The 125,274-nt window shown below is 43.3% G+C and overlaps 5 protein-coding genes across 9 annotated transcripts; all 5 read right to left on the minus strand.

Annotated features, from left to right (window-relative positions):
• Positions 1–41,251: 41,251 nt before the first annotated feature.
• Positions 41,252–60,084, minus strand: LOC121578376 (ras-related protein Rap-1A-like). 2 transcript variants are annotated; one of them, XM_041892725.1, is made up of 8 exons: positions 59,977–60,084; positions 53,505–53,593; positions 53,088–53,156; positions 52,845–52,901; positions 52,163–52,303; positions 49,300–49,443; positions 49,070–49,198; positions 41,252–42,069 (listed from the first exon to the last, which is right to left on the minus strand). In XM_041892725.1, exons 2-7 carry the CDS (start codon positions 53,559–53,561, stop codon positions 49,109–49,111), a joined length of 558 nt encoding a protein of 185 aa, XP_041748659.1. In that variant the 5' UTR covers positions 53,562–53,593; positions 59,977–60,084; the 3' UTR covers positions 41,252–42,069; positions 49,070–49,108. The 2 variants fall into 2 exon arrangements, with proteins under 2 accessions (XP_041748659.1, XP_041748660.1); XM_041892726.2 differs by lacking the exon at positions 59,977–60,084 and adding an exon at positions 55,677–55,774.
• A 3,965-nt stretch (positions 60,085–64,049) lies between these two features.
• On the minus strand, positions 64,050–69,045 carry LOC121578377 (mitochondrial import inner membrane translocase subunit Tim17-A). 3 transcript variants are annotated; one of them, XM_041892727.1, is made up of 6 exons: positions 68,941–69,045; positions 66,034–66,133; positions 65,394–65,457; positions 65,152–65,280; positions 64,710–64,820; positions 64,050–64,550 (listed from the first exon to the last, which is right to left on the minus strand). In XM_041892727.1, the coding sequence occupies exons 1-6, from the start codon at positions 68,964–68,966 to the stop codon at positions 64,477–64,479; spliced, it is 504 nt and encodes a 167-aa protein (XP_041748661.1). In that variant the 5' UTR covers positions 68,967–69,045; the 3' UTR covers positions 64,050–64,476. The 3 variants fall into 3 exon arrangements, with proteins under 3 accessions (XP_041748661.1, XP_041748662.1, XP_041748663.1); XM_041892728.2 differs by having other exon boundaries at positions 68,935–68,985; XM_041892729.1 differs by lacking the exon at positions 68,941–69,045 and adding an exon at positions 67,732–67,831.
• Positions 69,046–72,287: 3,242 nt separating this feature from the next.
• LOC121578378 (leiomodin-1) lies at positions 72,288–80,026 on the minus strand. Of its 2 annotated transcripts, none has more exons than XM_041892731.2 (3): positions 79,436–80,026; positions 76,181–78,103; positions 72,288–73,922 (listed from the first exon to the last, which is right to left on the minus strand). In XM_041892731.2, exons 1-3 carry the CDS (start codon positions 79,796–79,798, stop codon positions 73,896–73,898), a joined length of 2,313 nt encoding a protein of 770 aa, XP_041748665.1. In that variant the 5' UTR covers positions 79,799–80,026; the 3' UTR covers positions 72,288–73,895. The 2 variants fall into 2 exon arrangements, with proteins under 2 accessions (XP_041748665.1, XP_041748666.1); XM_041892732.2 differs by lacking the exon at positions 79,436–80,026 and adding an exon at positions 78,267–78,353.
• Positions 80,027–81,245: 1,219 nt separating this feature from the next.
• On the minus strand, positions 81,246–90,952 carry LOC121578380 (protein shisa-4-like). Its single transcript, XM_041892734.2, has 5 exons — positions 90,396–90,952; positions 87,816–87,993; positions 83,975–84,111; positions 83,509–83,712; positions 81,246–83,340 (listed from the first exon to the last, which is right to left on the minus strand). Exons 1-5 carry the CDS (start codon positions 90,469–90,471, stop codon positions 83,291–83,293), a joined length of 645 nt encoding a protein of 214 aa, XP_041748668.2. The 5' UTR covers positions 90,472–90,952; the 3' UTR covers positions 81,246–83,290.
• A 300-nt stretch (positions 90,953–91,252) lies between these two features.
• LOC121578379 (importin-9) lies at positions 91,253–119,269 on the minus strand. Its single transcript, XM_041892733.2, has 22 exons — positions 118,992–119,269; positions 117,566–117,627; positions 117,331–117,417; positions 117,008–117,209; positions 116,591–116,886; positions 116,354–116,454; positions 116,082–116,140; positions 115,711–115,862; positions 115,502–115,600; positions 115,178–115,284; positions 114,724–114,863; positions 112,728–112,890; positions 112,037–112,263; positions 111,728–111,876; positions 98,176–98,304; positions 97,762–98,037; positions 97,282–97,448; positions 96,922–97,055; positions 96,519–96,638; positions 92,572–92,688; positions 92,376–92,452; positions 91,253–92,162 (listed from the first exon to the last, which is right to left on the minus strand). The coding sequence occupies exons 1-22, from the start codon at positions 119,158–119,160 to the stop codon at positions 92,052–92,054; spliced, it is 3,144 nt and encodes a 1,047-aa protein (XP_041748667.1). The 5' UTR covers positions 119,161–119,269; the 3' UTR covers positions 91,253–92,051.
• Between the last annotated feature and the right edge of the window lie 6,005 nt (positions 119,270–125,274).

Genomic DNA, 125,274 nt, shown 5'->3' on the forward strand with positions numbered 1-125,274 from the left:
GCTACGCCTGCTAGTGGAAACAACTTTTAATGTATTTCTACAGCTGAACTGTATTTTGTCAGTACAACCACGAACATGAAGTAAACAGCAATTTCAATTCTAATTCCAATTATTTTCAATGTTGGAAAATTTGGAATTTGGTTTACATTCCAAATTAACTGGAATTTAAACAGAATTTACCACAACATTGTAAATGGAATTGACCACAACATTGATTAGCATGCTTGGGATGCAATATCTCATATACATAAGTATTCACACCCGAGTCAATACTTTGTAGAAGCACCTTTGGCAGCGATTACAGCTTTGAGTCATCTTGGGTATGTCTGTATCAGCTTTGCACATCTGGAATTTACGGATTTTCTCCCATTCTTCCTTGCAGATTTCTCAAACTCTGTTAAGTTAGATGGGGAGCAACGGTGAACAGCAATCTTCAAGTCTTTCAATGGGTTTCAAGTCTGGGCTTTGGCTGGGCCACTCAAGGATTTTAATTTTATGTTGTTGTACTTTTTAATGATATACAATTGGTAGTTACAGTCTTATCCAATCGCTGCAACTCCTGTATGGACTCGGGAGAGGCGAAGGTCAAGAGCCATGCGTCCTCCGAAACACGACCCCGCCAAGCCACACTGCTTGCTTAACCCGGAAGCCAGCCGCACCAATGTGTCAGAGGAAACACCGTACAGCTGGCGACCGACGTCAGCGTGCATGCACCCGGCCCGCCACAAGCATACAGCCACAAGGAGTCGCTAGAGCGCCGGCCGCGACACAACCCGGGATCGAACCCGGGTCTGTAGTGACGCCTCTAGCGCTATACAAATCCAATCAATTATTATTATTATTATTTATTGATGAGAAGCTGCTTCAGAGTGCAAATTACCTTAGACTGGGGCAAAGATTTATGTTCCAACAGGACAATGACCCCAAGCATACAGCCAAAGCAACACTAGAATGGCTTCAGAACAAGAATGTGAAAGTCCTTGAGCGGGGCCTCCTGCGCCACTCTGAGATTCTTCAAATAGCCACGCTTTGCCTTAATGACCCGATCCTCAACACGGGACCCCTCACGGGTGTAAATGATAAACTTGGATTTGCAAACACAACGTACCATTGGAACACAGGACTGATGGTTGCTGATAATGGGCCTCTGTACACCTATGTAGATATTCCATTATAAATCAGCCATTTCCAGCTACAATAGCCATTTACAACATTAACAATGTCTACACAGTATTTCTGATCAATTTGATATTATTTTAATGGAATTTACTTTGGCTTTTCTTTCGAAAACAATTACATTTCTAAATGACCCCAAACTTTTGAACGGTAGTGTACATATCTACCTCAAATACCTTGTACCCCTGCACAGTGATATGGTTCTGGTACTCCCTGTATATAGCTCCATTCTTGTGTATTTTATTCCTCTTTGTCACGCCCTGGCTCTGGGGACTCTAGTATGTTGAGCCAGGGTGTGAGTTTTCATGTGTGTTGGTTCTAGTTGGTGTATATCTATGTTGGCCAGGGTGGCTCCCAATCAGAGACGGCTGTAGCTCGTTGTCTCTGATTGGGAGTCATACTTAGGTAGCCGTTAGGCATTCATTCATTGTGGTTTCTTGTTCGTGTTTGACCATTGACTGTCACGTCATCGTTTTGTTGTTTTGATCGTGTGATCATTAATTAAATAAATATGTTCGCATTCAACGCTGCGCCTTGGTCCTCCTCTGTTCCCGACGAGCGTGACAGAAGAAACCACCAAGACTGGACCAAGCAGCGTGTCCAGGAGCCATCGCCAGGGAGATCTCTAGCAGATCTCCTTCGCCTCCTCGACTGGGTCAAGCCGGGTGAGGAAGAGAAGGGCTTGACATGGAGGCAGAAGGGCGAAAGGCTGGCGAGGGACATGGAGACCTGGTCCACGGGTAGGAGAGACGCCCAGAAATTTTTTAGGGGGGGGCTAACGCCGTGGATGACGGGCCAGCAGGAGACCGCGGCAGAGCGGCCCAGCGGGTTGGCAGAGGAGGCCGCCAGGTTACGGGGGCCACTGGTCGAAGAGGGGATGGAAGGTGTAGAGGCACGGCGAGAGGTACTGGGGTGTGTTACCAGTTCGGTCCGGCCCATTCCAGATCCCTGCGTAGGACCAGTGGTGTGTGTCCCCAGTACGGTCCTGCCTGTTCCTGCTCCCCGCACCAGGCCAATGGTGCGCTTCGTCAGCCCGGCTCGGCCCGTTCCTGCTCCCCGCACCAAGTCAGTGGTGCGCTTCGTCAGCCCGGCTCGGCCCGTTCCTGCTCCCCGCACCAAGTCAGTGGTGCGCTTCGTCAGCCCGGCTCGGCCCGTTCCTGCTCCCGCACCAAGTCAGTGGTGCGCCCGTCAGCCGGCTCGGCCCGTTCCTGCTCCCCGCACCAAGTCAGTGGTGCGCTTCGTCAGCCCGGCTCGGCCCGTTCCTGCTCCCCGCACCAAGTCAGTGGTGCGCTTCGTCAGCCCGGCTCGGCCCGTTCCTGCTCCCCGCACCAAGTCAGTGGTGCGCTTCGTCAGCCCGGCTCGGCCCGTTCCTGCTCCCCGCACCAAGTCAGTGGTGCGCCCGTCAGCCCGGCTCGGCCCGTTCCTGCTCCCCGCACCAAGTCAGTGGTGCGCCCGTCAGCCCGGCTCGGCCCGTTCCTGCTCCCTGCACCAAGTCAGTGGTGCGTTTCGTCAGCCCGGTTCGGCCCGCTCCTGCTCCCCGCACCAAGTCAGGGGTGCGTTTCGTCAGCCCGGCTCGGGCCGTTCCTGCTCCCCACACCAAGCCAGTGGTGTGCGTCGTCAATCCGGCACAGCCCGTGCCTGTTCCACTGGTGCCTGGTTCAGCACGGGTCAGCTGCTTCACGCCGGAGCTAGAGCAATCCGCTCCACCAGTGTGCAGTCCAGCTCCGGTCAGCAGGGCCAGACCGGACCAGGGGTACTTTGGGGGGTTAGAGAGCGAGTGGGGATCATGCCCGGAGCCGGATCCGCCGCCAAGGCGGAGTGCCCACCCGGTCCCTCCCCTGTGGTATTTGGTTGGCGCGGTCGGAGTCCGCGCCTTTAGGGGGGGGTACTGTCACGCCCTGGCTCTGGGGACTCTAGTATGTTGAGCCAGGGTGTGAGTTTTCATGTGTGTTGGTTCTAGTTGGTGTATATCTATGTTGGCCAGGGTGGCTCCCAATCAGAGACGGCTGTAGCTCGTTGTCTCTGATTGGGAGTCATACTTAGGTAGCAGTTAGGCATTCATTCATTGTGGTTTCTTGTTCGTGTTGGTTTGTGTTTGACCATTGACTGTCACGTCATCGTTTTGTTGTTTTGATCGTGTGATCATTAATTAAATAAATATGTTCGCATTCAACGCTGCGCCTTGGTCCTCCTCTGTTCCCGACGAGCGTGACACTCGTGTTACTGTTTGTAACTGCATCATTGGGAAGGGCTCATAAGCAAGCATTTCACCTGTTTTATTCAGTGCATATGACAAATAATATTTTATTTGATTGATTTGAGGTGTTATGTTACCTCAGTGGTTATCAACATTGTTTCATCTGATTCGAACAGCGTGTGAAGCATATCATTGGACAGGAAGAGGTTTGGGGTGAATGTACCATGTCTTGTTGAGCGCCAGAGGAGAGAAGTGTTGGCATTCTGCAGGGGATGTGTGAGTGTCAGAAGGGTGCTCTCGACTCCTCACCTGACCCCACCCCCAACCTGGCTCCTTAAACATCCTCTCTTTTTTTCACTCTCTCGTTCTCCTTCCTTCCATCATTCTATCCCAGCTGCCTTGCCATCCATGGCTGGATTAAAGAAGCCACAGTCTTCCTCACAACTGCAGCAGAACAGAACTGCAACTCCAGTACAGAAGGCGTTAGTCTTACCCCTCTGCCCCTTCCCCTTTAACCTCAATCCCCCAGGCTCCTCCTCCTCTCTATAACACAGTGTATTCCCTTCGGTGGGGAGACCAGAGCAGAGGTAGGGGGCCGAGTGGCTCGCTATTTGTTTACACAGCTCTAGAAGAGGCCATCAACTTGAACCCTGTGGCTTCCGGGAGTTAAATGAGGAGGGGGGCTGTGTTATGTTGTGTTGGAGCGTTGTTGTTTATGAGAGGCTCTTTCAATGCGACTTTTTATTTGTGTTGAACACAATTGGTAGAGCATGGCGCTTGTAACGCCAGGGTAGTGGGTTCGATCCCCGGGACCACCCATACGTAAACATGTATGCACACATGACTGTAAGTCGCTTTGGATAAAAGCGTCTGCTAAATGGCATGTTATTTTTATTATTATACGAAGCAAACACAATGAGAGCAGCAGGCGGGCAGGGTAGGCAGTCATTTGGGTTAACATTGACTTTTTTAACAGGGGAGGAATAATGTGGCCAATGCCCATTCAGTGAGTTGAGCTCAAAGGCTCAGAGGGAGGTTGGTTATCCCTGGAGCGTACGTACTGACTATGGGCTCTGATGGCTGTACCAGATGACTCAGTCAACCATCACTGCTTCACTGCCTCTTCTCCTCATCCGATACATCCGAAAACACAACAATACCAATTGCTTTATGTGTCTCTGACCATCTTGGACAGAAACAGGACACAGTAGAATTGTATTGTGTGATCAAAATAAGGTATACTTAATACGTTTCAAATAGAATACTGAACAAAAATATAAACGTAACATGCAACAATTTCAAAGATTTTACTGAGTTACAATTCATATAAGAAGATTAAGGAAAGGAAATCAGTAAATTGAAATAAATTCATTAGGCCCTAATCTATAGATTTCACATGACTGGGAATACAGATATGCATCTGTTGGTCACAGATACCTTAAAAAAATAGGTAGGGGTGTGGATCAGGAAACCAGACAGTATCTGGTGTGACCACCATTTGCCTCACGCAGCCGCTTGGTTTGGCAAATGCACCGCCCTTGACCGCAAAGCGCTACAGAGGGTGATGCAGACAGGCCAGTACATCACTGGGGCCGAGCTCCCTGCCTTCAAGGACCTCTATATCCTGCATTTCAGAGGAAGGCCCAAAATATTGCCGAAGACTCCAGCCACCCAAGCCATAGACTGTTCACTCTGCTACCGTCCGGCAAATTGTACCGGAGCGTCGGCTCTCGGACCAACAGGCTCCGAGATAGCTTGTACCCCCAACCCATAAGACTGCTAAATAGCCAGACCGCTAAATAGTCAATTAATGGTACTAAAACCATCTTGCACTGACCCTACGCACACTCACTACACTATATACAGTGGGGAGAACAAGTATTTGATACAATGCCGATTTTGCAGGTTTTCCTACTTACAAAGCATGTAGAGGTCTGTAATTATTATCATAGGTACACTTCAACTGTGAGAGATGGAATCTAAAACAAAAATCCAGAAAATCACATTGTATGATTTTTAAATAATTCATTTGCATTTTATTGCATGACATAAGTATTTGATACATCAGAAAAGCAGAAATTAATATTTGGTACAGAAACCTTTGTTTGCAATTACAGAGATCATACGTTTCCTGTAGGTCTTGACCAGGTTTGCACACACTGCAGCAGGGATTTTGGCCCACTCCTCCATGCAGACCTTCTCCAGATCCTTCAGGTTTCGGGACTGTCGCTGGGCAATACGGACTTTCAGCTCCCTCCAAAGATTTTCTATTGGGTTCAGGTCTGGAGACTGGCTAGGCCACTCCAGGACCTTGAGATGCTTCTTACGGAGCCACTCCTTAGTTGCCCTGGCTGTGTGTTTCGGGTCGTTGTCATGCTGGAAGACCCAGCCACGACCCATCTTCAATGCTCTTACTGAGGGAAGGAGGTTGTTGGCCAAGATCTCGCGATACATGGCCCCATCCATCCTCCCCTCAATACGGTGCAGTCATCCTGTCCCCTTTGCATAAAAGCATCCCCAAAGAATAATGTTTCCACCTCCATGCTTCACGGTTGGGATGGTGTTCTTGGAGTTGTACTCATCCTTCTTCTTCCTCCAAACACGGCGAGTGGAGTTTAGACCAAAAAGCTCTATTTTTGTCTCATCAGACCACATGACCTTCTCCCATTCCTCCTCTGGATCATCCAGATGGTCATTGGCAAACTTCAGACGGGCCTGGACATGCGCTGGCTTGAGCAGGGGACCCTTTTAATCCAGGACGGCGTAGAGTGTTACTAATGGTTTTCTTTGAGACTGTGGTCCCAGCTCTCTTCAGGTCATTGACCAGGTCCTGTCGTGTAGTTCTGGGCTGATCCCTCACCTTCCTCATGATCATTGATGCCCCACGAGGTGAGATCTTGCATGGAGCCCCAGACCGAGGGTGATTGACCGTCATCTTGAACTTCTTCCATTTTCTAATAATTGCGCCAACAGTTGTTGCCTTCTCACCAAGCTGCTTGCCTATTGTCCTGTAGCCCATCCCAGCCTTGTGCAGGTCTACAATTGTATCCCTGATGTCCTTACACAGCTCTCTGGTCTTGGCCATTGTGGAGAGGTTGGAGTCTGTTTTATTGAGTGTGTGGACAGGTGTCTTTTATACAGGTAACGAGTTCAAACAGGTGCAGTTAATACAGGTAATGAGTGGAGAACAGGAGGGCTTCTTAAAGAAAAACTAACAGGTCTGTGAGAGCCGGAATTCTTACTGGTTGGTAGGTGATCAAATACTTATGTCATGCAATAAAATGCAAATTAATTACTTAAAAATCATACAATGTGATTTTCTGGATTTTTGTTTTAGATTCCGTCTCTCACAGTTGAAGTGTACCTATGATAAAAATTACATGCTTTGTAAGAAGGAAAACCTGCAAAATCAGCAGTCTATCAAATACTTGTTCTCCCCACTGTATATACACACCACACACTCACCCACACCCACTACATTGACACTCCCACACACATTCACATACACACGCATACAGTCACAATACAAACACACATAAGTACACATTGCACACACACGCACACACACTTTTAGACTTATCATATGCTGCTGCTACTCTACCTCAAAAACCTTGTACCTCTGCACATTGATCTGGTACTGGTATTCCCTGTATATAGCTCCATTGTTGTGTATTTTATTTTTTCCTTGTGTTACTATTTATTTGTAAACTCTGCATCACTGGGAAGGCCTCGCAAGCAAGCATTTCACTGTAAAGTCTACACCAGTTGTATTCGACGCATGTGACAAATAACATTTTATTTTATTTCTGTTCCGTTCAGGAGATGGCTGCCGTTTTACAGCCCTCTAACCAATTGTACTATTATGTGTGTTTTTTCGCGTTATTTGTAATTTATTCTGTACATAATGTTTCTGCCATCGTCTCTTATAACCAAAAAGAGCTTCTGGATATCAGGACAGCGATTACTCACCTCGTATTGGATGAAGATTTTTTCTTCAACGAGTCGGACGCAAAGGATATTCTACAGACACCCGACAAGGCCCAAATCCCTGTCATTCGCAGGACAAAGAGACAGAGATATCGTGGACGTAGGTCGGGGTGCCTCGTAAGGATCCGACGGCGAGCAAGTAAACTGCCTCTTCCATCAATCCTATTAGCCAATCTTCAATCATTGGAAAATAAATTAGATGACCTAAGATTACGCTTATCCTACCAACGGGACATTAAAAACTGTAATATCTTATGTTTCACCGAGTCGTGGCTGAACGACGACATTGAAAACATACAGCTAACGGGCTATACGCTACATCGGCAGGATAGAACGGCTGACTGGGAAGACAAGGGATGGCGGTCTGTGTATATTTGTAAACAACAGCTGGTGCACAAAATCAAATACATTTACATTACATTTTAGCAGACGCTCTTATCCAGAGCGACTTACAGGAGCAATTAGGGTTAAGTGCCTTGCTCAAGGGCACATCGACAGATTTTTCACCTAGTCGGCTCAGGGATTAGAACCAGCGACCTTTCGGTTACTGGCATAACGCTCTTAACCAATAAGCTACCTGCCGCCCCGGAAGGAAGTCTCAAGGTTTTGCTCGCCTGAGGTAGAGTATCTTATGATAAGCTGTAGACCACACTATTTACCAAGAGAGTTTTCATCTATATTTTTCATAGCTGTCTATTTACCACCACAAACCAATGCTGGCATTAAGATTGCACTCAATGAGCTGTATAAGGCCATAACTAAACAGGAAAACGCTCATCCAGAGGCAGCGCTCCTAGTGGTCGGGGATGTTAATGCAGGGAAACTTAAATACGTTCTACCTCATTTCTACCAGCATGTTAAATGTGCAACCAGAGGAAAAAAAACTCTAGACCACCTTTACTCCACACACAGAGACGCATACAAAGCTCTCTCTCGCCCTCCATTTCGCAAATCTGACCATAACTCTATCCTCCTGATTCCTGCTTATAAGCATTACATTTTTACATTACATTTTCGTCATTTAGCAGACGCTCTTATCCAGAGCGACTTACAAATTGGTGCATTCACCTTATGATAGCCAGTGGGACAACCACTTTACAATAATATATATATTATTATTATTTTTCTTTGGGGTAAGGGGGAGGTAGAAGGATTACTTTATCCTATCCAAGGTATTCCTTAAAGAGGTGGGGTTTCAAGTGTCTCCGGAAGGTGGTGAGTGACTCCGCTGTCCTGGCGTCGTGAGGGAGCTTGTTCCACAATTGGGGTGCCAGAGCAGCGAACAGTTTTGACTGGGCTGAGCGGGAACTGTGCTTCCGCAGAGGTAGGCGGGCCAGCAGGCCAGAGGTGGATGAAAGCAATGCCCTCGTTTGGGTGTAGGGACTGATCAGAGCCTGAAGGTACGGAGGTGCCGTTCCCCTCACAGCTCCGTAGGCAAGCAACATGGTCTTGTAGCAGATGCGAGCTTCAACTGGAAGCCAGTGGAGTGTGCGGAGGAGCGGGGTGACGTGAGAGAACTTGGGAAGGTTGAACACCAGACGGGCTGCGGCGTTCTGGATGAGTTGTAGGGGTTTAATGGCACAGGCAGGGAGCCCAGCCAACAGCGAGTTGCAGTAATCCAGACGGGAGATGACAAGTGCCTGGATTAGGACATGTGCCGCTTACTGTGTAAGGCAGGGTCGTACTCTGCGAATGTTGTAGAGCATGAACCTACAGGATCGGGTCACCACCTTGATGTTAGCGGAGAACGACAGGGTGTTGTCCAGGGTCACGCCAAGGCTCTTTGCACTCTGGGAGGAGGACACAACGGAGTTGTCAACCGTGATGGCGAGATCATGGAACGGGCAGTCCTTCCCCGGGAGGAAGAGCAGCTCCGTCTTGCCGAGGTTCAGCTTGAGGTGGTGATCCGTCATCCACACTAATATGTCTGCCAGACATGCAGAGATACGATTTGCCACCTGGTTATCAGAAGGGGGAAAGGAGAAGATTAATTGTGTGTAGTCTGCGTAGCAATGATAGGAGAGGCCATGTGAGGATATGACAGAGCCAAGTGACTTGGTGTATAGCGAGAATAGGAGAGGGCCTAGAACTGAGCCCTGGGGGAGTTCAAGCAAAAACTAAAGCAGGAAGCACCAGTGACTCGGTTAATAAAAAAGTGGTCAGATGACACAGATGCTAAGCTACAGGACTGTTTTGCTAGCAGACTGGAACATATTCCAGGATTCTTCAGCTGGCATTGAGGAGTACACCACATCAGTCACTGGCTTCATCAATAAGTGCATCAATGACGTCGTCCCCACAGTGACCGTACGTACATACCCCAACCAGAAGCCATGGATTACAGGCAACATCCGCACTGAGCTAAAGGGTAGAGCTGCTGCTTTCAAGGAGCGGGACTCTAACACGGACGCTTATAAGAAATCCCGCTATGCCCTCCGACGAACCATCAAACAGGCAAAGAGTCAATACAGGACAAAGATTGAATCGTACTACACCGGCTCTGACACTTGTCGGATATGGCAGGGCTTGAAAACTATTACAGACTACAAAGGGAAGCACAGCCGCGAGCTTCCCAGTGACACAAGCCTACCAGGCGAGCTAAACCACTTCTATGCTCGCTTCGAGGCAAGCAACACTGAAGCATGCATGAGAGCACCAGCTGTTCCAGATGACTATGTGATCACGCTCTCCGTAGCCTATGTGAGTAAGACTTTTAAGCAGGTCAACATTCACAAGGCCGCAGGGCCAGACGGATTACCAGGACGTGTACTTTGATCATGTGCTGACCAACTGGCAAGTGTCTTCACCGACATTTTCAACATGACCCTGAATGAGTCTGTAATACCAACATGTTTCAAGCAGACCACCATAGTTCCCGTGCCCAAGGACACTAAGATAACCTGTCTAAATGACTACCGACCCATAGCACTCATGTCTGTAGCCATGAAGTGCTTTGAAAGGTTGGTCATGGCTCACATCAACACCATTATCCCAGAAACCCTAGACCCACTCCAATTTGCATACCACCCCAACAGATCCACAGATGATGCAATCTCTATTGTACTCTACACTGCCCTTTCCCACCTGGACAAGAGGAACACCTACAGTACGTGAGAATGCTATTCATTGACTACAGCTCAGCGTTCAACACCATAGTGCCCTCAAAGCTCATCACTAAGCTAAGGATCCTGGGACTAAACACCTCCCTCTGCAACTGGATCCTGGACTTCCTGACGGGCCGCCCCCAGGTGGTAAGGGTAGGTAACAACACATCTGCCATGCTGATCCTCAACACGGGGCGGCAGGTAGCTTAGTGGTTAAGAGCGTTGTGCCAGTAACCGAAAGGTAGCTGGTTCTAATCCCCGAGCCAACTAGGTGAAAAATCTGTCGATGTGCCCTTGAGCAAGGCACTTAACCCTAATTGCTCCTGTAAGTCGCTCTGGATAAGTGCGTCTGCTAAATGACTCAAATGTAAATGTAAATGTAAACACGGGGGCCCCTCAGGGGTGCGTGCTCAGTCCCCTCCTGTACTCCCTGTTCACCCATGACTGCATGGCCAGGCACGACTCCAACACCATCATTAAGTTTGCCGACGACACAACAGTGGTAGGCCTGATCACCGACAACGATGAGACAGCCTATAGGGAGGAGGTCAGAGACCTGGCCGTGTGGTGCCAGGAATAACAACCTCTCCCTCAACGTGACCAAGACAAAGGAGATGATTGTGGACTACAGGGAAAAAAAAGAGGACTGAGCACGCCCCCATTCTCATCGACGGGGCTGTAGTGGAACAGGTTGAGAGCTTCAAGTTCCTTGGTGTCCACATCAACGAACTATCATGGTCCAAACACACCAAGACAGTCGTGAAGAGGGCACGACAAAGCCTATTGCCCCTCAGGAGACTGAAAAGATTTGGCATGTGTCCTCAGATCCTCAAAAAGTTCTACAGCTGCATCATCGAGAGCATCCTGACTGGTTGCATCACCGCCTGGTATGGCAACTGCTCGGCCTCCGACCACAAGGCACTACAGAGGGTAGTGCGTACGGCCCAGTATATCACTGGGGCCAAGCTTCCTGCCATCCAGGACCTCTATACCAGGCGGTGTCAGAGAAAGGCCCTCAAAATTGTCAAAGACTCCAGCCACCCTAGTCATAGTTCTCTCTGCTACCACACGGCAAGCGGTACCGGAGCGCCAAGTCTAGGTATAAAAGGCTTCTCAACAGCTTCTACCCCCAAGCCATAAGACTCCTGAACAGCTAATCATGGACAGACTATTTGCACTGCCCCCCCACCCCCATCTTTTTATGCTGCTGCTACTCTGTTAATTATTTACGCATAGTCACTTTAACTCTACCCACATGTACATATTACCTCAACTAGCCGGTGCCACCGCACATTGACTCTGCACCGGTACCCCCCTGTATATAGCCTCCCTACTGTTATTTTATTTTACTTCTGCTCTTTTTTTCTCAACACTTTTGTTGTTGTTGTTTTATTTTACTTTTTTATTAAGAAATACATGACTTGTTGGTTAAGGGCTGTAAGTAAGCATTTCACGGTAATGTCTACACCTGTTGTATTCGGCGCATGTGGCAAATAAAATTTGATTTGAAGGTGATCCCATCTCACCTTGTCATGGAAATGTATCACTATACTTATTAAAAATTAAAGTTCTTCCAGAGTCTGCAGAGCAACTGCCTTCCCAACACTCAGCCCTCAGTTTATATACAATTTGCATTCCTGCTCGTTTTACATACTCTTTAGCTTAAACCCTCCCAGTTCAGTTTCTCCACTATTGTTGCCAAGCCTTCATCTTTTGATCGCTCCGCCCACTGTCTTTATTTATGATAGCAGCTAAATCTGACCCTATTCAGTCTCCTCCTTCTATTTATCTAGTTTGGAAACAATAGTGGCAGAACCAGGCTTTCTCATGTAAAAAATAACAGAGCCATCTCCTGGCTCTGCTCTGTTTATTCCAAAACATATCAATCCATACTTAAATATGGTTTAAACATGGCAGGTCCATAACCCATTCTCAACCATATAGATTTAAGACATTCCTTATGCATTGCCTCATACATAACAGTATAATCAATCAAGAGCCATGTCCTGACTCTGGCTCAGACTCCCTCCTTGTGTACCACACTCCGTATTCACTTAGTCGTACTGCTTGTCTTTAAAAAAGATTTACTATGTTCAACCTATGGTCTGACCTTGTGTACCACTCGGTACCATGGCTCTTAAGTAATTAATGTGCATTTTATTGCATGACATAAGTATTTGATCACCTACCAACCAGTAAGAATTCCGGCTCTCACAGACCTGTTAGTTTTTCTTTAAGAAGCCCTCCTGTTCTCCACTCATTACCTGTATTAACTGCACCTGTTTGAACTCGTTACCTGTATAAAAGACACCTGTCCACACACTCAATCAAACAGACTCCAACCTCTCCACAATGGCCAAGACCAGAGAGCTGTGTAAAGACATCAGGGATAAAATGGTAGACCTGCACAAGGCTGGGATGGGCTACAGGACAATAGGCAAGCAGCTTGGTGAGAAGGCAACAACTGTTGGTGCAATTATTAGAAAATGGAAGAAGTTCAAGATGATGGTCAATCACCCTCGGTCTGGGGCTCCATGCAAGATCTCACCTCGTGCGGCATCAATGATCATGAGGAAGGTGTGGGATCAGCCCAGAACTACACGGCAGGACCTGGTCAATGACCTGAAGAGATCTGGGACCACAGTCTCAAAGAAAACCATTAGTAACACACTACGCCGTCATGGATTAAAATCCTGCAGCGCACGCAAGGTCCCCCTGCTCAAGCCAGCGCATGTCCAGGCCTGTCTGAAGTTTGCCAATGACCATCTGGATGATCCAGAGGAGGAATGGGAGAAGGTCATGTGGTCTGATGAGACAAAAATATAGCTTTTTGGTCTAAACTCCACTCGCCATGTTTGGAGGAAGAAGAAGGATGAGTACAACCCCAAGAACACCATCCCAACCGTGAAGCATGGAGGTGGAAACATCATTCTTTGGGGATGCTTTTCTGCAAAGGGGACAGGACGACTGCACCGTATTGAGGGGAGGATGGATGGGGCCATGTATCGCGAGATCTTGGCCAACAACCTCCTTCCCTCAGTAAGAGCATTGAAGATGGGTCGTGGCTGGGTCTTCCAGCATGACAACAACCCGAAACACACAGCCAGGGCAACTAAGGAGTGGCTCCGTAAGAAGCATCTCAAGGTCCTGAAGTGGCCTAGCCAGTCTCCAGACCTGAACCCAATAGAAAATCTTTGGAGGGAGCTGAAAGTCCGTATTGCCCAGCGACAGCCCGAAACCTGAAGGATCTGGAGAAGGTCTGTATGGAGGAGTGGGCCAAAATCCCTGCTGCAGTGTGTGCAAACCTGGTCAAGACCTACAGGAAACGTATGATCTCTGTAATTGCAAACAAAGGTTTCTGTACCAAATATTAAGTTCTGCTTTTCTGATGTATCAAATACTTATGTCATGCAATAAAATGCAAATGAATTACTTAAAAATCATACAATGTGATTTTCTGGATTTTTGTTTTAGATTCCATCTCTCACAGTTGAAGTGTACCTATGATAAAAATTACAGACCTCTACATGCTTTGTAAGTAGGAAAACCTGCAAAAAGGGGCTGTCACGCCCTGGCTCTGGGGACTATGTTATGTTGAGCCAGGGTATGTAAGTCTATGTTTGTATATCTATGTGGGCCTGAGTGACTCCCAATCAGAGGCAACGAGTGTCAGCTGGTTGTCTCTGATTGGGAGCCATATTTAACTATCGGTCTTTTCACTTTGTGTTGTGGTTTCTTGTTCCGTTAAGGTTTGTTCGTGTTGTAACCTTAGACGTCACGCATCGTTGGTTATTGTTTTGATCGTGTGATCAGTTAATAAATATATATTATGTTCACCTTCAACGCTGCGCATTGGTCCTCTCTCGTAGACGATCGTGACAGAAGAAACCACCAGAACTGGACCAAGCAGCCTAGTGAGGAGCAGAGTAGGTGGACTTGGCAACAGTGGAGGCAGAGCTTCGACTGGGTCAAGCCGAATGAGGAGCTGAATGACGGAGATTGGAAGCAGAGGAGCGAGAGGTGGGCGAGAATTATCGAGGCCTGGCCCACGGGGAAGAGAGACTCCCAGAATTTTTTTAGGGGGGGGCTCACGACGTCGGACCAGCAGGAGGCCGCGATAGAGCGGCCCAGTGGGTTGTCAGAGGAGGCCGCCAGGTTACGGGGGCCACTGGTCGAAGAGGGGATGGAGGATGTAGAGGCACGGCGAGAGGTACTGGCGTGTGTTGCCAGTCCGGTCCGGCCCGTTCCAGATCCCGGTGTAGGGCCAGTGGTGTGTGTCCCCAGTACGGTCCGGTCTATTCCTGCTCCCCGCACCAAGTCAGGGGTGCGCATCGTCAGCCCGGTTCGGCCCGTTCCTACTCCACGCACCAAGCCTACGGTGTGCGTCGACAGCCCAGCCCGGCCCGTTCCTGCTCTCCGCACCAAGTCTGTGGTGCACGTCGCCAGCCCAGTCCGGCCCATCCAAGCTCCCCGCACCAAGCCAGTGGTGTGCGTCGTCAGTCCGGCACGGCCCGTGCCTGCTCTCCGCACCAAGTCTGTGGTGCGTTTCGTCAGCCCTGTCCGGCCCGTTCCTGCTCTCCGCACCAAGTCTGTGGTGCGCGTCGCCAGCCCAGTCCGGCCCATCCAAGCTCCCCGCACCAAGTCAGGGGTGCGCTTCGTCAGCCCGGTCCGGCCCGTTCCTGCTCCCCGCACCAAGTCAGTGGTGTGCTTCGTCAGCCCAGTCCGGCCTGTCCCTGCTCCACGCACCAAGCCTACGGTGTGCGTCGTCAGCCTGGTAAGGCCGTTCCTCCTCCACGCACCAAGCCAGGGGTGCGCGTCGTCAGTCCAGCACAACCCGTGCCTGGGTCGTGTCCGGAGCCGGATCCGCCGCCGAGGCGGAGTGCCCACCCGGTCCCTCCCCTGTTGTGGTTGTTTGGCGCGGTCGGAGTCCGCGCCTTTGGGGGGTACTGTCACGCCCTGGCTCTGGGGACTATGTTATGTTGAGCCAGGGTATGTAAGTCTATGTTTGTATATCTATGTGGGCCTGAGTGACTCCCAATCAGAGGCAACGAGTGTCAGCTGGTTGTCTCTGATTGGGAGCCATATTTAACTATCGGTCTTTTCACTTTGTGTTGTGGTTTCTTGTTCCGTTAAGGTTTGTTTGTGTTGTAACCTTAGACGTCACGCATCGTTGGTTATTGTTTTGATCGTGTGATCAGTTAATAAATATATATTATGTTCACCTTCAACGCTGCGCATTGGTCCTCTCTCGTAGACGATCGTGACAGGGGCAGTGTATCAAATACTTGTTCTCCCCACTGTATATAGTGACTAAGATATGAATATTGAGATATATAGAGACTAACATAAAATTACTAATTCATGAAAATATATTTTTAAAACATTACTTATTCAAACGATAACAATAAATGTTTCCACTCTAAAATAAACAATGTACAGTGGGGAAAAAAAATATTTAGTCAGCCACCAATTGTGCAAGTTCTCCCACTTAAAAAGAAATATCAACTATGACAGACAAAAGGAGAAAAAAATATCCAGAAAATCACATTGTAGGATTTTTAATGAATTTATTTGCAAATTATGGTGGAAAATAAGTATTTGGTCAATAACAAAAGTTTCTCAATACTTTGTTATATACCCTTTGTTGGCAATGACACAGGTCAAACGTTTTCTGTAAGTCTTCACAAGGTTTTCACACACTGTTGCTGGTATTTTGGCCCATTCCTCCATGCAGATCTCCTCTAGAGCAGTGATGTTTTGGGGCTGTCGCTGGGCAACACGGACTTTCAACTCCCTCCAAAGATTTTCTATGGGGTTGAGATCTGGAGACTGGCTAGGCCACTCCAGGACCTTGAAATGCTTCTTACGAAGCCACTCTTTCGTTGCCCGGGCGGTGTGTTTGGGATCATTGTCATGCTGAAAGACCCAGCCACGTTTCATCTTCAATGCCCTTGCTGATGGAAGGAGGTTTTCACTCAAAATTCTCACGATACATGGCCCCATTCATTCTTTCGTTTACACGGATCAGTCGTCCTGGTCCCTTTGCAGAAAAACAGCCCCAAAGCATGATGTTTCCACCCCCATGCTTCACAGTAGGTATGGTGTTCTTTGGATGCAACTCAGCATTCTTTGTCCTCCAAACACGACGAGTTGAGTTTTTACCAAAAAGTTCTATTTTGGTTTCATCTGACCATATGACATTCTCCCAATCCTCTTCTGGATCATCCAAATGCACTCTAGCAAACTTCAGACGGGCCTGGACATGTACTGGCTTAAGCAGGGGGACACGTCTGGCACTGCAGGATTTGAGTCCCTGGCGGCGTAGTGTGTTACTGATGGTAGGCTTTGTTACTTTGGTCCCAGCTCTCTGCAGGTCATTCACTACGTCCCCCCGTGTGGTTCTGGGATTTTTGCTCACCGTTCTTGTGATCATTTTGACCCCACGGGGTGAGATCTTGTGTGGAGCCCCAGATCGAGGGAGATTATCAGTGGTCTTGTATGTCTTCCATTTCCTAATAATTGCTCCCACAGTTGATTTCTTCAAACCAAGCTGCTTACCTATTGCAGATTCAGTCTTCCCAGCCTGGTGCAGGTCTACAATTTTGTTTCTGGTGTCCTTTGACAGCTCTTTGGTCTTGGCCATAGTGGAGTTTGGAGTGTGACTGTTTGAGGTTGTGGACAGGTGTCTTTTATACTGATAACAAGTTCAAACAGGTGCCATTAATACAGGTAACGAGTGGAGGACAGAGGAGCCTCTTAAAGAAGAAGTTACAGGTCTGTGAGAGCCAGAAAACTTGCTTGTTTGTAGGTGACCAAATACTTATTTTCCACCATAATTTGCTAATAAATTCTGTAAAAAAATAATTGGAGGCCCCTTACACTTCAGTGTTGTGATGCAAAAATCCTAGCAAAATGTATAGCGCATAGAATTAAAAAGGTATTGTCGGATATTATTCATTCTAATCAGACAGGTTTTTTACATGGAAGATACATTGGAGATAATATAAGGCAAGTATTGGAAACAATAGAACACTATGGAAAATATGGGAAACCAGGCCTGCTATTCATAGCAGACTTCGAAAAGGAATTTGATAAAGTTCGACTGGGGTTTATATATAAATGCCTGGAGCATTTCAATTTTGGAGAATCTCTTATAAAATGGGTCAAAATCATGTATAGTAACCCTAGGTGTAAAATAGTAAATAATGGCTATTTCTCAGAAAGTTTTAAACTGTCAAGAGGAGTGAAACAAGGTTGTCCACTATCGGCATATCTATTTATTGTGGCCATCGAGATGTTAGCTATTAAAATCAGATCCAATAATAATATCAGAGGATTAGAAATACAGGGCTTAAAAACAAAGGTGTCATTGTACGCTGATGATTCATGTTTTCTTTTAAATCCACAACTAGAATCCCTCCACAGCCTCATAGAGGATCTAGATACATTTTCTAACCTCTCTGGATTACAACCAAATTATGACAAATGTACTATATTACGTATTGGATCACTAAAACATACAATTTTTACATTACCATGTAGTCTACCAATAAAATGGTCTGATGGTGATGTGGATATACTCGGAATACATATCCCAAAGGAAATAAATGATCTCACCAATACATTTTAATAGAAAGTTAGCAAAAATAGATAAGATCTTACTACCATGGAAAGGAAAATACCTGTCAATTTGTGGAAAAATCACCCTGATTAACTCTTTAGTATTATCCCAGTTTACCTATTTGCTTATGGTCTTGCCTACGCCTAGCGAACAGTTTTTTAAATTATATGAGAAAAAAATATTCCATTTTATTTGGAACGGCAAGCCAGACAAAATTAAAAGAGCATATTTATATAATGAATATGAATTCGGAGGACAGAAATTATTAAATATTAAAGCATTAGACCTATCACTAAAAGCTTCAGTCATACAAAAGTTATACTTAAATCCGAACTGGTTCTCAAGCAAATTAGTAAGATTGTCTCACCCAATGTTCAAGAAAGGCCTTTTTCCCTTTATTCAGATTACAACCTCTCACTTTCAGTTATTTGAAAAGGAAATAATCTCCCAAATGTCACTATTTCTAAAACAAGCCATAGAAAGTTGGTTGCAATTTCAATTTAATCCTCCAGAAACGACAGAACAAATAATGCAACAAATATTGTGGTTAAATTCAAATATACTAATTGACAAAAAACCTTTATTTTTTGACAGAATGTTTAAAAAAGGTATAATCTTCGTAAATGATATCATCGGTAGGACTGGTGGAGTTATGTCGCACATGCAGCTAACAAAAACATATGGAAATGTCTGCTCTACCCAAAATTACAACCAAATAACTGCAGCCTTACCGGAAAAGTGGAAGAGGAAAGTGGAAGGGGGAGAAAGTAAGGAACTTGTCTGTCGGCCTTGCATTAAAGAACACAATTGGTTAAGGAAAACTGTGATAAATAAAAAAGTATATCAGTTTCACTTAAGGACCAAAGGATTGACAGCCGTCCCATATAGATTGCAAAATAGTTGGGAAGAGATCTTTGACGTACCGATCCCATGGCATAGTGTTTATGAACTGATATGCAAAACGACACCGGATTCAAAAATTAGAATCTTTCAATTTAAATTATTATATAAAATTCTTGCTACCAATAGAATGTTATTTATATGGGGGATACAATCTTCCCAGCTCTGCAGATTTTGCTGTGAAGAGACAGAATCATTAGATCATTTGTTTTGGTTCTGTCCATTTGTAGCTTGTTTTTGGACACAGGTCCAGGAATGGCTAAAGGATTGCAATATTTACCTGGAACTAACCTTGCAGATAGCATTACTGGGTGATCTGAAAAGTCATAGTCAATCAATCAATAATATAATAATACTTTTAGCAAAAATGTTTATTTTTAATAGAATTATTGTAAAATTAACTCTGTCCATAAGGTGTAGATAGTAAGTATAGACCGGAAGTAGAGGCCTGGGCATTGTTGTTCACTAATTTACTCCAATTAGGAAAAGGATGGTGGGGTTGAAAAGTAATAAAGGGGAGTATAAATTAATTAATTCTTAGACTCTTTATCAGCACTAAAGTAATATTGAACAGGATATAAGTCTGGGAGATTAATATCTCCAAGTCCAGTTTTCTTCAGCAGTTGCTTGTCATTGTAATCATGACAAGCCCATCCTCCTCCTGCCACTACCCCTTTACAGACATTCTGGGTTGCCATAAAGGCAGTCAAGTGGTCCTCATTGTTGTGAGGGCCAAGCAGGGCTCTCTTCCGATAATGACCATCTACTTCTGGGCCACTACTCCGGTCTGGCGTTGGGTCCCTTTGGCTAGGGACCTTCTTCCGTCACTAGGGTCTCGGCATCCTCAGCTTCCTCATCTCTCGGTCGTCGGGTTCCATGTGATACTCTGGTGCAGTGGTTTAGATGATACCAGATCGAGCTCCCCTCGACCCTTACGGCAGTTGGTGTAGCCTGGATGATGGTGTAGGGTCCCTCACGTCTCTGTTCGTTCCACTTCCTTCTGAAGACCCTGACGTAGACCTTCTCCCCCGGGACCACTGGTCGTGGTGGATTCGCCTCTGGTTTTAGAACTCTGCTTCTCTCCTGTTGGTATATAACTTCATGTATGACAGTTAGTTGCCTGATATACCCTTCTAATTCCCTTTCCATTTGCTCTAGAGGCGGACCCTCATATGGTCCCCTAAGCACCGGCACTGGCATGGGTCGACACGTAAGTATTTCATGCGGTGTTAGATACGTTATTCTGTTAGCTTGCATGCGATAATTCATTATTGCCAGAGGTAAGCCCCCCCCCCCAAAAAAAAACACTGTCTGTTAAATCAAAATAACAAATGAAATTAGAATGATAACCCTTGATAACACCTTCACTTAATTGTATCCCATAAGGTAATTCAAGGAATATTAAAATTGACTAGCGACAGGTGTCCCTTATTCAGGGCTAGCTTTCTCTCTCTGTCCTTGTCATGGTCCAAATCACACATAGGCCTATTGCTGAATTATAAACTTCCAAATCATTAGTGTTTACATTCTACATACAAATCTCACACAATGTCTCTAGCTTTCTAGTGAGGGTGATCAGGCCTCACCAGAAAGTCAGAACAGAGGTCAGAGGTCATTCAACCCCATTTAAGTGAGTGTCTCTTTCCCTTTTCTTCCCCTTTACCTCAGATATTATTTAACGATATTTCAAACATTTCAAACATTTTGTGTACCAGGTTTACATTGGGTTTTTTCAGTACATTTCTTATCAGGAGAATTTACATGTGTGTAATTAAAACTCTTGCAATAGAAACTTCCGAAAATGTAATTTATGTGCCCTTTAAGGTGTATTATTTCTAACCTGTCAAAAATCCACTAAATAAAAACCCTACACAACTACCAAATATTCATAATAGGTGGGTTGTGTGTGCTGGTGTAGGGCAAAAACAAACAAATGGCCAGGCCTTATTTAATTTGGTAGCTCCCTCTTACGGCCTAATTATAAGATTGCTGAGTTTTACTAACTGCTCTCCTCAGCTCACAGACTCAGGAAACATTCCAAAGAGAGATAATGTCAAACGATAACAATAAATGTTTCCACTCTAAAATAAACAATGTAAGTGTTAGTATCCTAACACCTAAAATAATGCAGCTTTGTTTTAACCATAATATCTATTTAAGGCAGCTATCTTGCGATTTGTATAAACAATACATGAAATACTAAATCCCTTATAATATTATTCTTCATAATATCATCCCTTATGTTTTACAAGGCCTAGTAATGCTTGCTCTCCCTTTCGGACATCTATCTAACAACCATTTTCTGAATATAAGCCGAACCTGTTTAAGGAATTAAGAGACATGTACATGGACTCTTGTAACTGGAAACCCTATGTTACGTGCATATACTACATAGAGAAAACATGAGAGAAGCCTATTCTATCTTTTTAGGATTCCAGGTTTTCCCCAGGCGTCCTATATGGGACCCTTAGTTCCAACACCAAAATCAATTTAAATGTTTCTTCTTTAACTACTGGCATTTGTCTTTCCTCAGTTATTTCCACTTCCTGTGGTTCCCCCATCAGTTCTGCAAAGCATAGGACTTTGATTAGGTTTTTGTCAACAGAGTGGAAAATTAATGGATTCTCTGTTTCTACCCACTGTGTATTTTTAGCGTTTTTCATCATTGGTCCTAGATCTTTTGCCTGAAATCCCTCGGCCACAAAAAGTGTTATGTGAGGTTCTGTTCCTGGTATTTCAAACTGGGTCTGTATGATATCAGATCCTGGAGCATCTCGTGCTTCCATTGCTGCCCGTTGTTTCCCTATTACAAAATATTGTGATCTAATGGAGGCCGGTTTACCCCCATGCCTTCCTCAACCACAGTTGTTCTAGCAATTGATTTTGATATGGATCATATTGCAGTGTACAATGATAGCCTAATTTTGGTAATCTAATTTCTGGAACTTGAGCCCTGATACATTTTCCCCACTTCTTTAATACCTCTTGTATTGGTGATTCTATGTTCTCTATCCAGTATACATTTGCTATTTTGTCTGTCGCCATCATCATCATCTGTGGACATACACCTTCCTGATCTATTATTAGTCCCTCTGATGTGCATTTAATTTGAATGGGTTTCTTGTTATTTTCTGATCACCCACACAGATGAGCAGCCACTCGTGCTTAAATGAATCAGACAGAATGACCAGCAGGACGAACAAATGAATCAGACGAATTGAACAAATACATCAGATGAACAATCGAGTGAAATCGACAGATTGAATGCACGAATTGAGTCAGACCAGTTGACCAAGATGAAAGAGCTGCTTTCGCAAACCCAAGCAAGTCCAACAAACCAGTCTTGTACAAAACGAGTCAGACAAAACAATTGAATCAAACAAATTGATCAAGCAGACCAAATGAGCAACCTGAATGAGACAGATGAAACATACAACTTAATCACAATTGAATTAATTACAGCCGCTCAAGCAAACTATTCACCCGCACGAGATGAGCAGACCTACTTTATTTAACACTTTCTTTATATTTTGAAGCCCTAGTGGCTATTTCACGACCGTTCACCTACTCTGGATGACCAGCGCTACTTCCAATTTATGGTGTTACCTACTCAGGATGACCTACTTCTTTACCTGATTGGTCCTGTCTAATTGTTGCATCACCACCACAGGATGATGCACCACCTACCCGAGCAGCCTCTAACAATGAAATCCACGTTAGAGCGGTAACCGTAGGCACCTATTCACGTACTGGCTAGACACCTGCCCGTTCAGCCCTCTGGAGTGCTAACCTTAGCTCTCCAAAGCGGTATCCACAGGATTGAACTTATTTGTAATTACCAACAATATTCAACAATCAAAAACATTGCATGCATGCTTATCTCTCATTCCAACAAAAACTCTGTACTTTTCCTACATTTTGTCATTCATACTGGAGAGACCCCCGGTACCTGACCTTCGGAATCAGCTTGAGCGAATCACACAATTCCTATGTTAAAAGTAAGAACGTTGCTTACCTCTATTAACAGCGGCCACTGTATTTTTGTGTGTGATTCGTCCAGCCTCTCTCCGATGGCGCAGTACCCCTGTGGTCTCTGTTTCCAGCCCCACGTTGGGCGCCAAAATTATGTAGTGGAAATGTATCACAATACTTATTAAAAATCTAAGTTCTTCCAGAGTTTTTGTAGAATCAAGATATACTTTATTACACAGAGCAACAAAAGCCGAGCTGGTCTACAGAGCAACTGCCTTCCCAACACTCAGCACTCAGTTTATATACAATTTCCATTCCTGCTCGTTTCACATACTCTTTAGCTTAAACCCTCCCAGTTCAGTTTCTCCACTATTGTTGCCAAGCCTTCATCTTTTGATCGCTCCGCCCACTGTCTTTATTTATGATAGCAGCTAAATCTGACCCTATTCAGTCTCCTCCTTCTATTTATCTAGTTTGGAAACAATAGTGGCAGAACCAGGCTTTCTCATGTAAAAAATAACAGAGCCATCTCCTGGCTCTGCTCTGTTTATTCCAAAACATATTGTGACGTCACGAGAGGCTACACAGCTTTCAGCGGGATTGCTCAAGTAGTGCAAGGAGACAAGGTTCAAACAAAACAAGGATTTTATTATAGGTCTTGGGAAATTAACGAAAATATAACCAAATTCTGTTCTCTTGTGGCTCTTTAAGGGTTAACAGTTCAGGGATGTCTCTTCCACATCCAAAATCATAATTCTCACTCGCTCAGATAACTTTTCCCCAGCCTTACTGTAGTCCACGTTGCAGCTAGTGGCCAACCCAGCAAAACGTCCTTCCAAATGTCCCACACGTATTTCCACAGGTGCATATATCCAAAGGTGAGTATTTCCCAAAGGTAAGTATCTCCAAATCCTTATATTCCTCATGGAAGTGGACGTGCAGCACTCTTGTCCTCCAGAGAGCCCAGCTTGGAGACTGTCTCTTCCCTTCCCAAACCTTCAGCTCATCAGCTCATTTGTTTCAGCTGCGTAGGAAGATTGGCCATAGAGGGGTGGAGTTCCCGACCATACCAGCAGATGGAGCCATAGCTGTCTGGGTTTGCAGCCACCTCAGGGGGATGTAACGTCCCTCCAGGACACAGCCTCTCGTGACATCACAATATCAATCCATACTTAAATATGGTTTAAACATGGCAGGTCCATAACCCATTCTCAACCATATAGATTTAAGACATTCCTTATGCATTGCCTCATACATAACAGTATAATCAATCAAGAGCCATGTCCTGACTCTGGCTCAGACTCCCTCCTTGTGTACCACACTCCGTATTCACTTAGTCGTACTGCTTGTCTTTATGATTAACTATGTTTTAATCTTTATAGTAAAAAAATATTTACTATGTTCAACCTTTGGTCTGACCTTGTGTACCACTCGGTACCATGGCTCTGTATGGTCTACTGAACAATACCCAACAACCTCTGCTATTTTTTTTGTCTATGGAACCCCTGGCCCAGGCAATTCGACAATAGAGAGAAATTAAACCAATATTTCTTAATTCTACGGATCACGTCATCTCATTATACGCCGACGATATCTTACTTTATCTACACAATGTATCTCAATCCCTCCCAAAAGCTTTGAATATCATAGACAAATTCAGCTCCATCTCTAGTTATAAAATAAATCTAACCAAAATGGCCCTACTGTATGTATGAAAAATGTATGCACTCACTAAAACTGTAAATCGCTCTGGATAAGAGCGTCTGCTAAATGACTAAAATTTAAAATGTACTGCCGCTCAAGCCCCCGATGGAGGACTCCATCTCTAATTATGGAATCCCAATCGTTTCCCATTTGAAATATTTGGGAATAGATGTACAGTACCAGTCAAAAGTTTGGACATACCTACTCATTCAAGGGTTTTTCTTTATTTTTACTATTTTCTACACTGTAGAATAATAGTGAAGACCTCAAAACTACGAAATAACACATATGGAATCATGTAGTAACCAAAAAAGTGTTAAACAAATCAAAATATATTTTAGATTTTAGATTCTTCAGATATCAAGGCAAAGGGTAGCTGACAGCTTTGCACACTCTTGGCATTATCTCAACCAGCTTCACCTGGAATGCTTTTCCAACAGTCTTGAAGGCGTTCCCACATATGCTGAGCACTTGTTGGCTGCTTTTCCTTCACTCTGCGGTCCAACTCATCCCAAACCATCTCAATTGGGTTGAGGTTGGGGGATTGTGGAGGCCAGGTCATCTGATGCAGCACTCCATCACTCTCCATCTTGGTCAAATAGCTCTTACACAGCCTGGATGTGTGTTGGGTCATCGTCCTGTTGAAAAACAAATGATATTCCCACTAAGCCCAAACCAGATGGGATGGCGTATTGCTGCAGAATGCTGTGGTAGCCATGCTGGTTAAGTGTGCCTTGAATTCTAAATAAATCACCAACAGTGTCACCAGCAAAGCACCCCCACACCATCACACCTCCTCCTCCATGCTTTACGGCAGATGGAACCAAAAATCTCCAATTTGGACTCCAGACCAAAGGACAAATTTCCACTAGTCCAATGTCCATTGCTCGTGTTTCTTGGCCCAATCAGTTCTCTTCTTATTACTGGTGTCCTTTAGCAGTGGTTTCTTTACAGCAATTCGACCATGAAGGCCTGATTCACACAGTCCCTTCTGAACAGTTGATGTTGAGATGCGTCTGTTACTTGAACTCTGTGAAGCATTTATTTGGGCTGCAATTTCTGAGGCTGGTAACTCTAATGAACTTATCCTCTGCAGCAGAGGTAACTCTCGGTCTTCCATTCCTGTGGCGGTCCTCATGAGAGCCAGCTTCATCATAGCGCTTGATGGTTTTTGCGACTGCATTTGAAGAAACTTTAAAAGTTATTTAAATGTTCCGTATTGACTGACCTTCATGTCTTAAAGTAATGATGGACTGTCATTTCTCTTTGCTTATTTGAGCTGTTCTTGCCATAATATGGACTTGGTCTTTTACCAAATAGGGCCAGCTTCTGTATACCCCTACCTTGTCACAACAGAACTGATTGGCTCAAACGCTTTAAGGAAAGAAATTCCACAAATTACCTTTTAAGAAGGCACACCTGTTAATTGAAATGCATTCCATGTGACTACCTCATGAAGCTGGTTGAGAGAATGCCAAGAGTGAGCAAAGCTGTCATCAAGGCAAAGGGTGGCTATTTGAAGAATCTCAAATATAAAATATATTTTGATTTGTTTAAAAAAATGTTGGTTACTACATGATTCCATATGTGTTATTTCATTGTTTTGATGTCTTCACTATTATTCTACAATGTAAAAAATAGTTAAAAAAAAAAAAAAAAAACTTGAATGAGTAGGTGTTCTAAAACTTTTGACTGGTAGTGTATATATATACATATACATACAGTGCCTTCGGAAAGTATTCAGAACCCTTGACTTTTTCCAAAGTTTGTTAGGTTATAGCCTTATTCTAAAATTGATTAAATTGTTTTTTTCCCCTCATCAATCTACACACACAATACCCACTAATGGGTATTTAAAACGGAAATATCACATTTACATAAGTATTCAGACCCTTTACTCAGTACTCAGTAGTAAGGATTTAACGCTACATTGACAGTGGGGGAAAGATAACGAAACGAAAGAAAAAGTGGGGTTCAAAAGAAAGCAACAACCATAAAGTCTTCGAGCAAGCTCTCGCTTGAGGTGGATGGTGTGTTGAGAGAAAAAAATAATCACCATTACAGCAGGAGCAACAGAAGTCAGTGAGATAAAATAAGCTGTTTCCTGGCTGTTTTTAAATGGCAGGCCCATGAAAGCCTTGTCTCTCAAAACAGACTGGGTACAAAACCTGCACAAGGACATGGACTTGACAACAAACAACCTTGATTTTTCAGTGATTTGATTGTACGGTAATGAGCAGGAGACGGTTGAGTGTCAGGTACATGTCTATTTCAAAGCGGTGGAAAAGCAATGGTGTTTTATATGTTTTTGATTTGGAAACTTGTGATTGATTGTAATGCCCAGTGGGGTTCTAGGTTTCTACTCAGAGTTAGGCAGCCAAACAACGTTACTATAATGCAGACATACAAATGAATGTAACTTCATCCAACCACACATACCAGCATAAGGCCTGTACACACTCAAGTTTTACAACTGATGTACAGTGCATTTGGCACAACGGTTGTGACACAACTGAGTTTTTCTGCAGAAAAAGTATTATACAAGCATTCTGGAGACACTGGTTATCAACATTTTTATGCAGACAAACTCACCAAACTCTCCATTACAAAATATCAGTTGTGTCACAACCATTGTGTTAAATGCATTGTACATCAGTTGAACCACGTGAGTGTGTACGATGCCACAGTGAAGAACTCCATTTGGTGTCTTTTTATTATTTATAAAGTCCTGTTTCCTTGATGCAGTATGAAAAATGTATGCACTCACTAACTGTAAGTCGCTCTGGATAAGAGCGTCTGCTAAATGACTTAAATGTAAATGTAAATGTACTTTGTTGAAGCACCTTTGGCAGCGATTACAGCCTCGACTCTTCTTGGGTATGACGCTACAAGCTTGACACAGCTGTATTTGGGGGGTTTCTCCCATTCTTCTCTGCATATCCTCTCAAGCTTTGTCAGGTTGGATGGGGAGCGTTGCTGAATAGCTATTTTCAGGTCTCTCCAGAGATGTTAGATCGGGTTCAAGTCCGGGCTCTGGCTGGACCACTCAAGGGCATTCAGAGACTTGTCCCGAAGCCACTCCTGCGTTGTCTTGGCTGTGTGCTTAGGGTCATTGTCTTGTTGGAAGGTGAACCTTCGGCCCAGTCTGAGGTCCTGAGCACTCTAGCAGGTTTTCATCAAGGATCTCTCTGTACATTGCTCTGTTCATCTTTCCCTCGATCCTGACTTGTCTCACAGTCCCTGCCGCTGAAAAACATCCCCACAGCATGATGCTGCCACCACCATGCTTCACCGTAGGGATGGTGCCAGGTTTCCTCCAGACGTGACGCTTGGCATTCAGGCCAAAGAGTTCAATCTTGTTTCTCTTGGTCTGAAAGTCTTTAGGTGCCTTTTGGCAAACTCAAAGCGGGCTGTCATGTGCCTTTTACTGAGGTGTTGCTTCCGTCTGACCACTCTACCATAAAGGCATGATTGGTGGAGTGCTACAGAGATGGTTGTCCTTCTGGAAAGTTCTCCCATCTCCACAGAGGAACTCTAAAGTTCTATCAGAGTGACCATCGGGTTCTTGGTCACCTCCCTGACCAAGGCCCTTCTCCCACGATTGCTCAGTTTGGCCGGGTGGCCAGCTCTAGGAAGAATCTTGGTGGTTCCAAACTTCTTCCATTTAAGAATGATGGAGGACACTGTGTTCTTGGGGACCTTCAATGCTGCAGAAATGTTTTGGTACTCTTCCCCAGATCTGTGCCTTGACACAATACGGTCTCTGAGCTCTACGAACAAGTCCTTCGTCCTCATGGCTTGGTTTTTGCTCTGACATGCACTGTCAACTGTGGGACCTTATATAGACAGGTGTGTGCCTTTCCAAATCATGTCCAATCAATTGAATGTACCACAGGTGGACTCCAATCAAGTTGTAGAAACATCTCAAGGATGATCAATGGAAAGAGGATGCACCTGAGCTCAATTACGAGTCATAGCAAAGATGAGAACTTAAAAAAAAAAAATCCATTTTAGAATAATTCTGTAACGTAACAAAATGTGGAAAAAATCAAGGGGTCTGAATACACTGTATGTCTACTGTGATACATTACTGATGCAGAGGTGGTCCCGTGTGGCTCACTTGGTAGAGCATGGTGCTTGCATCGCCAGGGTTGTGGGTTTGATTCCCACGGGGGACAAGTATGAAAAATGTATGCACTCACTACTGTAAGTTGCTCTGGATAAGAGCAACTGCTAAATGACTAAAATGTTAATGTAATGGTTAACCATAATTTAGACCCTGAGCTTAGCTCTGTGTTCTACAGTCTGTGAGCATGCTCTAATAAGCAGCGTAGTGCACAGATGTCTCTGATGCTTAGCCACACACACACACGTTGTGGAAGCGCCGTATGGGGAGTGAATATCTCAGATGTAGCTACAGCTGGGAGGAGAGGTGAGTGGGAGAGACTCTGTGATCATACGCCAGTTGGCCAAATCCTCACTAGCCCCCCCAGAATGACTCCGAAACACATGACTGCCTCTCAGACAGTAGCGATCCAGTCCTTTGCTGGTACAATGTCCACTCTGGTTCATCCTATCCTGTGTCCTCTTTCCCATTCACACCTGCAGCTACTGACAATGTGTGTGTTTTAGGGATAAAGCCTTATTTAGAATGACACCGCAGCACAAACTTTGATGAGTATAAAAAACATAATTTAAAAAAACATATATTCACTCACTAACTGTAAGTCGCTCTGGATAAGAGCGTCTGCTAAATGACTAAAATGTAAAAATAAAAAATGTAATGAGAGGTCCAGGGAGCTGTATGTGCAAGACATATTTGGGTATACCTTTGTAACACTAACTGGTTGATGTACCATAGCAGTGGTTCTCAAACGTCTCCTTGGGGACCCTCAGCCATTTCATTATTTGATTCATTCCAGAGCTAGCACACACGATTCAAGCTTGTCAACTAATCATCAAGCCCTTGAATAGGTGAGCTAGTTCAGGGCTACAACTAAATTGTGAAACATCTGGGGCTCCCTGAGGAGAGGTTTGAGAACCACTGTACTATTGCTCAAATATACCTAAAAATGAATAACTTAATTAACAGAGAATGGTAATAATCACCAGCAAAATCTTTTACAAATCCAAAATCAATGTTCACAGCTGGAAGCTAAAACACAGCCCTCTCTGTCCTATTTTAATGCTCCCCCTCTCCTCTCACTCCTCCTGCTGTGCCTGACCAGAGAGAAGAGGGTGACGGAGGGAGAGGGTATGTCTGTGGGACAGAATAGCTAGTGTCCCTCTAGAATCCCTGACATCACATTCATTATTCCCAGAGACCTAACTGCAACTCAACAGAACAGGAAAACAGATTACCACAACAGGAACCAGAGCAGAGAGACTTCCAAAAGGACTCCAAAAGGCTTGAATTTCATGCTTCAAGCTGCATTTCCCTCACTTCGGGAAACGTGCCCCAGCCCCCATCCTGTTTTCCATTGTCTCTCCCCCCCACCCCTCCTCTGTCCTAGTCTCAACCCACAAAAAACACAACTCTGCACAGAAGGGCATGCCTCGCTGGCGTAGGTGTACAAACCAATACCAGAGGGATCGGGTTTCCTTAGAAAGGTGGGTGGGTGTGGGTATAGTTTTATTCTCTGTGTCTGGTGAGACACCAATATTTTACAGTGCAGCTCTGCAGCAGATATAGATAAGTAGCCTTTGTTGAGGGTTTAAATCAAGGCTCAAGTCTGCAGCCCTGAGTCAAGTTCAGGGAGAGGGAGATGGGAGGGAGGGAGTGAGGGTGGGAAAGAGACAGTGAGGACAGTGAAAGGTAGGAGGGAGAGAGGGAGGGAGGTATGGGAAGGAAGGAGGGATAAAGTAGAGAGGAAGTAGGTAGAGAAGGAGCAAGAGAGGGAGGAGTGGGAGTCGTAAAGCCAATCTGCACTGCCAGCCGAGCGTGTCAATCACTAGAGGACCGCAACACTCCAAGGATCAGCCCATGGTCCGCTCTCAGCCGTAGGTGGCTGTTAGCTGGTGGCTGTTAGCTGGAGCCAGCATACAGAGTGGACACCACATCACATTTCCCTGTGAAACCCAACAGAGACAATATACCATTTAGTATTTGTAATGTGTCAGTGTCGTTGAGCTACTGCCGTGATCAGTGATTAAAAGTCTAGTCTTGAATGGTCTCAGGAATGACTTGAGATGGATACATTAAAGCCACTATCAATGATTGTACAGGCTATTGCCTGAGCTATACATCACAGTGGAAAGGACAAGGTTAGATTGGCTTCTGAGGGAGAGCAGACGTTATTGAGGAGCCAGGCCTTGAGAGGAATTGATATGGACACCCCTCCATCCTCCCCCTCTGATAGACAAGGGGAGCAACTAGGGGAGGATGGAGGGGGAGGATGAGGTAATCATGGAATGGGTTCACAGCAGATGAAGAGAGCGCCTCTCTTATTGAGGTATTGACATTTAGAGACGGGAAGAAACAAACACTTAGCCATTCCAAAAATTGTCAGTAGTGCATTTACATAACAAAACAGCAAATGATGTGCAGGAGCAAAAGGAAACGCATACAGCTACACACAATTAACCACTACTGACTGCTGTGTTCTATTTCTTTTACTGATCAAAACCCCAAAAAGGGAGGGGAGAGGGGGCTAGAGAGAGAACGAAAGAGAGAGCGAGCGAACACGAGACAGAGAATGAGACAGTGTGTGTCATGGGGAACGAGAAAAGGGGGATCATATATCAAAAATGTGAAGAAAAAAAAAAAGAAGTCAATGGATGACGTAGCCTAATGGCTCTCAGGAAAGAAGGGGTTCATCAGAATGTAACAGGACCCGCATGATCAGATCAGCCGTCTCTGATGCCTGTCTCCACATCTGGCCCAAAAACCTTTACCAGGATGAAATGAGGTAATCAAACACATTACACAGAGGAACTGTAATAACTGTATTTACAGTGATTGCCATGCATGTGAATTAATCAATCATTCTAACACCTCACAACTAATTAGTACCATTCAGGGCTAAAGGAAACTTTCATTAGTTTAATCTATAATATAGGCTACAGTATCTGTGTGTGTAACTCAGTGGAGGGTAAACTGACTAGAACAAGGTGACCCTCTATGAACTACGGTCTAACCCATTTCTGAGGACATCATTGATTTTTCAATGTACAAACTTCCTCAAATCAAATCAAATTTTATTTTCCACATGCGCGGAATACAACACGTGTAGACATTACAGTGAAATGCTTACTTACAAGCCCTTAACCAACAATGCAGTTTTTAAGAAAAGAAAAAGTAAAGTAAAGTAAAAAATAGATAAGTAAAAAATAAAAAATATGCAAATAGTCTGGGTAGCCATGATTAGCTGTTCAGGAGTCTTATGGCTTGGGGGTAGAGGCTGTTAAGAAGCCTTTTGGACCTAGACTTGACGCTCCGGTACCGCTTGCCGTGCGATAGCAGAGAGAACAGTCTACGACTAGGGTGGCTGGAGTCTTTGATCATTTTGAGGGCCTTCCTCTGACACCGCCTGGTATAGAGGTCCTGGATGGCAGGAAGCTTGGCCCCAGTGATGTACTGGGCCATACGCACTACCCTCTGTAGTGCCTTGCGGTCGGAGGCCGAGCAGTTGCCATACCAGGCAGTGATGCAACAAGTCAGGATGCTCTCGATGGTGCAGCTGTATAACTTTTTGAGGATCTGAGGACCCATGCCAAATCTTTTCAGTCTCCTGAGGGGGAATATGCTTTGTCGTGCCCTCTTCACGACTGTCTTTTTGTGTTTGACCATGATAGTTTGTTGGTGAGGTGGACACCAAGGAACTTGAAGCGCTCAACCTGTTCCACTACAGCCCCGTCGATGAAAATGGGGGCATGCTCAGTCCTCTTTTTTTTTCTGTAGTCTACAATCATCTCCTTCGTCTTGATCACGTTGAGGGAGAGGTTGTTATCCTGGCACCACATAGCCAGGTCTCTGACCTCCTCCCTATAGGCTGTCTCATCGTTGTCGGCGATCAGGCCTACCACTGTTGTGTCGTCGGCAAACTTAATGATGGTGTTGGAGTCGTGCCTGGCCATGCAGTCATGGGTGAACACGGAGTACAGGAGGGGACTGAGCACGCACCCCTGAGGGGCCCCCGTGTTGAGGATCAGCGTGGCAGATGTGTTGTTTCCTACCCTTACCACCTGGGGGCGGCCCGTCAGGAAGTCCAGGATCCAGTTGCAGAGGGAGGTGTTTAGTCCCAGGGTCCTTAGCTTAGTGATGAGCTTTGAGGGCACTATGGTGTTGAATGCTGAGCTGTAGTCAAAGAATAGCATTCTCACATAGATGTTCCTCTTGTCCAGGTGGGAAAGGGCAGTGTGGAGTGGAGGTTGCATTATCTGTGGATCTGTTGGGGTGGTATGCAAATTGGAGTGGGTCTAGGGTTTCTGGGATAACGGTGTTGATGTGAGCCATGACCAGCCTTTCAAAGCACTTCATGGCTACAGACGTGAGTGCTACGGATCGGTAGTCATTTAGGCAGGTTATCTTAGTGTTCTTGTGCACAGGGACTATGGTGGTCTGCTTGAAACATGTTGGTATTACAGACTCAGTCAGGAACATGTTGAAAATGTCAGTGAAGACACTTGTCAGTTGGTCAGCGCGTGCTCGGAGTACACGTCCTGATAATCTGTCTGGCCCTGCGGCCTTGTGAATGTTGACCTGCTTAAAAGTCTTACTCACATCAGCTACGGAGAGCGTGATCACAGTCATCCGGAACAGCTGATGCTCTCATGCATGCTTCAGTGTTGCTTGCCTCGAAGTGAGCATAGAAGGGATTTAGCTCGTCTGGTAGGCTTGTGTCACTGGGCAGCTCACGGCTGTGCTTCCCTTTGTAGTCTGTAAAAGTTTTCAAGCTCTGCCACATCCGACGAGCGTCGGAGCCGGTGTAGTACGATTCAATCTTAGTCCTGTTTGATGGTTCGTCGGAGGGCATAGCGGGATTTCTTATAAGCGTCCGGGTTAGAGTCCCGCTCCTTGAAAGCGGCAGCTCTACCCTTTAGCTCAATGCGGATGTTGCCTGTAATCCATGGCTTCTGGTTGGGGTATGTACGTACGGTCACTGTGGGGACGACGTCATCGATGCACTTATTGATGAAGCCTGTGACTGATGTGGTGTACTCCTCAATGCTATCGGAAGAATCCCGTAACATATTCCAGTCTGTGCTAGCAAAACAGTCCTGTAGCTTAGCATCTGCGTCATCTAACCACTTCGTTATTAACCGAGTCACTGGTGCTTCCTGCTTTAGTTTTTGCTTATAAGCAGGAATCAGGAGGATAGAGTTATGGTCAGATTTGCCAAATGGAGGGCGAGGGAGAGCTTTGTATGCATCTATGTGTGTGGAGTAAAGGTGGTCTAGAGTTATTTTTTCCTCTGGTTGCACATTTAACATGCTGGTAGAAATTAGGTAGAACGGATTTAAGTTTCCCTGCATTAAAGTCCCCGGCCACTAGGTGCGCTGCCTCTGGATGAGCGTTTTCCTGTTTACTTAAGGCCTTACACAACTCATTGAGTGCATTCTTAGTGCCAGCATCGGTTTGTGGTGGTATATAGACCGCTACGAAAAATATAGATGAAAACTCTCTTGGTAAATAGTGGGGTCTACAGCTTATCATGAGATACCTCAGGCGGGCAAAACCTCGAGACTTCCTTTGTATTAGATTTTATGCACCAGCTGTTGTTTACAAATATACACAGACCACCACCCCTGGTCTTACCGGAGTCAGCCGTTCTATCCTGCTGATGTAGCGTATATATCCCGCCAGCTATATGTTGTCCATGTCGTTGTTCAGCCACGACTCGTGAAACATAAGATATTACAGTTTTAAATGTCCCAATGGTAGGATAACCTTGATTTATTTTCAAATGATTGAACATTGGCTAATAGGATTGATGGAAGAGGCAATTTACTCGCTCGCCGTCGGATCCTTACAAGGCACCCCGACCTACGTCCACGATATCTCTGTCGCTTTCTCATGCGAATGACGGGGATTTGGAGAAAACTGAGCTCTGTGCTTATTATCGGATGTATTAGATTACGAAATCCGACTTTTTTGATATGTTAATGATATGTTAGAGAAAGACCCCACTGAACGATTCAGAACATGAAGAATCATATTTGTCTTGGTAAAATACATTTTACAACATAAGGAACTGACATTTCAGCACCAAAGCGTGTTTTCACCCACTCTGGACACCCTAGAGCAGGGGTACTCAACTCTTACCCTACGCGGTCCGGAGACTGCTGGTTCTGTTCTACCTGATAATTAATTGCACACACCTGGTGTCCCAGGACTAAATCAGGCCCTGATAAGAGGGGAACAATAAAAAAATGCAGTGGAACTGGCTTCGAGGTCCAGAGCTGAGTTGGAGGGCCCTAGAGTGCATTTTGACCTTGCAGTCATAACACAAGCAGAAGAAATGCCAGAGGAAGACCATCCCTGTTCAATCCCTGTTCAATTAAGCCCCACAGTTGATGAACATGAACTCATCCAGAATGCCACAGCCCGTCTGGTGTTCAACCTTCCCAAGTTCTCTCTCGTCACCCCGCTCCTCCATACACTCCACTGGCTTCCAGTTGAAGCTCACATCTGCTACAAGACCATGGTGCTTGTCTACGGAGCTGTGAGGGGAACGGCACCTCCGTACCTTCAGGCTCTGATCAGTCCCTACACCCAAACGAGGGCATTGCATTCATCCACCTCTGGCCTGCTGGCTCCCCTACCTCTGCGGAAACACAGTTCCCGCTCAGCCCAGTCAAAACTGTTCGCTGCTCTGGCACCTCAATGGTGGAACAAGCTCCCTCACGACGCCAGGACAGCGGAGTCACTCACCACCTTCCGGAGACATTTGAAACCCCACCTCTTTAAGGAATACCTGGGATAGGATAAAGTAATCCTTCTAAAAAAACATTGTAAAGTGGTTATCCCACTGGCTATAAGGTGAATGCACCAATTTGTAAGTCACTCTGGATAAGAGCGTCTGCTAAATGACGTAAATGTAAATAAGATAGCAGTATAACTCCTAAAAATATCTACAAAATCCTGGTTCACACCTACCAAGCTATCCACAACTCTGGACCTAAGTACCTGTCTGACCTCATTCTACCCTCCTGCCCCACATGCACTCTTTGCTTCTCCAGGTCAGTCTCCCTTCAGCAGACTATAAACTATGGGTGACAGGGCTTTCAGTTGCGCAGCTCCATGGCTGTGGAACACACTTCCAAACACTATTAGGGCTGCAGTCTCTGTCCTCATTTAATGCACATCTGAAGACCTTGCTGTTTAGAAAAGCTTTCAAGGACCTCTGCTAGCTCTTGATTTTTAATCATTCTTTTTTATGCCTTGGGTGTGAGAAAAGCGCTTTACAAATTAAATGAATTATAACAATACAAAGGAAGCAATTTTCTGCCACAATCCTCACCAAGACACGGCGTTGCATGTGTGGATTGAATTTGGAGGACATTTCTGAGAACGAGACAGCGAGAGAGTATGATGGTGTGTGAGAGAGAAAAAGCGAGTGAAAGTCCCTTGTGGCTCACCTAATACTCCACTTCCAACTGTCAATATCTGCCTACAGTCAGGATCATATTCACCCTCTCTTTGGAAAATGCATTAGTCACACCAAACATCTCTGTCCCTGCCCCGGCTCCTCAATCCATAGTTTACAGTCACTAATCTGTTAATTGATCTGGCCATGGAAATAGAAGGCATTATTACTGAAGAAAAATATAATATAGGGAACCTTGAGGGATACTTAGTAATCACTGTAGCTGTTCCTCTTTAAAACAGCGAATTCATCTGGCCAACTGTTTTACTGTTGGCACGGTCTTCACTTATTCCCAGTCAAAGGTGGGATTACTGTGCAAACAGGAAGAGGGGAATACAATACTGCACAGTAGTTTGAGAAAACTGACAGGTGCCGTTCAGTAAAACAAAAGATGCATTTGTCCCTTTTCAACAAATTTGACATTTTTAACCTCCCTATGCATCCAGAGAAAAAGGACTGAAGAACGCTTGTAAATCAGGTGGCACTACTTCATGTGTGCTAGCTAGAGCATACATAATCCATAAATATATTTGAGACGCGCTTTTAATTGTGCATTGGGAAAGTATTCAGACCCCTTGACTTTTTACACATTTTGTTACGTTACAGCCTTATTCTAAAATGGATTACATAAATAGTTTTCCTCATCAATCTACACACAATACCCCATAATGACAAAGCAAAAACTGTTTAGAAATTTGTGCAAACTTACTGCTAATACAAAACAGAAATACCTTAATTTACATAAGTATTCAGCCCTTAGCTATGAGACTCGAAATTGAGCTCAGATGTGTCCTGTTTCCATTGATCATCCTTGAGATTTTTCTACAACTTGATTGGAGTCCACCTGTGATAAATTCAATTGATTGGACATGATTTGGAGAAGGCACACACCTGTCAATATAAGGTCCCCCACAGTTGACAGTGCACATGTCAGAGCAAAAACCAAGCCATGAGGTGGAAGGAATTGTCCGTAGAGCTCCGAGACAGGATTGTGTTGAGGTACAGATCTGGGGAAGGGTACTAAAACATTTCTGCAGCATTGAAGGTCCCCAAGAACACAGTGGCCTCCATCATTCTTAAATGGAAGAAGTTTGGAACCACCAAGACTTTTCCTAAAGCTGGCCGCCCAGCCAAACTGAGCAATCGGGGGAGAAGGGCCTTGGTCAGGGAGGTGACCAAGAACCCGATGGTCACTGACAGAGCTCCAGAGTTCCTCTGGGGAGATGTGAGAACTTTCACATCTGGAGGAAACCTGGCACCATCCCTACGGTGAAGCATGGTGGTGGCAGCATCATCTTGTGGGGATTCTTTTCAACGGCAGGGACTAGGAGACTAGTCAGGATTGATGGAAAGATGAATGGAGCAAAGTACAGAGAGATCCTTGATGAAAACCTGCTCCAGAGCACTCAGGACCTCAGACTGGTGCGAAGGTTCACCTTCCAACAGGACAATGACCCTAAGCACACAGCCAAGACAACGCAGGAGTGGCTTCGGGACAAGTCTCTGAATGTCCTTGAGTGGCCCAAGGACAGAGCCCGGACTTTAACCCGATCTAACATCTCTGGAGAGTCCTGAAAATAGCTGTGCAACGACGCTCCCCATCCAACCTGACAGAGCTTGAGAGGATCTGCAGAGAAGAATGGTAAAAACTGCCCAAATACAGGTGTGCCAAGCTTGTAGCGTCATACCCAAGAAGGCTTGAGGCTGTAATCGCTGCCAAAGGTGCTTCAACAAAGTACTGAGTAAAGGGTCTGAATACTTATGTAAATATGATACTTCAGGGGTTTTTTGGTGCCAAAATTTCGAAAACACTTTTTGCTTTGTCATTATGGGGTATTGTGTGTAGATTGATAAGGGGGAAAAAAACAAAAATCAATTTTAGAATAAGGCTGTAACATAAAATGAGGAAAAAGTCAAGGGGTCTGAATACTTTCCGAATACACTGTATATGGACTACAATCCTTTGAATGGGATGCACATCTTCCCTGATACACTGCAAATAATTCCCAATTTCACAGAGTTTACATGACTCCAAGTCTAAATACAGTAGTGCAGTCTATGGTTGTTGGTAAAGCAATGCAACATAAAACTGACACTATGCTCAAGTGTTTTTGGGGAGACATACAGTTTAATTTGGTATTTTATGTATTTTGGAGTATGAAAAAACAAAGACATCACCCAGACCCAGCACTTACTGAAGTCCCAGTCAGCCTTTAAATTGCTGTATCTAAGCGTCTTGTTTCCTAGTCAGGGAGTGTGAAGTGGGGAGCTGGGCAGCCGATCTTTCTCTGATGACTCTCACTGTATGAATCACCGCGCTCTTATTTTTTACTTTTATCATCCAAACGGTCACAACTTTTATCATCCAAACGGTAGCCTTGATCACAACTAATCCCTTTAGTCCTGAGACGAGCAGTAATTCCAAACCCTCCTGAATGTATTATCCTCTCCTCTAACGCTAGCTAGCTGTCATCTTAAATACCTCCCCAAGTCTTAAGTTTCCCTCTATGGCACCGCCTGAAGTGTGGAGGCAGTATAAATAACTATAAGTGGGATTGAGAGTTAAATCTCCGCTTTCTGCACCAAAGCACATCCCTCCATTCAACTTTCCCTTGATCCTGACTAGTCTCCCAGTCCCTGCCGCTGAAAAACATCCCCACATCATGATGCTGCCACCACGCTTCACCGTAGGGATGGTGCCAGGTTTCCTCCAGATGTGAAAGTTATCTCCCCAGAGGAACTCTGGAGCTCTGTCAGTGACCATCGGGTTCTTGATCACCTCCCTGACCAAGGCCCTTCTCTCCCGATTGCTCAGTTTGGCAGGGAGGCCAGCTCTAGGAAGAGTCTTGGTGGTTCCAAACTTCTTCCATTTAAGAATGATGGAGGGCACTATGTTCTTGGGGACCTTCAATGCTGCAGAAATGTTTTGGTACCCTTCCCCAGATCAGTGCCTCGACACAATCCTGTCTCGGAGCTCTACGGACAATTTCTTCGACCTCATGGCTTGGTTTTTGCTCTGACAACTGTGGGACCTTATATAGACAGGTGTGTGCTTTTCCAAATCATGTCCAATCAATTGAATTTACCCAAAGGTGGACTCCAATCAAGTTGTAGAAACATCTCAAGGATGATCAATGGAAACAGGATGCACCAGAGCTCAATTTCGAGTCTCATAGTAAAGGGTCTGAATACTTACGTAATTTGTAATAAATTCGCACAACTTTCTAAAAACCTGTCTTCGCTTTGTCATTATGGGGTATTATGTGTAGATTGATGGTGGAAATTTTTTATTTAATCCATTTTAGAATAAGGCTGTAATGTAACAAAATGTGGAAAAGGGGAAGGGGTCTGAATACTTTCCAAATGCACTGTACATATGTACACTCACATTGTATTATGTATAAATGACACATATTCTCCTTCCTTCAGTCTACTAATCCAGACCCTCTTGGTAAATGGGTAAGAGGGGGGTGAGTCAGACGACAGCTATAAACCTTTTACCAGAGACACTGTATATAGGCATATTAGGCACTGCCTTTAAAGCTCAGAGCACCCCCTGGTGGTCAACCATGTTAAGTGAATGCAATGTACATATCTTTTGTTGAAGGCACAGGGTTGAACAAGCGGTCAGGAGAGCAATTAAGTGACATTAAGCTACACTACATGACCAAAAGTATGTGGACACCTGCTTGATGAACATCTCATTCCAAAATCATGGCCATTAATATGGAGTTGGTCCCCCCTTTGGTACTATAACAGCCTCCACTCTTCTGGGAAGGCTTTCCACTAGATGTTGGAACATTGCTGTGGCGACATCCACTTCCAAGCTTCCATTCAGCCACAAGAGCATTAGTAAGGTCAGGCACTGATGTTGGGCGTTAAGGCCTGGCTCGCAGTCGGCTTTCCAATTCATCCCAAAAGGTTTTCGATGGGGTTGAAGTCAGGGCTCTATGCAGGCCAGACAAGTTATTCCACACCGATCTTGACAAAGCATTTCTGTATGGATCTCGCTTTGTGCACGGGGGCATTGACATGCTGAAACAGAAAAGGGCCTTCCCCAAACTGTTGCCACAAATTTGGAAGCACAGAATCGTCTAGAATGTCATTGTATACTGTAGCGTTAAGATTTCCCTTCACTGGAACGAAGGAGCCTAGCACTAACCATGAAAAACAGCCCCAGACCATTATTCCTCCTCCACCAAACTTTACAGTTGGCACTATGCATTCAGGCAGGTAGCGTTCTCCTAGCATCCGCCAAACCCAGATCCAGCCGTCGGACTGCCAGATGGTGAAGCATGATTCATCCCTCCAGAGAACGCGTTTCCACTGCTCCATAGTCCAATGGCGGCAAGCTTTACACCACTCCAGCCGACACTTGGTATTGCGCATGGTGATCTTAGGCTTGTGTGCAGCCATGGAAACCAATTTCATAAAGCTCCCGATGAACAGTTCTTGTGTTGAAGTTGCTTCCAGAGGCAGGTTGGAACTCGGTAGTGAGTGTTGCAACAGAGTAAAGACGATTAGTACGTGCTACACACTTCTGTGAGCATGTGTGGTCTATAACAGCACTTACAGTTGACCGGGGCAGATCTAGCAGGGCAGAAATATGACGAACTGGCTTGTTGGAAAGTTGGCATCCTATGACTGCACCACGTTGAAAGTCACCGAGCTCTTCAGTAAGGCCATTCTACTGCCAATGTTTGTCTATGGAAATTGCATGGCTGTGTGCTTGATTTTATATACCTGTCAGCAACGGGTGTGGCTGGAATAGTGGATTCGGCTAATTTGAAGTGGTGTCCACATACTTTTGTATATATAGTGTATATAGATTTTGTATTAAAATTGCCACCGTGCAACGTTTCCTCCTGCTTGGTGGTGGAACGACATTCCACTATGTACCCATCCAATTTTATCTCCGAATATCATAGGGTTGGTTGTACATGATAGTGTAAGATTATTAAGTCAAACGAGTTAAATCCACAAAATACAATGACCAAAATAATGAAAATGTACTAAAATTTAATCCATAAAAGCTGGAACATCATTTGACAGAAAAACACAAGAAGCATTAGAGTTGGTTTAGTATATATTTCAGCTTCAGGAGACAGAAATCATTCCTTATTTTCCCCCCATATTTCTTCTATAAAATACCCATTTTTCTGAAGCATTATTATGCAAAAAATGGCATTTGAATATATTATGGGAACTATGAAATCCCAGTGACTGAGTATAAAATTAAGTCACATCAGAGATATTTGCAGAAGAGAAAGTCCAAACCAAAATACATATATGGGCCTTGATCTACCACCATTGACATGACTGGCATGGAGAAATAGGTGTATGGCTATAAAAAAGATCTTACTTCCACTTGAAAACATCTACACTTAATAACAGATGTGGTCATGCTGTCTGAAGATATTTATAAATCATATAACTAAAGTCAACTTCCATGTCTTCAAATACACTATATTGCAAAGATGTAAAATACTGAAGTGAAGTTCTCTTTCTTCGTAGGTAATCGCTTTTAAACTCTCAAAAGGAGGAGTGGGCTTTCGGTCGACCAGACCATGGACACATTTCCATTTCAGAGACTTTCAAAGAGTTCATGGTGGGAAATGAAGATTGTCCTTCAGGGTTCACGGATGTCGGATCAGAGAGGAGTCAGTGAGATAGAAACGAGTCTTCGCTCTCATTGTGTCCTGCCTTGATATCTTGATACTAGCGAATCAGCAGTTTGTGTCCTCACCGTTGATGGCTGATGGTGAGGGGGGGGGATGCTGGCATGGTCCAATCTGGGCAACAGTTCTTCATTACAGCATTCTATAGGTGGAGGGAGGGGAGAGGAAGGGGGCAAAGATTAATGGAAGGTATAAAACTTGATTTCGTTCAAAGAATAGTCCTCCTATAATATATCAATGAGCAAGTGCTGCCCTCTGTTGGCCAGTTGGTGGAGTGCATCTTTCTGCTCTCCATTCAGTGTGGAGCAAGGCAAGCTTGGGAAAGAAGCTGGGCCAGGTAATACAGAGAGTAGAGTGGCATGGTGACAACTGCCTTAACCATTCAGAACAGAAGGGACTAGAGAGATATAGAAAATATGGCAGAAGGGCTATGTGGAGTCCGGAGAAGACCTCACCATATAGAGTACCACAGTAGGAGTCATAACACCCATAAAACCTAGCGGTCAAACAGGGAAATAGTTCCAATTGTTTTTTCACCATTCATTATTCTCATAGGGGATTTTAGAAACACTTAAAATAAGGGCTTTGTTTCGTGTAGGCTTACCCTGGCGCGACGTTTTGATAAGTGTAAATCTCTCTAGGACAAGGTAACTTATCAATATATTCGCATGTATTTACCCACCAAAAATGAAACGCTAATTAGCTGCTAATGTGGCAATCATAAAGAACTACAAATGCCATGATCTGGACAAGACTGCCAAGTAGAGGAAAAGGTAAAAATCTCTGGATTAACTAATATTAGCTAAACATTATTTTTTTTTATTTTTTTTAGTAAATGTAGTAATCAATAAATTGGCATAACTTCTTTAAATTAACAATTCTGTGAACTGTCTTGTGCAAGTTTTAAATTGACAATAAGTGTTAGCAAAAGGCGTCAGCGAGAGATGACGTGGAGGAGATGCAGGTATTTGTAGTCTTGCATGATGACTACTTTTATGCTAATAGAATCTGAGAGTAAATGGAGCTGAATATATTGATATAGGTCACCTTGTCCGAGAGGGATTTACATGGTTATCAAAACGTCACGCCAGGGTAAGCTTACACGAAACACAGCCCTTATTTTAAGTGTTTCTAAAAACTAGGCTATGACACCTCCACTGTGGGGCTCAGATCTATACATTTGTAGAATTGTAAGAAAAAGGCATAAAAAGTATACAAAACTATATATATATATATATATATATATATATATATATATATATATATATATATATATATAGCTATCGAATTGTTAGCTATTAAAATCAGATACAACAATAATATCAAGGGATTAGAAATCCAGGGCTTAAAAACAAAGGTGTCATTGTACGCTGATGATTCATGTTTTCTTTTAAATCCACAACTTCAATCCCTCTACAGCCTCATAGAGGATCTAGATACATTTTCTAATAGGGGTGTAACGATTCGTTTTAACAACGATTCGATTTGTATCACGATTCGTGGTTGTCGATACGATTCAAGGACGATATTGGTTCATTTAGAACGATACGATCCGAAACGATTCAGTGACTTGAAATCGATTCAGTAACCTTTTAGCCAAAAATTCAACCAGTGTGACTGAAATAAATACCTGGATACTGGACAGTGCAGGTGAAGTTTCCTAGATTCCTGTTTCTTGTAAGGACCGCAATGGTGGCTTGATAATTTCTCGCTCGTCGGCTTCTCCTCTGTCGTCCGCCATGCTATGTTTTGTTGTCTTGGCGCCTTTGCGCTGCTGCTGGCGCGATGACGTCACGGATAGGCAGACTGAATCGAGTAATGTTTAAAGCCTTTATCATTAAAAGTGCTAAGAAAAAACATCCATATAAAGTCTGACGTGCTTAAATCCAATGGGTTATTTCCTAGTATCGATACAATCGATTTATTACATTTTAAAACGATGTTAGATCGATATATGTTGTCCAAAAGGCCAACTCGCCGAGCACAGATCGATGTAGTTGGATCATAGGAATATAAATCGATACATCGATGTAGTAGATGGATCGTTACACCCCTATTTTCTAACCTCCCTGGAATGTACTATATTACGTATTGGATCACTAACAAATACAATTTTTACATTGCCATGTAGTTTACCAATAAAATGGTCTGATGGTGATGTGGCTATACTCGGAATACATATCCCAAATGAAATAAATGATCTCACCAATACATTTTAATAGAAAGTTAGCAAAAATAGATAAGATCTTGCTACCATGGAATGGTAAATACCTGTCTATTTGTGGAAAGATCACCCTGATTAACTCTTTAGTATTATCCCAGTTTACCTATTTGCTTATGGTCTTGCCTACGCCTAGCGAACAGTTTTTTAAATTATTTGAGAAAACAATATTCCATTTTATTTGGAACAGCAAGCCAGACAAAATTAAAAGGGCCTATTTATATAATGAATATGAATTCGGAGGACAAAAAGTATTAAATATTAAAGCATTAGACCTATCACTAAAAGCTTCAGTCATACAAAAGTTATACTTAAATCCGCACTGGTTCTCTCGCAAATTAGTAAGATTGTCTCACCCCATGTTCAAGAATGGCCTTTTTCCCTTTATTCATCTCCCAAATATCACTATTTCTAAAACAAGCCATAGAAAGTTGGTTGCAATTTCAATTTAATCCTCCAGAAATGCCAGAACAAATAATGCAACAACTATTGTGGTTAAATTCAAATATACATTATTTTTTTGAAAAAAATGTTTTAAAGGGTATAATCTTCAGAAATGATATCATAGGTAGGACTGGTGGAGTTATGTTGCACATGCAGCTAACAAAAACATGGAAATGTCTGCTCTACCCAAAATTACAACCAAATAATTGCAGCGTTACCACAAAAATGGAAGAGGAAAGTGGAAAAAAGTAAGGAACTGTCGGCCCTGCATTAAAGAACATAATTGGTTAAAGAAAATTGTGAAAAATAAAAAAGTATACCAGTTTCATTTAAGGACCAAAGGATTGATAGCCATCCCATATAGATTGCAAAATAGTTGGGAAGAGATTTTTGACGTACCGATTCCATGGCAGAGTGTTTTTTAACTGATACGCAAAACGACGGCGGATTCAAAACTTAGAATTTTTCCAATTTAAACTATACAACATTTTTGCTACCAATAGAATGTTATTTATATGGGGCATACAATCTTCCCAGAACTGCAGATTTTTGCTGCAAAGAGACAATCATTAGATCATTTGTTTTAGTACTGTCCATTTGTAGCTTGTTTTTGGTCACAGGTCCAGGAATGGCTGAAGGATTGCAATATTTACCTGGCACTAACCATGCATATAGCATTACTGGGTGATCTGAAAAGTCATAGTCAATCGATCAATAATATAATAATACTTTTAGCAACAAAATGTTTTTTTCAATTTACAATCTGTAGAAACAATGAGAATAGAAGGGTTCAGAACTTTTGTGAAACATCACAGTACAGTTGAAAAATATATGGCAAATAGAAATCCTATATGGATGGTGTTAAGAGATAGATGGGAGGTGTTGAATGGAGTTGATGGATGGGACTAATAACAACAACTAATAACAACAAGATAACTAATGTAATGCATACCGTGTCCATAATAAGTATATAGGTTATAGGTTGAGAGCTTTTGTGAAAGAGCACAGTTAGAAAGATATGGCATATAGAAGCAAACCGGATGGACATCATGAAAATGAACGGAAGACGTTGAGGGTAGAGGAAGTTCAGGAGTAAAAACAAACAAAATATAATTATTGTAAAATTGACTGTGTCCATAAAATGTATATAGTATGTATAAGCTGGAAGTAGAGGCCTAAGCGATGTTGTTCACTAGTTTACTCCAATTAGGGAAGGGGTGGTGGGGTTGGAAAGTAATAAAGGGAAATATATATTTTTTAAAGGATAGAGATATATATATATATATATATGTATATTTGCGAGAAAATAAAACATATGGGGGATTGGAAGTGATGCAGACAATTACATTGATGGAAGTTACAATCTGCAATATTAAAGCTGATCTACCCCCCCCAAAAAAAAATACAAAACAAAGAAAAAATAAACAAAAAATACTAAACCAAAGTGGGGGGCCTAAAAAGCTCTCAAAATCAGCCACACTGACTGGCCAATCGCACCCATTGCCACGCCCCCTGCCACGCCCACCACCTAAGCCCCTTTTTGATTAAAATAAAACAAAAAACCTGTAGCCTGAGAGGTATGGGGCCTGACCCCCACCCTTCACCCCTGCCGTTCCCCCCTGTCCATCCCAGTCTGGCTGCTCCACTAGTCTAAAACAGTGGGTCTGTAATCCCGTTAGTGCCAGTCCAGTGCCCTTGGCGGCGTAGCCGGCCGGGGACAGACACTGCCTGGGGGCTGCTGGACATGGGCCCCTCACTGTGGCACTCTATTGAGCAACAGATTAACTACCCTATAAACCTGGTGAAGATTGAGAAATAGTCATGTGTATGTGGACAGTTACACCAGACTACCAGCTAGGGATGTAACGATTCACCGATATGCATCAGTCCCAATTCAAATGTTTAAGATGTGAGTGCATCGGTCCACAGACCCCAAACAGATCCAAATGTATGCATTGGTCAGAAAGTTGATTCAAACGTTACGAATCACAGGTTCACTAATATTTTTCTAATTTCTCATATTACATTCTATATACCTTCCGAAAATACCTCATATTTTGTGACAGCGGCTGAGTCTACTCCTTCAGTGTCAAACTAACTGTTGATAGTCATTGATCTACAAGTCATTTTGAATGCTGAACAATCCCAGGCAATATCACTTGCCTAGTCAAACTGCGCACTGTGCCCAGCTTCATGCACTGATCAACGCAAGGTAGGCAGCCTGTTCCTGAGCTTGCACATCTGCGCGGCACGTTCGGCAGTCAAATGCGAAAATGGCTTGCATGATATTAGGCTTTATTAGTTGAGTGACAGCCTATGTAATTTGCTAGGGTATTGTTATCATGCGCTGTTGAAAATTGTGTTTACCGGAATAAAAGTAAGCTACCTGAGACAACTCATCTGGCTATACCTGCTGAACAGGGCTTACAATAGATTTTATTTTTAGATATGAAATGATATATTTGACCCTGTATAACGAGGACAGAAATGCTCACTCCGTAAATCTTCCAAACGGTCAAAACCATTCGATTTTGAGATGAGGGTGAAAACCAAAGTTGTGCTCATATATACACTACATGGCCAAAGGTATGCGGACACCTGCCAATCGAACATCTCATTCCAAAATCATGGAGTTGGTCCCCCCATTTGCTGCTATAACAGCCTCCACTCTTCTGGGAAGGCTTTCCACTAGATGTTGGAACATTGCTGCGGGGACTTGCTTCCATTCAGCCACAAGAGCATTAGTGAGGTCAGGCACTGATGTTGGGCGATTAGGCCTGGCTCGCAGTCGGCGTTCCAATTCATCCCAATGGTGTTCAATGAGGTTGAGGTCAGGGCTCTGTGCAGGCCAGTCATGTTCTTCCACATCGATCTCGACAAACCATTTCTGTATGGACCTCGATTTGTGCACAGGGGCATTGTCATGCTGAAACAGGAAAGGGCCTAACTCCAAACTGTTGCCACAAAGTTGAAGCACGGAATCGTCTAGAATGGAACTAAGGGGCCTAGCCCGAACCATGAAAAACAGCCCCAAACCATTATTCCTCCTCCAAACTTCACAGTTGGCACTATGGCACTATGCAGTCGGGCAGGTAGCGTTCTCCTGCCATCCGCCAAACTCAGATTAGTCCGTCGGACTGCTAGATGGTGAAGCGTGATTCATCACTCCAGAGAACACGTTTCCACTGCTCCTGAATCCGACGCTTGGCATTGCGCATGCTGATCTTAGGTTTGTGTGCAGCTGCTCGGCCATGGAAACCCATTTCACGAAGCTCCCAACAAACAGTTTTTGTGCTGACGTTGCTTCCAGAGGCAGGTTGGAACTCAGTAGTGAGTGTTGCAACAGAGGACAGACAATTTTTACGCGCTTCAGCACTCGGCAGTCCCGTTCTGTGAGCTTGTGTAGCCTACCACTTTGCGGATGTGCCGTTGTTGCTCCTAGACGTTTCCACTTCACAATATCAGCACTTACAGCTGACCGGGGCAGCTCTAGCAGGGCAAAAATTTGACAAACTGACTTGTCGGAAAGGTGGCATCATATGACGGTGCCATGTTGAAAGTCACTGAGCTCTTCAGTACGGGCCATTCTACTGCCAATGTTTGTCTATGGAGATTGCATGGCTGTATGCTCGATGTTATACACATGTCAGCAACGGGTGTGGCTGATGAAAAAGCAGAATCCACTAATTTGAAGGGGTGTCTACATACTAGTAGTATAATATATTGTAAACGACAGGTTAATTAATGGGTGATGGTGATTTCAGAACCAAAGTGGCGGTAAAAAAAACATGTCACATTGCCCCCCTAATCTGATAGTGGTAAATCAAATCAAATATATTGGTCACATACACATGGTTAGCATATGCTATTGCGAGTGTAGCAAAATGCTTGTGCTTCTAGTTCCGACTGTGCAGCAATATCTAGCAAGTAATATCTAACAGTTCTACAACAAAAACCTAATACACACAAATCTAAGTAAAGGAATGGAATAGATTTGAATTTAAAATGGAAAATCGTGTTTATGCAACAAATGTTCGTTCTTGGAATCGTATCGATTCGTTCTCTAATCAAAACGAATCGCACAGAACCGTTTCAAACTAAAAAGTATCGTATCGGAGCCCATGTATCTAGATAAGTATCGTCTTGAAAGGGAAATATGCACATCCCAACTACCAGCAGACTGTCCAGGGAGCAGTCTACCCTAAGTTAATGACAGGTAGCATCCAACGCTCCATGAAAGCTCTTAGGCCATATCGATTCCATCAATGACAAGAAAATCAACTGACAGAGTTGTAGTAGTGGCCATTAAATCAACAATAAAGCATGTATTATTAAGTACTGATTAAACAAATCCCAAATTGCAGGGGCACATTGTGAGGTGAGGAGAATTTTGTGCTCCTAGTAATGCTAGAGGTCCAGTAGGGTTGAGGTGTACCAGTCAGGTAATTAGAATGACCCGTGTTAGTCACCTACTCACCTGGCTCAGAGCTGCTGCAGGGCGGAGGGGAGGGGACCTTTAGAGCAGGACACAGTTTGATTTCTTTTTCGCCTTCTTCTTTTCCACAGGCGTTTTCCTATTTATCTGTCTGACCAAGTCATAGAAGATCTGCAAACACAAAACCATTGTTAAGTGCTATGACACATTAAAAAGCAATAGTTATCTGTACATTTAAATGACTAGTCAGCAGTTTGATTGTCAGTACTCACGTCGAGGACGTTGATCTTTGACTTAGCGGAGGACTCTAAAAAGGCACAGTGGTTCCACTGTCTGGCCAGGTTCTGACCCTGCTCCTTTCCCACCACCCGCTCATCCTCCAGGTCACACTTATTCCCCACCAGGATCATCGGCACCTGGGAGTGAAAAGAACCAGACACAGATGAGGGATAACATCAAAATGTTACTAAAACATTTAACTGGAACCAGACAAAAAACACATGGATCAATACTAATGATGGATGAAAAATCTATAGTTACACATCACAATATTATAAAAGCGATACTTTGACTCCAAGTATCGATTTGTAAAAATGTATTTTCGGGGGGGGGGGGCTAGGTAGCTTTAGCTGGCGCTAGTCAGCTGTATCGGCACCAAAACTCTGGTATTTTTCATCCTATTCCTTGTTTAAATAGTGAGCCAACATGTATAGCACTTTTATTCCCATGAATGATCTAAATACATTTTCTCATGCTCCATCTTGTCTCTCTGCAGCGGACATATAGTGAGCAATATGTTTGGAACTTCAAATCGCAATACATATAGAATCGTGAGAATCTCAATACATATCGTATCAGCACCAAAGTATGGTAATATTATCGTATGGTGCGTTACCTGGCAATTCCCAGCCCTAATCAATACAAGATGTGTGTGTATGGGTTTGTCACACCAATCCTGACAGTGTGTTCTGGCTGTCTAGGGAGTTAGGGGAAAATGGAAAAAATGGCAGCCAAGCAGGATAGAAATCAGCTTACTGCCTGTTTCCCCTGTGTTTGCATTGCATTCCATGCTCCAGCTGCTCCATGGAATGATACCATGGCAGACAGTGTGTGTGTGTGTGTGTGTGTGTGTGTGTGTGTGTGGAGCAGTACATAAGATCAAGGTGAGACCAAAGAGAGAATACAGGATGCTGGGTTGAGTTCTCTAATCTCTACCCACTTTGACACCTTAATGAAAAGTCTAGAAACAGCAGCTCTGTGTAAAAGTTGCCCTATAAGCACAGATCTGGGAGCAACTTCACCTCTGCAGATCCTAACTTTAACCATTAGGGGGGCAGAGGATGCAGGAACGTAAAACTGACCTCAGAACAGCGTCTGGGGACAACTTCACCCTATTCGGCGTAGTGCCCTCTCTCACAGGGCAGATTACAGGAAGCAGTTTGGACTAGCTCCATGGAGGTAGCGCCGTGAAGTTTCAAATCCAAACAAACCCTTAGTCGGGGCCGTTGAACAACGGTTGCCCTAAAGTCCAAGCAGAACCGGAGGTATGCATTTCCAGGCTAGCTAACGCCAGATAGGGAAGAATGTAGCTGTAGAACCTCCCCAGTCAGCAACATGGAGGCAGGCAGGGAGGGAAGTTAAGCCTTGTCCAAGAGCCACACCGAGACGTACACATTGAGAAATCACAAGTCTGGCATTAGCCTATTACTCCGGCTGAACAGAAGAGGACTTAGACAGCAGGAGTCACAAGACCTCTTGCGTAAGCTATTTGTGTGACAGAAGGAAATAAAAAAATGTGAGAAAAGCCGACACTAGTCCCATCACTTCATTCACCACCGTATGAGTCTCCTTGTTACCATTCAAGGAAATGGGCTTTGGTGTCCAGGTTTGCTCTGGTAAGTTGTCTACTGATTAAAACACTTGCATTTGCACAATCTTAATGTTACATTGTGACACATTGTAGCTTGAAAAGAATCCTACCAAAAATCCTCAAAGCGTATTATAGTGGAACTAATCATCTAAGCACCTATTTCAGAGGCCTTGCCGTGTGGGTTCTCTGTTTTGTAGCCTGTGTGTTCCGTATGGACATGAAGTGTCTCTAATCGAGCCTGGCTAGACCATGAGCCCTGCCGTGGGTCTCCACATTCTCCAACTCTGTCGTAGTAAATGGTGTGTGGCATTCCCATCAAGCACTTGGAATGGAAATGGCTGAGCAGCACTGGACTCACTGTGCCCAAATTCAACCAAGAATCCATCCCTTCTTTTGAGGGGGAAAAAAACACTGAAAGCATTTCCGTTGGTCATGCATTCCTGCAAGAGGCAATGAAAGATAATCAGGGCGAAAATCTTAAATCGTCAGTGGAATGATAGCTGCCACAGAGAGCTGCAGTACAGTACAGAATTTCGAGAGAAAACATTGAGGAAAGGGATCGCACGGGCCTTCTTCCCTGTCGACAGCCAGTGATCCTACAATCAATCCCTAACCTCCATCATGCAATGGCTTTCTAATCTGAAGTGCCTCAGACAGATACCCTGGCCCATCCAGTGTTTCTGATGACTAGGGACTTTCAGTGGAGATCATCCGCCTCGGGCCAGACCACACGGACCACAAGCCAAGTGGGAAACAAAGAGTAACTAACAGGCAATGAAAAGAGCCAATCATAACAAAGTACAGGGGATCTATTGGCACACGGAGAGACATTAGCCCCGCCCACACAGAAAGCGATAGATAGTATAGGAAAGAGAGGGTGAAAGCGAGAGAACGCTAGAGCGGAAAGGGGTTCTACAGATCACCAAAAAAGGCCATCATCCTCCTGAGTGAGTATCTGTAGAGGCCAGGGGACTATGAGATCTCTCACTCTGATACTCCAAACAAGGAGGGAGTGCCAAGAAATGGGACTGTGGTTAATGTGGAGGGGTTGTAATAATAATAATAATATTTCCTTCTCTCATTCTTGCTGTATGAGCTCAGTTGTCATCACACCGCAAAGACTAGTTTATGATCATGGGTAAATGTTATATCGTGCTGTGGCGAATATAATGGTTTGTTTTAACTAGGGCCAGGAGTTTTTCTGATCATGTGGCCTGATTAGTAATAATGCTGGGCCCTAGTTATAATCCAAGGTAGCTACTCACATCTTCTGTGTCCTTTACTCTCAGGATCTGTTCCCTCAGGTCCTGCAGGTCGTTGAACGTGGACTGTGCTGTGATGGAGTATACCAGGGCAAAGCCCTGACCGTTCTTCATATACAGATCTCTCATTGCTGTGAACTGCTCCTGTAAGACAGACGGGAAAGATGCATCATGAGTTCTGATGTCATAGTTAATAAGACCTCTATTCCCCTGATCAATTTCATGATTTCCCCCCACAAAGAGTTCTACTTAATACATTCATTATGCTGCTGCTAGACATCACAGCATATTTGACAACGTCATTGCTTTCACTCTCTCTGCAGTGCCCATTGAGCCGTTGGGCCCGCCCTGCAACCTCATTGGATAATGCTGGCCAGGCCTCTTGCTAGCTGTCACTCAAATGAGAGGGGCTGAAGTTCATTGGCTAGCACTCGAATTGCAAGGGGCTGGCCGACACGGGGGGAGTGTAGGTAAAATGGCACGACACAGCTTCAAGAAAACAGGTGGCTAATTGAGGTAAGACAATAATTCTGCTCATAGATTATGCATGTATGAACTACACACTGACACGTCTAGCCCAAATACTTTTAGTCACCAAAGTACCGGAGCATGTCTTTAATAAAACATACAGACTCAGGGTTTAGCCTGGATAACAGAGTCTTGGAGCTGAGCAACGTTAACTTACTGTGCCGGCTGTGTCGAGGATTTCAAGCATGCATTGCTGTCCATCTACCTCCACTTGCTGCAGTGGAGAGAAAAATACAACATTAGAGCAGGCAGAGACAGACAGAGAGAGACAGAAAAGGGAGAGAGAGAGATATATAGACAAGAGGGTGAGAAAGAAAGAGCACAACATGTTGTTGACCCACAGACCAGCTGATAGCAATCAGCGTATTCCCTGGCAATTCCTCCCTTATGGGACACGTACCTTTCTGTAGGAGTCTTCTATTGTTGGGTCATATTTTTCCACAAAGATTCCCTGTACAAACTGGACTGTCTGTAAGAGAGGACACAACAACAAGTCAGATCAACAACTCACAACCCACCACTAGCACAGGAATATGAATTGATGGTGCTGTGGACCTTGAGGCCTGGATTTGCATAACCCTGGCCTGTGCTAGTTGGTACATAAGAAAGACATCTGGACTGAGCACTAAGCAGAGATGGTCACGTGTGGCTCAGTTGGTAGAGCATTGCGCTACCAACTGCCAGGGTTGTCGGTTCGATTCCCACCGGGGGCCAGTACAAAAAAGTATACAAATCTATGCACTCACTACTGTAGGTCACTCTGGATAAGAGCATCTGCTAAATGACCTGGAGTGGCCACCTACAGTAAAATACTCACCAGAGCGGACTTGCCCACGCCTCCCGAGCCTAGTACCACTAGCTTGTATTCACGCATGGCAGGATCTCTTCACGGGACAGCCCAACAGTCTGCACAGACAGGAGAAAAAGGTATTGTAAACGGACTGTCTGTAAGAGATGGAAATATCAGTTCTCTCCCAATAAGATCATAGTCATTCCTATGGTTGGGACAAGACGCAGCATAACAATGGGAACACCCATAAGTGGAGCTCCAGGGTGGAGGTGAGGAGGAGTATATGACCCCATCCTCTAGCTAACACAAACCAGCTGTGGGTGTGAAGGGAGATGCTTGGGTTTGGCTGCCTGCTCCTATGACACAACCATCTCGCCGTCATGCATGCAGGCAGCACACCCCATCAGATTCATTTTTATGAATACAGCAACTGAAATCCATTGGCATGCGTCACATGGGCTTGCCCAATGGGTCAACTTGTAGGCCTATCTTTCTGCTACAGTATAGCAAAGGGCTCAAGACTGCGACCATTTAGTCGCATTTTGCGACCCTTTGACTTGGCTGTGCGAATGAAATGTTTTATTGGTTGCATCGGTGCGAGCTACACATTCTACATGGTTACTCAACTCAAAACGTCCAATTTATTTTAGGAGGCTAAACCATGATTTGGTCAAACAGTAAAGTACATTATCCTCATGAAAGTGTCTGCCTGCCCCTGTACCTGTTTTGCTTTGTTGAGCGAGCCGCTCTCCTTTCCCGGGGGGGAAGGAATGCTCAGGGAGAAAAAAATATGTTGTATAACATTTTAAAATCCAATTGCTGGTAAAACACAGCTATCGTGTTTTCACAGTTGAAGAGGAGGTTCTCAGCTTTCGGTAAGTATAGTTTAGATTTTTCAACTCTCAATTTTGTATATATATATATATATATATATATATCGAATACCATCAGTAGTCGTTTACACTTTTTAATAAAGCACTGTCAATGACCTTATAAGATTATACTAATTTATTCTATTACGTGATGCCGCGGGGGGAAAAAAACAAATTGTGCTTCCAAATCATGGGCTGGTGCCAACAACTGAAAAACTTTGTGGCACCACTGCCACCAGGGGAAAATGTTAGTCTGGAGCCCTGCTAGTTGGCAAAATCAGTTGTCAAGTCAAGAAAATGAAGAAACAACCACAATACTGTCCATTGGGGATAATGCTTAGTGTCCTTCCATTGACAACATGCCCTCTAGGGCTAAATACTCAAGGGACAGCTCCTAAAGAGACCTTCAGCTCCTGACTCCAGTCACCAGAGACAGACAGCCTCATGTGATATGAGACCAATTAATAATTTATGGAGAAGAGACTAATCCTCCTCATCATACGGGAGTTCAGTTATTTTTTTTTAGGAGCCAGGGAAAGAACACACTCCCACTTGTCTATGCACTTCTGAGAAGAAATGCTACCTGTCACTGGAGCTTTTATTCCACACGTCATCATGAGCTGTGAAAACTGTAATCCATGAGATATCTGAAAACTGCTAAGGTAGAGGAGGACAGTAAAGTCCAGAGACTTAGGTATTAGGATTATAAATGTTCATGCATGCTGGTGTGGATTTAATGTCACTGATAGCATAATACACTTTTCACTTCAAATGATGTATTAAAAACTACTTTAAATGTCTAATGTAAACTACAACTACATTTGAATAGATGTGACTATCCTGAGAAAGCCTGCTCCAGTAATGATGCATTCTCTGATAGCCCCAACAGCACAAACTTTCATAGTGCTCTCTACGGCACTCCATTAACTGTGCACACGCGCACATCCCGCTTTCACGCACAAGACCATGTAAGGAAATTATTTAACTGAACCTCAACCACTTTCCCACCCCCCCTCTACTCGTTCCTCAATATCGTTCCCCACAAAACAAATAGCCTAAGTCTTTCCCTAATAGTAACTAACAAATAAGGAGAGTGAGCCATGCACCACAAACACGCTGAAACCATGACATCAGCACCATATAACTCACTCTCTATGGACAGAGGTATGTCTCCATGTAAGGCTTAAACTGGGAACAAGAGTTGCTGAGAAAGAGAGAGAGACTCCATAATGTGTGCCCTCTTTGCCGAGTCACAAATTAGACAAAAACTAAACACGATACGGATTAAGGATGGACACAACAGTTTACATTTCGTAAATAGTCATACCTTAGTAGCAGATCCGTACTCTGACATTTAGCTCAGACTTCAGCAGGCTATTTGGAGTATTGTGAGGGGAATGTCCTATGATGTTCATGGTAATCCGGTGACAATGATAGTGAGCCGTCACTGCGCCTGGCCCTGACTCAGCACCACATTTGATAGGCAGGTTCCTCTATCTCTCCAGACCAGTGTGGCCAGTGGAAAATACACTCCCACTTTGCACTTCCATATTAATTATAAAAATGTTCACTATGCTGCCACTGCTAGCAAAACAGACACTGAATAAAGTTTGAGTTAGAAAAGTTACGGTCAAACACTTGTGGATCAGGATTTAAGGGTGCTAAAGAAGGGTGCTAAATCTACTCAAACTAATACTATTCAAACCGGCGAGATTGTGTTTCATGTCTTCCGTTATTACACATTCAAACAACTTCACCTCAGAAATTCCCCAACTAAGACATCAGGAAATGACGGGGTAAAAAACACAAATCAGCAAAAGACAAAATCACAAGGTTAGAAGAGCAGAGAATCTAAATGATCCTTCTATGAGCTACAGTTTATCTGCACAATTCCAAACAGGCCCTTCATTTTTTTAGAAGAGTCCCATTGAAACCCCTAAATTAAAATCTGCCATCAGACCAGGCTACTTTCTAATGTGGTGACTGTCTTCTGGCTCATAGCAGGCCTAGAGGTTTTAGGGTTGATGTTGAGGCTAAGGGCCACCTCCACTCTAAACTTTGGGCAAGTAAGTCATTGTATTTAACCAAGGCTGTAGCAACTGGTGGTTGTAACCATCATGAGTTGACAGTTGAATCAGAGGCGGGCGGCCCAAGCAAAAAAAGCTAAGAACTGCTGATACAATCACTGACTGAGAACAAGACGTGGTGTTAAATTGACGGTGAGCTGTGACACCACACATCCGGTTTCCTGGGCTACCAGTAGTACTCATAATCATGAGACATGTGTTTCTAATTTTCTCATTCCAATTTAGTCATCTGGATGGTCATTCATCCCAAATGCTAAGAATGAGGAGTGGCGTTAATTAGGAAAGTTATGGCCTCAGCCCTTTCTTTTGCCTCATCATTTGGAGAGTTGAGTCGACTAGTCAGCAACACTAATCCCTCAAAATCCCTAAAATCTATCCCCCTCTTCATTTACTTCCCTTCACACAGTCGTCATTGAAATTATGTTCACAACCACATTGTTTAGGACTGGAAACAAGTCACATTTTAGTGTAGATGTAAATAATAGAAAAAGGAGAAGTGAAATTGGGTTATGGTCTGAGAACTCAGAATGGAAATAAACTTTAAAATAGCTTCTCACTCTGTTCGTGTTCAGGACACAAACTGCAATGTTTACTTGGAAACATCAGAGGAGAGGGAAGTAAGCCGGTTAGCTAAGTTAAAGCCTAGATCTCATCCTAATGTTCGCAGATTCAGGCCACAGGATGACACTGATGCATCACTGTCTCCCAGGGGCAAAAACCTCTGTAGTTCAATTGGTAGAGCATGGCGCTTGTAACGCCAGGGTAGTGGGTTCGATCCCCGGGACCACCCATACGTTAAAAAAAATGTATGCACACATGACTGTAAGCCGCTTTGGATAAAAGCGTCTGCTAAATGGCATATTATTATTATGTATGGTGCATACCTGTATGCAATGTATAGGCCTAGTACTGTACTGTCAAAATAAAGCATTTAATGGTTCATGTTCAATTTATGTGAAATGTAATAGAGGCTGGCTTAGTTGAGGGGACTTGTCTGAACGCTGTCACAAACACATGGATGCCTAGATAGTGACTGAATGTTTAAAATGAGCCACTAATATTTACCACACATCCAGTCAGTCAGTGCTATAATGTTAATCCCTACCAGTGCCACCCTCCTAACTTGAGCTGTTTTACAGAAGGGAGTAGTGACTTAGCTAACTACACTGAACAAAAATAGAAACGCAACATGTAAAGTGTTGGTCCCATGTTCCATGAGCTGAAATAAAAGATCCCAGAAATGTTCCATACGCACAAAAAACCTTCTCAAATGTTGTGCACAAATTTGTTTACACCCCTCTTAGTGAGCATTTCTCCTTTGCCAAGATAATCCATCTATCTGACAGGTGTGGCATACCAGAATGCTGATTAAATAGCATGCGCATTACACAGGTGCACCTTGTGCTGAGGACAATAAAAGGCCACTAAAATGTGCAGTTTCGTCACACAACACAATGCCACAGATGTCTCAAGTTGAGGGAGCTTGCAATTGGCATGCTGACTGCAGGAATATCCACCAGAGCTGTTGCCATTGAATTGAATGTTCATTTCACTACCATAAGCCGCCTCCAACGTCATTTTAGAGAATTTGGCAGAACGTCCAACCGGCCTCACAACCTCAGACCACATATATGGCATCATGTGGGCGGTTTGCTTGATGTCAACGTTGTGAACGCAGTGGTCTAAGGCACTGCATCGCAGTGCTAGCTGTGCCACTAGAGATCCTGGTTCGAATCCAGGCTCTGTCGTAGCTGGCCGTGACCGGGAGACCCATGGGGCGGCGCACAATTGGCCCAGCGTCGTCCAGGGTAGGGGAGGGAATGGCCAGCAGGGATGTAGCTCAGTTGGTAGAGCATGTGGGTTCGATTCCCACGGGGGGCCAGTATGAAAAAATAAAAAAATATGTATGCACTCACTAACTGTAAGTCACTCTGGATAAGAGTGTCTGCTAAATGACTAAAATGTAAATGTGAACAGAGTGCCCCATGGTGGAGGTGGGGTTATGGTATGGGCAGGCAGGCAGGCATAAGCTACGGACAACAAACACAATCGCATTTTACCGATGGCAATTTGAATGCACAGAGATACCATGACGAGATCCTGAGGCCCATTGTCGTACCATTCATCCACTGACATCACCTCATGTTTGATAATGGACAGCCCCATGTCGCAAGGATCTGTAAACAATTCCTGGAAGCTGAACAAGTCCCAGTTCTTCCATGGTCTGCATACTCACCAGACATGTCACCCATTGATACTGTTTGGGATGCTCTGGATCGACATGGATGACAGCATGCTCCAGTTCCCCCAAATATCCAGCAACTTAGCACAGCCATTGAAGAGGGGTGGGATAACATTCCACAAATCAACAGCCTGATCAACTCTATGTGAAGGAGATGTGTCATGCCGCATGAGGCAAATGGTGGTCACACTAGATACCGACTGGTTTTCTGATCTCACCCCTACTTTTTTTTTTTATGTATCTGTGACCAACAGGTGCATATCTGTATTCCCAGTCATGTGAAATCCATAGGTTTAGGGCCTAATTCATTCCTTATATGAACTGTATGTAACTCAGTAAAATCTTTGAAATTGCGTCATGTTGCGTTTATATTTTTGTTCAATATACAGCAGAAGAACCAACAGACATCCACAGGTCAAACTACATATTATTGTGATGATACTATGATTTGGTAGCCTGGTTGCCAAATGACAGGAGTGACATGTTAGCTAAAAAGACTGGTATCCAGTCCCAGACTAATGATTTAGCGCACTACTGTTAACTAGCTAACGTTACCTCTTACACCCTCGCCAGATAGCTAACAAACCCTGAGCCTACAAACACAGCTAGCTATCTAGCTAGCTAGATCCTCACTGCTAACAATCGACAGCTAACTAACTCATTTTTCTAAATAACTCACAGTTGACCCAGGTCAACTAGCTAACAACCTAGCTAAACTAACGAACTTGATTAGCTCAAAGAAATACATATCTAACGCTATAACTAAATAGAGTAACTACTACAATTATGTCGTAGCATATTAAAGTAGGTTTAAAACGATTTCAAAATGCCAATTCACTAGCTAGCTTGTTAGGTACCACGCTAATAGTTAGCAAACTAGCACGCGACTGATTGGTCGACTTCACGAGTTAACGTAGCTAGCTGTAACTGCATGCATTCCTGCGCCTCCGCACACAATACGAAACATAAACCATCATGCACATCTTTGGACAGCTATAGTTATCATTTTTAAATACATTCCAAGTTTGTTATCTACATTATCTAACAACATGTAGAATGTTTTTCGCAACCCGTTAGCTAGCTAGCTACCTGCCCTTCCGCCTGGCCTTGACTTAAAATGGGAGTGCACACACAGCTTTTAGGGGAGTGCAAATTCCTAATCTCAGTCTCTAAATGCAGGATATTCACTGTGCCGTGCTTTCCTTTCTAATTTACCTAATTGTTTTGCCAAACATGTTATCGCAGGTGGCTTTTTGACAGCCTTGGTGGCAAAATAAAGTTAGCCTTTTTACACTCACCGTTTCTTCGCTCGCTCCACTCCGCCACTGTCTGTCTATATCCCTCCGGCCTCTGTGCGCAGTAGAAGTCATTCCAAACTATTTCTCGGTTTTCTTAAAAGGGCAATGTCAAATTTTGCACTGGTTCCTTTTGTGGTGGTAGAGGACGATAGAACAAAAAAGGACATTGGGTAATTCACAGCTCATAATTGCAATGCTTTATAATTCACTTATTTATAGATATGTTCCATGCAGGATTTAATAAAAATGTTTATCAACATCATGGCCCTATGGCCCCTGACAAACCCAATCAGTTAACTCAGCCAAAGCATTTAAGCAAATCTTAAATGTCAACCTTATTATCAAAATCAGGTAAAGTCAGGTACTATCAAACCCAGATGAGTGGCAGGTAGCCTAGCCGAGCAGACAAGGTGAAAAATCTGTGCACTTGAGCAATGCACTTAACCCTAATTGCTCCAGGGTCGCTGTTGTTAATGGCAGACCCTGGCTGTGGCCCCACTCTCCGAGAATGTCTCAGGGAGAGTTGGGATATGCAAAATATATATTTCCAATACACACTTTCACATGTGTGAAATAGGACTAATATTAGCACCCAGCAAATTAATATAAATGAGGTCTCCTGTATGCCACAAGAATGGGTTAGCCCTCTGAGCTAAAGCATAGGTAATACAGTGTTTTGTTTTGGCTTGTACTCCAGCACTTTGGATTTGAAATGATACAATGACTATGAGGTTAAAGTGCAGACTGTAAGCTTTAATTTGAGGGTATTTTCATCAATATCGGGTGAACCGTTTAGAAATGACAGCACGTTTTGTACATAGTTCCCCCATTTTAGGGGACCAAAAGTATTTGGACAAATTCACTTATGTATTAAAGTAGTCAAAAGTTTGGTATTTTGTCCCATATTCCTAGCACGCAATGATTACATTAAGATTGTGACTCTACAAACTTGTTGGATGCATTTGCTGTTTGTTTTGGTTGTGTTTCAGATTACAACAATAATGTATGTTGATGCTAAAATTATGTACAATATCTAATTATGTTTCCATATGATAACAATAGCCTAATATATATTCTATATGCTGTAAACTATTGTCTTTTAACAGTTTCACTCAATTCATTCTAATCAACCTAATAATTGGCACACCCCCTCACTATTGTCATTGGTTGCACTAATTGCACTGTTTGTCTACATAACCTGGTTCACGCATTCATGACATTACCCTGAAGAAGGCACAGTAATGCCGAAACGTTGGTGTTTTACCCAATAAATTACTGGGAGTTTATATATAGAGAGAGTGTGCGACGGTCTTTATTTTTATGGCTTACAGTTTATTCGCCGTTAGTCAGCACATCTACACTAAATAATTTTCTCTGGGTGTACGCTAGCTCATGCCTTTTACTGAAAGGAAAACTGACATGGACAACTCTTTCAGGATATCTTGTGTATACTGCCCTCTAGTGGTGACACTTTCGGGTTTTAGTCCTTGAGACAAAATAAAATAAAATAAAATAAAATTTTATTGGCCACATGCGCCGAATACAACAGGTGCAGACATTACAGTGAAATGCTTACTTACAGCCCTTAACCAACAGTGCATTTATTTTTAATAAAAAAGTAAAATAAAACAACAAAAAAAGTGTTGAGAAAAAAGAGCAGAAGTAAAATAAAATAACAGTAGGGAGGCTATATATACAGGGGGGTACCGGTGCAGAGTCAATGTGCGGGGGCACCGGCTAGTTGAGGTAATATGTACATGTGGGTAGAGTTAAAGTGACTATGCATAAATAATTAACAGAGTAGCAGCAGTGTAAAAAGATGGGGTGGGGGGGCAGTGCAAATAGTCCGGGTAGCCATGATTAGCTGTTCAGGAGTCTTATGGCTTGGGGGTAGAAGCTGTTGAGAAGTCTTTTGGACCTAGAATTGACACTCCGGTACCGCTTGCCGTGCGGTAGCAGAGAGAACAGTCTATGACTAGGGTGGCTGGAGTCTTTGACAATTTTGAGGGCCTTCCTCTGACACCGCCTGGTATAGAGGTCCTGGATGGCAGGAAGCTTGGCCCCAGTGATGTACTGAGCCGTACGCACTACTCTCTGTAGTGCCTTGCGGTCGGAGGCCAAGCAGTTGCCATACCAGGCGGTGATGCAACCAGTCAGGATGCTCTCGATGGTGCAGCTGTATAATTTTTTGAGGATCTGAGGACCGATGCCGAATCTTTTCAGTCTCCTGAGGGGGAATAGGCTTTGTCGTGCCCTCTTCATAGTACTCCTGAGTGGCGCAGTGGTGTAAGGCACTGCATCACAGTGCTAACTGTGCCACTAGAGATCCTGGTTCGAATCCAGGCTCTGTCGCAGCCGGCCGCGACTGGGAGACTCATGGGCGGCGCACAATTGGCCCAGCGTCGTCTAGGGTAGGGGAGGGAATGGCCGGCAGGGATGTAGCTCAGTTGATAGAGCATTGCGTTTGCAACGCCAGGGTTGTGGGTTCAATTCCCACGGGGGGCCAGTATATTAAAAAAAATGTAATCACTAACTGTAAGTCACTCTGGATAAGAGCGTCTGCTAAATGACGTAAATGTAATGACTGTCTTGGTGTGTTTGGACCATGATAGTTCGTTGGTGATGTGGACACCAAGGAACTTGAAGCTCTCAACCTGTTCCACTACAGCCCTGTCGATGAGAATGGTGGCGTGCTCAGTCCTCTTTTTTTCCCTGTAGTCCACAATCATCTCCTTTGTCTTGGTCACGTTGAGGGAGAGGTTGTTACCCTGGCACCACACGGCCAGGTATCTGACCTCCTCCCTATAGGCTGTCTCATCGTTGTCGGTGATCAGGCCTACCACTGTTGTGTCGTCTGCAAACGTAATGATGGTGTTGGAGTCGTGCCTGGCCATGCAGTCATGGGTGAACAGGGAGTACAGGAGGGGACTGAGCACGCACTCCTGAGGGGCCCCCGTGTTGAGGATCAGTGTGGCAGATGTGTTGTTACCTACCCTTACCACCTGGGGGCGGCCCGTCAGGAAATCCAGGATCCAGTTGCAGAGGGAGGTGTTTAGTCCCAGGATCCTTAGCTTAGTGATGAGCTTTGAGGGCACTATGGTGTTGAATGCTGAGCTGTAGTCAATGAATAGCATTCTCACGTAGGTGTTCCTCTTGTCCAGGTGGGAAAGGGCAGTGTGGAGTGCAATAGAGATTGCATCATCTGTGGATCTGTTGGGGCGGTATGCAAATTGGAGTGGGTTTCTGGGATAATGGTGTTGATGTGAGCCATGACCAGCCTTTCAAAGCACTTCATGGCTACAGACGTCAGTGCTACGGGTCGGTAGTCATTTAGGCAGGTTATCTTAGTGTCCTTGGGCACGGGGACTATGGTGGTCTGCTTGAAACAGTTCTCCAGGCTGAGATACCAGTAGCTTCTGAATAATGTATGCCACTCAACACCAAAGCAAATGGTATGAAAAGATATGAGGTGGCATGATGAATGGCAGGGGTGACTATCCCTCATCCTGGAGATCTACTAGGTGTGCAGGCTTTGCTCCAGCCCTGCTGAAACACAACCCTAAAATATATGTTTAAGAGCATACTCAATAGCCATACACCAACAAAGCTCATTTCAAACCTTTTCAGTGTCAAAAAAGTTAAAGGGGAAATGAAGTTGCACTTTGTGATAGTTTGAAAGTTAAATAAAAGCTAAAAAATAACATTTTATTAGACAACTTTTATTCTTGTTTAATTCAACCTGTCATACAGACAAGTTGTATCAACCTCTTTCATGAGGACCATTGAGCAATTGGTGAGATTTGTCCATAGGTTTGCACTGTCACCCTTTGTCTCAGACACATCCTTTGCCAGCAGTAATTTGCTCCTCTCTTGGTGTTAATTAAATGCAAAAAATAAATAAGTAATTATAAAACCTACATTTTCAGGGACAGTATAATGAATATTTGCCTTCTTTTATACCGTTCCAATAAAATGAATGAATAAAATACCAGCCTAGTTATTTCATTTACAAAACGGCACGCACAAGCACAAGATACGATGAACAATAAGGCAAATAAGCAATACATACCAAATACATGCAGGAAAGTTTTTATACACATATGAAAGACATTATACAAGTTTGATACAATCCATCTTTGACTGGACATTGACAGCCATGGCAGTGAGCTTGACTCAACATCAGCTTCAGTTTGTCTGTCACACTTGCAGGGTATACATGCATGTTTGATTGTACAAACCCACAAGTCACAAACTTTTCCCTCGTTCAGATATTTTAACCGATTTAGGGTGAACTAAACACAACTGACAAGGCTGAGGATGGTAAAAGGCAAATCTGTACATCGGCTCTGGAAAAAAAGTGTGGATTTGCCCTTCAGTTCTCTGACCCAGTTCATAATGTTAGGTGCAATTGTAATTGCGTATTATGTAGAATTTTTCTCCATTTCCTCAGTGTAACTTCAGCGAGGAATTAAAAAAGGCCTTGAGTGTCAGAGGGACCTCTCACTGGTACTGTCTGTAGTCTCCTCCATAGGAGGGGGCAGGCATGGGGGCTGGCTCCTCAGCAAACTGGGGACCTATAGAAAGAAGGGAAGAGGTGAGAGATGAGATTAGGGATAATACATTCAAAAGACAACTGGGCAGTAAGCAGTCATTTGCGCTCCCTATAACCCTTCATTGTAGCCCTGTAAATCAACTACAGCATAAGACAGCATTGCTCAGAGAGGCACACTGACCAGTTGGGAACTGTGACGAAGCAAATCTAGTGAGCAGGATTCCAGCGCCCTCTATCAATGCCAGTAGTATACCTCCCATTGCTGCAGAGCCTACCATGGCCACTGGTCCATCTGAGGACAACAATAAAGGAATCAGTACAACAGAGACTAGTCTTTACAGTACACCAATAAACAAAAATATAACATTTACATTGAACAAACACTGAGTCTATGTGAATGCTCTGAAGCCCAAGTTGTGTTTTAAGCATGCGGATATACATAACTGTGTTCAACAAGGAACCAATGGTGAACTTTGTGCAAAAGTTATTGTAAGATATCTGTATAAAGGGACATTTTGTTGTTGTTGAGTATGTGGGTGAAAGTGCGACAGAAAAACAGTGCGAGGGCCCCTTCTTCACAGCAATGTTCGTCTTAAAATGGGAATTCTTAAACTATCACTCACTTCTTGCTGCGAGGATGGCTCCAGTCATGGCCCCGCTTGTGATGGAGTTCCAGGGGTCCTCTTTCCCCCGTACCTTTACCAACCCACAGTCAATCATGGAGAAGAGGCCACCCCATACTGCAAAGCTACCTACAATACAACATCATCCACATGGTTTCAGACAGCGCAAGCAACAACGACTTGCAGTCTAAGAACAAAATAAGAACCAAATAAGCTTGAACTTGAATTTGACGTGCACTTACCCCCCAACTGCGGGGCCCTGGTCTTGATGGCTGTCATGCTACCTTTCAATCTGTGGCTCATCCCCTGAGAACAAAAAGAAGACGGCATCAAAACTCCTCATTCTTCTAAGCACAACCCATTCAGCACAGTGCAACATTCAGTCAAACAGGGCTTTAATTGATGGGCAATTTCATAAGTTCAACTTTAACTTAACTGTTCCTTCATATCCCATAGGCTATATCGAACATAGCTGTCAATTTACACTGAAGAAAAATATATAACGCATCATGCAACAATTTCTACGATTTTACTGAGTTACAATTCATATAAGGAAATCAGTCAATTGAAATAAATTCATTAGGCTTTTTTTTTTTATTGTCCCCAGCACAAGGTGCACCTGTGTAATTATCATGCTGTTTAATCAGTTTCTTGATATGCCACACCTGTCAGGTGGATGGATTATCTTATTAAATGAGAAATGCTCACTAACCGGGATGTAAACACATTTGTGAACATTTCAGAGAAATACGCTTTTTGTTCACATTGAAAATTTCTGGGATCTTTTATTTCAGCTCATATTTCAACAATTTATGTTGCGTTTATATTTTTGTTCAGTGTAATATTTCACATGGGTGAATTTATTTGCATGGCTGAACTTACTGCAGGTGAATTTCTAAAGCCCTTGACCGCCTGGAAGATCCCTCCTCCAATGGCCCCCATGGTGAAAGCACCCCCACAGTCGTCCACGATTCTCCACGGACTGCAAAAACACAGTGTTTTCAATAAACACACATATGCAGATAAGCACACAGGTCTTTACCAGTTTGCTTCAGGGTCATAGGTGCATTTAAATGCATGATACATAGCTAGCTAGTGTAAAGTAGTCTGAAGGCTCATGTCAACAGGCTATTCAAAGTGTGTGATTGCCACCGAGTAATGTTAGATAATGGTAGGCTAGTGTTGCACTGTATACCAGTACCACGGAAATATCACGGTACCAAAACGTCATGATACCAACATGTTAGAATACCGTAGTACCGTTTCATATGATACTACCATGTTTCAGCCCTACCGATCTAAAGATCCAGCTGTTGCCTGTTATACATTTTTTATAAAGTCAGTTACATTTGTTAAAGTCTCTTGTATGTGTCATTCCAATAATGTCCACTTCACTTTCATGCGCAGCTCACGTGGCAGCTGAGATCAGCCAGCCTCATCCCCTACCAGCCTTCACTCAAAGCTTCTCTCTGTCCACTCTTCCTGCGCATCTATTCCTCCATCAGTTTTTTTAAACACAATTTTGCTGGCAAGCAGGGATGCAGACCTTGATGAGTCTTGTTGTTACATTTCTAGATTTGATACATTGGAGCAGAGCACATAGCGAGCAAAGTTGATACATTGTATCGTTTAAATCGCATGTTATAACCAAGAGCACAGGCCAGTCTGAGTAGGCTTTGCAATTGCAAGTTCGCTGTCACGCTGCCTCTGAGTGAAAGAGGAAAAATGGAGCACAGCTTAGCAACAGGCATGCGTGCAGCTTTACAGTAAAGAAAACGGCGTGTCTCTAGCCCAAATGGTTAAAGAAAAAGTTTACCCATATTACAAGAGCTACCTTTTTTCCTTCCTGTGCAATTTCGCATGCATTTTATATAATTTTGCAGTCTGTGATTTAAACGAATCCCCCGTCGCTAATTATTGGTTTGATAAACAACGTTGAGGTAACTAACAACCTGCTACCTTGACAGTAGATCTAGGCAAATTTGATTGGCACAGGAAGAAAGGTACAGCCTAATGTTAGCGTAATATATATTATATCTTTCTGGTGCTCCTTAAATTCAGTTTGGTGCGTAATTTTTTTAAAGTTGGAAGCAGTGTGTGTATGTTTGTGGGAGAGAGAGTGGTTTGTGTGTTTATGAGAGAGAGGGAGACAGAGTGGCTAAATCCCAAATCACCCTCTTCCCTTCCCCTCTGCCCTCCATTTGCACACGCCTCTGTCATTTGCACATGCCCCAAAGCTGAGGGAGTGAAAGTTATCGAGGGTGTAGGGGCTAATTGGCCCCTCCGGTAGGCATTTCGACTGAGCCTGCAACGCTGCCGGCTTCATAGCGAAGTGGAATCCCATAAGGCACTGTGTTATTATTTTGTTTGCGCAATTTCACACAAAACAATGGAGAGGCGTGCCTAATTATATATACATGCATTTGTTTATGTCTGATGTCAAGACTTGACACATGTAAAAGATGTTTAACAAATTAAATGTTTAACTGTTACTGAGGTTTATATTTTGTAAAACGACGGGGGAATTTGTTCATTTGAATGCTTGTTTTATTATTTAAATGGATTTATTGATCTCCTCACCACTCTCTGGAAGTCACCCACGGTTTCGTCAGCAACACGTGACTTCAGAGGGCCCTCCGACCGAGTTGGTAGGGGCGAGGCGGTGGTACCACCAAGTATGTGAGGGAGGGAGAGTGTGTGCATTAATTGAAGAGTAAAGAAGGTTTCATGCAGTTTTTCCCCTTACTGTCACAAGGACATACAATTAATTACGCATGTATATTCCTTCCCCAATACATGTCAGACATGCTTTTAAGTTATGTACCCAGTAGGTCCCTCTGGTACTGGCCTTTTAACTATCCCAAAGCCCAAGAGGCATGGAGAGGCAGCCTTTAGTTATTATGCCCCCAACCTCTGGAATAGCCAAAACCGTGGACATATTTAAAAGTGATCTTAAAACCTATTTTTAGATTTGCTTTTCCTTAGGGTGCTTTTTAGTTTTTGTCATTCTTTAGTTGTTGTTTTTTTAATCTTATGTTGTGCAGTAAATATTTCAGCTTTTATTTTCATTTTGATTTCTCCAGTAAAGCACAGTGCCCCCTACATGGTATCGCGATACTTGGCCTGATCTCGTGACAACACTAGTAGGCTTGTTACCTAGCTAACTTGCTACTGTAGCAGCTTGAAAGGTAGCTTGTCACACAGCACATTATCTTACCAACTATAGCCCTTGCAATTGCTAGCATATAACGTTAGCGAGTGGACTAACGTTAGTTATCATTAACTTACTATCGGTGTCTGTTAAGTACTTCATATATAGGCTTTCTTATGTTGAGGGAGCATGGAGAAGTTACATCATGCATTGTAAATTGATTGAGCAACCGGCACAACCACTAGCTAGCAGCAGGGCTAGCTACATGGGAACATGGGCATTAGCTAGTTACAAAGCAAATGTGGGAATTATTCAGACTAACTTGTGGTGAATGTGTATCACACAACGTACACGTGAAATTATAGCTAAGCATTTAACGTTTGACATATCAAATCATCCACATCAAACAACAGCGTCTGAACGCTCAACAAGGTCACTGAAGTGGGCTACCAACTCCGCTAGCTAGCATCGGACATTAGCTTAGCTGAACATCTTCGTAGTCGGACGGTTTAGGGGTTTAACATATTCGTTTGGATTAACAATATATTTAATGTATATTGTTTCAGGTTATATCGCTATGCTGTTACGACACCAGCAACAGTGTGTTGCAATTTAGTTCACTAGCTGCTTACACTCACCATGGCTCCCGTGCGTATTCCTCCATTTTGTTCTTTCACTGTTCCCTTCTGACGTAACTGCCGCGTTCAGAACAACTGGAAACTCGGTCATCTCTGACTTCAATGCGTTCAATGCTTGGTTCAGAACAACTTGGAACTGGGAAATCGCCGACTTCAGGCGTTAAATACAACTGGGAAAAATCCCAATCGGAATTCCATGTCAGGAGCTCGGGCCTCTTTCTAGAGCTCTGACTTTCCAACCTGAAGATCACTGTCATGATTTGACCTTGTTAATTTTTTTTTACAGAGTTCCCACTTGTCATGAAAGCACCAAACAACTGGAGGAAGAGGAGGTCACAAAATAAATAAAACCACAACTGTTATTTTATTTGTGCATTCATTGATCTTTATTAGGGGTTCACAGCAAAGACTTAGGTTAGTTAAATCCCTTGTAATTCCACTTCACAATGGCTTATCAGCATGAAACTTTTTAGGATAATCAAAGACATTACCATGATGAACCATGTTAAGTTTGAAATAATAAGAAACTATTAACAATTCACTTTTTTGACTATGTAACGCTAATGCTTAAAATATCTATACAATTTATTATTCTCATGGACTAAAAGTCAGATTCACTCCAAATTTGGTCTTTGGACTCATCACAATAGTCCCTAAAGAGTTTGAGAAATAAAGATGTATTCAAAGATGGCCACACTATACCAGTAGATGCATATTAGCACACACGCTAAAATGCAAAAAAAGACACACAAAAAAGACTTACAAAATGTTCTTCTCATGAACAATAGGATCAAATTACGCTGAACTTTGTTTGAGAAAAGCTAAGGGATTGGTCACTGTAAATCCACTCCACTTGAAACTTGTCATCGCTATTACATTTTACATTTTCGTCATTTAGCAGACGCTCTTATCCAGAGCGACTTACAAATTGGACCATGGACTTCCCTAAGGTGAACCACACTGTTAGAGGGATTCCAATACTGATGTCTGCTAAAAGGATAGCCCAACCCACAATGTATTTATGCACTTCTGTAGATCACTTGCTTTGACCCAAATGATAAAAGATCCCACCAGGGTATGTGAAACAGTGCAAAGTAACGATTATCTTAATATTGGTGTCTGAGAAATCCAAAATATCGCATAGTGGAGTAATGGTATATGGAATCAGTGATCATTTTATTAAATTTTGCACAAGGAGGGTTATTAAATATATATTTAAGTGTCACAAAACTGTTAAACTGTTTTTACTGTATATAAACGATATGAAAGATGCTTATTATTGCCATCTTTTCCTTTATGCGGATGACTCTACACTTCTGTTGTCTCACAAAAGTAAAACTATGTTGGAGAGCATACTTAGCACAGAGCTTACCAACATTAGCAAATGGCTTGGAGATAATAAGCTATCTCTGCACTTACGTAAAACGGAGGCAATTATTTTTGTATCCAGACCTAAATTGAGTAGGTCCTCTGAAATCAGAGTGGAGTCAGGGGGTGAGGTGCTGACTACAAAAACCTCTGTTAGCTACCTGGGATGCATCCTTGATGGAAGCTTGGGAGTTGTGAGCATGGCCACTAAAGTGCTAGGGAAGGTTAATGCCAGGACTACATTGTTGGCTAGAAAGTCCAAGCTGCTTGATAAGGACTTAATGAAAGTGCTAGCCACTGCCCTCATTCAATGCCATTTTGACTGCGCTAGTACTTCCTGGTTTGGGGGCTTATCTAAGCTTATGAAGGGGAAGCTCCAGATAGCCCAGAATAAGCTGATCAGGATAGTATTGAAGGTGAGTCCACGTACTCACATAGGCAGGAGCTGCTTTCAGGAACTCAACTGGCTGCATGTTGAGGCTAGGGTGTCCCAGATTAGACTGGGTTTGGTTTACAGGAGTATTTATGGTTCTGCATCCAGATATCTAACTGATTACTTTCCCCGGGTTAGGGATGCACACAATCACAGCACCAGATCAGGTGTTGCTAATGTGTGCTTATCCAGGTTCAGGAGTAATGCTGGGAAAGGTACTTTCTTGTATACTAGAGCCTCAGAGTGGAATGAGTTGCCTCTGCTAATAAAAACGACGTCCTCTCTGGGCAGCTTTAAAAAATAAAGTAAAAAACTGTTTGATGTCTTCTGTGCCCATATGAATTACCTCTATGATGTAACTGCAATGATGAGATAGATGTTCTTCTTCTTTGTTTTTTGTTTTATTATCTCATTGTTATACTGTGTTCAACCGTGTTTGATCTTGCCAGCCATCTTGTTTCAAGAGGACCACAATGGAAATAAGTCCCAGACTTTATTGTGTGTTATCCTCAATGATTTTACTAATGTGCATGTATGGCTTTTCAAGTTTTTCAAGTTGTATGTTTTTCTATTTTTTATGGTTGAATTATTAAACTAAACTAAAACTGAATTTGGTATTTATATCAACAAGAAAAAAACAAGGAAACTATTAACTAATTCTTTGCATATGTGACGCTAATGCTCCAAATCATCTGCATTCGTCTTCTCCTCGTGAACCATTCGTCAGCTTCACTCCAGATTTTGTATTTAGACTCTGGATTGCACATAAAGGAAGATAGTTCCTACATGATAGAGTTCTTGCTTGGTTATTCAGTTGATCTTGTGTCCTTTCTGTCATCCTGTGAACCCCATTCATTGCTGCTCACAGCTATATTTATTTTTATATTGTTTTATCTTCATGGATAACTTGTCATTAAAATAGAAATAAGCCAAGGAAAATCTCTGGGCCCTATGTTTACCAGCTAGCTCTCCAAATACTTTTTGGTTAAAGGCTCTCCAAATACCAAACTCTTTCTTTATTCACTAATTTCAATTACTGGGGCCAGAGTTTTTCCTGACCACGTGACCCCCCATTCCCTCTCTCCATCAGACCAGTGTTCATGGGGAGAGCTAGACAGACCACTGGCCCACTTCCCATTATTAGGAACAAGAAAGGAATGAATCACGGTGCAAGTCTTCATTGAGAAATGACCAAATATAGGCATTTTGTGGATGCAGAGGTTTAGGCTGGGCAGTTGAGACGTAAACTGGCCTGTCGCTATCCCTCTCAACCCCCAGTGTCAGATGTTGTCAAAACATGATAACACATATTCCCTACTAGTAGTAGACAGTTAAGTCCCCTCTCTTTTGTTGGTTGCGTGAAGGGTATGATCTTGCAGGAGTGAATCTGTCGGAAACAATGTACACTCACTCTCTCTCACTAAAGGTCACATTCCATTTAGTGTTGTCGGCCAGCCATGTGTACAGAAATGTAAATCAGATTGACATTATACACACAACAGTGCATTAGATTATTAGCTTTGCTACGGAACACTTCATTGCTCGCTGTGTGTGTACACAAACCTTTTATTAAGATCTATTCTCTTATACTTTGCATGGCACACAGAATTGTCAATTTGGTCACAAAATGTCCTTTCCCATCAGCTTCAATATCTTTACAGGTTACAGGGCTCTACTGAGACAACATATCTTATATAGATATTGGAAATTATTTCTGATTCCGTCAACCAATCAATAGACAGACTGACATAGCCGAATGAATATTTCTCAAGCATTAGAAATTGTATTATTAAACAGAATATATTACATTGAAAACCAGGGAAATGTCCCCCCTGAAAGGGAAATATTGTTTATACAAGTTCAACATTAACACAAAATACAGTAAACGTATCTGTTGCATTTGTATCAGTAGCCTACTGTACTGTATTAGCCTACCATCAAATAATGGACAGATATGTCTCCATCCTGTATCTTCGTTAGACAAATTAGTTTTTAAGATGTACTTGATTATGAAATTATTATAATGAAGTGTATTATATTACACTTTTAATTGCAAACATACCAGTACCTTTTTACAGGCTCTGTAACTTAGTGAAGTCCAAAATGACACAGAAACCACATTATGCATACAAATAGTCAATAGTCACTTTTAGAGCACTGAAAGAGACATTCATTTTGCTCTGCCATGGTAATAAAATAAAATGTAGTGGTAAGACATGACTAGTAGTAAGACATCTGGCCGGGAATATATTTGCATTGTTGTCACTGTAAATAGTATTCTGTGATTTGTTTTCTTTGCTTTTGACATTCTCATTTAATTTCCTATATTAAAATCATTATCTTTTGCACTTTGAGCAAAATGTAAGAAAATATATTTATAAATAACGTTGTTATTACCAAACGTTGTTGTATAACGTTGTTATTACTAAAAGGTTGACCATACTTAAATCCCCCCAAAACTGAACTTCCTTCCTGAGTCTTTCTAAGAAGACTGGGATTCTAGGTTGCTTTTATGTGTAAAACTTTGCCTGAGATGTCAGTCCTGAGATTTGGCAATGACACACATTACAAACCACCCTGTGAATTGCTGAAGTCTAACCCCATTTTAATTCCCTGATAATATGCCATGGAGAATCAGCAGTTTGGGCAAAATTCCAAGTGATTCCCTCCACAAATAAATACACTTTCAAATTACCATCCAATATTTCAATGAACGTTAAAGTAGTTTTGTATATACTTTTTTTATAGAATTTTACACGGCCCCACATCATACATCGTATACATCATATGCTTTTGTCAACATACCATATGAACTGCTTCATAATCTAGTGCAAATGACAGGCAAAGCATCAACACAGACACAGGCAGACAGTTAGGACCTCAGGGCACGTCCTGCTACAAAACTCTGCCCCCTTCTCACTCCACGGGGTCCCTGCGGTCCAGTGTTTAGTTTGAGGAGAGAACTCACGGCACAGTGAAGGCTGTACATCCAATAGAAATCTCAATTTTCACGTTCTGCTTGCCTGCCTTATCCATCCCGCAGCACAGTGGTAAGACTGGATGTCAGTCTGTGCGTGGGATGTGTTGGAGCTTCGATCCCCCGTGAGATCTATGTCCTTCCTCTTCCTTGGCTTTTGCTCTCCATTCCAGAGGATTACTGCAACAGCTTTGGTACCGCAACCTGTAGGAAGAGAGGGGAGAGTGAATGGATATGCATATAGAGTGCCTTCAGAAAGTATTCATACCCCTTGACTTATTCCACATTTTGTTGTGTTACAGCCTGAATTCAAAATTGATTTAAAAAATGTTCCATCTACACACAATATTCCATAATGACAAAGTGAAAACATGTTTTGAGATATTTTTGCAAATCTATTGAATATTGATTTAAAAAATAACTAATTTACATAAGTATTTTCACCCCTGAGTCAATAGTTTGTAGAAGCACCTTTGGCGGCGATTACAGCAGTGAGTCTTTTTCGGTAAGTCTCTAAGAGCTTTGCACACCTGGATTGTACAATATATGAACATTCTTCTGTTAAACATTCTTCAAGCTCTGTCAAGTTGATTGTCGATCATTGCTAGACAGCCATTGTCAAGTCTTGCCATAGATTTTCAAAGCAAATTTAGCCAAAACTGTAACTAGGCCACTCAGGAACATTCAATGTCGTCTTGGTAAGCAACGCCAGTGTAGCTTTGGCCTTGTGTTTTAGGTTATTGTCCTGCTGAAAGATGAATTATTCTCACAGTGTCTGTTGGAAAGCAGACTGAACCAGGTTTTCCTCTAAGATTTTGCCTGTGCTTATAGCTGTATTCCGTTATTTTTCCCACAAAACTCCCTAGTCTTTGCCGATGACAAGCATAACCATAATATGATGCAGCCACCACCATGCTTGAAAATATTAAGAGTCGTACTCAGTGATGTGTTGTGTTGGATTTGCCCCCCAAAATAACGCTTCGTATTCAGGACAAAAAGTTAATTTCTTTGCCATATTTTTTGCAGTATTACTTAAGTGCCTTGTTGCAAACAGGATGCATGTTTGGGAATATTTATATTCTGTACAGGCATCCTTCTTTTCACTCTGTCATTTAGGTTAGTATTGTGGAGAAACTACAATGTTGTTGATCCATCCTCAGTTTTCTCCTATCACAACCATTAAACACCGTAACTGTTTTAAAATCACCATTGGCCTCATGGTGAAATCCCTGAGCAGTTATCTTCCTCTCTGGCAACTGAGTTAGGAAGGATGCCTGTATCTTTGTAGTGACTGGATGTGTTGATACACCATCTAAAGCCTAATTAATAACTTCATCATGCTCAAAGAGATATTCAGCATCTGCTTTTTATTTTTACACATCTACCAATCGGTGCCCTTCTTTGCGAGGCATTGAAAAACCTCCCTGGTCTTTGTGGTTGAATCTGTGCTTGAAAATCAATACTCAATTGAGGGACCTTACAGATAATTGTATGTGTGGGATACAGAGATGGGGTAGTAATTCAAAAATCATGTTAACCACCATTATTGAACACGGAATTAGTCCATGCAACTTACGGTTGAAGTCGGAAGTTTACATACACCTTAGCCAATTTTTATTCTGAGGTCTTGGCTGATTGCTTTTGATTTTCCCATGATGTCAAGCAAAGAGGCACTGAGTTTGAAGATAGGCCTTGAAATACATTCACAGTTACACCTCCAATTGACTCAAATGATGTCAATTAGCCTATCAGAAGCTTCTAAAGCCATGACATCATTTTCTGGAATTTTCCAAGCTGTTTAAAGGCACAGTCAATTTAGTGTACGTAAACTTCTGACCCACTGGAATTGTGATACAGTGAATTATAAGTGAAATAATCTGTCTGTAAACAATTGTTGAAAAAATGACTTGTGTCATGCACAAAGTAGATGTCCTAACCGACTTGCCAAAACTATAGTTTGTTAACAAGAAATTTGTGGAGTGGTTGAAAAACGATTTTTAATGACTCCAACCTAAGTGTATGTAAACTTCCGACTTCAACTGTATTATGCGATTTGTTAAGCACATCTTTACTCCTGAACTTATTTAGGCTTGCCATAACAAAGGGGTTGAATACTTATTGACTCAAGACATTTCAGCTTTCAGCTTTCAATTTTTTATTAATTTCTAAAACATTTCTACAAACAAAATTCCACTTTGACATTACGGGGTATTGTGTGGAGATCAGTGACACAAAATCTCAATTTAAACCATTTTAAATTCAGGCTGTAACATAACAAAATGTGGAAAAAGTAAAGGGGTGTGTGAATACCTTCTGAAGGTACATGACTGTAAGTCGCTTTGGATAAAAGCGTCTGCTAAATGGCATATTATTATTATTATTATTACAACCTGTGACTGAGCATCCCTGCAAACCCTAACTCTCTCAATGTCTATCAGCAATTGATCTTTGCCCCATCTTACCTTCTTCAGTTTCTTCATATTGGCATTCCTAATGGAGTCCAGCAGTTGGTCCCTGGAGTTCGTACCACCGGATTTGTTGGCCTTATCATCCATCTTCCTCTGTGATGTGGGCGTCAAGGAGTTGCGCAGGGAGTCTATGCACAGCATGGGGGGTGGAGGTGGGGGTGGGCCCCCAGGAGGTGGGGGTGGGCCCCCAGGTGGAGGGGGTGGAGGAGGTCCCCCTCCTGGTCCTCTTTTTTGAGTCAACTTCGGGGAGGGCTTTGGTGAGGGGTGTGGGGAGGGTTTAGGGGAAGCCTTGGGGGAACCCCTGAGGAATCCCACAGCAGTCTTGGGCACCTCCAGCATCCCTTTCTTCTCACCGTTGGCCTGGGCCAGTTTTTGCTCCTGTAGGCGCCGCTGTCGCTGCTTGTCCATGTTGCGGCTCAGGATGTTGGTCATGGTCATGCGTGGGCCGGCCAGCTCAAAGCCGTAGCCCAGCTTCAGGAGGGTGGTGTTGTCTTTCAGTATCTTGGTCATCTCCATCTCTGTCTTGCCTCCGCAGATGTGTCTCTGGTTGTGGAAGCGCAGCTCGGTGAGTGTAGTGTTTTTCTGCAAGGCCTGGATCAGGGCCATTATACCCTTGGGGGTGAGAAGGTTGGAATCCAGGTTGATGCTTGTGATAGACGTGTTGGTGCGCAAGGTGCCCGCGATGGCGTAGGCCACGTGGTCGTCAGCACGGCAGTTGGCCAGGGCAAAAGTCTTAATGTGGGTGTTTTTATTCAAGACCTCTGCAAACTGGATGAGTGTTTTAGCCTTGATGACCTCCGAGTTGTTGACGTTGAGCTCTGTCATGGTGGGGTCGTTGCTGCGAACCTGCTCCATGAGGTCATCGAACATGCTGGAGTCCTCGTCATCTTCCTCCTCTACTTTGGTCTTGCTAGGTGTGCTCTTGTTCGCAACACAGTTCCCACGTTGTTCCTCATCCTTGCTGGATTTCAGTCCTTCGTTTGTGTCTTTTCCCCTTTTCTCTTCTATTTCTCTGCTACTCCTCCTATCTTTCTCTTTTATACTTTCCTTACGTTTGAACCCCACATCTTTCTTATTCTCCTTACCATCTTCTTTCGCTTTCTCCTTAGGATCTTCCTTCTCCTCTTGCTTCTCACTTCCGCTCTCCTTTTCTGTTGGCGACTTTTGTCGCTCAAGTTTCAAGTCAGACTTGTCCTTCTCAGGCTTGTCCTTCTCTTCCCCTCTGTTTTTCTTATCTTCTGTTTTACTCTCTTCAACCCGACTTTGCTTCTCCACAAGCTTTGACACAAGTCCCCTTGTCTTGTTCTCATCTCTTTTTTTCATATCCTCTTTTCTTTCTTTCTCCTTGATCTCCTCTTTTTCCTTTTTCTCTTGTAACTTGGAGATCATTTCTTTTGTCTTATTACTGGTGCTCAACCTCTTGTCTCGTTTCTCCATCAGCTTGTTATCCTCGTTTCTCTCTCTTTCTTTGGCATCCTCTTTCTCTAAACTGTCTCTACTCTCCTGTCTCCCGAATCTGTCTCTAGCTGTTTCTTTAACATCACTGTCCCTTTTCTCCACTCTCCTGTCTTTTTCTGTAGTTGTATCCTTTACATCACTGTCTCTACTTTCCTCGCTCCTGTATCTGTCTCTAGTTGTATCTTTCACGTCAGCATCCTTACTCTCTTCTCTCCCGAATCTTTCTCTAGAGGTCTCTTTCACGTCTTTGTCTTTGCTCTCCTCCCTCCTGTATCTATTGGACAGGCTGACTCTGTCCTCCTTAGTGCAGTCTGGTCTTTTCTTATTTCTCTCCATCTTGTTCTCTCGTTCTGTTGAGATACTTGATTGCCTTCTGATCCCCGCTCCTTCTTTCCCCTCCTGACTCAGGCCCATCTTTCTCAGGTACTCTTGTTTCCGGCTCTCCTTCTTTGGTTCCCCCTGCAGAAGAATAAACATTCCATAGGGACGATTCCACATAAGTGAATCTGAGAAGCATACATTTACATGACTTTCAAGAATCCACACAATAATCTAAACAGTAATCGTTTTCTACTGTCAAATCCAATTAGAATCATGCATTCTTAGTCGTAATGTGCCTTACCTGTTATGGTCATCACTGCATGACCACCAACAGCCCTATCAACATGACTAATCATAGGCCTGTCCTCCAGCTACAAATCAGTTTGTGCCTTTGTTGTTTCTAATGATTTAAACAAAAACATGCATTAGTTCATTCATGTTCTCTAGAAATATCAGATATTAAAACCAGTCTTTCTTAATACTCGACTTATTGTGTTATTTCAAGTCTATTTATGAAGCCTAACTTGTTGGCCCGGAGAGCACAGTATGACATAAGCTATGATATAATACCACAGCGTGTAATGTAAACTTGGCGTTAGATACCGTGTGTTTACAGTGTGCATGGGGGAGTCTGTTAATAGTGCAGAAGTACGTTTGCGGAGCAGCTACTGTAAGTGTTTGATTTGTGAGCCTTGCTCCATCTGTTTTGTTTGCGCGAGGCTGTTGCCCTGGCAGATGTTTCCTTAAAAGGCATTGAGCAGCATAGGAGCAATCAACCAAGGAATTCCATCATGCCGGGATTAAGAACCTCCACAGAGCCCATGCTCCATCATCTGAAGGGCCCTTCTTTAAACATATCCAACAGCTATCTCCTGGCTCTGTTTTTCCCTACCTGGTGGGCCCTATGTCAAAAAGCTGTAAACTAAAAACAAATTAAAACTCATCTTTGACCTATAAACTACAAAGCTATACCAAAATCAGGTGACACTGTGCACAACAGTGTTTTGATAACTGTATCTTTAAGCATTTTCTCTGTTTACCAAAGGGGACTTGTGTGAAGAATGTGAAAGGTATACTATAGTGTTTTTCCTGGCATAAGAACTAACAGCAGCGGAGCACAGTTTATGAACTACTGGAACCTTTTCTGACATCCAGTTGGCAGGGGAATAAATGTCAGAAGTATTATTAAAATACCTGTTTAAGGAACACTAACCTAAATTAACTATTTATCTATTAGACATTTATGAATTGTAATTTGTTTATCTGTCTTCCAACAGCCAGTCCTATTGACCAAAATGAGGCTTGTTATGGTATAAAAGTAAATAAGTGAAACGGGTGGAGCTGATGTCTGTCTGAGAGGATGTGATTAAGCATCTCACAAAGTGGACTTTAGAACAACTCTGTCTCACACATAATAAACATGAACTGTGGAGGAGTTCCACTGTATGACTCGATGTTTAGTAAACATACCTCAATAGACTGTTCCTTTTGGCTGAGCTTCCCAGGAAGCTCCCGGCTGTCCAGCTTAGCATCCCGGTCCCAGACAGTATTAGTGACAGGCTGCTCTATGGCTCTGTCCAGCTTAGCATCCCGGTCCCAGACAGTATTAGTGACAGGCTGCTCTATGGCTCTGTCCAGCTTAGCATCCCGGTCCCAGACAGTATTAGTGTCAGGCTGCTCTATGGCTCTGTCCAGGTTGGGGGCCACCAATACCTCCTTCTCCAGCTCCTCAATCTGCTCAGGGGACAGGTTGGACAAAAGGACGTCCAGGTCAGGGTCCTCGCTCACCTGCCGCCCCGTTCGCGTCAGTCCCCTCACCTTCCTCCTGGACATGGTTGCCTCTGGCTGGAGAACAGTCAAAGAAAACACCCTCGGAGCAGAACAGATGAAAACAGTTTGTAGCCTACAAGTTGTATGGTATCTCCTTTAGAAAAGTGTGCTTTCCTAGTGTAGGAGCCTGCAGAATATCCCCATGGGCCGAAGGTGTTGTCCCTCTCACTGAAAAGCCACCAGAGGCATCAATCCTGGTGCTAAGAGGGAGGACTTGAGACTGGGCTTGCAGTCAGGGTACCAGTATGGAGTGTGTTAGTCTATCATGCAAGTTGGTCTGTAAGGCTGGGACATTCTTTGAAATCCTTTGAAACGGCATGTCCATATTTAGTGCAGGGTACATAGTCCTTTAAAGGCAATGGGAAGGGCTGAGCTTTACAGAAATGCCAAAGCATGATATAACACAGTGCTATTTCCTCTTTCATGATTACAGCATTACTTCAAGAGGGTTTGGTGTTCAATGAACACAGACTTAATTAAAAAAACGATGAAAGTTGAATTTGTCGTCTTGGAAGACGTCTATTCTATTGAGGTGTTTTATGACATAGTTGAATGAGCTTATAACTAATAACAAGCTAATGACTACAAAATACTTGATAAAATTGTTGCAACCAAGTGCAACATTGTGTTCATAGGACATAGTTTACAATAATATTTTTGAATGTAAAACAGAGATTTGTCAATTGGCTGCAAAGTAACAACTTAAGGACATCTAGTGGTCAAAATGTTGTAGTAAAATTGCATTACTGTCATAGCCTCCGCAATTTGATACATTCAGTTATAAATTGACTGGGTGATTGAATGATTGAAAGCCAATAATTACTTTTCTGCCTTCCAACTAGATTCAGAATCCACCTCTAGAAGGGCGTCATCACCCAAACTTCTCCTAATAAACTAAAGTTTCACACACTCACGGTAATGATATCATTGATTCCAAGGCAACAAAATCAAAAAGGTTTTTGTTGGTTAACTATTTGAAAACGTACCATGCAATAAACGACAGTAGACTGCTGCATTTTACATTTCAAAGTTATAATTTATGTTATTAGAAAAAAACCATAGCACTTATTATATTACAGTGTCTTACCATCCATTAAACAACAGACAAACAAGTAAGAGCTGGGAACTGTTCTACTAGTAACAGATGTGAATTACGCTCTGGTTAAATGTACACAAGAAAATAAGTGCATTCATTAAGCAAACTTTAGAACGTTTTTTTCAATTATGTTGTGAGTTTGTGAACCCTTTAGGATTTTCTGTATTTCTGCATACATTTGACCTAAAATGTCATAATAGATCAAGTGAACATGTTTAAACAAATAACACAAAAACAATTGTACTATTTAAATTTCTTTATTGAAACAATTGATCCAACATTCAATTTCTTTGTTAGAAAAAGTATGTGAACCTCTAGATTAATCATCTGAATTAAGTGTAATAAAGTAGTCAAAAGTTTAGTATTTTGTCCCATGTTCCTAGAATGCAATGACTACATCAAGCTTGTGACTCTACAAAAACTATTTGGATGCATCTGCAGTTTGTTTTTGGATTATGTTTTTCCCAATAGTAACCGACTGGTGACTGGAGTAATTGAATTTTTAATTGAGTAGATAAGATGTTTGTAACCTTCTCACTCAACATTATTCATGATTCTCCATAATCATGGTAGCATCCACATGAATGTGGAAGTGTTCAGAAACATATTCTATCCTTACTTAAAATAAAAGTGACTCCAAAATGGCACACCATTCAGTTTGTTGGGCCAAACATAACCCAAAACAATTTCAAAACAAACTGCAAATGCATCCCACAAGTTTATAGTCACAAACTTGATCTAGTCATTGCGTTGTAGGAACATGGGACCAAATACTAAACTTTTGACAACTTTAATACACTTAATTCAGATGATTAATCTAGAGGTTCACATACTTTTTCCAACGAAGAAATTGAATGTTGGATCAATTTGCTCAACAAAGAAATTAAAGGGTACAATTTTTTGTGTGTTATTTGTTTAATCATGTTCAACTTGATCTATTATTAGGACTTAGGTGAAGATCTGATCCCATTCTAGGTCAAATTTATGCAGAAATACAGAAAATCCTAAACAGTTCACAAACTTTCTCTCACCACTGTACATACACTTTACATGTTGACAATAAATATCAAAGTAGTCCAATTCAAATCATAAAATATCAATAGTTACAATAGTGTTTATAAATAAGAGCATGTCACTAATTTACATTGACACTTTTAAGCACTAGCTGGCCAAGAAGAATCAGTAGATCTATTGCATGATCATTCCTCTCTGAACAAATATGCCAAGATTCTCAATTTTCTTCAATAGAAAAATGTATTAAGAATCTCAGTGAGGGTAAAATAGAATGCCACCTTATCCAACACATTTGACCTGGACGAGCATTTCAGTGGTTACTAATAGTAAACTGTACAACATGCTCAACACGTCATGTTCTACTGTACAGTTCAAACATCCTACAAGGTGCAAAACAATGGCTCAGAGACAAATATAATAACCATAAATGAAACCTGTAAGGAAATGCTCAAAGCATTTAATGGTAAAATATTTCTAAAAAGTTGTCTGTTACAACAATAACATGATAAAATATTGTTTACAAAATATGTCGTGAAATAGTTTCTTGAATTCACGATGACACAAGGCTCAGATTTGTTATTTAGGTTATTAAATATTGGCTGGATATATTACTGTAAATTAACATTTAAACTAATAAAATAAACTTCTCTCTGACAACTGAGTACAATGACACATTGGGATATAGCAGAACATGTACTGTATAACTGACATTGTAATATACATAAAGTAAATGTTAATCTATTGCAGAAGACAAGCAGAGCATGAGATAACAATGAAATCCCCACAGAGAGCTGGCTAAAGGGATCCAATAGAGTGAGAGGAGCCGTCAACTCTTCTGAGCATTTAGACTTTTATACAACAGATAAGAGCCAACCAGCTCTCACACACACCCTGTTATCTGCAGGTATGACCCTCGCTCTGTCCACTACCGGATTAAAGCCAAGCAAACGTGAAAACAGATGTTCACCATTCCTCAAGTCAAACGTCTTAAGCAGAGAATTAATGTCAAACAAAGCATGTGACCTTGTAGAATGTGGTTTTGGGTTACACTAATTGCGATGGATGGATGTCAAAGTAAGTGCATGGGATGCAAGATGGTTACCTCACTTGGAATGGTGTGACATTTTCCACATTAGACTGTCAGTAGGAATCCAGTTCAGTGTCAGTACAGACAGGAGAACCCAACTCAGCACATGCTCTGTTCCTTTAAAGGATGGAGAAAATAAAAGGACAATAAGGTGCCTCTGGTTTTCTTTCACTGGGCAACCACTAGAAGAGCTGAGAGCCATGGTTGCCTTCTTGTGGTCGCCTTCTCTTCTTGACGCAGACCTTACTTTGTTGCTCCTCTCCTCTCCTCTCCATGTACAGTACATGCTTTCATCCCATCAGTGACCTGGGTGGGGTGTGTACTGTGGTGGGGAGTAAGGAGGGGGTGCTGCAAAACACAACAGTAAAAGGTCAATTATAATATAGAAAACAATATCTGGCTCTATTTAAAAATGTGCTTCATGATTTTGTTTACTCTTCAGACATCGATATTGCATTAGTCTAAAAATCACATCACTCAGTAGTAATAATAAAGGGTTTCTGGTTGTCCTCTTACCTCCCTGAGGGTAGCCAGGGTCTGCCATGGGGTATGGGGGGAACGGGCCGGGTTGCATCATGGGGTATGGCTGAGGCATGCCAGGATACTGAGGTGCCATTGGGTAACCAGGGTGTGGATAATCAGGATGTCCCATCACCAGCGGCTTGCCATAAGCGTCATACATGGGCTCCACAGGGTAGCTGGCCATTGGGATGTGCTGGGCTGAGGTTGAAGCATACAGGGTTGTAGTGAGCTTCCTTATCATTCAGTCAATATAGAAATACAGTATACTGTGATGATCTCACTAATTCAATGAATCCCCACCCCCATTTTCACCTTTTACAGTTTTTCCCAAATTATAACTACGTCCGACATTATAACATTCAAAAGCAGGCAGACTTAAAACCCTTCCCAACTGCAATTCACCACATTATATACATCTATCCAATGAACACATTCTGTTAACATAAATCCATCATGTTACCATCATAAGGCGTCCTGCCACGCTGCTGTCGTTGCTGGTAGAGGTAACAACAGGAGCACATGAAGCAGCACACCATGGTAGCAATGATAGCCACGAAGAGCAGGACGGAGGAAGCAATACCAGCGATGGTGGTAGGACTAGGAGAGGAAGGGAGGGAGGGATGGGAAGATACCTCAGACTCTTTCTAAAAGCTTCCACAGAGTAAAATCAAGACATTATCTACCTCATTCTAACATTTAGTGCAAAAGTATCAGTGTCACAACTACCAACTGTTTTCATCCACAGAGTTACCCTGCGACCCCACAGTTCCAGGGTTCATAAACAGCTTTCCAGTCCCATCTCTGCCTCAGCTCAGCTATTCATAAAGCGTCTCAGAGTGTAGGGGTGCTGATCTGGGATCAGTTTGACCTTTTAGATCATAATGAATACGATTACATGGTCAGAGGGGACTGATCCTAGATCAGTTTGACCTTTTAGATCATAATGAATACGATTACATGGTCAGAGGGGACTGATCCTAGATCAGTTTTGCCTTTTAGATCATAATGAATACGATTACATGGTCAGAGGGGACTGATCCTAGATCAGTTTGACCTTTTAGATCATAATGAATACGATTACATGGTCAGAGGGGACTGATCCTAGATCAGTTTGACCTTTTAGATCATAATGAATACGATTACATGGTCAGAGGGGACTGATCCTAGATCAGTTTTGCCTTTTAGATCATAATGAATACGATTACATGGTCAGAGGGGACTGATCCTAGATCAGTTTGACCTTTTAGATCATAATGAATACGATTACATGGTCAGAGGGGACTGATCCTAGATCAGTTTTGCCTTTTAGATCATAATGAATACGATTACATGGTCAGAGGGGACTGATCCTAGATCAGTTTGACCTTTTAGATCATAATGAATACGATTACATGGTCAGAGGGGACTGATCCTAGATCAGTTTGACCTTTTAGATCATAATGAATACGATTACATGGTCAGAGGGGACTGATCCTAGATCAGTTTTGCCTTTTAGATCATAATGAATACGATTACATGGTCAGAGGGGACTGATCCTAGATCAGTTTTGCCTTTTAGATCATAATGAATACGATTACATGGTCAGAGGGGACTGATTCTAGATCAGTTTTGCCTTTTAGATCATAATGAATACGATTACATGGTCAGAGGGGACTGATCCTAGATCAGTTTTGCCTTTTAGATCATAATGAATACGATTACATGGTCAGAGGGGACTGATCCTAGATCAGCACTCTTTAATCTGAGACACGTTATGAATTGTATTTGTCACATGATTCGTAAACAACAGGTGTAGACTAACAGTGAAATGCTTACTTAAGGGCCAACAATGAAGAGAGAAAGAAAATAGAGAAAAAAAACAACAACAAAAAACAGGTAATACAATTAATAAATACACAATGAGTAACGATAACTTGATGTGCAGGGGTACGAGGTAATTGAGGTAGATATGTACATATTACTAGGAATAGAGTGACTAGGTAACAGGATAGATCATAATAATAATAATATAATATGCCATTTAGCAGACGCTTTTATCCAAAGCGACTTACAGTCATGTGTGCATTCATTTTCACGTATGGGTGGTCCCGGAGATCGAACCCACTACCCTGGCGTTACAAGCGCCATGCTCTACCAATTGAGCTACAGAGGACCACAGTAGCAGTAGCAGCAGCGTATGTGATGAGTCAAAAAAGTTTGTGCAAAAAGGGTCAATGCAGATAATAAAATAGCTAACCGAATAGCTAGCCGGACTAACTATTTAGTCTTATGGCTTGGTGGGTAAAAGCTGTACAGGGTCCTGTTGGTTCCAGACTTGGTGCATTGGTACCACTTGCCGTGCAGTAGCAGAGAGAACAGTCTGACTTGGGTGGCTGGAGTCGTTGACAATCTTTAGGGCCTTCCTGACACCGCCTGGTATAGAGGTCCTGGATGGCAGGGAGCTCGGCCCCAGTGATGTACTGGGCCGTACGCATTACCCTCTGTAGCACATTGCGGTCAGATGCCAAGCAGTAGCCGGTGATGCAGCCAGTCAAGGTGCTCTCAATTGTGCAGCTGTAGAGTTTGAGGATCTGAGGGCCCATGCCAAATCTTTTCAACCTCCTGAGGGGGAAGAGGTGTTGTCATGCACTCTTCACGACTGTGTTGGTGTGTTTGGACCATGATAGATCCTTAGTGATGTGGACACCGAGGAACTTTAAGCTCTCGACCCGTTCCACTACAGCCCCGTCGATGTGAATGGGGGCATGCTCGGCCCTCCTTTTCCTGTAGTCTATGATCAGCTCCTTTGTCTTGCTGACGTTGAGAGAGAGGTTGTTGTCCTGGCACCACACTGTCAGATCTCTGACCTCCCCTAACATACACTGAACAAAAATAAAAACACAACATGTAAAGTGTTGGTCCCATGTTTCATGAGCTGAAATAAAGAAGATTCCAGAAACGTTACATACGCACAAAAAACATTTTGTGCACAAAATTGTTTACATCCCTGTTAGTGACCATTTCTCATTTGCCAAGATATTCCATCCACCTGACAGGTGTGGCATATCAATAAGCTGATTAAAAACAGCATGATGATTACACAGGTGCACCTTGTGCAGGGGACAATAAAAGGCCAATCAAAAATGCCATGTCTCAAGTTCTGAGGGAATGTGCAATTAGCATGCTGACTGCAGGAATGTCCACCAGAGCTGTTGCCAGAAAACTGAATGTTCATTTCTCTACCATAAGCAGCCTCCGACATCGTTTTCCAGAATTTGGCAGTACGTCCAACTGGCCTCACAACCGCACACCACGTGTATGGCATTGTGTGGGCGAGCGGTTTGCTGATGTCAACGTTGTGAACAGAGTGCCCCATGGTGCCGGTGTGGTTATGGTATGGGCAGGCATAAGCTACGGACAACAAACACAATTGCATTTTATCGATGGCAATTTGAATGCACAGGGATAGAGTGCCGAGATCCTGAGGCCCATTGTCGTGCCATTCATCCACCGCAATCACCTCATGTTTCAGCATGATAATGCACGGCCCCATGTCGCAAGGATCTGTACACAATTCCTGGAAGCTCAAAATGTCCCAGTTCTTCCATGGCCTGCATACTCACCAGACATGTCACCCATTGAGCATGTTTGGGATACTCTGGATCGATGTGTACGACAGCGTGTTCCAGATCCCGCCAATATCCAGCAACTTCACACAGCCATTGAAGAGGAGTGGGACAACATTCCACAGGCCACAATCAACAGCCTGATCAACGCTATGCAAAGGAGATTAACTGTAACATGAACTGTTGTTGCATGTTGAATTTATATTTTTGTTCAATATAGTAGTAGGTGCAGAGGATTCTTCTGCTTCTCCTTAACTGTGTTTTCAAACTGGGTCATGTTCAGTAGGACGAAGGGAAAGCAAAAAGAACAAGTTAAAGTAGTACCTCCTCGTTTCACTCCATTTTACAACATTTTCTCCCTACTGGAAACCGCCCTGATCTCCAGTTGGGTGTTACTGCTCCCAGCGTGCTCAGTGGTGTTAAGTGATGATGGAAGCTTTTTATGCTGTGAAAAAAATCTGCAGTGTTGCGTCCTATCAGGTGCAAGGTCACTTACCTCAGCATTAAACCAATCCCTGAGAGGGAATACAGAGTGACCACTAAACTGTATTGATAGATGGTTTCTCAGGGGAGCAATGTAATCAATTAGCAAAATATGACCAACGTGCAACAGCCAGAAAAATAATGTCTGAACGAATAAGAGGCTGTGTACTCTGACGTTTAGGGAGCCAGTCACGCAAACACACGTGCACACACCTGAACTGGAAGAGCATGCAGCGCTTCTGCTCCCTCTCAGTGATCCTCTTGAGGCCGTCCAGGCAACAGTAGCGCTTGTGGCAGTTCCCACAACAGAAGGTCATCAGGGGACAGGGGACACCGTTGTGCCAAGTGCCATTCTTATCCACGTACCACAAGCAGTCATCAGTGGCACCCACTGCAGATACAGTCAAGGATAAACAGACAGAGCAAGACAGACAGACTTAGAAGGGTGGGCTTACAGAGGCAAAAGAAAGCTGATTACAATCCTGAGACTACTCAGTGGTCTTAATATTTTTTGTGAGACACCAAACAGCCCATTGGCTACATCTCAACACATATTTACCGTGTCCCAGACCTGCTGTTTTCAACTCTCTCTCTCTACCGCACCTGCTATTTCAACCTTTGAATGCCCGGCTATGAAAAGCCAAGTGACATTTACTCCTGATGTACTGACCTGTTGCAACCTCTACAAACACTGTGATTATTATTTCACCCTGCTGGTCATCTATGAACGGTTGAACATCTTGGAGAAAAATCTGGCCTTAATGGCCACGTACTGTAATAATCTCCACCCGGCCACCCCTCAGAGCCTGGTTCCTCTCTAGGTTTCTGCCTTTCTAGGGAGTTTTTCCTAGCCACCGTGCTTCTACATCTGCATTGCTTGCTGTTTGGGGTTTTAGGCTGGGTTTCTGTATAGCACTTTGTGACATCTGCTGATGAAAAAAGGGCTTTAGAAATACATTTGATTAATTGATTGATTGAATTACACTTGGAGGTTGAAGAATGTCACAGTAAAAATGTTCAGAGGTTATAGGCAGCAGGCTGTCCTGTAGGGCCTGATGCTATACGTAGGTAAGGTGCACTCAACTCTTACCCTACGAGGTCCGGAGCCTGCTGGGTTTCGGTTCTACCTGATAATTATAATAAAGTATGAAAAATGTATGCACTCACTAACTGTAAGTCGCTCTGGATAAGAGCGTCTGCTAAATGACTAAAATGTAAATGTAATAATTCATTGCACACACCTGGTTTCCCAGGTCTAAATCAGTCCCTGATTAGAGGGGAACAACGAAAAAATGCAGTGGAACTGTCCAGAGTTGAGTTTGAGGGTTATAGGTCATTATAAAGTGGGTGGTTCAAGCCCTGAATGCTGATTGTCTGACAGCAGTGGCATATCAGACCGTATACCACGGGTATGACAAAACATATATTTTTAATGCTCTAATTACATTGGTAACCAGTTTATAATCGCAATAAGGCAACTCGGGGGTTTGTGGTATATGGACAATATACCATGGCTAAGGGCTGTATCCAGGCACTCCGCGTTGCGTTGTACATAAGAACAGCCCTTAGCCTTGGTATATTGGCAATATACCACACCCCCTCGGCCCTTATTGCTTAATTATGCCACCTGCATAGGTGCCCCACTCCCTCCCAACCCATAAGAGGAAGTTCCTGCTTCATTAATGTAATTTCCTTCTGGTCCAAGGGACTACAGATGAATCAACTAGTGATGGGTTGGTTCGCGAACGAACAGCTCTTTTTGAACATTTACATACCGCTACAACTGCTTTTTGAGCTCAAAACAACGATTACCTGCAGATAAGTTACAACATAATGATCTAAAGAGGGTGAATCCTCACTACAGAAACAGTAAATAGTGGAGATAGCGCATCATTCTGGTACACGCTCATTTTTGCAGTGCCTTAAAAATTTACTTTTCTTTTCTGCATGTTATCTAATAATTTGTCCAAATAAAAAAAATATTTCACTATCTGACATAATGGTAGCCTACTTTTTGGGCTTTACTTTGGAGATTTCAATTTTTCTTTAGTTCTAGATCGATTTTGAATGAAGAGCCATTTGGGAGCCAAATTAGCCGGCTCTTTTACGTGAACGGAGCCAAATAGGCCGGCTCTAGGAAAATACACGAAATGCCGATCACTAGAATCAATTACAAAGGAATCTGAGCCCATGTCATATGAAAGCATGTGAATTTAATTAGGTCAGTCCCCAATATACTGTAAATATAATTACATTATTAATTTAACAGTCAATGGATTGATCAGTTGATTTCTTATATCTAATCAAATTAAAATGAGATGTTCCCCTGATCACTTCTGCCAATTGTTTATTGTTTTGACTCCAATGGGTTCTAATACTGTTTAGACTATTTTGTGAAAACAGAATGGATTTTTAATGAAACGGTCAATCTATTCGAGATAAAATTACGAAATTAAGGAATATAGGCCAGAATAACAGTTGTCTATATAGGCGTGGGAATATTTGGCTATCGTGCGTTTCGCATTTAATTTGAGACAACCAAGCAATTCTTAAATAAAAACAAACATATCAAAGGTCTATAATAATTATTGGTGACACAGGCGAAAAAATGCAAAATGCCTGGACACCCCTTAGAACGTTTAGGCATTATCTGGATACATTAGCCGTGTCGAGTGGATTCGCCTACCGCTAAAATGTATGGATACATTCTTGCAACACGTGTAAATTGTATCCAGAAATATAGCTTAGTGCCGCGGCCTGTTAGAAAAACCAAGCAGCATCGTCAAGACTTACCCTGCCAGGAGGAGAGGAGGACGGTCATCACTGGCAGAGCCATAGCGATAAGGGACATCTTGCCTACTGTAAACATACTGTCCAAAATGATGAAAATGTCGATTTTTTTGCAAAACCAATGGCAGATTTAACAGCTATTTCGCTCCATACGCCGCTGTAAATAATAATATCTCTATAATCATGCTCTAGTTGTGGAATTACATGACAGCCGGGAGGGAATGAGGTTAGTGATCAACAAGACCTGGGTAGAATGACACATCGCCTATGACGCTGTTCACCCAGGGGTCAGATGAGACCAATGAGATTCCTTAGCGCCTCCGCGGCCTCCTGGTGGAAATAATACACTGCACATTATTCCAACTGGCATTTTTAGAAGATAGGATGCTATTCTGTCTACAGCACACAGGACGAGAACCCTCTTATTGCGTTTTAGTGACAGCTGAGCTGTTACTAATTTGAATACAGCATACCACCTAAAAGTAAGTTACCCTAGGCCCGTAGTTTACAGAACATCAGTATTTCCAGTATATCCAATCCTTAAACATGTTTTTCCAATTCATTCAGGTGTTGCATTTTTCTATTATTGATACAAAATATTAATAAATCCAATGTTGCAATCACAAAAACAAAAAAGATGCTAATATCCGTCCTGCATTTGCCATCCTCTTGCACAAAAGCCCCCATTTACAAGCAGGGTCAACTAAGAACAGATACCAACTATAATTATAATTGTAATGTATGCCAGCTATGTATTCAATGTAAGTCACATTTCAGAAGAGGCACTCACTGTGACTGCCAACACATACTATGTACTCACATTTTTCACTCCCTGGGAAAGTGACCAAATAACAATGGAATCTGAAAATGGTGTCCTGTTGGGACTTTTATTTAGACACTTCATCCCAACTCCAGTGGGTACAAGGAAATGACAAGGCTGTGGGTTACCATGGCAACAGTGTGAACCCTCATACCCACCCAGACCCCAGTCAGGACTGGGAGTCCTCAAGGTTTTCATCCCAATCAGAAAAGTCAATGGTTTCTGAAAATAAGGCTGCCAATGTTTCTTACTCAGTCTCAAATATATGTTTCTCTTTGTCTTTCCGTCATCATGTAGTCTCTTCTGCCTTTTTTTTTTTTTTTTTTCTTTACAGACGCACAAAAATAAGTGGGTTGAGTTACAAATGGGACACAATAAAGACAGAGTTCATATATCATAGTTGCCCTGCCTGCCTCTCCCATTGTAAAACATCAACCCCTCTCACATCCCAACGTCCCCGACAAGTCCAAAAGAGCAGAGGAGTGAGGAGACACTAAGGAGGTCACTCCACAACTGTCTACCAGTCCTCTCTGGGAACAAACCTGGGTGTCCCTCACCCCCCCTCTATCCAATCTCCTCCTTCACATCCCTCCACAAGTCAGCAGTATTTTCCTGGTCCTCCTTTCAGTCAGAAGAGAGACATGGGTAAGTGCATGTCTGTCTCTTCTCCCCATCCATCCATGTTCCTCTGTTGGAGATTAAGGTAAAGTGTCAACAACCACCTGGCCAATCAGAGCCTTTCCCACACTCAGGGGTGGGTAATTGGTTGGTGAGTGTGAGGGATTGGACGAGAGAGTTATGGTAGGGTTGATGTAGGGAAGGGGATGATGGGGCGAGGTTTAGATGCTGATAGACTGCAGGACTCTCCTCTCAGCGTCGTTGAGGTGGCCAGAGAACATGCTGTAGCACGGAGACTGGGCAAACTGGGTCAGGAAATCTGTCAGGTAGGCCTAGAACACACAGCACAACAACGTTTATTTAAAGTGAAGTTAAGACATTAAAATACAACCCAAACATCACAGACCATTGAAATCTGTTCAATTCAACTTGATCAATTTCCTCAAGGACAAATAAAAGAGCATAGTTGGACCACAACCACATTCACCCTAACTAGTCATGTTTGTGTGAACTAAATCTAAATGAGCAGATTAGCAAAGCATTACCTGGAGGTCTATCTGATATATGGGGTCCTTCAAGGCATCTGGATCCTCCTCCTCATCATCCTCATAGTAGTCTTCATCTGATAAAATAAAAAATACAATTTCATACCTGTGAAACACTGCAAATAGTGCTCCAAAACCAAAATGTCTGCCTGCCTAGTGCACTGATTGAGTAGACATCTGGAAGGGAACTTCTCACCATATTTGTTGGAAGCAATGAGGTCAGAGAGAAGCTGCCCGGCCAGCCCTTCATCCTCCTCATCGTCATCCTCCTCTTCCTCCTCTGCCTCCTGGTCCTCCCACATTCCTACTGAATCTGCAGTAACACAACCAAACACTTTGGGATTAGCTACAATGGGGCCCACTTGCTTTCATAATACCAAAACACACATATATAGGTATCAGACTACATTTTCAACAGACAACACCAAGGTCATACGATTAAGAGACAGGAGGGTATTTTCCGGCCAAATAAAGACATGAGTCTGACACAGCTTTCAAAACTGCTTTCAACTCTAGGTAAGGAAATAAATACACTAAACAAAAATATAAACGCAACATGCAACAATTTCAAAGATTTTACTGAGTTACAGTTCATATAAGGAAATCAATCAATTGAAATAAATTATTTAGGCCCTAAATCTATGGATTTCACATGACTGGGAATACAGATATGCATCTGTTGGTCACAGATACCTTAAAAAAAAGGTTAGGGCGTGGATCAGAAAACCAGTCAGTATCTAGTGTGACCACCATTTGCCTCATGCAGCGCGACATCTCCTTCACGTAGAGTTGATCAGGCTGTTGATTGTGGCCTGTGGAATGTTGTCCCACTCCTCTTCAACGGCTGTGCGAAGTTGCTGGATATTTGGTGGGAACTGGAACACGCTGTCGTACACATTGATCCAGAGTATCCCAAACATGCTCAATGGGTGACATGTCTGGTGAGTATGCAGGCCATGGAAGAACATGGACATTTTTAGCTTCCAGGAATTGTGTACAGATCCTTGCGACATGGGGCCGTGCATTATCATGCTGAAATCAAATCAAATCAAATTTTATTGGCCACACGCGCCGAATACAACAGGTGCAGACATTACAGTGAAATGCTTACTTACAGCGGTGGTCCTCTGTAGCTCAGCTGGTAGAGCACGGCGCTTGTAACGCCAAGGTAGTGGGTTCGATCCCCGGGACCACCCATACACAAAAAAAAAAATGTATGCACGCATGACTGTAAGTCGCTTTGGATAAAAGCGTCTGCTAAATGGCATATTATATTATATTATTATTATTAACCAACAGTGCATTTCTTTTTAACAAAAAAAGTAAAAAATAAAATAACAGTAGGGAGGCTATATATACAGGGGGGTACCGGTGCAGAGTCAATGTGCGGGGGCACCGGCTAGTTGAGGTGGGCACCGGCTAGTTCACATGAGGTGATGGCGCCGGATGAATGGCACGACAGTGGGCCTCAGGATCTCGTCACGGTATCTCTGTGCATTCAAATTGCCATCGATAAAATGCAATTGTGTTTGTTGTCCGTAGCTTATACCTGCCCATACCATAACCCCACCTCCACCATGGGGCACTCTGTTCACAACGTTGACATCAGCAAACCGCTCGTCCACACGACGCCATACACGCTGTCTGCCATCTGCCCGGTACAGTTGAAACCGGGATTCATCAGTGAAGTGCACACTTCTCCAGCGTGCCAGTGGCCATCGAAGGTGAGCATTTGCCCACTGAAGTCGGTTACGATGCCGAACTGCAGTCAGGTCAAGACCCTGGTGAGGACGACGAGCACACAGATGAGCTTCCCTGAGACGGTTTCTGACAGTCTGTGCAGAACTTCCTCGGTTGTGCAAACCCACAGTTTCATCAGCTGTCCGGTTGGCTGGTCTCAGACGATCATGCAAGTGAAGAAGACTGATGTGGAGGTCCTGGGCTGGCGTGGTTACACGTGGTCTGCGGTTGTATGGCCAGTTGGACGTACTGCCAAATTCTCTAAAATGACGTTGGAGGCAGCTTATGGTAGAGAAATGAACATTCAATTATCTGGCAACAGCTCTGGTGGACATTCCTGCAGTCAGCATGCCAATTGCACGCTCCCTCAAAACTTGAGACATCTGTGGCATTGTATTGTGACAAAATTGCATATTTTCGAGTAGCATTTTATTGTCCCCAGCCAAGTTAACAAACAGATCACTGACCACTTCGAATCCCACCGTACCTTCTCCGCTATGCAATCTGGTTTCCAAGCTGGTCATGGGTGCACCTCAGCCACGCTCAAGGTCCTAAACGATATAATAACCGCGATTGATAAGACAGCACTGTGCAGCCGTCTTCATCGACCTGGCCAAGGATTTTTACTCTGTCAATCACTTATTGGCAGACTAAATTTCTCAACTGACTGCCTCGCCTGGTTCACCAACTACTTTTCAGATAGAGTTCAATGTGTCAAATCTGAGGGCCTGTTGTCTGGACCTATGGCAGTCTCTATGGGGTTGCCACAGGGTTCAGTTCTCGGGCCGACTCTATTTTCCGTGTATATCAATGATGTCGCTCTTGCTGCTGGTGACTCTCAGATCCACCTCTATGCAGACGACACCATTTTGTATACATCTGGCCCTTCATTGGACACTGTGTTAACAAACCTCCAAACGAGCTTCAATGCCATACAACACTCCTTCCGTGGCCTCCAACTGCTCTTAAACGCTAGTAAAACTAAATGCATGCTCTTCAATCGAACGCTGCTTGCACCCGCCTGCCCGACTAGAATCACTACTCTCGGCGGGTCTGACTTAGAATATGTGGACAACTACCTAGGTGTCTGGTTAGACCGTAAACTCTCCTTCCAGACTCACATTAAGCATCTCCAATCCAAAGTGAAATCTAGAATCGGCTTCCTGTTTCGCAACAAAGCCTCCTTCACTCATGCTGCTAAACATGCCCTCGAAAAACGGACTATCCTACTGATCCTTGACTTCGGCGATGTCATTTACAAAATAGCTTCCAACACTCAACTCAGCAAATTGGATGTAGTCTATCACAGTGCCATCCGTTTTGTCACCAAAGCCCCATATACTACCCACCATTGTGACCTGTACGCTCTCGTTGGCTGGCCCTCACTACATATTCGTCGCCAAACCCACTGACTCCTGGAAATCTATAAATTACATCTAGGCAAATCCCTACCTTATCTTAGCTCATTGGTCACCATAGCAACACCCACCCGTAGTATGCGCTCCAGCAGGTATATCTCACTGGTCATCCCCAAAGCCAACACCTCCTTTGGCTGCCATTCCTTCCAGTTCTCTGCTGCAAATGACTGGAACGAACTACAAAAATCTCTGAAGCTGGAGACACTTATCTCCCTCATTAACTTTAAGCATCAGTTGTCAGAGCAGCTTACCGATCACTGCACCTGTACACAGCCCATCTGTAATTAGCCCACCCAACCACCTCATCCCCATATTGTTATTTACATTGTTATTTATTTTGCTCATTTGCACCCCAGTATCTCTATTTGCACATCATCTTCTGCACATCTATCACTCCAGTGTTAATACTAAATGATTTTGCACTATGGCCTATTTATTGCCTTACCTCCATAACTTACTACATTTGCACACACTGTATATATTTTTTCTTTTGTGTCATTGACTGTACGTTTTTGTTTATTCCATATGTAACTCTGTTGTTGTTGTTTTTATCGCACTGCTTTGCTTTATCTTGGCCAGGTCGCAGTTGTAAATGAGAACTTGTTCTCAACTGGCTTACCTGGTTAAATAAAGGTGAAATAAAAAATAAGAAATAAAGGTGCACCTGTCTAATGACCATGCTGTTTAATCAGCTTCTTGATATGCCACACCTGTCAGGTGGATGGATTATCTTGGGAAAGGAGAAATGCTCACTAACAGGGATGTAAACAAATTTGTGCACAAAATTTGAGAGAAGTACGTTTTTTGTGTGTATGGAACGTTTCTGGGATCTTGTATTTCAGCTCATGAAACATGGTACCAACACTTTACATGTTGCGTTTATATTTTTGTTCAGTGTATATCATATTGTAATTTGGCTGAACTATCCCCTCAAGGCCAAAGAGAGAAACTGACGTGTGGCTGTTACATAGAAGTGACTCATCACCTGGACTCCAGTCTGCTGCGGCAGCTCTGGTTGCGTTGGCCTCCACCACTGACGACAGCTCATTGACAATCAACTTAAAGACCTTCACTAGCAACGGAATGTTGGTCCACTTCTCTGGATCTGGAGAAAGAGAGACCGAGACCTTTAGCAACACTAAGATGTGCATACCATCAAAGAGTAGACCACCAACAAAAACATTAACAATGAAGCAAATGCATTCCTTATCATACACTAGGCCAGAGAATGGGGGAAGAGGGTGCTTATATGGATCATTCATTCATATAGGCAATGTAATTATCTTCGGCAAATGTATAGCTTTTTTTGTTTATTCTCTTATATTATATTTCTAGTAAATGCTAAGATAAACAGCTGATCACAAAGAGGATGTCTGTATTGGTCGTACTCTTGGCAGACTTGGAGCGTGTGCGGATGCCATCGTCAGAGCCGAAGAGCTCCTCGCCCTTGACAACGATGTCCTGGAGACGCTTGTCGTTGGTGTTGAGGCCGTGCTGCAGAAGCTTACACAGGGCTACCGTACTACACAGGGACAACAGGAGAAGGGGAAACACAAATGTTATAAACTGACAAAATAATGAATAGATTCTTAGCGTTTAACGGTTCAAATCCCTAGTAATAAAGGTGGAAAGGGGAGTACAGAGAGGAACACACCTTCACTTCAACAGGAGGACAACACAGTCATATTCTACTTTATCATCTATCTTGGGGACAGTGGATGCTCCAGGGCACGGCCCTAAGCCCTCACCTGACTTTGCCCTCATACTGTCCGTAGAAGAGGTGCTGTCGGCTCATCCACTCAGCCATGACAAACTCCAGGGCCGGTTTCCCTGTGGGGCCCGGCAGACTACACAGGAACTCCAACAAAGGCTCCAGCTGAGAGTGGACCAGGTGGGCAAACACCATGATCAGAGACTAAGGAGAGGAGGAGAGAGATGGTCAGAGACTGGGGAGAGGAGGAGAGAGATGGTCAGAGATTGGGGAGAGGAGGAGAGAGAGATGGTCAGAGACTGGGGAGAGGAGTCAGATGTTAGCAGGGTCTATATGGGTGGAAAAATAGCAATTGCTGAATAACCATGATGCAAGGTGCTATACAACAGATTAGTATCAATTGAATACTGGAAGCTTGACATGTTGACACCTCAACATCCCAGAAAACACAGAATTCCTCTGATAGATTTAGAGGGGTCAGTTCCAGAGAGTGACAGACGGAGGTGTTTTGTCCTACCTGCATGACACTGAGCGTCTCGGCCTGCTGCATCTTGCTGAGGATGGCTCTGAGGATCTGGTCCAGCTGCTCTCCCAGCTCGGTGCCGGCGCGGGCGATCAGCGTGGACACCAGGCGGCCCACGAAGGCAGCGGTGAACTCTGATGTCCTGGGGTCAAGTAGCTGGCTGACCACCTGCATCACGTACCACAGTCCACTGTGGCCCTCCGTGTCCCTCCACTGGCCCACCTGCTCCAGGGCCACCGACACATACGCCCGCAGACACTCACCACCGTTCTGAAGAGGATGGGGTTAGAGTTCATTTAATTTCCATGAATGCATATATACAGGGGAGAAAAATATATATGTGTACTGGTGTAAAAAATAGTGTTGGGATTAACATCTTTGTGCCCTTCCCAGTCTGTTTGTGTGTACCTGCATGGTGGTGTTGTCATCCGCGCGGAGGGTACACTGGGCCACCACAGGGAAGGCCTGGCAGACCAGCATCTCAGAGAGCGGGGGTTTGGTGTATCTGACCACTGTGGTCAAGATGTCTATGGCTGTCTGTCAGGGAGGTTGGGGGAAAAACACAGGAGACAAATTGTCAATATATGACTGACTGGGACCCTAAAAGTTGATAGTCAATAATAGGGATGTAACGATTCACAATAAAATCGGTCCCCGATTCAAATGTTTAAGATACAAGTGTATTGGTCTGTTGCCTGGCTACCCAGACCAAACGCCAAGCCACACCCACGGACGTTAGTATCTTCTCTGCAATGAATCTGGATCGGAGTACCACCCCGACCAGTCACTGAATGCAAACACATTAGGGCCATCTGATTGGTCCAGAAACCGATGGGTTGGGCCAGAGGCCGAACACACATGGGTAAAGCGACGGTTAGAAAATGTGATTATCTGATTGGTTAGACTATCCAATCGCTGATGACTTTGTTTTGTACAACGCCCCTTGTCACCACAAACAACTTCAATGATGGCAGTCTCAGACTATGTATATAGCGAACAACAGAGCAGCGGAATAATTAAGTGTGAGTCGTCAGGCTAAATTGGTCCGTGGACACCAAATCGATCCAAATGTAGCATGCTTCGGTCAGAAAATAAATTCAAAAGTCACGAATCGCTAGTTCACAATAATTTTTTTTCAACATTCTTTCTACCTTCCGAAAATACCTTCAGTGTCGAACTACATGTAACTGTGTTGACAGTCATTGATCTACAAGTAATTTTGAATGCCGAACAACCCCAGGCAATATCAGCAGCCTAGTCACACTGCGCACTGCAAGGTAGGCGGCCTGTTCCTGATCTTGCACATTTGCTCGGCACCTTCAGCAATCAAATGCTAAAATGGCTTGCGTGATATTATGTTGTCTCTCAACTAATAAAGCCTATGTAATTTGCTAGGATATCGTTATCTATGCACTGTTGAAAATTGTTTTTTTACCGGAATAAAAGTAAGCTACCTGAGACAACTAATCTGGCTATACCTGCTGAACAGGGCTTACAATATATTTTACTTTAATTGTTCAGGTTCACCATCAGCAATAGTTTTGCTTTAAAACAATCAATGTATATGGTCATTTTTAGATATAAAGGGTAAAGTTAATCATTTCATAACGAGGACAGCAATCACTTTTGCGAGGAGCACTGCATGGCTGAAGCGAGAAGTGAAGATCACTCGATAAAAACTTAAAAACGGTTAAAACCATTTGATTTTGGATAAGTCATAGCTAATTTGTCAATTATAAATGTTGATACATTACTATTGATCTGCAAAAATGACAAGATCATTAGTGGGTAGAGGTGATTTCAGAAACAGGTGGGGGGTAGGGGGGGGACGTAGGCTACATTGCCCCCCCTAATATGATCCTGATAGTGGGATGGTAGATGCCTCCCTTATGGCTCAGCTCCGGTGCCTACATAATACATACCCCATAGACATACACTGAGTATACCAAACATGAAGAACACCTGCTTCTTTCCATGACATAGACTGACCAGGTGAATCCAGGTGAAAGCCATGATCCCTTATTGATGTCACTTTTTAAATCCACCTCAAATCAGTATAGAGGATGAGACAGGTAAAAGAAGGATTTTTAATCCTAGAGTCAATTGAGACATGGATTGTGTATGTGTGCCATTCAGAGGGTGAATGTGCAAGACAACAAATGTAAGTGCTTTAAATGGGGTATGGTAGTAGGTGCCAGGCGCACTGGTTTGTGTTAGGAACTGCAACACTGCTGGGTTTGTCCATGCTCAACAATTTCCTGTGTCTATCAAGAATGGTCCACCACCCAAACGACATTCAGCCCACTTGACACAACTGTGGGAAGCATTGGAGTTAACATGGGCCAGTATCCCTGTGGAACGCTTTTGACACCTTGTAGAGTCCATGCCCAGACGAATTGAGGTGGATGAAAGGTCAAAGTGGAAGAAAAATTCTAACATTTGTACCAAAAAAAAAACATGAAAAAAAACAAACACTAATATATCTTGATTAAATAGAGTGCATTCGGAAAGCATTCAGACCCCTTAACTTTTTCCACATTGTTACATTACAGCCTTATTCTAACATGGATTAAACAGTTTTTCCCCCCACATCAATCTACACATAATGACAAAGAAAAACAGGTTTTTAGAAATATCACATTTACATAAGTATTTAGACCCTTTACTCAGTACTTTGTTGAAGCACCTTTGGCAGCGATTACAGCCTTGAGTCTTCTTGGGTATGACGCTACAAGCTTGGCACACCTGTATTTGGGGAGTATATTTCCCATTCTTCTCTACAGATCCTCTCAAGCTCTGTCAGGTTGGATGGGGATTGTCACTGCACAGCTATTTTCAGGTCTCTCCAGAGATGTTCGATCGGGTTCAAGTCCGGGCTCTAGCTGGGCCACTCAAGGACATTGAGACTTGTCCTGAAGCCACTCCTGCGTTGTCTTGGCTGTGTGCTTAGGGTCGTTGTCCTGTTGGAAGGTGAACCTTCACCCCAGTCTGAGGTCCTGAGCGCTCTGGAGCAGGTTTTCATCAAGGATCTCTGTACTTTGCTCCGCTCATCTTTCCCTCGATCCTGACTAGTCTCCCAGTCCCTGCCGCTGAAAAACATCCCCACAGCATGATGCAGCCCCCAACATGCTTCACCCCAGGGATGGTGCCTAGTTCAAATCAAATCTAATCTAATTTTATTGGCCACATGCGCCGAATACAACAGGTGCAGACATTACAGTGAAATGCTTACTTACAGCCCTTAACCAACAGTGCATTTATTTTTAATAAAAAAGTAAAATAAAACAACAAAAAAGTGTTGAGAAAAAAAGAGCAGAAGTAAAATAAAATAACAGTAGGGAGGCTATATATACAGGGGGGGTACCGGTGCAGAGTCAATGTGCGGGGGCACCGGCTAGTTGAGGTAATATGTACATGTGGGTAGAGTTAAAGTGACTATGCATAAATAATTAACAGAGTAGCAGCAGCGTAAAAGAGGGGGATGGGGTGGGGTGGGGGGGCAGTGCAAATAGTTTGGGTAGCCATGATTAGCTGTTCAGGAGTCTTATGGCTTGAGGGTAGAAGCTGTTGAGAAGTATTTTGGACCTAGACTTGACACTCCGGTACCGCTTGCCGTGCGGTAGCAGAGAGAACAGTCTATGACTAGGGTGGCTGGAGACTTTGATCATTTTGAGGGCCTTCCTCTGACACCGCCTGGTATAGAGGTCCTGGATGGCAGGAAGCTTGGCCCCAGTGATGATTTGTTGTTATTCTGTCTCTCACTGTTCAAATAAACCTACCATTAAAATTATAGACTGATCATTTCTTTGTCAGTGGGCAAACGTACAAAATAAGCAGGGGATCAAATCATTTTTTCCCTCACTGTATGATGTCCTTCCATACAGGCGTGACATGCTGGAGTGATGCTTCTATGCAAATGTTGTTGATCAGTAGGCTAATAATGGAACACTGGTCACTTTAATAATGTTTACATACTGTTTTACTCATTTCACATGTATAAAACTGTATTCTAGTCAAGGCCATCCTATTCAACTATTGCTGTACATATACTATTCTATCCTATGTACTCTACAGATATACTACATATTCTATCAGCATACTGTCCATAATGTCTATACATACCATCATAAACATATATACACTTCTTCTTCAATAGTCCATCGTATCCGATGAGGACTTCCACTTCTGAGTTAACAGTGAATTATTTGGTGAACGACTGGATGGCGCCGGAGAAGATGGCTGACGTTTTACAGCCCTCTAACCAATTGTACTATTATGTGTGTTTTTTCGCATTGTTTGTAATTTATTCTGTACATAATGTTTCTGCCACCGTCTCTTATGACCAAAAAGAGCTTCTGGATATCAGGACAGCGATTATTCACCTCGTATTGGACAAACATTTTTTCTTCAACGAGTCGGATGCGAAGGATATTCTACAGACACCCGACAAGGCCCAAATCCCCGTCATTCGCATGAGAAAGAGACAGAGATATCATGGACGTAGGTCGGGGTGCCTTGTAAGGATCCGACTGGCGAGCGAGTAAACTGCCTCTTACATCAATCCTATTTGCCAATGTTCAATCATTTGAGAACAAATTGGATGACCTAAGACTAAGGTTATCCTACCAACGGGACATTAAAAACTGTAATATCTTATTTTTCACATGGACAACATACAGCTGGCGGGATATACGCTACATCGGCAGGATAGAACGGCTGACTCCGGTAAGACAAGGGGTGGCGGTCTGTGTATATTTGTAAACAACAGCTGGTGCATAAAATCTAATACTAAGGAAGTCTCGAGATTTTGCTCGCCTGAGGTAGAGTATCTCATGATAAGCTGTAGACCACACTATTTACCAAGAGAATTTTCATCTATATTTTTTGTAGCTGTCTATCTACCGCCACAAACCGATGCTGGCACTAAGATTGCACTCAATGAGCTGTATAAGGCCATAAGCAGACAGGAAAACGTTCATCCAGAGGCAGCGCTCCTAGTGGCCGGGGACTTTAATGCAGGGAAACTTAAATCCGTTATACCTAATTTCTACCAGCATGTTAAATGTGCAACCAGAGGAAAAAAAACTCTAGACCACCTTTACTCCACACACAGAGACGCATACAAAGCTCTCCCTCGCCCACCATTTGGCAAATCTGACCATAACTCTATCCTCCTGATTCCTGCTTATAAGCAAAAACTAAAGCAGGGAGCACCAGTGACTCCGTTAATAAGGAAGTGGTCAGATGACGCAGATGCTAAGCTACAGGACTGTTTTGCTAGCACAGACTGGAATATGTTCCGGGATTCTTCAGATAGCATTGAGGAGTACACCACATCAGTCACTGGCTTCATCAATAAGTGCATCGATGACGTCGTCCCCACAGTGACCGTACGTACCTACCCCAACCAGAAGCCATGGATTACAGGCAACATCCGCACTGAGCTAAAGGGTAGAGCTGCCGCTTTCAAGGAGCGGGACTCTAACCCGGAAGCTTATAAGAAATCCCGCTATGCCCTCCGAGGCTGGGTAAAAGGCTGTTTTTAGTTGCCAGTCCCACACCGTGCTGATATTGTCCACCCGGAGGGTAACCTTTCCAGAAGAAGGTGTAGCCTTCCTCCTCCACTTTCAGGGAACCTTCATCCAGGAACCTGGTCTCACTCTGGGCAGCAATGTCATTGTCGTAGAGTTCTGCAGCAATCAAAGCTGTTGTCTGATGTGGTCTATCGCTATTATCTTCAGTGTCCAAAAGAGTTCTGATATTCCATGTCGCCAGTTTCAGGGGAATAATTTTCTTTAGCATTTTTTGACCGCTGAGTGGAACTCCCGAAAGGTGCAGTAGCCTATCCAGGATGGAGTGAGTGGGCAATTTTTAGGCCAACTTTTCTAGGCCTCTCCCCAGCTGGGGTGAGCAGTGTGGCTCCTAAATAGGGCTGCTCAGTCACACAGGGGTCTGCTGAGAGCAGCTGCCACTCAAGTCCCAGCTGCTGGCGACCATAATAGCCCTGTGCCGCTGGCGTGCAGGGGTCTGATTAAGGGCTCCCGGTGCTTTCACTCCTGCCCCCGTCACCAGACACCCCAACGCCGCCAGACTGTAGTCCGGTTTCCGGTTGATGGCTTCACCGAGGTCAGAAGTGGATACCTAAGCAAAGGAAGTTATTTAAAGTGCCGCTGAGGGTGTGCAATCCCCAACAGCACTACTTCACTGTAGGAAGGTGAATTCCAGTGGCAAGTGGGGAAACCCAGGACGACCAGTATCTTCCACAGCTGCAGGAGGCTGCCGGATCCCCAGTCTGTCGGCATCCGCCTACCGCGCGCAGCCAGCACGCTGCTTTTCTCTCAGGGTATGCAGCGGGACAGTGGTTGATGGCTGCCAGGATGTGTCCACACAAAGGAGGGCCTGTATAGACGCATCTCTGGGGCCCACTGCTGCACATACATACACACAAGTATTCAGACCCCTTGACTTTTTCCATATTTTGTTATGTTACAGCTGTCGTGACGTGACATATCAAATCAAATGTATTGGTCACATACACTTGGTTAGCAGATGTTATTGCGAGTGTAGCGAAATGCTTGTGCTTCTAGTTCCGACAGCGCAGTAATATCTAACAGTTCCACAACAAATATCTAATACACACAAATCTAAGTAAAGGAATGTAATAAGAATATATACATATATGGATGAGCAATGTCATTGTTAGAGTGGCATAGGCTAAGATGCAATCGATAGTATAGAATACAGTGTATACATATGAGATGGGTAATGCAAGATATGTAAACTATTACGATAGTCTTTAATACAGTATATACATATGAGACGAGTAATGCAAGATATGTAAACATTATTAAAGTGGCATTATTAAAGTGACTAGTGTTCCATTTATTAAAGTGGCCAGTGATTTTCAAGTCTGTATGCAGGCAGCAGCACCTCTGTGCTAGTGATGGCTGTTTAACAGTCTGATGGCCTTGAGATAGAAGCTGTTTTCCAGTCTCTCGGTCCCAGTTTTGATGCACCTGTACGGACCTCACCTTCTGGATGATAGTGGGGTGAACAGGCAGTGGCTCGGGTGGTAGTTGTCCTTGATTATCTTTTTGGCCTTCCTGTGACAATGGGTGCTGTAGGTGTCCTGGAGGGCAGGTAGTTTGCCCCCGGTGATGCGTTGTGCAGACCACAGTAAAACAAGTCCTATACCGACATAACCTGAAAGGCCGCTCAGCAAGGAAGAAGCCACTGCTCTAAAACCGCCATAAAAAAGACAGACTACGGTTTGCAACTGCATATGGGGACAAGGTCATGCTTTTTGGAGAAATGTCCTCTGGTCTGATGAAACAAAAATAGAACTGTTTGGCCATAATTACCATTGTTATGTTTGGAGGAAAAAGGGGCAAGCTTGCAAGCCGAAGAACACCATCCTAACCGTGAAGCACGGGGGTGGCAGCATCATGCTGTGGGGGTGGCAGCATCATGCTGTGGGGGTGCTTTGCTGCAGGAGGGACTGGTGCACTTCACAAAATAGATGGCATCATGAGGAAGGAAAATTATGTGGATATATTGAAGCAACATCTCAAGACATCAGTCAGGTAGTTAAAGCTTGGTCGCAAATGGGTCTTCCAAATGGACAATGACCCCAAGCATACATCCAAAGTTGTGGCAAAATGGCTTAAGGACAACAAAGTCAAGGTATTGGAGTGGCCATCACAAAGCCCTGACCTCAATCCTATAGAAAGTTTGTGGGCAGAACTGAAAAAGCGTGTGCGAGCAAGGAGGCCTACAAACCTGACTCAGTTACACCAGCTCTGTCAGGAGGAATGGGCCAAAATTCACCCAACTTATTGTGGGAAGCTTGTGGAAGGCTACCTGAAACGTTTGACCCAAGTTAAACAATTTAAAGGCAATGCTACCAAATACTAATTGAGTGTATGTAAACTTCTGACCCACTGGGAATGTGATGAAAGAAATAAAAGCTGAAATAAATAATTCTCTATACTATTATTTTGACCTTTCAAATTCTTAAAATAAAAAGTGTTGATCCTAACTGACCTAAGAAAGGGAATTTTTTACTAGGATTAAATGTCAGGAATTGTGAAAAAGTTTAAATGTATTTGGCTAAGGTGTATGTAAACTCCCGACTTCAACTGTAGGTATTCCTCTTGTCCAGATGGGTAGGGCAGTGTGATGGCGATTGCATCGTCTGTGGACCTATTGGGGCGGTAAGCAAATTGAAGTGGGTCTAGGGTGACAGGTAAGGTGGAGGTGATATGATCCTTGACTAGTCTCTCAAAGCACTTCATGATAACAGAAGTGAGTGCTACGGGGCGATAGTCATTTAGTTCAATTACCTTTGCATTCTTGGGTACAGGAACAATGGTGGCCATCTAGAAGCATGTGGGGACAGCAGACTGGAATAGGGAGAGATTGAATATGTCCATAAACACACCAGCCAGCTGTTCAGCGCATGCTCTGAGGATGCGGCTAGGAATCCCGTCTGGGCCAGCAGCCTTGCGAGGGTTAACACGTTTAAATGTCTTACTCACGTCGGCCACGGAGAAGGAGAGCCCACAGTTCTTGGTAGCTGGCCGCGTCGGTGGCACTGTGTTATCCTCAAAGCTTGTCTGGCAGTAAGCCATCGGTGTCCGCGACGTGGCTGGTTTTCCTATTGTAGTCCGTGATTGTCTGTAAACCCTGCCACATACGTCTCGTGTCTGAGCCGTTGAAATGCGACTCCACTTTGTCTAGATATTGATGTTTTGCCTGCCTTGCGGAGGGAACGACCACTCTGTTTGTATTCTGCCATATTCCCCGTCACCTTGTCATGGTTAAATGCGGTGGTTCGTTAGTATAGATACTTCAGATGTACCAATGGTTGTCTGAAAGGGATTGTCCTTCCCAACTCATGTCTTTAGTGAAAGTTCTCCAGACGACTATACATGCCAGCTGGAGACTGAGATGATAAGGTCTAGTGCGTTGTCTTTTTCTTCACCTCGTATAGAGGTTGAGAGTTTCACCATTTTGCCATATTCAGCTCGCGCTGCATGTCGGCTGGTCTGTAGAGTTTAACCATTTTGTAACGTTTAGCTCACGCTTCACATCTGCTGGTCTGGTAGAAATTCAACCATTTTAAGTCGTGGGGCTTCCTGGTCTTCTTGGTCTAACCATTTTAAGCTGTGTAGCTTCAGCTTCACGCTTCCTGGTCTAATGCGAATTTGTTTTTCCAAGGCTTTTTATGCCCTCGGGGTAAAAAGGGGTGTTCCATCATGTTTGTGCTCATCTGGGCATGGCCACTGACTGAGAACAAATCAATATGGAAAACTATAATCTCTTCTAGAATGCTAAAATCACATTGTCATCTTCACAAACGTATAATTATACTTAATCATTTGTTTTATACAACAATTAAATGCAAACCTCATAACTGAGAAGTGTACACCCCCAGAGATACAGTTATGTTGTTCCACCGTCTTTAATAATAATAATATAATAATATGCCATTTAGCAGACGCTTTTATCCAAAGCGACTTACAGTCATGCGTGCATACATTTTTCTTTGTGTATGGGTGGTCCCGGGGATCGAACCCACTACCTTGGCGTTACAAGCGCCGTGCTCTACCAGCTGAGCTACAGAGGACCACATGGACCATTAATGACATCACAACATAGTAACGAATGACATGATTGTTTTTTAAGTCCCCACCGACCATTTCCCACATTCTTTGAAGTATGAATATTGTTTCATTATCCAATTTTGGATGTTGGAGTCTTGGTGGGACACAGCCTTATTCTAAAATTGATTAAAATTGTTTTTTCCCCTCATGAATCTACACACAATAGCCCATAACCTCAAAGCAAAAACTGGTTTTAGCAAATGTATAAAAAAATATAAAACAGAAATATCACATTTACAGTTGAGGTCGGAAGTTTACATACACCGTAGCCAAATACATTTAAACTGAGTTTTTCACAATTCCTGACATTTAATCCTAGTAAAAATTCAGTGTCTTAGGTCAGTTAGGATCACCACTTTATTTTAAGAATGTGAAATGTCAGAATAATAGTAGAGAGAATGATTTGTTTCAGCTTTTATTTCTTTCATCACATTCCCAGTGGGTCAGACGTTTACATACACTCAATTAGTATTTGGTAGCATTGCCTTTAAATTGTTTAACTTGGGTCAAACGTTTCAGGTAGCCTTCCACAAGCTTCCCACAATAAGTTGGGTGAATTTTGGCCCATTCCTCCTGACAGAGCTGGTGTAACTGAGTCAGGTTTGTAGGCCTCCTTGCTCGCACACGCTTTTTCAGTTCTGCCCACAAACTTTCTATAGGATTGAGGTCAGGGCTTTGTGATGGCCACTCCAATACCTTGACTTTGTTGTCCTTAAGCCATTTGCCACAACTTTGGAAGTATGCTTGGGGTCATTGTCCATTTGGAAGACCCATTTGCGACCAAGCTTTAACTTCCTGACTGATGTGTTGAGATGTTGCTTCAATATATCTACATCATTTTCCTTCCTCATGATGCCATCTATTTTGTGAAGTGCACCAGTCCCTCCTGCAGCAAAGCACCCCCACAGCATGATGCTGCCACCCCCGTGCTTCACGGTTTGGATGGTGTTCTTTGGCTTGCAAGTACCCCCTTTTTCCTCCAAACATAACGATGGTCATTATGGCCAAACAGTTCTATTTTTGTTTCATCAGACCAGAGGACATTTCTCCAAAAAGTACGATCTTTGTCCCAATGTGCAGTTGCAAACCGTAGTCTGGCTTTTTTATGGCGGTTTTGGAGCAGTGGCTTCTTCCTTGTTGAGCAGCCTTTCAGGTTATGTCAATATAGGACTCGTTTTACTGTGGATATAGATACTTTTGTACCTGTTTCTACCCGTGGTGTTTTTACTTGCGTACTATTGTTTGTACAGATGAACGTGGTACCTTCAGGCATTTGGAAATTGCTCCCAAGGATGAACCAGACTTGTGGAGTTGTAGAATTTTTTTTCTGAGGTCTTGGCTGATTTCTTTTGATTTTCCCATGATGTCAAGCAAAGAGGCACTGAGTTTGAAGGTAGGCCTTGAAATACATCCACAGGTACACCTCCAATTGATTCAAATGATGTAAATTAGCCTATCAGAAGCTTCTAAAGCCATTAAATTTTCTGGAATTTTCCAAGCTGTTTAAAGGCGCCGTCAACTTAGTGTATGTAAACTTCTGACCCACTGGAATTATGATACAGTGAATTATAAATGAAATAATCTGTCTGTAAACAATTGTTGGAAAAATTACTTGTGTCATGCACAAAGTAGATGTCCTAACCAACTTGTCAAAACTATAGTTTGTTAACAAGACATTTGTGGAGTGGTTGAAAAATGAGTTTTAATGACTCCAACTGTACATACAGTACCATTGTAGAATAATAGTGAAGACATCAAAACTATGAAATATCACATATGGAATCATGTAGTAACCAAAAAAAGTGTTAAACAAATCAAAATATATTTTATATTTGAGATTCTTCAAAGTAGCCACCCTTTTCCTTGATGACAGCTTTGCACACTCGTGGCATTCTCTCAACCAGCTTCATGAGGTAGTCACCTGGAATGCTTTTCCAACATTCTTGAAGGAGTTCCCACATATGCTGAGCACTTGTTGGCTGCTTTTCCTTCACTCTGCGGTCCAACTCATCTCAATTGGGTTGAGGTCGGGTGAATGTGGAGGCCAGGTCATCTAATGCAGCACTCCATCACTCTCCTTCTTGGTCAAATAGCCCTTACACAGCCTGGAGGTGTGTTTTGGGTCACTGTCCTGTTGAAAAACAAATGATAGTCCCACTAATCGCAAACCAGATAGGACGGTGTATCGCTGCAGAATGCTATGGTAGCCATGCTGGTTAAGTGTGCCTTGAATTCTAAATAAATCACAGACAGTGTCACCAGCGAAGCACCCCCACACCTCCTCATCCATGCTTCACGGTGGGAACCACATGAGGAGATCCGTTCACCTACTCTGCGTCTCACAAATACACGGCGGTTGGAACCAAAAATCTCAAATTTGGACTCATTAGACCTAAGGACAGATTTCCACCGGTCTAATGTCCATTGCTCATGTTTCTTGGCCCAAGCAAGTCTCTTCTACTTATTGGTGTCCTTTAGTAGTGGTTTCTTCACAGCAATTCGACCATGAAGGCCTGATTCACGCAGTCTCCTCTGAAGAGATGATGTTGAGATGTGTATTTTACTTGAACTCTGTGAAGCATTTATTTGGGCTGCAATTTCTGAGGCCGGTAACTCTAATTAACTTATCCTCTGCAGCAGAGGTAACTCTGGGTCTTCCTTTCCTGTGGCGGTCCTCATGAGAGCTAGTTTCATCATAGCGATTGATGGTTTTTACGACCGCACTTGAAGAAGACTGACATTCATGTCTTAAAGTAATGATGGACTGTCATTTCTCTTTGCTTATTTGAGCTGTTCTTGCCATAATATGGACTTGGTCTTTTACCAAAAAGGGCTATCTTCTGTATACCAACCCTACCTTGTCACAACACAACTGATTGGTTCAAACGCATTAAGAAGGAAAGAAATTCCACAAATTAACTTTTAACAAGGCACACCTGTTAATTGAAATGCATTCCAGGTGACTACCTCATGAAGCTGGTTGAGAGAATGCCAAGAGTGTGCAAAGCTGTCATCAAGGCAAAGGGTGACTACTTTGAAGAAACTAAAATATAAAATATATTTTTTAAATATACTTTTTTGGTTACTACATGATTCCATGTGTGTTGTTTCATAGTTTATGTCTTCACTACCATTCTACAATGTAGAAAATAGTAAAAACAAAGAAAAACCCTGGAATGAGTATGTGTGTCCAAACTTTTGACTGGTGCTGTAAGTATTCAGAACCTTTACTCAGCACTTTGTTGAAGCACCTTTGGCAGCGATTACAGCCTTGAGTCTTCTTGGGTATGATGCGACAAGCTTGGCACACCTGTATTTGGGGAGTTTCTAACACTCTGCAGATCCTCTCAAGCTCTGTCAGGTTGGATGGGGAGTGTCGCTGCACAGCTATTTTCAGGTCTCTCCAGAGATGTTAGATCGGGTTCAAGTCCGGGCTCTGGCTGGGCCACTCAAGGATATTCAAAGACTTGTTCCGAAGCCACTCCTGCGTTGTCTTGGCTGTGTGCTTAGGGTCGTTGTCCTGTTGGAAGATGAACCTTCGCCCCCAGTCTGAGGTCTTGAGCGCTCTGGAGCAGGTTTTCGTCAAGGATTTCTCTGTACTTTGCTCCGTTAATCTTTCCCTCGATCCTGACTAGTCTCCCAGTCCCTGCTGCTGAAAAACATCCCCACACCGTAGTGATGGTCCCTTTCACCGTAGGGATGGTGCCAGGTTTCCTCCAGACGTGACTCATGGCATTCAGACCAAAGAGTTCAATCTTGGTTTCATCAGACCAGAAAATCTTGCTATAACGTATGCGGCCAATAAAATTTGATTTGATTTTGATTTAATGGAAGTCTCAAATGGAAGGCAAACATATTGTTATCTGTAGCACCATAGACTCCACTGATCAGCCAAAATAAGATCAATAACTCATGGACACACTCCTATTGAATATGCATTCACCTGTACTGTGAGTAGGCCTATGCAATCTTCCATTTACCCAGTTCATCAAATACAAGTATTACCATTATGTTATGTAGTTAGATTGTTTTGACCAAAGTCAAATATAAATATATAAAAAATGTATGGATTAATGCATACATGGTATCAGCCTTAGAAAATCCATATAGGTCGTTCTCTAAGGGGTGCCAAGCAGAGACGCATCAGGTCCCAGTTTTACAATCTTTGGTATGACTTGGCCGGGGATCGAGCTCCCATCCTTCCAATCTCAGGGCGGACACTAACCACAAGGCCACTGAGTTGGTCTGACACATAATGCTGATGTAAAATAAGGACTTCCACAGAGTGGACTTACTGCACACAGGCCGGAGGGGATCTTGTCAGGGGGGGCCTGCATAATGCTGACCAGGGTGGGGATGAGGCGCACCTGCATGGGTCCCTGGCACGCCTCGATTTGGGCCAGCTCCTTAAAGATGTCCTGGGCCAGAGAGGACACCACTGGATCTGGGGAGAGGACAGGAGGGAAGGGAGAGTTGGATATGGCGGCACAAGTGTTGATATGAAAGGTTTGGATAGATGTAAGCCATATGGTAATACCTCAATATATCAAATCGGACTCAATGATGAACTCAATGAGTGCCAACTGCCAAGGTTAGTTACCTACCATTACTATACTTGAGGAAGATGGCGATGGTGAGGGGGCAGATCTTGTTCTCTGCGCTGGTGGTGAAGGCTGGGTCCACGGTGGAGACGATACACAGGGTCTCCATGACCAGGGTGAGCACCTCGGAGCTGAACTGGGCTGCCAGCTGCACCAGCCCCTCCAGAACAGCAGGAAGGAACGGCTGCAGGACCTGGGTACTCTCTGACAGCTTCAGCTGGTCACAGTACCTGAGAAGAGCACACATACGCACACACACATTAACCACCTGCATACCAACACATTTACTGTTATGGTGTTGTGACTGTTTATGTTGTAAGGCTAGTTAGGTGACAAACTAAAGAGGGATTTATCCATCTATCTATGCCATCACTGCTTTTACCTGGTCTAGCTTATTGTTTATTACCTCTAGTGTGCTCTATACAGCATGTCAGAACTATAGAGGTTTAAGCTTTCTTAAACTCCACTCAAAAACAATATATATATACGTTTTCCCATTAGTCCACTGTTCATACAGTCACTGGCCACATCATCATGATGCAAGTGACACTTTGCTTCTTGAAAGTCCAATATCTTGATAACTTGACTGCTGACACGCAAAACATTTTGGGACTGTATCAACAGTGGACTAATGAAACAAATAGCAAAAGTTTGTTTTGAGTGGATTTTCCCTTTAAGTGTTGATCTCTCTCACCCCCATATGGCGCGTACGGCTGAGATGCGGACCGAGGGGGGCTGGCTGTCATGCAGGCCGCTGACGGTGGCCTGGAGGAACTGCTGGATGAGATCAGGGGTCATGGCTGCTGTGAAGCGGCTGGCTGCCCAAAGGGCACGGCCCAGCAGGAATGGAGAGGCCGCTGGTGGGAAGAGTTAGGGGACAGGGGGTTATTATGTAGCTACATTTCAATTTTTTTAATTTTAGTCATTTAGCAGACACTCTTATCCAGAGCGACTTACAGTTAGTTAGCTAGGTACAGTGGGGAGAACAAGTATTTGATACACTGCCGATTTTGCAGGTTTTCCTACTTACAAAGCAGGTAGAGGTCTGTAATTTTTATCATAGGTACACTTCAACTGTGAGAGACGAAATCCAGAAAATCACATTGTATGATTTATAAGTAATTAATTTGCATTTTATTGCATGACATAAGTAGTTCATACATCAGAAAAGCAGAACTTAATATTTGGTACAGAAACCTTTGTTTGCAATTACAGAGACCATACGTTTCCTGTAGGTCTTGACCAGGTTTGCACACACTGCAGCAGGGATTTTGGCCCACTCCTCCATACAGACCTTCTCCAGATCCTTCAGGTTTCGGGGCTGTCGCTGGGCAATACGGACTTTCAGCTCCCTCCAAAGATTTTCTATTGGGTTCAGGTCTGGAGACTGGCTAGGCCACTCCAGGACCTTGAGGTGCTTCTTACGGAGCCACTCCTTAGTTGCCCTGGCTGTGTGTTTCGGGTCGTTGTCATGCTGGAAGACCCAGCCACGACCCATCTTCAATGCTCTTACTGAGGGAAGGAGGTTGTTGGCCAAGATCTCGCGATACATGGCCCCATCCATCCTCCCCTCAATACGGTGCAGTCGTCCTGTCCCCTTTGCAGAAAAGCATCCCCAAAGAAAGATGTTTCCACCTCCATGCTTCACGGTTGGGATGGTGTTCTTGGGGTTGTACTCATCCTTCTTCCTCCAAACACGGCGAGTGGAGTTTAGACCAAAAAGCTATATTTTTGTCTCATCAGACCACATGACCTTCTCCCATTCCTCCTCTGGATCATCCAGATGGTCATTGGCAAACTTCAGACGGGCCTGGACATGCGCTGGCTTGAGCAGGGGGACCTTGCGTGCGCTGCAGGATTTTAATCCATGACGGCGTAGTGTGTTACTAATGGTTTTCTTTGAGACTGTGGTCCCAGCTCTCTTCAGGTCATTGACCAGGTCCTGCCGTGTAGTTCTGGGCTGATCCCTCACCTTCCTCATGATCATTGATGCCCCACGAGGTGAGATCTTGCATGGAGCCCCAGACCGAGGGTGATTGACTGTCATCTTGAACTTCTTCCATTTTCTAATAATTGCGCCAACAGTTGTTGCCTTCTCACCAAGCTGCTTGCCTATTGTCCTGTAGCCCATCCCAGCCTTGTGCAGGTCTTGGCCATTGTGGAGAGGTTGGAGTCTGTTTGATTGAGTGTGTGGACAGGTGTCTTTTATACAGGTAACGAGTTCAAACAGGTGCAGTTAATACAGGTAATGAGTGGAGAACAGGAGGGCTTCTTAAAGAAAAACTAACAGGTCTGTGAGAGCCGGAATTCTTACTGGTTGGTAGGTGATCAAATACTTATGTCATGCAATAAAATGCAAATGAATTACTTAAAAATCATACAATTTAGATTCCGTCTCTCCCAGTTGAAGTGTACCTATGATAAAAATTACAGACCTCTACATGCTTTGTAAGTACGAAAACCTGCAAAATCGGCAGTGTATCAAATACTTGTTCTCCCCACTGTAGGTAGGCACATACTGTACTGTGAGCCACGGTCAAACTCTAGAGTCCAGGGCTGCAGTGTATGCAGGTTATAGTTTCTCCCTCATGCTTCATTGATATCTTGATCACAATGTCACAGACTTAAAAGAACAACATAACTGAACATTGCTTCCCAGGAGCTGAGCAAGAGACCCCAGACTGACTAACCTGAGAGGTTGAGGTCAGCCAGGATGACGTTAGCCAGGAAGCCGTGCATATCAAACTGAACACGGCCGTTCTTCACGTTCTCTGTGATGATGGTCTTTACTGAGCCCAGAGCTAACATACACGCCTCATGGACCTTCCACCTGCAGGACGGGATAACACAGGGGTGAAGAGAGAGCAGACCTAGAGTCTGACTGCATGGTGATGGTTTAGCTATGGGGTGCATCTCAATAGTCGAAAGTGGTCTGCTCTACTTGTCTCCTTTCCTCAGTCTGCACCGACATAAAAATACCTGGACAGATGAAAGCAAAATTCCTGAAAGACATCCATACTGCTTTCATCTAGCCTGTGTTTTCAGGTCAGTGCATAGGACAAACAGGAGACAAGAAGAGGAAGCCACTAATTACTTTTGAGAGGCACTGATGTCATGCAGCCGGTGTGTGTGTGTAGTCCTCACCAGTGTTCGTTGCCACTGTTCTTGGCCTGCTCTGCTTCCTGCAGGTGTCTTGTTGCTGCCGCCGCCAATGCTGCCGCACTCTCGTTCTGGAACTCCGTCGCCACAGCCTATTGGAAGAGGAGGAAGGTTGAATTGAAAAGTCTTGTGACGTCTCCAAAAAGGTCACATTGACCAGAACCTACACATGGAACGGTAGCCGTCTGCGTGTGGGAGTATTCTTTCATGAAGGGTTAAAACATAGAGCCACAGAAAAGAGTACACTATATGGGGAATAAGGTATTACAGATTTGCCCAGACTGTAAGTGTCCCATGTGAAGTTCTCACCAGCAGCAGATCCTGGGCTGAGATCCTGACGGAGTAGGAGAAGGTGTCGTCATCCTCGTCCTCCACAAACTGCTGGGGGTTGGCCGTCCACACCTTGATCTACAGAGAAAGACTACTGATGATGAGGAATACATACATGATACCAACCTATGGCTTTTTTGACTAAACAGATTCTCTTAAAAATGTCACACACACAAGGTTGTTTGTACCTGATCCTCAGTGATCTGCATGTAGAGAATGATGTAGTAGATGAGCTCAGGAAGAGCCTTCTTCACTGTGCTCTTAAACTTGCTGTTCTCCAGCAACGTGTGGACGAACTCAAAGATGCTAAACACCAGGTTCTCAAAGCCCAGAACCTCACCTGGGAGAAAAACGCACACAAATAAATACCTCTAAACTCAACCAAAACCAAGAGGACTTAAGGAAAGTATATAGCTCACTATATATGTTATATCTAGATCAGCCCATGTCACATAGATTGATTACATTTATTAGACATTTTAAAAATCACATTTTACAGCCAGTACATACAAAGTTAAGTAAATTCTTGACGATATGAATATGATAAGGCTGTACTCACCATCAGAGTCAATGGGGTCATCTACCTCCTCTGTGTAGTTGACCTCTGTTCTGACATAAGTGCACACCTGGTTAAGGAAATCCCATTCTCAGGACATAGACCATTCTCTACAGCTAGGTGGGCTAGCTAGCTAGCTCCCATTTCAGTGTGACAAAGGGCAAAGTGGAGATAATCGCTCATTATTGACAGATGTGACCCAAAGGGAATGAATGCAGACACTGAGCTACCGTAAGATGAAAGAGGAGAGGACATAGTTGCATTGTGAAGGATATAAAGAAGCGCTCTCTGTCAGGGTGTTCCAGACGATGGGCAGAATCTGCTGCATGGACAAAACCATGGGTTTAGGGAAGTTCTTCACTAGAGCCGTCACGGCCTTGGGAGGAGGTAAAAAGGTGAAGAGAAGGGTGGATCAGGATTAGGACAACTGATAACATTTGGCCTCCAGATCCCAAAACCACAACATCTGGCTGTATAAATTCATGAGAGTATTCATGTGGTCATTTTCTCACCTTGAGGACCTCCATCTTGAGGCCACTGTCTGAGGAGGGTCCATCAGGCATCTGCAGGGCCTGAATGAATGCCTCAGTGAACTGCTGCACTACAGGGAAGATCAGGGCCTTGGCCGCACCCTTTTCCAGCTCCTCTATCGCACAGATCAGATTGGCACAGGTGGTGAAGATCTCCACGGCTCTGGAGCGGGTACGGATGCTGTAGATCTCGATCATGCTGAAGATCTTGTACATCTCAGGCAGAATTACTGGGGCCACCAGAGGCATCTGAGTATCTGTCACTTCACGGGTAAACTCTTTGAGAAAATGCCAGAGGGATGAAGTGAATACACGGAGATACATGAATACAAATGGAGCACAGGAAATGGAGCACAGGAAAAGAGGTCAATTTGGAATTGGGGATGTGTGTGTCCTTACCTGTGAGGACCCTCATGGCCCCGTGCACTGCGCTGACGTCGCCGCTGACCAACATGTCCATGAGGAGGGTGAAGAGCTGCGGCCAGGCTTCGGGCCAGTCCCAGTGGGCGATGGCCGACACAGCGTAGGCCACGCTGGACCGCACCTTACTGATGGCCTCCCTGAGACCCCCAGGCAACAGCTCCCTGATGGCTGCCTTGGCCTGGATTTTAGGCAGCATTAGCAGTTTCATAACTCCTCCTCAATGTTTTCAAATAGCTAGCCATTGACAATGATCCATTTGAACTAGGCTAGTTGAAAGAATGACATGTCGCTTTGCTTACCCGGTCTGTGGTCTCTGGGGGCCTGAACTTCTCAGACAGGGAACACCAGTGGGTCTCCACATACTGCTTCAGGATGACTGAGGCCAACTGAACACATCAACAAACACATACAGTATAATGAATTAATTGATTGATAGATATAGTAGTGTGAAGGAGATGCTGAGAAGTAAAATAAAAAAAAATAAAAAAATAGGTACTCACACACCATATAACTACAATTTTTCTGCTAACTAACCTGACGAATGGCCAGAGCTCCCTGGGGATCTACAGTTAGCTCTGCGAGGTGGACTCCAAACTCTACAAAACAAATTGAGCAACATCAACACACAGTGGACAGATCATCAGGCATACAGACACACTCTTGGAAGCACACTGGCCATGTCATTGGGGTGGAACATCGGAAACTATGGCAGGCATGCATGGAATGCAGGGACAAAATGTCAAACATTTTCATATGATTGGACTTATGCCCAACATCTGAAAACACCATACGCACGACATTACATTGACAATTCTTAGCACCTTTGAGCATTTACAACAAGCACTGGAGAACTCTTCCAATGCGTTTTAGGCTAGTCAGTCAGACTCATCCCTGCAATGTGCCCCTGCTCTGTCCCCAGCTTTAACTGAGAGTGACATCAGAGTCCAGGAGACAATGTTAGTGCTGACAGCTCCATACATAGAGCAGCTCCCTCAGAAAGAGGCCTGATGGGCCCATTCTTGCTGCTGTGACACTGCAGTGGATCCTGACAGGCAGCCTGCACAATCAGCCTTTTAGCCATGCCAGAGAGGAACACCACAGACAAAGGCACTGTACACACTGTCCCTATATTCACCCCCCACTGTATTTTGGATTAGTGGCAAGCTGGTTTAGGGTAGCTAATGTACTTTACTATAGCTAAGTAAGCATATATGGTAGGTATTCCTTCAACATACATAAGGTAGTAGGGTAAGGGCGTTTGCAGTATTGAGATGGATCATTCATGTATTCAAAGGGGGAACACGAAACAATGTTTTCCTGTGGGGGGAATAAATATTAAAACATGAGAAAAGCAGAGTTGTCAAAAAACAACTGATCCCGTCAGTTTTCCAAGGCTGGAATCCGGAAGTCGGGAATACTGAGGAATCATACTCGCGGGAAAACTTTCCAGATGTATGGTTACTATAGCGACCCTAACACGATTTCAAAGCCTTGATAATCGATTCATCCTATCACTCTTCTAGAATTCCAAGTAGAATGCAGGGCTCTGGGCTCGAAATAAGATTACACGAATGTAAATTGCTAGCTAGCTATCAAGTCTTATCTGCTGCTTATTGTCAGTCCACCTAGCTAGTTATTTAGTAGCACACATTAGTTAACTTGCCATTTTAATTCCAGGCAGTTAAAATAGATTCTCCCTGGTTGAATTGGTCCACAATCATCATCATGTGTGGATACTAGCTCCAACAACAACACAGAGAACGGAATGAAATTGCTGCTAAATTAGCTAACAATCAAGGATGCTGGAGGCAGACAGTGTTTTTTTGTCTGCTGTACAATAACGTTAGTTAGCATTTATCGTTCCGTACAGGCCCATATGCACGTATTTAGCTATCATCATATAATTTCACTCTCTTGACATCAGCTGGTATAGCAATGCCAGCGTACATGCTTAACTTACCCTCTGTCACTTCCAACACTTTTATTTGCTCCTCAGCGGCTGCTCGCACTTCTTGCACCGGGGACAGGATAGCGGTTAACGTATCAATCAAGGCTTCTTTAAGTCCTTGTTGAACCGGTCCAGCAGCGGCAGAGGCCGACCGAGGACCCGCCGCACTCATGCCTGCCATGTTTTCACCCGCAGAGCCTGGAAGCCTGGGAAACCCGCTTCACTAGTTAACACAGCCCCAAAGTCATAAACCCCGCATATTTCTACAAACTTTCTTCTTAAAATCTGATTTTTAACATAACCTTAACCACACTTCCTTATGACTAAATTAACACCCAAAAGCTTTTTTATTTAAAAAAAATGATATTTGTAATTTTGAATGTGTGATTGTGGCTGTGTTATCTATTGGAAACCCGCTAGTCTTAATTTAAATGTAGGGTTAGCCATAATGTTAGCTGTGCGGTTAGGGTGAAGGTTAGGTTTAAAATCATATTTTAAGAAGATACATTTTAGAAATGGGCGGGGTTTAGTAATTATGACAGTGGCTGTGTTAACTAGTGACGACCAGTCGCTGGGGACCAGTGAGCGGGACTTAGAAATAACATTTTTTCTTCCAAGATAATGCTTCCGCTTGTGATTAGCTCCATCTTTTGGCTAGGAGGTGATACAACTAACAGTAAAAAGTAAGTCTCCACTGACTTCAAAATAAGTGTTGTTCCAAGTGAGGAACTTTGATCTTAACTTGAGAACGTAAACGTTAGGCAAAATAGCCAGACTGAGTAGAATGAATGAAGATTGTTGAGTTGAGATACACTTACCCCCAGACACAGATGGTGACCCTATAGTGACTGTGCCATATGTTTAGCTGTCACTCAATTGAACCTGCTTCTTTACACATCACCTGGGATTAATGTCAATAGTTTTGAATCCTCCATCTCCTTCATCTGCATTAATCTGTACAGAGGTGAATGTATTGTGTTGGATACCTGCCTAGTGCCTACCTGCCTAGTTTCATCCTCCACAGTTACATTTTAAAGTTATAATAGGTCAGGCTACTGAAGAATAGACCAGTTCCTAAATGTTGCATCTTATGTGGCTGTGGCAACATGCAACAGAGATTGTTATCTACCATGAAGGCCATTTTGAAGGTTTGCTGATCTTGTTTTTCAAGCTGACAGTTGATTGGACATACAGATCATAACTGCCTCACACCATCAATTCAGGACACCATAGAGCTATAGAGAGCCTTAGTCTCTGAGACTCTGTCCAAAAACAACCCCTTACCCCTCTAGGTTTGCAGATCTGAAATAAGTGGATAGGTGTAAGCGACATAACCAGGAAGCTCCCCTAGACCAATTGGAAGAGTAGGTGAAAATCACAGTATAATAACCTAGTTTTACACCTATCCGGTCCCTTCAGATCTGCAAACCCCAAAGAGGTTAAGGAACAGGGGTTGTTTTTGGAAGAGGCAATTCTGTAGCCTACCACTGGGCATTGTCACCATCTTCATATTGTTCTTTCATTTTTCATCCACCTAACAGCAGCACATAGGGTAAGTGAATTGTATGCTTCGATGGGGTGAACTCATGATCTACCCGACAAACCCTCCCATCCCATTTACTCAGACAGTGTAACACTCTGCTTTTACAGCTGTAATTTAAGTCTTTGTACAAAATGTACAGGAAGTATTAGACACATGGAAAAGCAACGTACATTGAAAACACTCAATGTAAAAATAGAAAAAGCCAGGTGGTTTTTTGGTGCTGAAATTACACTCACTTATTGCTGCAGCGAGTCTGGCTAGGAAAACAGAGGAGAGACATCAAGGTAAACATACTAAACGAACGTAATAGCTGGAATCTGCTTTCCCACCACCGTCACAGTACCACTATTTGAAAAAGGCAAGGGCAATGTCTCAAGAGTGAGGCTTGGTGTACTCTCATGTCCAAATCTGGCAAAAGTTGACAAATAAATACATAAATACTGCTATTCACTAGTAACACACAGAGCCATGACGGAGCATATTCATATGGCTGAAGGTGTCCGGCCCTGGGGGTGCTGTAATTTTCCTTAATACAGAGAGGGTCATCGTGGTTGTGATCTGGTAGTAGGGCAAGGCTGTGGCCATAAAGGAGGCTCAGTTTGGAGAATATGGACATGACAAAATAGCAGCTTACAAAAAGAAATGGGACTCAGCCTCTGCACTAATCAATTGTTTCTTCATTTTTTAAGCAAAAAGAGTTTGGTTTATGTAGAAACAAGCAATGTTTTGCATTTGGATATTTTCCTCTCCTTTAAAAGAGTTCAAGCTTTAAAGATAAATAAAAAGATTCCCCCTCTGACAATGTAGGCCGATGTTGGTGACAAAAAGCAAAGACAGCCTGGGGAGAGCTCACAATGGAGATACTATAGATAACATATACACTGACTGTACAAAACATTAGAAACACCTGATCTTTCCATGACATAAACTGACCAGGTGAATCCAGGTGAAAGCTATGATCCGTTATTGATGTCACTTGTTAAATCCACATCAATCAGTGTAGATGAAGGGGAGGAACAGGTTAAAGAAGGATTTTTAAGCCTTGAGCCAGGTGTACTGGTTTTTGTCAAGAACTGCAATGCTGCTGGGTTTTTCACTCTCAACAGTTTCCTGTGTGTATAAGAATGGTCCACCACCCAAGGACATCCAGCCAACTTGACACAACAGTGGGAAGCTTTGGAGTCAACATGGGCCAGCATCCATGTGGAATGCTTTCGACACCTTGTAGAGTCTATGCCCCAACAAATGTAGACTGTTTTGAGGGCAAAAGGGGGGGGGGGGGTTAACTCAATATTAGGAAGGTGTTCTTAATGTTTTGTACACTTAGTGTACATAAAATATACAATCTGAAATATATTTTATATATATTAAATTGTGTTAGGATTCAATATATTTTACTACACAACATTAGGGTGGCATGTCTGCTTATTTTTCTTCTTTAAATCCTATTATATATAAACTAGAGGAAAGTAAAGAAAGACAAATTAATCAACGAACAAACAAATGTGGGAAAATGGAAACTAAGTAACAGACGGCATCTTCGTCCCCCCCACCCCACCCCTACCCAGGGTGCACCAGCACAGGGGGCGGCTGAGGCCTACCTAGCTGTACAGCGCAGTGAAACATACCTTACATCTTAGCTCATTTTACACGTACAGTCGTGATCAAGGCACAGGGATCTTCTACAAGTTATTTTTTTCAATAAAGTTGTACAAAATAATACATTTTTCAGTCTGTACAAGAATAATAGTCCAGCAGTAAAATAAAGACAGACATACTGAAAGCTCGGAGGCTGGGAGAGAGGAGAGGAGGCAGGGGAAAATACAAGGATGTGAAGGAGTACAGTAAGTGATGAGGGCCGGACTCTGTGTGTGTGTCATGTTTATCTTTTGCTTCCTCAACTTTCTCTTTCTGTTTGTTGCTGTTATTTTATCCTTATTAAATAAAACCGTTCCTATAATTCCCACGTGTTGAAAATAGTTAATGTTCAGGGTGTTGGAGTTGGGTAGCAGCAGGAAGGCGGGGAGAAGAGAAGGGGTGATTTGGGAGGTAGGAAACAGGATAATCAGGGTTAAATGGTGCACAAAGGCAGATCGCACACACAGTGTACACCAACACACAACATGGGGGACCAATAAACTTAAAAGTTGACTTTTACAGGAATATATATATATATATATATATATATATATATATATATATATATATATATATATATATATATATATATATATATATATACACACACATATATATATACTGTATATATATATATACTGTATACACACACATATATATATATATATATACATATATACATACACACACATATATATACACATATATATGTATATATATACATTTACATATATATATATATACATACATATATACATATATATATATATATATATATATATATATATATATATATATATATATATATATATATATATATATATACAGTACCAGTCAAGAGTTTGGACACACCTACTCATTCAAGGGTTTTTCTTTCTTTTTACTATTTTCTACATTGTAGAATAATAGTGAAGACATCAAAACTATGAAATAACACATATGGAATCATGTAGTAACCAAAAAAGTGTTAAACAAATAGAAGTATATTTTAGATGTTATAATCTCCAAAGTAGCCACCCTTTGCCTTGATGACAGCTTTGCACACTCTTGGCATTCTCTCAACCAGCTTCATGGGGAATGCTTTTCCAACAGTCTTGAAGGAGTTCCCACATATGCTGAGCACTTGTTGGCTGCTTTTCCATCACTCTGCGGTCCAACTCATCTCAAACCATCTCAATTGGGTTGAGGTCGGGTGATTGTGGAGAACAGGTCATCTGATGCAGCACTCCATCACTCTCCTTCTGGGTCAAATAGCCCTTACACAGCCTGGAGGTGTGTTGGGTCATCGTCCTGTTGAAAAACAAATGATAGTCCCACTAAGCGCAAACCAAATGGGATGGCGTATCACTGCAGAATGCTGTGGTAGCCATGCTGGTTAAGTGCGCCTTGAATTCTAAATAAATCACAGACACTCTCACCAGCAAAGCACCCCCATACCATCACACCTCCTCCTCCATGCTTCACGGTGGGAACAACACATGCGGAGATCATCCGTTCACCTACTCTGCATCTCACAAAGACACGGCGGTTGGAACCAAAAATCTCACATTTGGACTCACCAGACCAAAGGACAGATTTCCACCGGTCTAATGTCCATTGCTCGTGTTACTTGGCCCAAGCAAGACTCCTCTTCTTATTGGTGTCCTTTAGTAGTGGTTTCTTTGCAGCAATTCGACCATGAAGGCCTGATTCACACAGTCTCCTCTGAACAGTTGATGTTGAGATGTGTCTGTTACTTGAACTCTGTGAAGCATTTATTTGGGCTGCAATTTCTGAGGTGCAGTTAACTCTAATGAACTTATCCTCTGCAGCAGAGGTAACTCTGGGTCTTCCTTTCCTGTGGCGGTCCTCACATTGACTGACCTTCATGTCTTAAAGTAATGATGGACTGTCGTTTCTCTTTGCTTATTTGAGCTGTTCTTGCCATAATATGGACTTGGTCTTTTACCAAATAGGGCTATCTTCTGTATACCACTCCTACCTTGTCACAAAACAACTGATTTAAGAAGGAAAGAAATTCTACAAATTAACTTTTAACAAGGCACACCTATTAATTGAAATGCATTCCAGGTGACTACCTCATGAAGCTGGTTGAGAGAATGTCAAGAGTGTGCAAAGCTGTCATCAAGGCAAAGGGTGACTACTTTGAAGAATCTCAAACATAAAATATATTTTGATTTGTTTAACACTTTTTTGGTTACTACATGATTCCATATGTGTTATTTCATAGTTTTGATGTCTTTACTATTATTCTACAATGTAGAAAATAGTAAAAAGAAAGAAAAAACCTGGAATGAGTAGGTGTGTCCAAACATTTGACTGGTACTGTATATATACGGTGAGGGGAAAAAAGTATTTGATCCCCTGCTGATTTTGTACGTTTGCCCACGGACAAAGAAATGATCAGTCTATAATTTTAATGGTAGGTTTATTTGAACAGTGAGAGACAGAATAACAACAAAAAAAATCCTGAAAAACGCACGTGAAAAATGTTATAAATTGATTAGCATTTTAATGAGAGAAATAAGTATTTGACCCCCTCTCAATCAGAAAGATTTCTGGCTCCCAGAGTGTCTTTTATACAGGTAACGAGCTGAGATTAGAAGCACTCTCTTAAAGGGGGTGCTCCTAATCTCAGTTTGTTACCTGTATAAAAGACACCTGTCCACTGAAGCAATCAATCAGATTCCAAACTCTCCACCATGGCCAAGACAAAAGAGTTCTCCAAGGATGTCAGGGACAAGATTGTAGACCTACACAAGGCTGGAATGGGCTACAAGACCATCGCCAAGCAGCTTGGTGAGAAGGTGACAACAGTTGGTGCGATTACTCGCAAATGGAAGAAACACAAAATAACTGTCAATCTCCCTCGGCCTGGGGCTCCGTGCAAGATCTCATCTCGTGGAGTTGCAATGATCATGAGAACCTTGAGGAATCAGCCCAGAACTACACAGGAGGATCTTGTCAATGATCTCAAGGCAGCTGGGACCATAGTCACCAAGAAAACAATTGGTAACACACTACGCCGTGAAGGACTGAAATCCTGCAGCGCCCGCAAGGTCCCCCTGCTCAAGAAAGCACATATACAGGCCCGTCTGAAGTTTGCCAATGAAC

This window comes from Coregonus clupeaformis, chromosome 12, assembly GCF_020615455.1.
Source record: "Coregonus clupeaformis isolate EN_2021a chromosome 12, ASM2061545v1, whole genome shotgun sequence".
In the NCBI taxonomy this organism is placed as follows: domain Eukaryota; kingdom Metazoa; phylum Chordata; class Actinopteri; order Salmoniformes; family Salmonidae; genus Coregonus; species Coregonus clupeaformis.

Coding starts and splice junctions, on each gene's coding strand:
- LOC121578378 (XM_041892731.2), bottom strand. CDS start 79,798: ATGTCCAGGAGGAAGGTGAGGGGACTGACGCGAACGGGGCGGCAGGTG. Junction 78,104..79,435: donor AAAAGGAACAGTCTATTGAG/GTATGTTTACTA, acceptor ATTCTTCTGCAG/GGGGAACCAAAGAAGGAGAG. Junction 73,923..76,180: donor ATATGAAGAAACTGAAGAAG/GTAAGATGGGGC, acceptor CTCTTCCTACAG/GTTGCGGTACCAAAGCTGTT.
- LOC121578376 (XM_041892725.1), bottom strand. CDS start 53,561: ATGCGTGAATACAAGCTAGTGGTACTAGGCTCGGGAGGCGTGGGCAAG. Junction 52,304..52,844: donor TCCTCGACACAGCCGGCACA/GTAAGTTAACGT, acceptor TCTGTCTTACAG/GAGCAGTTCACAGCAATGAG. Junction 49,199..49,299: donor CAAAGATCAACGTCCTCGAC/GTGAGTACTGAC, acceptor TTGTGTTTGCAG/ATCTTCTATGACTTGGTCAG.
- LOC121578380 (XM_041892734.2), bottom strand. CDS start 90,471: ATGTTTACAGTAGGCAAGATGTCCCTTATCGCTATGGCTCTGCCAGTG. Junction 83,713..83,974: donor TGGCAGGACGCCTTATGATG/GTAACATGATGG, acceptor CTTCAACCTCAG/CCCAGCACATCCCAATGGCC. Junction 83,341..83,508: donor CCCTGGCTACCCTCAGGGAG/GTAAGAGGACAA, acceptor TGTGTTTTGCAG/CACCCCCTCCTTACTCCCCA.
- LOC121578377 (XM_041892727.1), bottom strand. CDS start 68,966: ATGGAGGAATACGCACGGGAGCCATG. Junction 64,821..65,151: donor AGCCATCCTCGCAGCAAGAA/GTGAGTGATAGT, acceptor TGTTGTCCTCAG/ATGGACCAGTGGCCATGGTA. Junction 64,551..64,709: donor TTCGTCACAGTTCCCAACTG/GTCAGTGTGCCT, acceptor TTCTTTCTATAG/GTCCCCAGTTTGCTGAGGAG.
- LOC121578379 (XM_041892733.2), bottom strand. CDS start 119,160: ATGGCAGGCATGAGTGCGGCGGGTCCTCGGTCGGCCTCTGCCGCTGCT. Junction 117,210..117,330: donor CCCCAGAGACCACAGACCGG/GTAAGCAAAGCG, acceptor CCTAAAATCCAG/GCCAAGGCAGCCATCAGGGA. Junction 96,639..96,921: donor ACGCTCCAAGTCTGCCAAGA/GTACGACCAATA, acceptor CTCTTTCTCCAG/ATCCAGAGAAGTGGACCAAC.